This window comes from Oxyura jamaicensis, chromosome 9, assembly GCF_011077185.1.
Source record: "Oxyura jamaicensis isolate SHBP4307 breed ruddy duck chromosome 9, BPBGC_Ojam_1.0, whole genome shotgun sequence".
NCBI lineage: Eukaryota > Metazoa > Chordata > Aves > Anseriformes > Anatidae > Oxyura > Oxyura jamaicensis.
Window position 1 is genome coordinate 11130387 of NC_048901.1, and position 140212 is coordinate 11270598.

A 140212-nucleotide genomic window follows, 5' to 3' on the forward strand; every position below is an offset into this window, starting at 1 on the left:
CAATTCTCAAACTCACAGACTTTAGGGAAAATAATGGCATGTGATTTCGTAGCTCTAGGACAGACAGCACAGGCCCCCAGCCTCCTCTTGTGTATCGTGTTATCTTCTTGTCCCTCACCCCCAAGGCCAGTGGCAGAAAGCAGTATTTGCTAGTTAATATTCACCCAAATGTTTAAAATAGCTTTCTGAGGCTGGGTTCATGCCTCTCCTTCCCTGCCCAACAGCCCGTTTCCAACATGCGGGGTATGGCCATGGTGCCCACGTGGAGGTTTCCCGTGTGCTGGGGAGGATGAACATCGTGTGTAGGACACTCTCTACCCGACCGGACCCGTGACCGGCTCTTACTGCTCAGAAAACATTTTGCGGAATTTCTCGGCGTAATTAACAGATTGGAGGAAATTACTGTGAGTGAGCCAGAAGCTCCCCCAGAAAGTAGAGCAGAAGGATTTTTTGGCAGTTATACACCTTCAGCACCACATTGGCCTACTAATATCAGCAATACGTTTAGAGGAGAGGTGATGTTCTGTTCGTAAATATTGATGAAAGATGATGCTTTTTTCTACATACTTGACCTCACTGCTGTAATGAAACCAGTGATGTTATCCAAGACATAAAATTTGCACTCAGCTGAAGCATCAGGAAAACTGACATGGGAAACTGAGCAATCACACTGAGAAGATGTGGCCAGTCTCATGGCACAGGAACGAAATTTGAGAAATGGGGGTTCAAAACCACGTGACTAAGGGGTCAGTTGATATGGTGCTTTCTTTTCTTTTTTTAATGTACCTTTTACTGGATTTCAGGCCATGCTTATGGTATCTGCATGCTTAGTCTCAGCACAACAGGGATAGTGAGCTCCTCTTTTCCTGGCTGCAGTCTCACAGGGCCACCAAGTTGCCTGTGGGGGAACCATGGAAGATCAGACCAGGTCCTCCTGCTTGCCCCTCACTCCTTTCTGAGGTGCTGCTCTTCATATATATATATTCTAAATATATATATTGTAAATATATATATTTAGTGATTGCCTTTAGACTTGTTTCTTCTTTTGTGGACCTGTCTAGTCTTCCCTTGGATCCCCCTCAGCCCTGTCATCCTTCTGTCCCATTAAGAAGTAGGATCTGTGCTTTGGATTGTCTTCTTGGCTTGCGTTCTGAAAGTGCCTGGAGCCTTGCAGGGGCTGAATTGCTGCTGGTACAGCTGGGTTTACTGAGGCTGGGGGGATCCTGGACCATCCCCTCTCCAAAATAGCCTCCAGCCTGGGTTTGTGCTGAGCCTACACCTTCCCCAAGAGAGCTGTCAGCCTTGGCTAGAAGATTGCATGAGAGGAAAAGCTTGCCCTTCCCTTGCTAGTTACTCTGGTTGGTCACTCCCACCCCTGACCAGCAGGGTCTTACTGGGATGGGGCTTTCTCTTGGAGTTGTGCTGGCAGGTGCCATCTCCTTGGTGGCCAGGGACCGGAGGTCCTGAGCTCCTCTTTGAAATGCTGGCTTACCCAAAAGCTCTACTGAGATGCCTGCAACTCCTCTTGTGGAGGAGCTCCCATGGCTTCACTTGCCCCAGGAGCCAGGGAGTGTCTGCCTGAGAGTGGGTGGGTGGCTGGGAGTCAGGGCGCTGGCATGGAGGGCGCTTGCTAGTGCAGGCAAGCCACTGGGCCCTGCAACATGTGGTGGCTGGCCAAGTCCCACCTGCCTTGGAAGAGGCCTCCTTAGCGGGTCTCCAGGCAGTTCCCAGTGGCTGCTGGAGGACCTCCAAGCCCAGTTTGGGTGGCTTGTAGGGATGCTGAGCTGCTGGGAGCACAGTGGGTGGAGGAGATGCGCGGAGCCCCAGAGGAGGCTTGGCTTGGCTGTACCCTCAAGATCTCCCTTACCTTTTGAGGATATGGCAGCCAGCCCTACAAAGGGATTTGAAAGGCTCTGAGTGCCAGGTGGAGTTTTTTGTTTTTAATAGCGTTGCAAGCATAATTATTTTGGTCATATTTCACCCATTTTTAAAAAAGGCTTTGTGAGAAGAATGAAGCTGTTGCCATCTCTAAACCATTCCTGATCTGCCCTTCACAGGCTTTTCTTTATTCCTCTTTGCCTAAGCGATTGTTGCCTTTTTTTTTTTTTTTTTTTTTCCTTCTGATGGTTTATCCCATTTGGATGAAAGCTGTGCGGTTTCTGCACCCAGCAGTGACGTGATGGGGTTGGAGGGCACACGATGCCTTCAAGGGTGTCCTGGCACAGTGTCCTGTGCCGTGGGAGGAGGAGGAGGACGAGGCCATCTCATCCTTCAGCAATGCTGATTGCTTTTGACCCGGGGGGAACCTGGGGCAGAATTGAAGCCTTCTGTCTTACCTTCAGCCCCAGCACATGGTTGCAAGCCAACTCCCAGGTTTTGCAGAAGCTCAGCCAGCAGCTGATAAGCACACATATATCAACGAGTTGAAAGCCCTGGGAGCAGTAATGAGGGAGAGCAAGCGGAGGAGGGAAGGAAAAGGTATGGTTTTCTCTCTTCTTCCAAGAGGAAGAAGAGGAAGATGAGACTTCACATGTGCATGGCTGATGCAAAGCACTCTTTGGGCAGGCGAGGAAGAAACAATGGGAAAACAGATAGGATCTGCATTATTTCTGTGGCCCGGGGGGGGCGGGGGGTTTGTGGACAGGAGGAGGCACTGGCCATGAGGGTGGTGAGATGGTGTGCAGGTGGCCTTGGTGGGAAGGGGAATGGTGTGACTGAATGCCCTTGGAAACGGTTTCGGACAAGATCTTCTGGGGGAGATGCTGTGCACAGAATACAGTGGAATAAATCCTCATTGACTGTGGTGGCGGTTGGTGCCACAGCATTAATCCAGGTGAAGAGCTGAGCCCATTTCGTTAGTACTGTGTGTCATGAAACACCCAAGCTCTTTCCTCCTGTAAAAGCCCATCACCACCAAGCGATCCCCTTGACAGAACTGCGAAGGGCTTGGGGATAATTCAGCTTCCCAATACTGAGATAGAGAAGTGTACTGAGAAGAGAAGGGCATCAGAATCTGTCTGCCCCTGAGCCCAGTGTCAGGGGGAGGTAAAGGCAGTACTGTGGTACAGCAATGTACCCTAACATAGATTCAATGGAAATGGGGCTGCTTAATCCTCCTAATACCAGAATGGCTTCATTTCTCCAAATCAGGCTGACAGCTCCCCAAGAGTTTGCTTCTGAGAAATGGCCTTCCCTGTAAACTGAGATTATCTGATAAAATTTACTAATTCAGTGAAATGACTCCATCATTGCTTGTTTGTATGTCTGCATGGTTTTGGAGTGCTTTTTAAACAGAGACTGTCTTTTGGGAAGTAATTAATTCTTTTTTTTTTTTAAAAAAAGAAAAAAAGAAAAAAAACACCTCCCTAAATCCAGCTGTATTCAGGAAAAAAAAAAAAAAAAAGGACAAAACAAGAGCAGGGAAAATGTTGCCTTTCCATTTCAGGAATTTTCTTTTAATTTGTTTAAAGAGGATTCATCCCCATGGAAGCATTTCCTACCAGGATCTGATAACCTCTCTGGCTTTCCACTTGGCTGCTTGTCCCCCACAGCACACGTGTTGGGAGTTGCAGCACTGCCAAAGCCCTGGGTGATAGATGGAGACCACGGATGGAGGCTGCAGCCCTTGCTCTCCAGTTTTCTCAGACATACTTCCAAAGCCCATGAAACTGGGGGAGAAGTTGCTCCCTGTTATGGAGGAGAAAAACAAAGTCAAGATTGGGATTGGTTAAGCTGACTGTTTGCCAACCTCATCTTTGCTGGAAAAATCTTGATGAGATGCTGTAGCAGTAGAGTAACCAATGTGAAAACCTGTTTCTGTAAAAAGTTCTTTCTTCCTGCCTCGTAATAGCCAACTGCTGGGTGTTCCCTGCGGAGCACAAATATTTTCGTCAGGCTAAATAATTATATTCAATTAGTTTTCATTAAGGTGATGCCAACCTGCCCCTTTATTAGCTGCATGGAAACTCACTTAGCTTCTGAAAAGGCTCGAAAACAATGAAGCGGGGAGAATATCCTACTCACATCATGCTCCTTTCCATCCGCTACGCAAAAGAAAGGGACCACCAGACTGCGTGGGCTATGCAATTACTTTCCAGACTTGGCAAGGGAGGCTAGAGTGAGTTTAAAGTAATCCATCTCTACGATGTGTTTTCATTTTTCCCTCAAAAAAAAAAAAAAAAAAAAAAAAAGCTGGGATTGCTTCCAGCTTGCTTCCCAGAGGCAGTGGTGTCACAGCACTTTCGGAGGCAGCAGGGGAGCAGGGGTGGCTTCCCATGTTCCAGGGCCAAGCAGTGGCCCCTGGCCAATGTGGCTACTTCTAGTTGCAAAGGCGAGCCCAGATCTCACTGATGGCTCGTGGGCATTTCTTACCGTACCCTTGCACATCTCCCCAGCCTGTTCAGTAAGCAGAAGGAGGATGGGGAAGTGGTCCACCCGCCCACAGTCTGCAGTAAGTGCCAGCACGGATAACAGCCCGCCATTAGTGGGCTTTTCTTCCCAAAAGCTTAAATTCCCCAAAGTTCAAGCCATAAATAACATAAGAACAGTGGGGTGTAATTGACTGGCATGTGAAACAGCCAAAAAAAGGTGTGGTGGTGTCCTTGTTGCTCCATCTCTGCCTCAGGAGTGAAGGCCTTTGTGTGTCCCCTGTGCAGTGTCTGGCCTGCATATCGCTCACATTGTGCTGGACCAGCTGGGTGGGATATGGCCAGGATCAGGACAGACAGGGTCCAGGGTCACGTTTCTGGCCAGGGCCACCACTGGGGAGGAGGAGCAGAAAGTGCTGGAGCCCCATGGTGGCAGGTCCTCAGTCCTCACTTGTCCTACTTCTGGGCCGCTGGTTTCCATTTCCTTCCTTCCCCCTTTTAATCTAGGGCACTCGTTTACAAACTATGTGGGCTCACCTTGGTTTCCTCAAGTTCTGCCTTTTCTATTTCATTTCTGCAGTTCTCCATCGTGTTGTGGCCCAGCACAATGGGGGCAGAAGAAGCCTCTCCAGGCCCGCTTGATCGCATGCTTGGTTGGAGCATGGCCTTTTGCAGCTGCTGACTTCCATCCTGAGTGCAGGAGCACCCTTCTCACAAATGTTTATTGTGTTTATTGTGGAGAAAAAAAACACCAGACACACGCCTCCAGCTGCGTTAACCATCCTGGCACCTCTTCACCTGGTCCCACTCCAAGCCCCATCAGTGATGAGGGGAAATTCCCTGGTCAGACAACAGAAAGAAACCTACTGTCAGTCTTTCCAAAATATTTATGACGGGGGAGCACACACGCCCTTCTTTTGAGCCTGACAAGTGTCCTGTTTACCTTTCTTCTGGGACTCTACAGGCTGCTGGAGAATATGGGCAATGTCCCAGCATCACTTGGCCCAGGGAAAAGGGGAATTACTCAAGGAAAGGTTGAAATGAGGCCTCGTCTTGGCATTTTGCTGGGCCTGGAAGATGTCAGCAGCACAGGTAAGGCTTCCTGGGACAGGGGTTGCAAAAGATGGTCGGAAACATCTGACCATCTGAGTCTTCACACTGAGGACCCAACGGTGCTGCTCAGGGATGAGATGATTTGCCTGGTACTGGGGGAGGGGGGGGGGGGTCATTGGGGCACCTGGCTTTGATGATTTTTGTGGGGCTGATCCATGAAATCCTGCTGGCCATATCAACAGCTCTCGACCTGTGAGGAAGATGCCTAGTTTCTTGTATCAGGGATGTAGTACTTATTTTTCCAAACATCCTTCGCTCTGGACCATTATGTGGCAGAGCAGGGTGCACCACTACCTTGGAACAGCAGGAAAGCTCACCGACTGTCCACAGCTGCTTCGGCCATCCCGGTGGCACCACCTCCAGTGTCGGGGACCTGCTGCCTCTACACATCACAGAGGCTTATGCAATGAGTTGTGTTCACGCCAAGCTGTAACCTTCCTCTTCTTTCTCACAGATGTAATGGAAAAGAGTTGTTTTAAAACCTCTATAATTTATGTTTATCCCCAGTTTTGGACTGGTGCTCTTTGTGTCTTCTCTGAGAGCTTTCCCAACTAGCAAGGCAAGTCCCATGGGTGACTTTGGTCTTCCCTCACCTCTTAAGAGTGGCAGCAGCAGTGCCAAGCCAGGGCACTGAATCTTGACCAAAGATGAGCTCCCAGCACTGCTCGGGCTTTGGACAACTGTCCCTTCACATCCCACAACTCTTGGCAGCCTGGTCCTTGTTCTGGGTCCCCTCCAGCCCTGCATCTCTTCCGCCTGCAGGAGCAGGGGTTGGTGCTGGTGCTCGGCTGTGTGTGCAGAGCAGGGCAGTCATCAAGGGCCAGGCGCGTTTGTGTGAAAGGCGTGGGGCTTGCAGCAGGCCAGGAGTGAGTCAGGGTCCGTGCTGACCGCTTGGCTCCATCGCTGCTCTGAAAAGGCACAGAGATTGTTTGACAGGCGGTGGAAATAACAAAAGCAGGAGAGGAGCTGCTGTTTTTATGGCATTGTGTGTTCTAGCCCTTGGCTTGCCTGCACAGCCCTCCCTTGCAGGCAGGACCAGAGAAGCAGGTGCCTGAGACCCAGCCAGAGCTCAGACCGTGCGTGTGCAAGGGCCAGCTGCTGCTGCAGGGGCCTGGAGGAGTGGACACCTTCCTCTCTCTTTCAGCAGAAACACTGATCTGAGCTTGGTTCTCCTCACCAGCCCATTCCAGCAACCTCTGCAGGAATTATTTTTTTCTGTAATTATTCTCTGGGTGAGTTAGGAACCCGCTCCCCACCACCTGGATGGACCAAATGAGGTGTCTGATGTTGTTTGTGGAAAGCAGATGGGGACTGGCTCAGTCTTAATTTATCTTCTTCTCCCGCCACTGCTGCTTCCTTTGTCTCCAGACTCGGTCTGAGCCCTCTGAGAACAAATCTCCTGGTGGGTTTGGGAAAGGAGAGGGGTCTCCTCATGCCTTTGGCCTTCTGTCGGCAGCTGGAGACATCACAGAGGGCTGCTTGGGTCTCTGGAAGACCCCAAATGCAAGGCCTCTGGGGATGGGAGGAGATAAGTCTTGCAGTCTGAGTCATGAGAGAGAGGAATTGTTGCTGGACTCCGCCTATTGCAGCTATGTTACAACTGCCTGGGCTAGCATGGGAGACTGCTGAAGCCCAGAGATACCGCCTGTAAGCTATGAGTCAGTCATTGTCCAGAGAGTCTCCAAGGGACAGACATCATCATATCTTCTTTCCTTGGCCGCCATCTCAGCGACTGCATCCCACAGCTGGCTTGGCTGCTGCCTCTCCTGTTTTGTTTGCTTCCTCTGGCTCCGCGCGGTGTGCTGTCGCCCAAAAGCAAAGTGCCGATGGTGCCTTTCAGTCTATCCCACCTAAATTTAAACTGCTATTTTTGTCTCATTGTGTCCTATTTTGAAACAGGAGCCAGTAGCCAAGAAGGCACTTGAGGAAAGGTGTTGTCCGATGTTTGGTGCCATGGCAAGATGCACCACTGCGTGATGGAGACCTCGTGCCGGAAAGGCCCCATCCCCCTGCGGGCATCCTTTCTGCGAGGGACACGCTTTTGTTTCTTATTACATTTTCCCAAAGGGGTGGGAAGGCACAGGAGCGGGATGACCTGTTTCTCTTCCCATTTAGCTGTGGTGAGTGTTTCCAGTCAAGACACCCTTTCAAAAGAGTGTCGACACACAGATAACACAGGCGGACGCGTTTCAGGAAGCGGTTCCCAGAACTGGCTTAACATTTCTTATTGGTGTGACCTGAACGAAAACTGTCCTCCCTAAAGAAAGAAAAGTGAAGCCAGGGGTCAAACAACAGGAACAGGCATTGAGGAAATGATCCCTAGCTGAAATTAATGCCCTTGCAAGAGTAACATGTTGTTCGGCATGAGTCAGAGCTTTTCCCTTCATGGTTCTTAGGGCAGTGTGGGCATGGGGGTGTGGGTTTTCTGCTTGTCCCTCGGGTGTCCCAGAACAGGGGGTCTGTGCCGTATTGGGGGAGGACTTCGATGGTTCCTTGCTGAAAGGAGGACAGCTCTCAGAAAGGGATGGCTTCGGCATCCCTCGCTGATGTAATACCAAAGGCAGTTTGCGGAGGGCTTCGCAGCTGATCCCAAAAAATACATTGGTGGTCGTGCAGGTTTTCATCATTCTTACTGGAGATTTCCTTGGCACTGACCAACCCTGCTAGATGAGGCTACTCTTCCTTAAATGAGGTCTTCAAGGGGACCTGAGGAAGGAAAGGAACTGCAGGACCCTGCCTTCCAAACTGCCAAGCAATGCCCCATTGTGCAGGCCTTGGCCTCTGCCATCCCACCCACATGGTAGACGGCTCCAACTTCCAGCAGGGAGTTTTGGGGATTTTCTTCTCTAGAGACCAGCAGCATCTCCTGGAGCTTTCCTTTTGCTCAGAGGGACAACAGGTAGCTTGCTCCCTGAGCTGTCAGCCACTCCTGAAATGATTGCTCTTGGGTGAGCTTCAGTGGACCGATGTTGTCCTGTCCATCACGCCCTTTGCATGTTTCAGCATACCTCCCCCTTATGCTTCCTCATGCCCTTGGCTTGGTTTTGGGATGCCAGAGGTGAAGTGGGGCATCTGTGCAGCCAGCCAGCGTGGCTCCTGCTGGTGGAGCTTAGCAATGCCTTTTGCTCTGGGGTTGAAACCTAACGTCAGGTCCTTTAGCTAACGTAAAATATAGTTGTCAAATGCAAACTAGGTAAACAGCATTCCTGATTCAAAACAGTGAATTTTTAAGGTAAGAAATCCCAGCCTCATCAAGAACACAGTGTTTGTCTTGGGCAAAGGGTTTCTTTTTGGTCAGAGTGGTCCGTCACAACTGCTTTCCTTGTTAATGTCTCATTTTTTGTGTGCAGTTAATCAGTCAAGGGGCAGAGGCATACTTGGCTGAGAAGTCTGTCTGTTGTCTGATGGGATGGCTCTGAAGCACGCACCAGTGAAGTGTAAAGGCATGCTGTGAGCATCATCAGAGCTGACAGCTCTTCACAGGATGTATTTATTTCTTGATGCTCTGCTTCCTTGTTTGTGTGTCAATCGATCACTGCTCTTCTTGGGGGAGCTATAAATAATCAAGTTCCTTGATCTGAGTTAAACCTAGGCTTGCCTGGAAACACAGGAGGCAGAGAAGCATTTTTGGGCTCAGTCCAAATGCTTGCTCTGGCAGTCGGTGCCTCCAGCAGCAGTGAGGACAGTGGCCCACAACACGTGGGATGGTCTGAGAGAAAAAGTGTGTTTTCCAGCAGCCTTCTCAGAGCACTTTAAGAGCGTGGTAGCAGTCATGGCCTTCAGGAAAGACTCAGAGTAGCTGCTGCTTGGGAGTACCGAGAACTTTAAATGCTGGCCAAAACCTCAGTTTTGAGGTTAGAAAAGGAAAACCAAAGCCGGAAAAGAAACCCAGCTGTGTCATGGATCTTTGCTGGTGCAGAGAGGATGGCAGCACACCAAGGCTCGCACCCCCAGCTCTGATCCTCTCTGCACAGCGTCACACCATGCTCAGATGACCATGGTCTGCCTCTGATGCTCACCTGCAGCAAAGTCACATCTAATTCAAGTGAAGTGGTCCCTAAAGGGAGGAAAGTGCTGGCTGTGAGAACAGGCTGGTTTTGGACCCTTTAGCAGATAGACACCCAAGTATCTAGAGGCACTTCTGGGGACCCTTTAGTTTGTCCCCACAAAATGAAGGAGAACAGGAAGTAAAGGATCCTGTTTGCGAAAGCTTATTTTTAATTATTAACAGTGGCAGCTAACTTTTCACTGAAATGATTGTTTAGGAATGTGAGCTAATCCCATAGCACTAAAAAGCCATGATCTAAAGGAAATGTTTTGAAATTGGGAAAGGGAAATGTTTCGGTCAACCTCAGCTTTTTTTCTTCAAATGAGAATTTCCAAGAACAGAGCTTTTTATCTGGATTTGGTATGGGAGTGGTTTGAAGTTTCTCATGCTCTTCAGGTACGAGAAATCTGAGCACAGCAGGGCTGGGATTTCTAAATTATTATCTTTTACTCTTTGTTTGTTTGTTTTTGTTGTTGGTGGTGTTAGATTTTGTTTTTTTTCCTCCCCAGTTCTTTGTGGAAAAACTGATAGGAAAGTATTTCTGTCTTCTGGTACCTTTGTTTGTTCTCCTTCCCTTGAGGTCTCATGGCTCCCTTCACAATTTGCTTGTACAGAACAAAATTAATCCTGCTGGAATGCCCTTCGTGCCTCTGTTTTACGCGTTAAAAATGGTAATTTCGTGAGCTGTGCCCGTGGTGCCAGCTTGGATTGCTCTTTGTCACCCCAGACGTGGCAGCTGGACACGTCCCTCCTGCTCCACACTGTGCCAGTGTTTGGTGGCTCTTCGGGTCCCTGCTGCCCAAGTGGGAGCAGCCAGGGGAGGATGGAAATTGTGATGGGGTGATTCTGATGTGCATCAGCAGAAACAAAATGTCATTTCCATCGGAAAGTATTTCAAGGTGTTTCAGTCTTTCAAGATGAAACAAAATCTTTCCTTGCAAAATATCAGTTCCAGCCATTGTTCCAGTTTGACTTGTACGTTCCAAGGAAAACAAATAGATTTTGAGTTGAAATGGCTAATGCTGAAGTGGCCAACCCAAACCAAGCCTTGTCTACTGCACATTCAGAGTTAGGAGAGGATTCTGTAATGAAAAGTGTTCTTGCTGTTCTCATTCTGACCCCTCCAAACAGCAAGTTTCCAGCACTTTTTGTACCACGGACATTGTGGATTTCATCATGCCCTGGGAACACCCATATCCTATCTCAGCCTGAGATGGGGCATGAGCTGCCAGCAGCGTAGTCACCCCTCCCTGTGTCCAGCACCAAGTGTGGCTGAGCTTTGTCTTCGTTTTAGTCTTTTAGCTGTGAAATACAAATGTCGAAGCCCCATGGGAAGAACCACCCCACCAAGGTGCTTCATATGGGCCCATGAGGAGCTTGTGGCCATGGTCTGTCCTGGGAAAGCTGCTTTGCTGTGTGAATGCAGTGACCTTATTTTAGGCAGGAGCAGGAGGAAGCCAAAAAGCCTCTGCACCAGGGAATGAGACCGCTGGTCAATGGCAAAGCCCTGTGAGAAGGATCCTGTCTCCTTTCAGGACAAGGGAGAAGGAGGAAAGGATGTCTCCAGAAGAGGAGGGGAGTGAAAAGATCTGAACTGATTTGGACATGCATAAGTGGGTTTGTCAAAACCAATTTCCAGCAGAGCTCTGCAAAACACATGTCAGCAGACCCAGTGACTGCCAAATCCCAGCCTCTTACTCATGACTGCTGCAGCACTGCTTTTGCTTACATCCAGCGTGAAGAGAACAGGTTTTATTGGTTTGTTTTGGTTTGCCTCTTATTGAAATTCAAGGTGTTTTATTTAGTGAATTGATCCGAACACTGTAATGGCCAAATCACATACACACACACTCTCTCTCTCTCTCCCTGGCAGGGGGAAATTTGTAAGGTTTTGAACCAAACAAGGAGATTCTATGAAGATTTGATGAAAGTTCCAAGTAGCTGAAAGTGCAAGTTAGATGATTATGCAACTTGTTTGGCGCTTTTATTGCCACCATTGTTAAATAAGTTGGTATATAATATAATAAAAATATTTAGAGGAGACTGAACCCTTTTCAGCTTCTCTGATGTGTGACTGTCACTCCGTGTCTAACAGTGCCCAGAGCTTCAGGACGTGCAGTGGTATGAGCAGTCTTCTGGCCACATATTAGGAATAAGATGTGTTTAATTCACCCTCTTTTATCCTCTTTTTATTGAATGTGATGTTTTCCAGAGGGAAGAGGACAAGCATCCCAACGCTGTGGTTTAGCTGTCCTTACGATGACTTCAGGAGGGATCTAATCGGAGCTGTGATCATCACACAGCATTGGACTAGCTCCTTTCAGGTAATGGGATAATGCTCTTACAGCTTTATTAACTTATTTATTTTTAAATTTTCATTCAAATGGTGGCTACATGAGCACTCCGAGGCCTTTTAGAAGGGGCAGAGCAGCTAAATAAAAAATTTCCAAGGTAAAATGTCAACATACCTGACAACCATCAGCCCTTTGAGAAGGTGTATTTCTAGTGGGACATGACGGGTATGACGGGTATGGGCACATGGATCTCATCAGGATCAAGGGAAAATTTCATCTCTGAGTGTTTTTGGATGCTGTTTTTCAATAGGGAAGTGGTGCTGCTTTTTCTCTACAAACTCATATTTTCACAGGACACAGCTGAGGGCTCCCACGTTCATTCCTGAGCCAGGAGTCTTGTTGCCACCCTCAGTCTGCATCTCTCCTGCAGAAAAGGCAAAGAAAAATGAAAAAGGGGGAAGAAAGATAGGGCAAAAAGTTTTCCTCTGTTTTAGGAAGCAAACCATGATGATGGCAATGGCAGCCCTAGCAGCAGGTCTGTCTTTTCCATCTTCTTTTCCCTGGTGGCTTGACTGGAAATAGCAGTACTGATGCCCCAGCTCAGGAGCAAAGGGAAGATGAATTTCTTGCTTGAGACAATTTTTTTAGTGAGCTTTGCATCTCAGCAGTGAACAGAGCAGGAGGGCTGCCCTGCAGGCAGCACACGGTTGCAGAATCACCGCCGCATCCATCCCGTAGCAGCATGTCCAGGCAGCAGCCTGATGTGCTGGGATAAGCACTGGGCATTTTTATGTGATGGCCAGGGGTATCTTCACAACAGGAGGAGGAGGCTGAAGCTTGACCCTCCATCAGCTCCCTTAGCCCTTCTTGCTAGAGGGACTGCTGCTTCTGGACTGCACCTAAGAGCCCTTGTTGAGATGGATGATGCTGGGATGAAGCAAGGAGAGACAGAGAGGAAAGCCAGCCTCAGGGCCAGACAGAGCATGTGGCTGGGTCCTGGAGGCCCTGCAGAAACCCGTGTGTCACCTGCTGCCTCCCCGTGCTGGGCTATGCAGCTGCATGTGGGATGTCGTTCTGGATGGGGGCTCCTCCAGGTCTGCCTCAGTCATTTTGCTTCTCCTTGCGCCTCAGGATGGCATCCCTGTAGACCTGCTCCCAGGGGTTTAACCACATCCCTGCGACCACCAACGGGTGTTAGCTGGCAGTCTTGCTGCTGAACAGTGCCTTTTCAGTGGGAAATAGCAGGATTTCCCTGCCCAACCAACCTCAAGGCACAGGAGAGTCTCCAAAGCTAACCTGCATCTGTCTGCCTCTCCTGGGTCTGTGGGTCCATGGAAGAAGCAGGGTTTAGGAATTTTAGAAAAATATTGGGCTCTACCTTTCTCAGCTGCAGAAGCCTGGCTTAGCGGCACAGTTCCTGACATTTTAGTGACTGTGAAGTTTATTGGCAGCGGGCAGAGCTAAATCAGACAGTCTCATCGTGCTCACTTGAAGCAATTTAAAGGAAATGCAACCCTGCTTTGAATGGCACAGATCCTTGTCTGCCTCATTTAATTGCTTTTACTACAGGATACTGATGCTTTAGATTGTAAATCCTTTGAGGCAGGGACTGTCTCTTTGTTCTGGGCTTGCCAAATGCATCCTGCAGCAAAGGCCAGGGCCCTGGCCCGACTACAAACACCTGGTTATTTTGAGATCTGTACTCGGAGAGTGCCAGGAGGGCTTTGCAGTGGTGCCCAGAGGGTGCGAAGGACGTGGCACAGCCCTGGGTGCTGGCCCCTGCTATTTACAGCACCCACATTGCTCTGAGTGATGCACATCACCTTCCATCCTTGCTTTTACTCTCATATATGGTGAGTCAGCATTCATCATGAGTTTGTTCGGCCATGGCCATGCAAATGACAGAAGCTGGAGGGTGAAATATCTTAATTCCCATCTCTCACTTCCTTTTGCCAACCATCAGCGCTGCTTCTCTGGAAAATGCTGAGCAAAAAGACCTGAAGCCTGCAGCATGGCACCCCAACAAGCTGCTACAGGGAAAGAAGAGGCGAAAGAGGTTACTGGCCCAGCTGGACCCACCAAAATAATCCATGCAGTGGGTCTTCTCCAGTCTGACCAAAGACCCTTTGGTATATTCCAGCAGGAACTCAGCTGGTGAGGAAGCCCAAGGGGCCCAATTGTAAACCAGGCTCCTCAAAACAGAGGAGGCAGAGGAAAAAGAAAGGGCTGCTGAAGACCTGCAGCATAACACATCTTCTGCCACTGTCCTGCAGATGTTCTGCCCGACTGATCGGGTTTGCCTAGGGAATGGAGAGCAGAGCGGAGCTGCTTCATGCACATCAGCCAGTCACCAGCACGGATGAATGTCCTCTGCTTCGGGGCAGCAGACTGGGGCAGCCAGCCCTTGGAAGGGAGGGATGCCTTGGTGTTGGCACCTCAGCTCCTGCCACCTCCTCCTTCATCCAGCCTTGGCCTCGCTCCCAGTCCCCGGGCGGTGTCCGCAGGGTGGGCGCCGTCAGGGTGCTCACGTCAGCCGAGCCTGTTCTTCAGGTATGGCCATCCACCTCCCTCCGACCAGTATTTCTTCTCCAGATCAAGCATAAATTGCTGGTAAATTAAACCCAGCCTGTCACAGTCTGTAATTTCCAGTGAAACCACTGGTGTGCACCGGCTGCAGGGCAGGGGAAGGATTTCTACTCTCCCACCCGTCCCCATCGGAGGAGGACTGTCCTCCCCACCCCATACCATCAGCCCTGGGTCTGCAGGGGCTGTGTGGGGCATGCTGGCCTGCAGCCCCGGGCACTGGGTCTGGGAGCGGTGGTTCTTAATCCGCGTTCCCAGAGCAATGCTTGTACTTGCAAGTCTGAAACCTTCTGGGAGCCTGGGGGCTTTACGTTTGCTTTTGCAGCAGCTTGCACTGCCCTGGTACTGAGGTGTAGCAAGAAAACTGGGGTCATGCAGCTCCAGGAAGTTTGGTTTGAGCTGTGCAAGGTTCCTGAGTAAATACAGGGACTGCCTTTTTGCTCCGTTCCTAAACCTGCTTTTGCAATAGCACCACCCACAAAGCCGGAGACCCAGCACGTCTTGGGTGATAACCTCGAGGACTGCTTGTTTTGTGAGCTTTAAGCAGGGCCCTAATCCTGCTTTTATTCCTCCCTGTCTCTTGCAGATCCTCCTGAGGGCTTCCCAATGCGACGCATCTCCCACGGTGCCTGTCCATCTCTGTGTTTCCTCCCACTGCTGAGGTCTGCAGCAAGATGCTGTCACTGCAATGAGCCAGAGCACGGGCTGTAACTTCAGGTGAGGAGCACGGAGGGTTTTGTGGCCACATCTTGTCTGCTGGGAGAGTGTGGGGCTCAGAAGGTGGCTGGGACATGTCCGGCCCCTTCTCCAACCTGTGGTTTTATGTAGCAATGGAGGGTGTGCCTGGCTGGGCGCTGCGTAGAGGCATGCCTACAGGCTTTGCTCTTGTTGTTGGATCACGTGAAACCCACCAAGGGGTTTGGGAAGCTGCTGAGTCTTCTGGATCCACATAATGGGATCTGGGAGAGCAACTTCTGAGTTACTGAGTCCTCATAGGGGAGGTTGCTGGGAACGAAATGCCCGTCTTTAAGAAAGATCTGCTGGTTGAGCTTCCTCTAGCAGGTACCATCCCACTGCACCTACAAGAGACCACCTTCCATGCTGGGATGGAGATTGCTCCTTCACAGAGAATAAAGAGCAGAATCTCCTCTTTTAGCAAAAGGTTTTTCTAGAGGTCAGGGTGATCTTTCCTGCTGAGTTGTGTACGTGCCTGTGTGTGAAGGCACTGTTGCCTTTTAAAGCCCAGTGGTCAAAGGATCATTGAGAAGAATGTGTTGGGGATGCCGTGGAGGAACACTGAGATGTGAACTTCAGATTTCAGTTCCTGCTGGATAGACAAGCAGAAAGACAGAAAGGCAGTGTGGGCCTCACCCCATGAAAGCAACAGGCCAGGCCTGGTGGAAAGAAATAAGGTGTTTGATGCAGGAAAAGAGAAAAGCTGTGGTCATGTTGAAAGAGTTTGACCAAGTCTCCTTTCCAGCAGAAGTAAGGGCTCCGATGTTCTGCAAGCAAGGTAAGCATCCCTTGGTAGTGAAGAGGGACCTGCCTTAGCTCCTAAGACACAGTAAATTTGGCCTGCCCATGAGAAATGTGCTTCAGGGTTGTGTTTCAGTCAGCAGCTTATGGATGAGGGAGAGGATGTAGACCTGTAGAGCTTCTGGGCCCTGCAGGTCAGGGACGTCCTGCAGAGGGAGGTATGAGGAGCCATGTGGCTGCTGCACGAGAAGACCTCACACCACCAAGTGGACCCAAGTCGTCTGAGTTGGGGTTGTCATTAACACCCTCCTGCTGGTGTCTCCCCAGATCTGTGCTGGCCTTCCCAGCCGGGCAATGGACCTATCTTGCGGTTTGCTGCTGCCATCCATCACTGCGGCGATGAAAAGCAGCCTCACGCCGGCCGGCGGCAGCCGAAGTCTTGGCCGGGCCCACGCGCTCTTCTGGCACTGGGAACTTGTTTCAAAGGCCAAGGAGGAAAGGCGGCCCCAGGAGCCGTGTAAAATGAACCAAACTCCATCGATGTGCGATTTCTCCTGCCAGGCACTGAACATCGGCGGTAACGCCTAACAAAGCACCGCGAATTTGAAACCAAGCTCCCCTCCCCTTCTCAGCGCCATAAATCACTTTCCTTCTGTGCATTCATCTGCAGGCCATACCACTTCTTGCCAAGGCTGTAGCACTGGAAGAACTAAAATGCAGTGGAGAAGCCTCAAAAAGAGGCAAGAGCCCTATTTTCTTGCGTCCGTATCATTTCTCACCTCTGTTGCACCATCTGTTGTCAGAGGTCCATCATTTAAAAGCCGTGTTGAAGTAAGACAGCTGTGCCTACAGGAGCTAAATTAGTGTCCAAGGGCTGGGATTTCTCTTCCAGCAGGGTGAAGGCTGGAGATGTGATGATGCTCTGTGATGGTCCGGATTGGATGGGCTTGGCATGGGCTGACCCAGCGTCCCATGCAGTTTTGGGGACACTGGGGAAGATGCTGCACGCTTCCATGTAAGCCATAAATATATGTTTAAATGGGTGAACACCTCGTATAAATGAAACACAAAAGTCAATCATGTGACTTCACACTTAAGTTGTGTTTTTAAGCACAGAAATAATCCCTTTGGACTGGAAACCCCATTCCAGAACCTTGTTAGAGCAGAGCTAGCTCGGGGCTTTCACTGCAAGACAAAGTCCTTCAGCCGTGCATGCCACTTGTAGCTGAACCCCCCGCAACTGGCCTTTTCAATTTAGATTTGCCAGCTTTACTGGTCTTATTTACTATATCTAGATAAGCTACCAAGTCTTGGGCAATGCTCATTGCTTGGGAAAAAGTTCACTTTTTCCCAGAAGCTTATTTCTGTGGAAATGGATCAAGACAGTCTGTGGAGTGGGCGTTTTGCTGCCTCTGGTGGGGGTCATGGCATGGGGACGCTAGCCCCACACACTGCTTCGCTGCGCAGAGGAGATTTTGCAGGGAAAGGCGACAGCAGCTGCTGCTGGAGGTGGTTGTTATAACAAAGTGAGCGTCATGGTTCTGCAGAATAAACAGAAATGACGGAGCTGCTCACCAGCAGGTTAGGAATTCCCTGAAAAATGGGATCAGCAGCATGTAGGGCTCAAGAGGGGTGAGCAGAGGAGCTGTCTGCATTCTTGAGCTGAGCTTTCCTATCACTGAGGTCGACATTTCAGTGCCATCACATCTCTTAGGACTGAGAGGTAGGTAGCAGGGCTTGGCATTGCATCCTGACACCAAACCCAGCAAATCTGGGGATGGGAATAGCAAAAGCAGGGAAAAAAAGATTGGAAAAAAAGGATGCTTGCTTCGCCAGCTGCAGGCAGGGACTGTCCGCCTGTCCCTGTACATGGCGCTCTCCAGCCATTAGGAAGCAGACACCCAAAAGTAGCTCATTTTCCCTTGGCCGTGTGGGTTTTTGCACCACTCTCAAGCCCTATGGCTGGTGGGACCCGTGCTGCGCCCCAACAGCAGAGGGGAGCACGCGGGTCCCTCTCCCACGGGCACAAGGCACCCTCTCGTGGTGAGCAGCCACCCGTCGGTGGCGCCAGGTGCCAGCAGGGCCCCTTCACCCAGCTCCTCGGCATCTCTGCCCTCCTTTGCCAAGGACCCCGTGGGTTTTGGGGAATCCACATTGTAGAGGAAGTGCTGCCCCCCACCCTGGCACTGCTCTGCTCTAGACACCCACCCGAGCAGTACCTTGGGGTGCCAGTGGGATCCTGTGCTCTGTGGGGACCCCCTCCCTGGGACCCACCAGTACTCCTGCAGCAGAGAAACCATTCAGGGAGGTGAGATTTGGGCTCTCCAGGCTCAGGCCACCCCATTTCCCAGGGGGTCCTCCACACCTATCTGGCTCTCTCTCCCACCTCCCCACTTCATATAGGGAAAGAAGATAATTTTGACAGAGTGCTTGAAGCTGGCTTCCCCCCGCCCTTCTCCCTCTGACACTTTTTCTTCCTCATGATAATAAATCAGTGCTTTGCATAAACAAAGCCCCAGAGAGGTATTACTTAAAACAGCGCCCAGGAACCACACAAATGCAGTTTTTTGCATGAGAGAGAAGCAGGAGTTTGGGGGCTTTTTTATGTGTGCTGTTTGTTTTTTCCTCCGTGACTCCTTGCCAGAGGGAGGGATTTCTCACCACAGTCCTCATCCCCAAAAAGCCCAGATCCGGTGGGCGCCCAGCGGCTTGCCGCACGCTCGCGTTGGCTTCCTGCAGCTTTAAAGTTCCCTCTACACCCAAAGGAAAAGAGGGAGGAGAAAGGGTTTCATCATCACTCCCGAGAGCAGACTTATAAAAACTTTGCGCTCACTCTGCCTGGCTCACTCGCGGGCTCGCAGGGTTTTCGGAGCGGGACGGGACAGAGCGGGACGGCGCTGGCGAGCGCTCGCCGTCTCGGGAGCCTGCACACAGAGCCCGGCTCCTCGGGGAGCCCAGGGAGGCCAGCACACCATGGGAGTCCACCCTGAAGCCAGCAAGTCCCCGGTCGATGTCCCCAAAAGCTCCAGCACCTGCTCCCGTGGTATCTTCTGCAACATCAAGGTAAGGAGCGGTGCTCCAGCGGCGATGCGGGAGGAGGAGGCTGGCCCCGGGAGCAGCCCTGGTGCAAGCTTCTGGTAAAGCGAAGGCTGCTTGCAAAGGTGCAGATAATGCATCTCACGTCCTTGGTCCCGAATAACACCGCGGAGGACCAGGGGCTCGGCGTGCTGTGGGCTGTGGGGCTCGCCTGTCGCATCCAGGACACGGTGTGCCGCCACTTAGGGAATGATTAACCACATCCTGGTGCGAAAGGAAAACACTGCCCTATAATAACGTCGATTCGCTTGAAAAGCCTTGGCGGGGAGAAGGGTGGTTTTGTGAACGGCAGGGCCGGCTGGCACATCCCCAGCAGGGAGGGGGACTTTCCTGCTTTGCCTTGCAGTGTTTGAGGCAGCCAGGCGCAATTTTGGGGAGCACAGCAGGAGAACAGCTGTGGCAGGGGGGGACCCCTTGCCTGGGTGAGCTTCCCACTGGCATTTTTGAACATGGGTGTAGGCTTGCAGCCTGCCAGCAGTGCTGTGAGGAAGGCTTTGTCCGCGCTTCCCAGCTAAGTGCAGCTTTGGGAAGCCGGGATGCAAGGCATCATGACCCGGGATGGGTTTGGTTTTTATTTGTCGCCAAGTGACAATGCTTTGGGTTCGCGGGCGATCACGCCAGGAGTGCGTTGGCAGCCAGTCCATCCAGTCCCACATCCCCGAAGGTTCCTGCTGCTGTCTCAGCGGGTGACTTGATGGCCCTTTCTGGCTGTGAGCTGCAGGAGGAAGAGCTCGAGATCACCCCAGGTAATTAACAGGATAATGGAGAGCTGCATGTATGGGGGGGGCAGAGGGGACTGGTGAAAAAAGGTGGCCCCAGCCTCCTTCAGGCTGTGCTGGAAGTGACCGTGGCTCTGGTGGGTGAACCTGTAAAAGCATTGCTAAACTCAGTGCTTTTTTTTTAAGGCCACAGGGATTAAAACAAACAAACAAACAAACAAAAAAACACAACCTGCCACCACCAAATGTAAATTATTTCCTCCAGGGATGCTCGGTCAGGGGCTGCGTGCGGGACCCCTCGGTGGCGGGTGGCACCGGGGTGTCACAGGCCGGGTGACCCCACAAGCAGGAGGTGCTCTTTGAAAAAAAAAATCTTTTGTATTTATTTTATTTTTTTCTCTAAATGGAGAGGAATAAACCTAATTTTAATGCAGCCCCACGCTGGCACCACACAGAATGTTAAGGAATGGTTTGGGCTCTATCAAAGTACCCTCGCCGATGTCAGATGGGTGATGTGTACTGTCTGGGATGGAGCTGGGACAGCCACCCATGTGACAGGTTCTTGCTTTTAGGAGCAAATGTATATAAAGGGACAGGCAATGCCACCTCCCACCCTTTCCTGACCTGTTCACTCTTCCCAAGTTGCAAGGTTTGCTTTAAAATATATATATACACGTCAAAAATCAAACCCTGCTTCGAGGTAGCAAGGCAGGCAACAGCCCGACTGCAGCTGTCAGCACTCTCAGCTCCCTGAAAAGTGGCAGAAAATAAAAGTGTCGTGACTGAATTTCCAGGTTTGGGAAGCTGTTTTGCTATGGGTGGGTCCTCGGAGGGCAAGGCGTACAGCAAAGGGCTCGTTTGCATGAGGAGCCCTTGGTGCCGCAGACAACACATTGTAAAAGTTGGCGTCCTGGCTGTGCACGAGCTGCTGGCACCCTCCCATCAGAGCCAGCCGCTGGATGGCATCAACCAGCACCCTCCCGTAGGCGAGGGCAGCTTCTGGCCAGGGCAGTGTTTCCAACACACCCCAATCCTCCTGTCGCAGTGGGCTCCGAGTCCTAGTCCTGCAGCTCGCGTTTGTTCTAGGGGCTTACGTGCCTATGTTGCTTTCAAAGTGCCTTCTGCAGGGCTGAGGCTGGAAGTAAAAAATGATTTTTTATGTACTTATGTACTGTTTCTGTGGAATATCTTGCTGCTCCATGTTCCCATTGCTCTGGGCTCTTTGTCACTGCTGCAGGCTTTTGGAGGTCAGGAGCAGGATGGTCCCAGGGCTGCTCCATGTCCCCCGGCTGGATTAATGCTGCTCATCTCATTGCTTTGAGCGCCCACTGAGGGGGCTTGAAGCCTTCCAGAAGCTGCCCACTTGTCACCTTGAAGAGAGCAAGCAAAAGTCCCGAAGAGGGGCTGCGAGGCTGCTGCTGAGTCCCTGTCCCCCCCAGGAAGCCTGGACATCTCAGTGAGCCCCCGGTGGTGGCCGAGGGGGGTGATGAGCGAGGGCAGCCACTTACTTTGAAGCCCCACAGAGCTTCCAGGGTTGTGCTGAAGGTGCTGGGACCTGAGGGGTTGCAGTGGCAAATGCAGGATGAGGCCAGCCTTTGGTGGCAGCTGGTGGCAATGTAACACCTTGGGGCTAGTGGCCTAGAGGAACGAAATGGGCTGGAAAGGTGGAGGAGACATGGGCGCTTAGTCCTTCTGATACCCGAGCATGGCCATGGATGACCCCAGGCCGGAGTCCCAGCTGCTGTCCCCTTGTCACATCCATGCCCACCTTGCCCTTCTGGACAGCCACTGCCAGGTTTATTGCCGAGGGGTTCCCCGTTTGCAGCACCTCGTTCCCCTGTCAAATGTTCTGGCTTCTTTCCCTTTATTGTCTCTTTCATGGTTTTGTGCTATTTTAATTGATAGCTAATTGCTTGTCCTGGATCCCCAGGGATGTGACACGGAGAGCTTTATAAGCGCCTTGCCACTTAGCTGGGCTGCAGTGGTTTTGGCAGGAGGCATCGACCCCACGGACTGCCCGATGTGGGAAGGGAGCCAGGAAGGTAGCGGGGGGTTATTGCCCCTCGTGCCAGCTGGAAGAAATCTGCGAGGGGGATTTAAAAGCCCTGGGGGCAGATTTAAATTGGGTGCCATAAACGAGTCCACAACAGTGAGCTGCCTCAGCAGCGTGTGCACCGAGGGGCTGGGTGCACGTGGCGATGAAGAAGGAGCAGCAGGGTCAGAGAGGCAGGCTGTTTGGGAAAAGGGCTGTGGGACTTTGCTTTAAGGCACTCCGCAAAAACACAGCTCGTTGAACGTGCCTCTGGTCGAGCCATCTCAGCATCAGCGTGATGGATAAGGGGAGGGAGGCGGGCAGTGTCGGGGGCTGGAGGAGAGGGGATGGCAAGACCAGGAGGAGACTGTGGGGTCCCAGAGGTGCTGAGCCTTCCAAGGAGCCCAGGGTGAAGGTGATGTGGCCAGAGGGGTGCAATGGCCCACAGCGAGGTGCTCTGCCCTCTCTGGAGAGGCAGGGTGTCTTCTGCAGAACTGGAAGCCTTGCCTTGGGGACCGAGGTCCCAGCAGCTCAGGGCAAGTTTTGCCCTTTTCTCTAAAGCAACTGAAGGAATTTGCTGAGAGGAGTGTATTTCAGAAGCCTGCAGAAATAGCGGTTGCGCTCTCATCCTGTTGGAAGAGATTAGGAATTGCTGTATGTAGCTGTTGAAACGTGAGAAAGAATAGAAGATGCATCAAGACATTGGCATTTGGCCCACAGTACGGCTTTAGGTTCGGAGAGGGAAGCATTGAGAGGAGGTGACTGTTGTGGGTTTGGGCCATCAGATGAACCAGGAAGATCAGAGGGCATATCAGTACTGGGTTCTTACTGTGCAAGGAGGGTCTTGGACAAACCTTTGTGGCAAAGAAGCAAGCAGAATGAAGGACAAGTGTGGTGGCACAGGGAGAAGTACCTGGTGTGACTGGGGTCTTCAACATTTGTGGTTGATGGTGCTGGCATCAGAAAGAAAAGGCTGGGCTTTGATGGATCCAAGACTATATTTATATCTGTTTTTGTTGGGATCAGATCATAAAACGGAAGGACTGCCTGGAAGATCATCAGCAGCAGGATGAGGAAAAAGATGAGAAAGAGCCAGAGGGTAAATCAGGTTGGAAAGGTTAATGGGATCAAGGTCTAGGGACATGAAACAAGTTAATTTTATGAGGGGCGAGGTGGTTCTGTGCCCAAACACAATCAAGGAGTGGTCAGCAAAGATAAGATTATCACAAGCAAAATGGGAGAGGAGTGTCGCTGATAGGGAGCGTGAGGCATGGCCGGGGCTGAGGGTGTGTGAGAGGAGTGTTTGCATATGTTTGTGGGCCGGGGAAGAGGGAGCGAATCTGAAGCTGTCTTCAGGGAGATCATGATCGGACCTGACGCAGCACAAAGAGAAGTGAAAGCAAAGGCCCAACCACACGGCCGACCTGCTCCCACGGTGTGGCTGCGGGAAGAGAGAGCTGCTTACAGACCTGCCCCGCGTTGTGCGGGCAGAAGGGTTTTCTCAGTGGGAGCTCGGGAAGGAGCAGAGACAGCTCGCACACCTCACATCTGAAGGTCTGCTCCCAGCAACAACCCCAGCCAAAAAGCCCCTTCCTTCCTGCAGCGGGCACCTGTGCCGGGAGGGAGGGCTGTGCTCCTCACCTGCAGCGCTCCCCGTACAGCAGCCGAGCAAAGCCGGGCTTGCGGGGACCTTGCAAGGGCATCGGGACCTGCAGGTCCCACGCGTGTGTTCGCTGAAACGAGAGCAAACATTGGCTTTGCACTTGACAGTTTGTGGTTGTAAAGCTCGGGTTTCTTGGCAGTAGGCCGTCATTATTGCAACTAATAAAGTGGGCAGCAGCCTGCTTTAGACAATCCCAGTTTTATTTGTTTATTTTTTGCAAGAGAAATAAAATTTTAGGAGCCAGCTTCTTTCATTGGACCATGCCCCTGGCTGTGAGGTGTTGTGCTGAAACGTGTTCTGTGGCAGGGTAGTTGTTTCCCTTGGTAGAAATGTTGCTTTTGTAATTTATTTGTTTATTTGTTATTTTTCCGTCTGTCACTGGTGCTTTCTGATAGAGTTGTAGGCAGCTGCATATAGGAAAGAGACGTCGAGGAGGGATGTATTTCCCTGCGCGTGTCCATGTGTTTTCATTCCCAGCTGATGTGTTTCTTTCTGAATGCGTGACTGCAGCCACACGACTGAAGGAGGGTCATTTAGTGCTGTGAGTGTTGATCATAGACAAGCTCTAAAAGAAACAGCTGAGTATTGATCGTTTTGGGGATGTTCCTATTACTTCCTGAAAGCTCACGTGCATGCACACACCCCTCCCTTATTTTTTTCCTCCTGTAAGTTCAAGAGAGTAAAGTGGATAAGCCTGAAGGCACTTCCCCAGAGGTGGGCAGGTTGGGTTCTCCTGCTTTGGGTTGTGACTTTTAGAGCTCCTCCAGCACTTCAGCTGGGAGAAGGGGTTGAATCTCAATACAATGAGGGCAAATTCATGGCCCAGTATTCCCCAAAGTCAGTCTGTTGGTCTTCAGTAGTGTAGGACACTTTCCAATGAAGTCCAAAGGTTTTGGTTTGGCCCTCAGGAGCCCCAGATACAAGCCTGATAGTACTGTGTGGGCAGAAAGATCTAACAGAGCGTCCTTACTCCTCGTCCTTTCTAAATATTTACTCTAGCCAGATTCATTGTGCATTTCCCTGCAACAACTGCTCTTGGCCACGTCATACCTCGGTGTCATCAATCAGCTGAGAGCAGTTTGATGGCCTCTGCAAGGATCTCCGCTGCTTTTTACAGCTCCCCAGGCAGCTGTTGTGGCCGTCTAATAAATTAAGCTCTGGCTCTTTCCATCTATGTCGTTAGTGGCTGTTCAGTACTGACATTAGCAATGGTGTCAGTGCATGAGAGCAGAGTCAGGAAGAAGAGGTGGCACTGGCTGGAACCTCCGGGGCTGCTTCTGGGGCCCCCAGGGCTCTGTGGGGAGGCCATGAGTGTGGGTCTTCAGTCCTAGGTATTTTAAAAGCAGTAAAAAGCAGCTCAGTTGGCTTTGTTTTGAAATTCATTGCTCCCAGTATGGTCGTGTTTCTCCACAAACTATTCCATCTTCTGGGAGGAAAAGCTCTTCCTTTCACTCCCTTTTACCCTTTGCTTCTCCAGCCTTTCTCCAGCTTGTTCCCATGTTTGTTTGTCCTGCTCCTCTCTGGGTTGTGGTTACGTCCCTGTCTTGTAGACATGGGCATGGCTGACAAGGAGAGCGTGGGAACCATTTGTGGGTCCCATTGGACGTGGCCGGCTCTTTTTCCTCCCCCCAGCCTGGTTTTCCCCAAGCATTTTGTGGGTGCAGCCCCCACCATGGCATGTGTTCCCAATGCTCATCGCAGGGTGACCTGTGCCATAGGGAGGGTGGAAGTCCTATCTCCAGGCAGGTGAAGAGACTGAAGAACGAGATGAGGGATGGCTTTGGGCATGGGTGCCACTACCGAAGCATGAAGTTGTGGAAGCAGAGCTAGGAATTAACCCTTGAATCAATCCTCCAGGCAGTGGAGAGGAAGGGGCAGTGCCCGTGCTGCACGTAGCAGCATCTTAGAATCACGGAATCATTTAGGTTGGAAAAGACCCTGAAGGTTATCAAGTCCAACCATAAAGTCAAAAGACCTTTACGTTCATCAAGCCCACTGTCTTCCTGAACCCTGGTCCCTGCAGAGCAGTGCTGAGCTCCTTCCTGGAGGTGCCGTAGGAGCACTTCACTCCTCTGAAATATCCAGAGGCCAGAATTTCCTTACCTTGCCTTTACTCTGACCTGCGTCCAGCACATGCATGCTGGGCTTATCAAGCACATTATGTTCTCTCTCTCTCTCTTAGCCTCTTGCCAAGCATTTTACTGGCTGCCTTGGTGATGTCCCCCCCAAAAAAACTCTTGCAAAACAGCCATCTTTCATAACAGGCTTTTTAAAAGTCCAGTCTCAACATACCTAAGTTAGCTGTTCATTAAGGCCAGTGACAGTGTTGACAGTGCGTTATCTTACATAAACAATAATGGAAAGAGAGTGCCACGAGATAAGAGAACACGGCTTAGCAGACCCGGTGCATGGTGCAGGGCAGTGCAGGTGAAAGCTGCCTACCAGCAGTGCCCCAAAACTGGCAGCTCCTGGGGCACACATCCAGCCCCAGCAGCCCCAACCTCTTCCTGTCCCCAGATGCTCACCTGAAGGACAGACTCACCTCACCCCCTGTCCCTGACCAACTCATTCTTGTCTGCTTTTTGGATATCCGAGCTGGTTCAGCATGAGGCTGGTCAAGCCTGTCTCTCATCCCAGAGCCCTGATTTGGGATTGCCCACAGAGCTGGCATGTCCCTGCTTTGAACCATGGTCCAGACTGTGGTGGGATCATCCCCTCTGCTCCTTGTGATGGCGTCTGTTTGTCTGCTTTATGGAAAAGCCTTGCCCTGGGTGGTGCTGGTCCCGGTGCGGGGAGCAGGGTGTCCGCAAGGCAGACCTCCACCCTGAGGCATTTTCTTCCCTTTTAAATAAAGTGTGTCTTGGAAAGGAGTCAAGTGCCTTGTATAAACAGCCTGGAGTCAGGACCGCTCGGCGCTCTGAAGGAAACGTCAGGATGATGAAGAGGGGGCTCTGTGCACGTGTCCTGGTGTGGGTGGATGCACTCCGTGCTGCGCCCCGGCTGCCTGCAACGGGACCTGCCCACGTCTCCAGAACCCCACCAGGCTCTGATGGGAGCATCTGCTCCGGGGTCACTGCTGTCTTCATAGAAGTGTTCCCAGCTCCTTCACCTCCCACCACACCTTCACCTCCCTTCAAAGGACTTTGCTTGGCTCTTCTTTAAACATCCTTCCCCGTGAAGTGTTATGAAAGACGGATGACAGCGGCTCCCTCCCCTGCTAGGATGCTCGGTGGGCACATGGGGCCGGGGTGGCACGTCTCAGTGTGCTCAGCAGCTGGCAGGGACCAGGTCGCAGCTGGGGGAAGCAGCTGTGACCGTGCTGCTTTCCACGGATGGTTGTGGGTGGTCAGGGTGAGCAGCAACGTGCGGGGAGATAGATGGGGATTGACACAGAGCATCTCTGCATCTCCACCAGCACCAGAGGTTTGCTGTTCCCTGCCAGAGCATCTTGGCTAGTACCAAGGCCAGGAGGCGCGTGGGCTCCTTTTGGAGAGCACTGCCACCAGCCGAGAAAGCTCCCCTATCATGGCTATTTGTGCTCAGAGTCCTCAAGGTTTGGGTGGTCTACATCTTGGTTGGTGCTGAGCCTGCTGAGCACAGGGAAGGTCTCAGTCTCTCACCACCGGACAGCCAAAGTGCCTCTGGAAGAGGCGAGCTCCAGCTGCATGAGTCCTGGAGCTATGGCTGTTTTCCTTTGCTCTGGCTGTTTTGGGTGGCAGTCCAACCCTAGCTTCTTCCCAAACAACAACAACAACAATCTCATCTGCCCTTCCCCTCCTGTCCTCTTGGCTCTCCCCATCCCTCTGCCTCTTCCTGCCTGCCCTCTCTGACTACAGCCTGCACCATCTCCTGCCCCACATCCCTTCATGAAGCTCCGTCAGCGTAGCTTCCCCGTGGTCCTCCACCTTTGTCTTCTCCCCATCTCCTGCCAAGACCAGCAGATCTTGGAGTCCATCTGCCAGCCCAAGCACATCTGTCTCCCCGACACTTCTCATCCTTCCATCTTCCCTGGGATCAGGCTGACATTTGCTGTGCTAAATTCAGCCGTGGCGATCCACCCTCTTCCCGCCCCGCTGGTAAACAGCTCTGCTTCTGCAGCTAACGCCTTGCGCTGGGAGATCGCTCCCTCCAGCTGCTCTGCGTCTTAGGCGGTCCCGGTCCTCCTCTGTTTCCCTAATGCTTCCTTACACGAATGACTTCAGTAAGGTCTGGCCAGAGCTGCAGGAACAAAAATTAATGTTCTCTGGCAACACGATCCCCTCTCGGCTTCTCTTCCTTGGAGGAGTCACCTCTCTGCTCCAGGCCAGCCTAGCTGTGTTCATCAATTCTGCGTGAGCCCAGGATTTGGAAAGGGGAAGGTGACAGATTCAGCTGTCACCGGCAGGACCATGTGCTCAGAGGTGTTTTTGGGTGCAGGGTTGGATAGCTGGCAGATTTAGTGTTTGCTTAGCTTCAAGAGCTTGCTTGCTCTCAGCTGTTTCTCTTCCCTTTTGTCACCTGCCCGGCAGCGTTTCCCACGTCATGCCCCATGTTGTCACTCTGCGACTTTTTGTCATGGCAGAGTCCCAGATGGGGACCTTGTCCTCCCCCGCTCAGCTGCCGCAGTGCCAGCCGTGCATGTGGTGCATCCTTGTATCTACTGACACCCCACCAAGATGTGGATGGAGAGCCTGGCCTCATTCCTATGACCCCTCGTCCTTTTGCATTCAGCATATCTACTTTTGTGTGGTCTCCAGGTTATTTACAATGTTTTCTCCTTCCCCTTCATCTCTGCCCTCAGGTTCTCTCCTGATTCTTACGCTTCTGGATGCCCAGCTCTGTCTTTTGCCTGGTGCTATCCCACCTTGCAGGAGAAGCTTCCAATAAGCCACATCATTGCCGTAAGGACAGGGAAAAGTGGACAATTTCATTATTTTTTTTTTCTGTGCCGGACTTCATGCGATGAGTCTGTGCTCCTGGCCGCTACTGCCATTTCAAATAAATAGCAATAAGGAGTAACGCTGTTCCCCTAGCCAAGGACATAAGGAATTTGTCAGCAGTGCAGTACCTTTGATCCCCCCATCCATCATCTTGGGCTTCCCGACATTATCTTTGTGGGACACACTTCCGGTGTTCAGCAAATATTTGATTTCCTGTGAATTTAACTAAAAAGACCTTTTTCCTTTTTTTAAAAAAATGATTTTAAAATACTTTTGGCACCATGCAGACACATTCCATTCCAAGAAAAATAAAGGAAAACTGTTCCAACTAAATATAGATCAAAAGACACTTGTGAGCTGCCTCTTGCATCCCCGGCCGAGAACGCTTTCCTCTCTGTGGCCACCCTGGCTCGTTGCATCGTGCTCCTGCCCCATAAACCCGTGTATTCCCTCTTCTGCTCTTGGGATGCTCCGTGTCCATCTGGTTTGGTTTCTGGCCTGGCTGAGAGACCACCTCGAGGGAAAGGTGCTGTTTTTAGAACACTGCAGAGGGCTTCCAGCAGTGAGAAGACGTGGTGCATATTTCACCTTCTCCCTGTGGGGTTTTCAAAGTCTTTCACCAACATTTTCCTGCCAACACCCTTTGGAGCAGGCTCTGCTGATTTGCTCTGCGGCTGAGTGGATCCAGGGGGCGGATGGGAGAGGCTGGGGCTCAGGTAGGTGAAAGCAGGGCGGCTGCGGTGTGGCAGCTGTGGGGCCAGCTCCACCAGGGGCACCCAGCAGTCCTACACAGACAGGTCTTCCTCCTGGGCTCACCGTCACACAGCTCGGGCACCGCGTCCTTCCTCTGCCAAGGGCGGCTGTGGTGCCAGTAATCATGAATATTGTCAGCAACGGAGCAGAGGAAAGAAAAAGAGGGCTCCTCACCCTCTCCTCTGAACACCAGGTTACTCGTTTGGCAAAACTAATGAATTAGGGATCTGGATTCGTTGTGTGCTGGAGGTGCAGCTGTGCCAGCTAGCTCGGGTCCATGTGCATGCAACTCTGAAATCCCTCGGGTGGGATGTGCTCACCACATCAGCTGGGCAGCCAGCGGGTACTGACTGGGATACGCTTTTTTTTGCCCACAGGTGTTTGTGTTGTGCCATGGCCTTCTGCAGCTCTCCCAGCTCCTCTACAGTGCCAACTTCAAGAGCAGCCTCACCACCATCGAGAAGCGCTTTGGGCTCTCCAGTCTCTCTTCAGGTTTCATCTCCAGCTTGCACGAGGTAACTGGGTCAGGTGCATGTCCAGAACAGGGGAACTTCCCAGTATAGGGCCTTGGGGTTGTTCGCATTCAGTGTTTCCTTGGCTGTGCCTACATGTGCTGGATGAAACAGCTGTTTCTGTGTACCTGCACACCTCTTCTTGCCTTGATTCTGCTGTACCAAATGCCAGCAGGGTTAAGGTAGGGTTATGTGGTGAAAACTTGGACATGGAGAGCAGCAGCAAGCAGGATGTTTTGGAGGAGACCACTCCACCCTTAGGCTGCCATCCACCTCCAGCAGAGACATGGCTGGGAGAGAGCAGACACACAGTGTGATTCTCTTTTGATCACAGTGCTTACAGCCTCTAGGAAGAGGAGCATTTTATCATGAGTAGTACCCACACAACTACCGCTCTGTGACCAACTTCCGGTGAAAGTGTCTGTTTTCACAGGTTTTTCAATCAGCTTGAGGGATGGCCCTGGCCTGAGTCTTTCCAAACTTTCTCTAAAAGGAGACACTGGCCAGCAGGCTCTCCAAGAGCTTCCCCATTTCTCCAGGGCTCCCAGCTCCTGACAGCCCTGTGGCAAAGGACTGTCTTTCACTGGTATCATGCTGTTGCTGAGCTGGCCTCCATCTGAACTGCGGTCAAGGTGCAGCTGAGCTTCTTATGAAGCTTCAGGGTGGCAAGAGCTCTGATTTAAACCTGACACTTGATGAATAGTCACTCAATGACAAGATCTTTAAGCAGTTCTGGATGCTTAATTGCCACCTGTCTGCTCTGTCAAGGCATGGAGACATACTGGGTATCATCTGAGGGCAGGGAGAGACCAGCTCAGGACAAAGTGACACGTGAGCTGTTTTAGCAGGGCACTAGAAGGGCACTGGTATGTGTGGACACAAGTGCCTGAATGGAGGAGTTTCTCCCAAGCGCTAATCACTTACTCCTCTGGAAAAAGTTTTCAGGTTCCTAGTGTCATGAATTGTATCCTGTCTGGTAGCTCTTCAAGGCTATCTAGGAAAAGACCTGCTGGGAGAGACTTTTTCTTGATGGCACAAAGTGCTTGGTGGCTGCCCACCTTGCATGCATCTGGTCATCCCACATGTGATCTTCCACCAGGAGGCTGGGCACTGGGAATCCTCTTGGCTCCTTTGAGAAGTAGGTGCCCAGGTCTTATCCCAAGCAGTCCATACGTCTGAGGTTAAAAAGACAAATTCAAACCCCTTCGAGACCAGTGAAGGACTTCCCACTGAGTGGGTCTGGGTTCAAACCGTGCAAAAGAAGAGATCCAGTATGGGGAGCTGTAACATCAGTAATCTGGAGCTGGTGTAATTATGCCCTGCAGAGTATCCCACCCCTCACCGCAATGATGCATCAGTAACCCTTGTGCTCCATATCCAAGTCACTTAAACTTATTTGACTTTATGCCTGGACATGTAATATCAAAACAAAAACCCTGCATGCTTTGGACTATAATCTTTCCTCATTTAGTCTGCAGCAATTCCAAGAACAAAAACCACAAAGAGACAAACAAGAGAGCCCATGTAAACATGTGTAAAAAGGATATTTAGACATACACACCAGGGTTAAAATGTTTAGCTTGTCCCAAGTTGACAAAAAGCCATGTAATGGCAATTTTTTTTGGTGTTCATCCTCTTATCTGAAAGCTGCAGTTCATATATGGAATAGGCTGCGTGTTTTCATATCTTTTAGCTGATCAGGGAGGATGGGACTGTAGATTATGTCTGCAGTTGTGAATGCCCAGTGTCACAAATATTTGCAATGAGCTGTACTTTGTGGCTTGGCTTGTGTCTGCTTAGAATCATGGAAATGAAGGCAATGCACTTTGTTTCTTGCTGGATTTCGGGGAATCATTAGTTTATATCACATCTTATGGGGTGGGAAGCACATGTGGGTGCTGAACAAAGCCCCAGCCAGATCATGGGCAGGTTGTGAAGCAGTCTGTGACTGCAAGGGATGCACACAGGCTACCAGAGACAATGAGCTGTCCTGCTGGCTTTTGATAAGAAGGCAGCAGTGAATTGCTATGAATACACAGGGTGAAGCTGAGGGTTGTCCCATTCCTACTCTTGTGGGGGTCACAATTACCGTAACTGGTAAGCGATTACATGAGCTCTTCACCCACCTGGGCATGGTCATGGGGGGCCAGGTACAGGGCAGGGCTTGACCTCCTCTGTGGCATCTACTGACCTCCTCCCCATCTCACTGTGCTCTTTCCAGATTGGCAACGTGGTCCTCATCATCTTTGTCAGCTACTTTGGCAGCCGAGTCCACCGCCCGCGGGTGATCGGAGCCGGGGGGCTGCTGCTGGCACTGGGAGCATTCCTGGTGACCCTTCCCCATTTCCTCTCAGATCCCTACGAATACACCACCATTAGCACTGGTAAGTGCCCTCACCCTTCCATGGGGAGGGGGGATATCAGGAGAAAACAGAGCTGAGGCGCTTCCTCTGCTTTAGCTGTGGCCACCTGTGTAGTGCAGCAGAGAGGGTGAGTTGGGGAGGCCTCTCCTTACACCAGCACACAGAATAGAGGCATCAGCCAAGGGCCAACATTGCTCCTGGGTCTTGGAGTAGAGATGTACAACGCGAGCATTCTCCTCCTCCTCCAGGGCACTCCAGTGCTGTGCTCTGCCAGGTTTCATGTGACCCACTCAGAGGCCCTGCTCCTCTGCTCCTTGTTTCTTCCCAAAAAGCCCGATAGATGTGTAGGACATTTGAAGTACTTAGTTATTTGAGGGCCAACAACCTCGCAAGACCAAAATATGAAGCACAAACACTGGATGTAGCAATCTGTTGCATCACTCTGGGTGGTGACTCCGTTTCGAACCTGCCCTTCTTACCTGCAAGAGTAAAAAAAAGTCAATCAGTGAAGAGGCAACCTTTAATGCAAGTGAAGGTGCCCACCTCTATCATCCACTTCATCTTTTACCTTCACCGCAGCCTCTGCAAGACTCTATGGTTGCTGAGTCTTGCTCTTCTGGGAGCCTGCTCCATTACAAATCCATCTCCAGTGGCTCTGGGCTAGGTTTCCCATGCCTCCTCCAAAAGTGTGGTACCCACCCCACACAGAACTTAAACACAGTATGTGGAGGGAAAGGCTTAAGGCAGAGATTTACTATGTTAAGCCCAACTTCAGTATAGTTTTGCAACCCCTTCTGAATGTGATAATTACATGTGGGATCCCTTCTGCCTCTTCTGGACATGTTGTTTGAGCCACAGTTCCAGGTTATGAGTGTTTTGGTCGTTGTGAAGTATCCAAATTCCCCAGAGATGCTCCTGAAGGCCTCCAGAGGGAGCATCTCCCTGCCTGAGTCCGTGGGCTGTCCACTGGCTGCCAAGTCTCAGCTCCCTCTCAAGGAGATGAGAGCCCCCAGACAGGCATCATGGACATGCCACCCCCAGGAACATTTGCAAGGAGCCTCTACATTGAGTAAGAGAAGTGTATCTTTCAGTGTGGACACTATAAAATAGTTATATGGGAAAACTACTTAAGGTAAACTTTGTTTAATATGGTGTTTTTAGCATACTTCTCTCCTGTCTATGCCCACCCTCCTCTCTCCAGATCTCTAAATGTGTCACATCTCTGTTTTTTTCATGGGTGCTGGTGTCCTCCTAGCCTGCTCCTGAGCGTGCTGGAAACAGGTTTGCTCTCTGTGGCATCAGAAGAGGTCCAGCCACAGCTCTGAAGCTGCAGTGCTTGCTGGTGGTGACGGCATCGTCACTAATGACTGCCCAAAGAGCCAGGGAGAGAGTGTGAAAGTGGTGATGAGCAGAGGGAGCTAGCTGCTGGTGGGGCAGCAGACAGGGGCAGGAGCCCTGGGATGCAGGCAATGTGGGATCTGCTGCTTATGTCCCCTGTGACTGCAGGCAAATTGCTTCCTTTCTGCTTTCTGGGAGCAATGGTGCATTTCTTGGGGGTGCCCAGAGGCTCTGCAGTGCCTTGAGGTTTCCTGAAAGCTGAGTTGGGTTCATACCACAAGTCTCGGTCACATCGGTCTTATCTACTCAAGACAATAATAGCTACGGCATGTGGTCAGTCTTCACACGCTTCGAGGGCAAATGAATTTATCTGGCTGACACAAAGGCTTGAAAGAGCAATGCTGATGTGTGTGCACCCCAGTTCTCGCCTGCGAGCAGGGAGGCTGCTCCCGGTGGCCACGGGTCGAGCCGCTGAGGGTGGCAGGGCCAGGGAGAAGAGAAAACCCCTGCTGCAGCCTTGCAGAGAGCCCAGGCCGAGGGCAGATGCGGCTGATGGGTCATCTGTAGGATCATTTTGGAAAGGAAGGCATCTTGGTCTTTGAGTCACAGAGGTATGGAAGCAGAAGCGAGGTTGTTGTCCTTCTGCTAACCAGCATGTGGGTGACAGCATCTCCTGTCCCTGCTCTCACCAGTAAGCTTTGTGAGCCTAAGGAGGGCTACTGGTTTAACTGGGCAGGCTTGGGAACAAGCTGGTGTGCATGACGACAGCTCCTGTTTCAGAACATACCACTCAGAAGTGTTTACCTCACATGCCGGGCTCTCCTTGGACTTCCCAAAGTGACTTCAGTCCCTAGATCCCCAGGATGCCACCAAGCCTTAGGGCGCTGCTTCTTCTGAAAACCCGATGTCACCTCAGCTGTGTGCCAAGCTGCCCCATGCCTGTGCGGCTGAGGGGACAGCAGAGCTCACCTGCCTTCCCCTGGAAGGGCCTGGAGCCCCGCGCTGCGTGTAGGCCCAGCGCACAGCGAGCCTTGGCTCTGCCAGGGAGCTGCTTTGTGGCTGCAAGCAAGTCGGTCCCTTGGCTACAGCCACAAATTTGCCACAGCAGGAGGCATTCATGGTCTGTCTGCTCAGCACAATGGGATTCAAAGCACAGGGAACCTGCTCGCAGGTGCCCAGCCATCCCTGCTCCTCTGGGAGCGATGGAGACCCTCGTGCTCTGCACTCCCAGACTGGGAAAGCTGGTGCCAGCAGAGCTGATCTGTGCGCCGAGACACCACGAAGCGTGATTAAAGCCGATGGCCCACCGCAGGGCTGAGAGAGCGCCGTGGGAATGTGCAAACAAGTCCCCTGCTGGCTCACAGCCGGCCCCCTGCGACTCGGGCTCGGATGTCACCTAGCATCGGTCAGTTTGGAGAACAGATCAGGAGCCACATACCAAGGTCTCTGACAGCCTAACAAAGGGGCTGTAAGATCAGGAGTCAGGCTATGAACCCATCAGGAATCAGGGCAGGGGCTTCTCTTTATTGTTATACAAGCAAGCTGAAGCAGCACTTTGGTCCTGCCATGATGCCATCCATGGCCAGTCTGTCAGTGCCCTCACGCACCCGGGTCTTGCTGGTGGGATGATCCGGCCCTCCTCCTCCCAGTCATGTAGCCCATGAAGATGTTCCAGTGCTGGCTGCAGTTTGCACCGCAGCCTTGAGGAGGGTGGAGACCCCCATGAAGTTGTCAGGGTCTGGCTTTGAATGGACATAGGCTGCTCCTGAGTACTGCAAACAATGGAGGTTGGGTGGGCAAGGTGTCCTACTTGGGGTGGCCTGGCCACCCCACAGCTCCTGGTCCCATGGGGGATCAAAGACCATCGACACTGAAAAACCAGTCCCTGATTAGGTTTGTCCTCGTTAAACTTCTGCAGCTCTCGCTGCTGCTGCAATAAAATCTTTATTAGCCAAAGAGGCTCCTTCTGTCTGACAGACCCTTCCAACAGCGCAGCTTTGAATGAACTCACACCAGGATTTTTGTGGTGACCTACTATTAGGAATGTGCCGCTGCACTATGCCAGTGAAAACCCCTAATCACCTGGCAAATATTTGTTTCTCTTTTGTTTCTGCTTGCTCAGAAGCATAGAAAATCCACAGTTATTATATTAATGAGAAAGATGTGATAGAAATGTTGAAACAATTACAAATAATAATAATAATAAAGCCCAAATGGGAAAAGCTAACATGAGAAGAGCAGGGATTACTCTGTTTGCTCTGCAACACCTCCTGTTTGCATGCAAAGCAGGTTTTTCCATTGGAGAATATTTATACTTTCCCACCAACTCCGATACTGTCAGTCCAAGGGCTTTTGTCACTTGGCTGAGCCCAGCATTGCTGTGGCTTTGATGAAGAGCTTTTTATCCTCTGCTGACAGCTTGAATGTGACTCACTGGAGCTGGGCTGCAGGGCCGACCTTTCTCCCCTGTTGTTGTAGCAGACAAGAGACATGACTTTGCTTCCTTCTTGTCTTATCAGCCTGCCCTCAAGTCTGATAAAAATCACAGCTGGTCTCTTTTCTTCCCTGAGCTGAGTGCCCCAAAGGATGGGGAAGGGAGTGATAAGTGCTAACTAAAAGGGGTGATCCATCCAAATCCCAACAGACAACAACATGCTCCTAGTCAGCAGGTTTGAGAGATTCCTGGTACCTACAAATGTAGTGAGGTGTCTGGGGGGTCCTGGCCAGGGCTGATGGGCAGAGGAGGAGGTGGGCTTCCACACCATGGCAGCAATGTTGTCAGTCCTCCCGTCAGGCCACATGGTACCCGAGCAAGGGCAAAACCAGCCATGCAGAAGAGGAATTAGGGATTTAGGGTCAGCCTGAGCGGGTTCCTTCACCCCATGCCCCGGCAGTTGTGGCAATGCAAGGGCTGGAGAAGGCAGGGAGCATGCCCAGCTTTGTAATGATCATCCTTTTCCATTCCAGGTAACAAGACCAAGGTCCAGGCTGAGCTCTGCTATGCAGAGAACAAGTTTGTGTGCCCAAATGCCACCCAGGATCCCCAGAAGGAGGCCAGCAGTGTGTGGGCAATGATGGTCGTTGCCCAGCTGTTGGCTGGAATCGGGACGGTTCCCATCCAGCCCTTTGGGATATCCTACGTAGATGATTTTGCAGAAGCAAACAATTCCCCGCTGTATGTTGGTAAGTGGAAGGACCATTGCTCTTATATCACTGTTTCACAGAATCACAGAATGGGTAGGGTTGGAAGGGACCTCTGAAGATCACCTAGTCCAACCACCCCACAGAGCAGCATCACCTAGAGCACCTTGCACGGGATGGCATCCAGGAGGTTTTTGAGTGTCACCAGGGAAGGAGACCACATCCTCTCTGGGCAACCTATTCCAGGGCTCTGTCACCTCACAGTAAAGAAGTGCCCCCTTATACTGACACAACCCTCTGGGTTTCCTTAAGGCCTTAGAGCTGCCCTGGAGAAGTGCTCATCTGGAGCACCCGTGGCCTCCAGGGCAGAGGCTGAGCACCCAGTGGGACTCGGATGAGCTCAGCCTCCGTGAAGGTGCTGGGCTGCCTCTCCCCTTGTTAGTTACTCCTTGGTTATATTTATGGTGTGACTGTGAGGAAATCAAATAATCAGGGCAAGGAGAAGGTCATACTTTAACCAGGGATATGACAGCCTGCATGAGCAAATTAACACAGGTTTTGCAGCAATGTTGACATTTTTGCTATGGAATTGGCCATGAGTCCATGTCCAGTGCAGGCTCCCCAGCTCAGGAGGACTTCTGATCACAAAGAGATAGGTGCTGGCTTCCATGTTAAACTGCATTTTTTCCCCTGTGAATGCCAGAGCCCAGCTGGGGCTGGTGTGCCTACGTGAGCTTTGAGCTTGGTTCACAAGTTTATTTAAAAACCTGATTCCTCCCAGTGATGAACAATGTCGTTAAAGCAGCCAAAGGTGTCAGAGTGATTTAGGAATCAAAAGCGGATGTTCCAAAATAAGGTAAGCACTTAAGAAGAAGGAAAAGCCCTTGGGATTAGCCTCCCAAGGACTGGCTTTGGACAAGTGCTGAAGGGCTTGGCAGGGTCTCCAGACCCACCCAGGCATGCATTGCTTCAGGCTCCTGCTGGAAAGGGCTGCTGCACCACGTACGAGCTCTGGAGCAAGTTTCCCATGCAGGTATTATTGTTTCTTGCAGCTCAAATACAGAAATCTGTACTGGCAAAATGAGTTTTTTTTCTCTCTTTGTCCCTTTTTCTCACTAAGTATTTCAAAAAAGCCTTGGTAGTAGGAAAGGACAGTCAGAGTTCCCATTTGTAGGTGGTGCGTCCCTGCTGAGTACCATTTGGTCTGCTCAGCACCTGCTAGGTGACATTTCCACGAAGGATCTGGTACACTGAGCTCTCATGGGGCTCAGGTTAGCAGTCACACACAGCTGGGACTCTTCTGGCTCTTCTGGCTGCAGCACAATGCATCCCTGTCTTGGAGAGCGGGGCTGGTTTGGTCTTGACTGCGTAGGTGGTCATTTTAGGGCCATAGGAATGTCCATGCTGGGGGGTATAGCTACTGTGCATCTAGGTTGCCTCAAGACAGTATAAATACCATCACTTTTTTTGTTATATTTTAGGTCACAGAGTCTTCCCATAAAAGGGGGGAATGCTAATTATGTGTGAGGTTAAATTCTTCTCTAAAACCCTACCCTTAAACAACTAGGTTTATGCTATAGAAACAAATGAGCTGCCTTGCCTCTTTGGGAGGAAAAAAAAAAAAAAAAAAAAAAAAGTTAAAATTAGGAGCACAGCCTGAGTCACAGCAATGGGACTAGGTGCTTTCATACGCAACATGCTCATAAGCCGCAGACCAGCAAAATGCACAGAAATGGTCATTGGGTCTCAGGCAAATTGTCTCCTTTTGAATCAAGGAATTTCTTCCAGGAAGAAAACCTGAATATTTTCATTCTGAAGACTTTAAAAGGAAACCTTTTGATCTTATGGGATGGGTCTAACTTATCTGGTTTTTGAACAGGAATAGTTCAGCAGAACCAGGGGTGATTTTCTGCTCTTTCTGCTCTCCCTGAATCAACATATTTCACCTCCTCTGATGTTTTGACCTAACATTTTTGCTCATTTCTAAAAGACTGAGATGATGGCTTTGCTTCCTGGGCCTCCTGTGGGAGATGAAGGTCTCCATCACCTGTGGAGCAGAGTGGACATTTTATGAACTTTTTTATGGGTATTTCACAGGAGGACAGAGCCTTATTTGCAGTGCAGCTACTGTTACCTCCTCACTCTCTGCTCCTTTTTTCAGCCATCCTCTTTGCCATTGCGGTGTTTGGCCCTGCTTTTGGATACCTGTTGGGGTCTGTGGTGCTGCGGCTCTTCGTGGATATTGGAAGAGTTGACATTGGTGAGTATTTACCAAGTAGGGATGGTTTTCCTAAAAGCCCTCTGTGAATCAGAAGTCTGCTGTTAGAGAACCAGTGGCAGGAGCGCATGCCTTCCTCTGGTGACCCACAAAACGTGCTTTCCTGGAAAGCCCTGACCTCAAATAGACACCCCTCGTGCACTTCTCTGCTCCATCTCCCCATGAGAAAGGCTAAAGCTGGACCTGAGGTCACCACGGGAGCGGTGTCCTGTAGTGTAGGCATCTCAATGTCCAGCTCACCGTGATGGTCATTGCCGCCCACTGCCTCTATGCTGAGGAAGTGCTGCACTGCCCTGGCACCGTGCTGAGAGGAACAGGAACATCTGAGGCATCCAGGGAGTGAGAAGAAAAGCACGGGGCAGCCATGGCCCTGCGTGTGCATGGGAAGGCTCGAATCTGCTCAGCCTCCTCCCCACCACCCATCACCAGCATCCACAGAGATGGGACCGGAGGGCTTATTTTCTTTATCTGCGACGTGTGCTTATTATTCCTGGTAACTTAATCACTAAAGAATTCTCCCCAGCTCCACCATTAATGTGGCTTTTCCTGTGTTCCTCTGAGAGATCAGAGCCCGCCTGACATTTTTGTCTGGTGCCTGATAAGAATAATAAATGAACCTGAGGCAGGAAACGGCAAAAAGCCTTGGCTCGCTCCCTGTGGCGGCAGACAGATTTAGCATCCCGTGCCCAGTCGCTCCATGATGACGTCCAGGCGCGGAGCGGATCGGTGCCGTTTGAGGAAGCGGGGCGATTGTTTCGGCGGGGCGTGGGACCCCTCATGCCGCACCCGGCACTATTCCCGACGGTTGTTCCTCTCCCACCCGCGATGTGCCGACGATGGGGAGATGTGCTCGCTATGCCAAGCCAAGCAATCCTTCGACCTCCCGCCAGCAGTGCTGGCCCAGCTGGATGATGTCCGCATTGGGGATGGAACGGTGTTTGTCTCCTCCTTTTTCCGGACAAAGGGTGTGAGCACCCGGAGTTTTGTCCACTCGGAAACCACGATCGTTAAAAATGCTCTTCTGCCAGCGCAGGGCTCTGCATGTACAGAGTTACCAAGCCTGGAACAATGGGAGAGGAGATGATTCCAGGAAAGCAGCTATGCCCTTTCCCGGTCCCCATCTCGCCCGGGCAGCCCCAGCAGATAATGTGGTCCAGTCCCAACTGTGCACCCGGGCAGAGGAGGATGGAGCCAGGGCCCCGTGATCACCAGCTGGCTGGAATGCCTGAACGTGTGCCATCAGTGTGCTTCGATGCTGACTACGCACATCCTGTGGGCACTCGGGAGGCTCCACGTTGTTTAGGTGGGGCCGGTGGGGTTGGCTTCTGGCTGGGGGAAGAGAAGGAAGTCGACCACAGTCGAGCATGGAGTGGAGGGACCTGCACCAAGGGCTCATCTTGATACAAGAGCTGGTGCAAGATCTCACCTCCCTCCACTTGCCAAACCAGCGGGGAGGCCCTTCGGGTGCACCCACATGTCTTCGTGCTCCACTGGTCCGTATTTGCATGGGCATGGGTATTTGCCCCTTTCACCATTAGACACGCAGAGGCAGAGCCCTGATGATGAGTCTTTGTGTCTTGCAGCAACGGTGGCCTTGACACCGAAGGACCAGCGGTGGATCGGGGCCTGGTGGCTGGGGCTGCTGATCTCCTCCGGCTGCTTAGTGCTTACGTCCATTCCCTACTTCTTCTTCCCTCGGTACATGCTGAAAGGAGAGGTAAGACCCCACCCTGGGGCAGGGCGATGTCTTCTTGGGGTTCCTGCATGCAGTCCACCTTTACAGGGATCTGTTCTTGGTGACTTGAGCCTCCTGGGTTGCCTGACCTGCTTCTCCCCGTCTGCTGGCAATGGCCATATCTCAACACCCCACTGCAACATCTTCTGCAAGGTCACTCTCACTGTTTGAAACATGTTTTTTTTTTTTTTTTTCTTTGGAAAAAAATGTGGCAGAGAAGAGGAAAGTTTCCCATTAAAACAAATGAAAAAGGCAGAAAGCTATTGAAACATTCCACTTCAGTGTTTTCAAAGCCAAGCCCTGCTAGTTAAACCTCAAAAAGTAGGTTTGGTGTTTTTTTGTTTGTTTGTTTTTTGTTTGGTTGGTTTTTTTTGAACTTGTGTAATCATCAGTTCTTTAAAGGTCAAAATGAAACCCCAAAGATTTTAGGATTACAGTCTGAGGACCCATCAGACTAGAACTGGCCTGTCTCCAACTTCAATTTCCAGACTTTTTGCAGAATTTAAGTGCTTCCCTTTCATCAGGCTTCAAAGCTTTCCACTCTCTTAAAACATCCCCAAGCATTTGTCTTGCAGCTCTACTCAAGGGCTGCAGAGATTTTTGAAGATAACTCACGCCTTTGCTGCAATGGGCAGGAAAACTGTTGGTCTCAGCAGTGGGTCAAATGCATCTGTGAGGGACTCTGCTGCTCCCTGGCCTCGCTGCACACCAGGACAGTGCTCGCCAGGCACCTGTGCTCCTCTCTCAAGGCAGGATGCTCTTCTCTCCCCTCCCAGGACCCCAGCTCGGAGGCCGGCATGCTGAGGAAGATGGAGAAGAGGGGGCTCGAAGAAACCTCCCTGCTGGAATTTATAAAAAGTAAAGTGTTGGCACTTAGAGGCGAGGGTGAATGGGCAGGGTCCACCACATCATATTTTCATGCTTATCTCCGCTGCGCTGGGTGGAGATGCCAGCTCAGGCACCTCCAGGGTTGCAGAGTCCTTCCCTAAGGACTACTGGGGGTTGGACGCTGCCTCCCTCTTGCTAAAAGTCACCAGCCCTGAGGGACCATTTAATGACTTTTCTGAGGCCCGTAATGACTTATTTACAGCTGAATTCACCCCTTCCCTCCCCCCCTAGCCACTGCAGTCAGGTCCTGAAACTGTCAGCTCCCTCTTCTCTGTTTCCCTGGGCTTTGATGGATGGCAGCCAGGGCTGGGCAGGGGGACACAATCCCTGCTCTTTCCTCTGCTTGCACCATCCAGGGATACAGCCCCTGCTTCAGAAAAATAAATGCACTGGGGCTGCTAAGTGCTCAGGGGCTTGTGGGTTTGGAAAGCATGGCAGGAAGGGCGGTGGGCAGAGCTGAGCCTCATGCTCCCATCTCAGGGCAGTTTGGCCATGGTCCTGCCAGCTGCCTGGCCAAATCAGGGTGTCTCCTCTTCAATTTTCTCATCTCCTTACACATCCCCTGTTTAGCCCACTGGGAATAGTTTGAAGGTGGGATATTTGGCAGTATGAATTGCTGATATCAGGACCACATTGCTAAAATACTTTTTTATTGCTGTTTCCCTGCAGGATTCCCGAAGGTCTTCCTCAAGCTGCTCCTCAACCCCCTCTTCATCCTCCTAGTGCTTGCTCAGTGCAGCTTCTCCTCGGTCATCGCGGGTCTCGCCACCTTCCTCAACAAGTTCCTCGAGAAGCAGTACGGTGCCACCTCCTCGTATGCCAACTTTCTCATAGGTGAGCAGGGGCTGCCTACATTCGTACTCTAGCTCCTGAGGGTCAGAACAGCTCTTGTTGGAAATGTGCAGCCCTGCTACACAGTTGAAGCAGGTCTGGATCACTCTGATGCTGAAAGAAGCTGGCAAAAAGCAAGCCATTTCACACCAAAGTTTGATCTTGCATCTTCAGACTCCTGAGGATGCAGTGTCTCATAGGTGTCAACTGCCTTGGGTTTGGGTCTGTCCTGGATAACAGTGGAGTCTGTGGATTCTCCCAACCACCACAAGCTCCTCAAAGCCACCACTTCCACCCCTTGCCAGCAGAGAGCAGCTTGGCAGGCAGGACCCCTGGCTGATGCCTTTGTTCCTCTGCAGGAGCTGTGAACCTGCCAGCAGCAGCACTCGGGATGCTCTTAGGAGGAATCATCATGAAACGCTTTGCCTTCTCCCTCCGAGCCATCCCCCGGTTCTCTGTGGTGGTGCTTGTTTTCTCCATCCTCATCTGCCTGCCCATTTTCTTCATGGGCTGCTCCACGGTGCACATCGATGGCATCCACCCCTCCAGGTATCGCAGGGTTGTTTCCAGCTCTGTATTCCTCCCTTCTCCAGCTCTTGACCTGATTATCTGTGGGGCGGGGTACATGTAGATGGAGGCCAAAAGGTGGTAGACATCACCTCCTCCTGGATCCTGCTGCCTGGATGAGATCTAAGCATTTACAGCACAGAAAGTGTGGGAGGGCATTTATTCCTGATTGTTCTGTACCAAACAAACAGGGTGTATTTTTTCATTCTAACCCTGTATTTCTAGGGGAAAATTAGAAGTGTTAGCGACCATGTCCACAAGGAGCGCACACCTTTCCAGCTAGACATCACACTTCTGCTTGCCCAGGTGGAAACTTCTGGCTCTCACCACAGTTTTTACTTACTGAATCAATATTTAGACTCTAGCCCAGGCTTGCTGTCAAGTGCATTGTACACAGGCCATTTCTCAATGCACTGCCAGCATATCAGCAAGGGGCTTTCGGACATGTTTCCCTTTGCCAGTGATAAGCCTCCTGTCTTGTGGTATGGTGGAGAGGTGAGGGAGAGGGCAGTTCCTGCATTTCTCCCCTTGCGCACTTAAAAACCACTCAAATAACAAGTGAAGCAAAAAAAAAAAAAACCACCAGTGCTCTGCAAACAAACTCACGCAAGAACTGCAAGTTTCTATTTTGCGCTGCGGTGTGTGCTGTTAATATAACAGTGTGCATACTGCTAATTAACAGTACACTGGCATATACGGTTAATTCAAGAGCATACAAAAATCCACCAAGGCACTGGCATCCCAGCTTTTTGTGAGAGAGCAAGGCTTTGAACCCTCAGCTCAGGATCAGGTGCTACATGTGCTAAATTTTGGAAGGCACCTTGGCCTCACAGCACTCACCTCTTGCTGCCAGCGTCAGCCCCTCTGGGACACACTAGTGCTTATGGGGTTTGCAGGTGGAATGGGAAGCTGGTGGAGGGGCTTGCATGAAAAAAAGGAGGCTGGAGGAAGGCAGGGATTTGTCTCACATTTACAGCCAGGGCTCTTAGCTCACAGACCTAGCTCAGCCCTTGCTTTTTCTGCGGTCCTGTGTAGCACATGGGATGGGAGAGATGAGGCTGTAGGGTTTGGGGAGCTTGAGAGGGATCTTTGAACTTCTAGCAGCTCCTGAGATTGCAGAGATGCTGGTGTCTACACAGGGGGAGTCAGTCCACGAGTGGCACAGGGCTGCTTGGGAAAGCCTGTGATGGAGTTGTCCATGCTCCCACTTGCAGCAGCTGCCTTGTGCTGCCTGGAAAGGAGCTAGGAACACAGAACAGTTGCCTAACACACCCGAGGGCTTTGTCTCCTTGGGCGTCACATCCAAGCAGACCCTTCCTTCTCATCAGGGACTTTGCTAGAGGCTCACTTCCCAAAACAGCTGGGTTCTCCACTTCTCATAGTCCCAGCTTTGTCATCTCCACCCCCCCCCCCCCCCCCCCGCCTCTCCTTCTGCAACACCTGCAAGAGTCCAGTTCTGCATGCAGGCTGCTCTGACCACTTGTAGCTGTGGCCTCGTATTACGGCAGAAACCTCCCCCCCCTTGCAACAGCAGCAATGCTTTAGCATGAAACCCCCTCTCCCCTTGAGCTCCAGTTTGCTGGGGGTTAGGTGACTATGCCCAGCATCCCCAAGGAAGGGTCAGGCAGACCATGCCGCTCCAGCAGATGAAACCCCTGGGGCAGGCAGGCAAGACAGAACAGATAATTTAGTTTGTCCTCTTGCTTTTCACACTGCCATCAGGTTTGTTTGGAAGTGAGCCTGCTTCCAGTTGCTGTCTGGATGGCGTTTCCAGCTGAGGCTCCTTGCACATCTGTTTGCGTAGTTTTGGATGAAGCCCAGAAAGCATTTCTCCAGGCATTTGCTGATTAGTTTTCAGCTGGGGGGAAAAAAAAAAAAAAGAGAGAAAAAAAAAAAAAAAGTGTGTGAGCACTTGTTTGCAGACATAACATAATTATGGACTGCTAAGTTCACTGTACACTGCAGAGGTACCTGCAGGGGATCAGGATCTGGCACAAGGCCAGCCTGCTGCTGGCAGCATCCCAGCGCACATCGGAACAGGGAAATTGGTTAGCTAGTAAGAGGTCTGAGGAGATGGTGTTTTGTTTTGTTTTTCCTCCTGTCCTATTTCTTCATTTTATTTATTTTTATTTATTTTCTCCTCTTTGGCAGAACATCGAGTTCCCAGCCGCAGGTTAAGGCGCCGAGTGGGTGCCACTGCTCCGAGCACATCTTTCACCCGGTGTGCGGAGAAAACAGCGTGGAGTACATCTCACCCTGCTTTGCTGGCTGCACCAACAGCAGCACTAATTCCTCTGCTCCCAAACAGGTGGTGAGTAGCGGGATGGGAGCATGGCCGCCTAGCCATTGTGTCCATGCCAAGATCCAGAGCGTTTCCAGGTTTTGGTTTTGGCAAGGTGGAGTGCACTTTGCTTGCTGGTCACAGCAGAGGCTACTGCAGTGCTGTAGGAACCTGGCTGTAGTCATGTGGTAGAGATGTTTGGAGGGAGGTCTCTGTCTACCTGGAGGGCTGGACTTCTGAAAAGGTGTGACGGAGGAGACCAAGTTCCCTTTGGCTGTTAAAGGGCTGGCTGGACAGCACGAGCGCTGACAGCACGCCATTTTCCCAATTTAACATTCTGAACAAGTCGCCCATAAAACACCTCCAAGCAGAGCAAGAAGTCCAGTGCCTGCAGGCATCTGATGTTCACACTGAGCATTCCTCGGTGCTCAGAGCAGCAGTTGTGCCAACCTTCCTGCTGAGCGGGGTGGCCCCGCTCAGGGAATGGCTGGAAAGCCCTGGGCAGCCTGCTGGGACAAATGGGAAACAGCGGCACGTCCCCTTGCAGGAGGCCGGGGTGCTCAGCAGGATGCTGTGGCCATGCCTTAAAATCAAAGCTGATGCTCTCATCGTTCTTATGCAAAGTGATGCGGTCTGGTGCACTGCTTGACTTTAGGAGTTTTATGTGTTTTTGTTGTTTTTTCTTAAAATGTTTCCAACAGACCTACAGGAACTGTTCCCAGATCTCTGCCAGGAATGGGCTGTCCTCCGCCAGGACTGGCTCCTGTCCCCTCAGTTGCTCCCACATGCTCCTTCCTGCCATCTTCCTCATCTCCTTCGCCGCCCTGGTAGCCTGTCTGTCCCACAACCCCCTCTACATGATGGTTTTACGGTGAGCAATGGACGGGGGACCTGCAGAGTAATACGTTTGAGCTGCCTAAAGGTCTGAGAAGGAGAAGCGTGCTTTTTCACCAACTGACCAAGTTTTGCAGGTTTCTCTGCTCATTAGAAACTTCCCCATGAGGCTCTGCAGGAAGCAGGAACCCCCTTGTTTTAATGCTTTGAGTGCTCCTGCAGAGAGACCTCACACTCTCCTCCACCAACCCTGGAAATCAGGGCAATTTCCTAAAAATCAGCGTTTCCTATTTCAGCAAGGCTGTTCCTTGAGTTTGATGTACTGGGAGAACCAAGCAGAGCATTCCTTAAAAACAAAACACTGTGCTTCATCATCTTCTTTACTTTTCAACCCAGCCCTCCTGCCCCCCCCCCCCCCCCCCCCAGGGTTTCCCAGCAGACCTCCCTGGTACAAACCTGAGCTCGTCCCACCACCCCAGGGTGCCTCTGCTCCCCCTTCCCAGATAGGGGAACTGAGGAGGAAATGGCTTCATGGTTAAACCTGGCAGCGAAACCAGGAGAGCTGAGCCACCACTGCCACCGGCTCTGACCTCCTGTGGCTTCTCCCCTGCAGGGTGGTGAACCAGGAGGAGAAGTCATTTGCCATCGGAGTTCAGTTCTTGCTAATGAGGCTGCTAGGTGAGTGTCCGTCTCCTAATGAGGCTGAGGGGGGGCAGCAAGGTGCTCAGAGGCTTGCTGGAGCCCCAGGAGGTGTTGAATCTCCTCGGGGACCGTGAGTAAAGCACACAAGCAAGGCAGCGCAGGCAGCCTGACTCGGTCCCCTCCTCTCCAAAGCCTGGCTGCCAGCTCCGGCCATGTTTGGTGCCCTCATCGACTCCTCCTGCATCTACTGGCAGAAACAGTGCTCTCAGCGCCGCTTCTGCGCCTACTACAACAACGACTTCCTCCGCAACAGGTACCTGTCCCCAGCCCCGGTACCTGGGGATGCCAAGGGACAGTGCCTCAAGCTGGCACTGCTCCACGCACAGCTGGGGGGGCCACCTCCGGATAGGACATCTCCATCCTCTTCTCTTAACAGATACCTGGGGCTGCAGGTGGGGTACAAAGTGGTGGGCACCATGCTCCTCGCCCTCATCGGCTGGAAAGTGAAGAGGAGCAAGGAGTACAACGTACAGGAGAAGGCAGCGGGACTGGTGTAGCCCACCCAAGGACTGACTCTGCACCTCCCGTCCTCACCACTACTACCTTGCCTTTGGGGGAGTTTTGGTGGTTTTTTTTTGTTGTTTTGTAAGGGAGCAACTTCATGATAGCAGCTCTGAACTCCTCTCACGACACACACGGCAGCCGGTGACCAGCCCGTGGCAATGGCATCTCTGTGCTCCCGGCAGGGGCTGGTCCTCGCCAGTCCCATTTTGGCTGCCCACCTGGGGCACGTTGTGAAACAGCTCCTCCCAGGCTCTTGATCCAAGTCTCACCCATCGCTTCAGGCTCCCCAGGGAGCAGGAGGTAGATGGGACTGGAGCGCAGCCCTACCCTGTATACCCGGAGATGCCAGCAGAGGTCCTGGCCCTGCTCCACTGTGACTTTTCCAGCCAGGTGATTCCCCCTGGCAAGGACAGGAGCAGGGTGAATGGCTGCCAAGTCCTGGGGGCTTACCTGTCTGCCCCCGCCCACCCCTCTTGCACAGGTCAGCGTGGACGCACACACGCATTGTGAAAAGCCGTCACTTGCGGGCTACTACAGAACATTTTGGGGTGGGTTTGGTTATTGCGTTGTGTTTTTGTTTGGTTTGTTTTTTTAATAAAGGTCACTTTTCCAACTGCAGTGGTTTGTTGATCGACCTCACCCTGCCCAGAGCCATCCCCAGGGCAGGCGAGGGATGGCACTCAGCTCCTGCTGAGATGATGGGATGGAGCTGGGACTTGGTGAAGAGGAAAAGTGATGGAGCCAGGATAAGAGACGGAGGCGAGACCAAGTATGGAACTGGATGGGGAGATGGAGCTGGGTTTAGGGACAGAAATGGCCCTGGGCAACGGAGCCAGGACAGAGAGATGGAACTGGGATGGATAGAGCTGTGCTGGTAGGGACAGAGCTCGGGTAGGAAATGATCCCTCCCGAGGGGGAAGGGGCCCACCAGTGCTCTCCCATGTTTGTAAACTGTCCCTACAGAGCAGAGGCAGGTAGTTGGCCTAACCCACAGCCTGGGAACAATGTTTACCAGTAAGAATAAAAACACAGTGCGCAAAGCTAACAAAAAGGAGAAAACAACTCAGCTGTTTCCCATTCTGCTCTTTCCCTCAGCCACTCAGCATGCTGCAGCTGGCTTGCATTTTCCTGTGCATTTGTACAAATAAAGTATTTTTGTCTACATGATTATCGCTTCTTGAACGCTCAGACTAAGAAATAAATACACACAAAAGACCCACCCCTCAAAAGCAAAAAACAAAAGGAGGCACTGTTATTTAACCACCCAGTGCTGTGCTGAGCAGAAGCAAAGCCTCAGTACAGGTGCACCTGAACAACTCTGAGAAGAGTCAAGGCAGAGGCCTATACAGACCAACCACATCAGGACTGCAGAACAAACATTTAGCCAAATGCTTTTTATTTAAGGAATATATTTATTAAAGAATAACTTAAAACTAGTTGTGGCCTTGTACTACCTTATCCTACCAGAAGCTGGTGCTCAGCCTCTGCTTTGGGAGAAGGGTCTGTGCAGAGTTACCACCCAAAGACAGCAATGTTCTCGTTTCAGCATTACGGATTGAAATAAGGTGTCCTGGGAAGGGGCTCCAGCAAAGAGAGTTCAAGCAAAACAAGTTGCAGCAATGGTCTGGCTGCAAACAGAAGAATGTAAGGTACTTCATAAATATAACCCTGCCCACCTCCCATACGGACCCAACACCTCAGCTCTCCCTTGCAGTCACCAGCCAGCCCAGGGGTTTCCCTACACAGGAGGGCATGGACCCTTGCCCAGGGGCCCCCCAAGCACTCCCAGCTGCAGAGGAAAGGGCCGGGACACACCGGGGTCACAAGGCTAGAAATGCCAGGCCCAGCTCCATCGCAAGCACAGGTCTTTGCAGAAAAGGCTGTTCTTGCTCTTCCCACCACTACTAGCTGTTTAATAATGCTACAGGGAGGCAGAGGATGCCCAGAAAGAAGGGAGAAGAACACAACAGATCAGTTGAGCAATTATGGAAGCATCAAACCAGAGGTGTCTGCAGAGGATAGAAAAGGTCTATCAGGAACCGTTCGGTCCCTCCTTACCTAAAAAGAGGAAGCAAGAAAAATAGAGGAAAAACTTCAATGCAATAGGACCTTGCAAATCCAGTATGGCATCCCGGAGAGCAATCACCCTCACAGAAAAGCCATGTTGAGCTAGCACCCTAACAGAGCACACAGCTGCTGGGCAGGGTGACTGCCTGGGTTCTAAGGCTGTTGTTCTGGAAAGGGAAGCTGAATAGCCAGCGTGACACCAGGGTCTCATCTCCCACCTGGCCAGCACTAATGCTGCTGCAACATTTCCATTTGGATAACCAACACCCCTGGCAAGAGCAAGGAAGGAGAGCAAAGGTCCTTTGGAAAGTTCAGGTCTAACGCATGCTGGATTAAGATAGCACCACCATCACTTCCAGCCCCCAAACAGCCAGCCGAGCCGCTGCAAGAGCCAGAGCAACAAGCGCTCTCGGAATGAGAGCACACATACAGCAGCACCTTTGGCTCCAACCACAAAGCACTGGAAAAAAAAATCCCATTTCCTTCTGCCTCAAGCATCTTTTTGCAGGGAGGAATCGTGCTCACATACGAGTGTGCTATCAGCCCAACGTTCTCTCTCACTTTGCTGCAACTGCTGATTACAAACACAAAAAGGTCTCTTTATTGCAGTCACTAGGGAGGAGATGGGCAGGGGACTGAACAACAAACAATCTGGCATGACAGATCTCACCAACAATGTAGGCATCTATCTAAAAATGTGTCTTCCTCATTGCTTGAAGCTAAGACCCTTCTGTAACTGTCATACGGAAAGCGTGCATACATGTGTGTCAGAGGAGAGTGAAACAAGCTTTCAGGACGCAGCCCTCATTTAAAAGAAAAACTCCCGAGAACCATCCAGCAGAAGAAATCACCCAAAGACAAAGGCACCGCAGCCAGACACCGGCAGTGTACAGTGACAGAGGTAGATGAGCCAGCCTGCTTTTGGGATTTATTAAATCACTCCAGTCCCACAGAAACTGGACTGCACCGGTCTGGAAGAATGGGGAGGTAGGAGATAGAAGAAAAAAGATTTTTTTACTCGCCTCAGCAACTGCCCTACAGTCTGTGCACTTTGCCAGGACTGCAAGTAAGCAAGCAGAAGTAACAGGGATGCAATGCTAAACCAAGGCAGGAAAGGACAGAGATTCCAGTCTCTAGAAGACTCAACTGGCAGTGCTCTCGTCCCTAATTTGCCTGGCAGCTGTCAAATGAAAAGACGAAACATTTCAAGGAAACACAGAAGCCCATAGGGTAAGCATCCCAGAGAAAGATGAAGGAAGAAGGGTGAGGAAAAAAAGGTTGCAGTATGATGGACACAGTCAGAGAAATCACACCAGGTATTATGTTACTCCCAAGGCCATAAGCTGCAGAGGAAGACACTGCAATGCTTGTTTCCAGCTTTTTCTAGAAGTAATTTCGAGAAGTATCTTCTACAAGATGAGATTTAAGTGCCTCAAACCATCTCTTTCCTTTCACTCTCCCAGTGTCACACCCACCCAGCCTCCCCTCATCTCCCTCCTGCTCTGCCCTTCTCTGTTCAAGCGATCTTGGCCAGCCACTTCTCAAGGCCCTCGAAGTCGGCATTTCCCTCCTCTCCCTTGCTGCCACGGGCACTGCACTCCACAAACTCCACCCTCATTGGCAGCTGGGAGAAGTCAAAGTCCTTGCCCTTCTTCCCCAGCTGAGCGGGGCCCCCTACGGAGGAGCCATCCAGACTGGTGGGGGCTGCAGAGCGGGTCACTCGTAAGGTGTTGCTGCAGAGAGAGAAAGGACAGGATCAGGAACCGTGAACCAGAACAAATTACCTGTGTCACAGCTGCTGAGATGCTCTGGATTCAGCCGCCAGCAGGACACCAGGAACACCAAGGACAGAAGGTCCCAGAGGCACACCCATGACTCTGCCCCATGAGACACAGGAACTTGAAAACAGCTGCTGGAAGACACAGCTGAGAGGCTCAAGAGATCAAGACAAATGACAGGAGGCCCCTCTAGGAGAGGGTGCTTAAACTGGTTTTGCTCTACAACAAACAACAGCAAGAGTTGGACATCAATGTCCTGGTCTGAATTTCCCCAATATCCCCATGGCAGACACCAGGAGTCAAGCATGGTGGCAAGTGATCAGATGGATGCTGAGTACAGAGTGGGAGGTCAGAAAACACTAAGTAACCTAGGCATGCTTGCAAACACACTTCCTGGGAGTTTTATGCTTTCTCCTCCATGCTCTGAGCCAGCGCAGGCTCCCCAAAATGTCCTGTTGAGAGAGAAAGCAGCATTCCAACAGTCTCCCTCCTCCTTCCAACAGGAGCAGAATCTCTTTGAACAGCCCCAGCTCTTTCTCTGGGCAAAGTGAATCTTATCCACCAATGTGATCAGCCTGCCAAGAGCACAGACTGATACAAACTAAGCACATTAGAGGAAGTAGAATTATTGAGCTGTGCGTTAGTAAATTCGTTCATTCCCAGGTCTGACCCTTCCTCAGCAAAAACATGCGAATCTGATGCAAACATGAACCTGGAAGCACTGCAGACTGTAACAGACTTAATTTAGGATGTTGAGGGAAAAAAAAAAAAAAGTCAAAAACTCTTGAGTTGCAACAGGTAGGGGCAATGCAGGGACCCAAGACCATGCTCACACCAGAAGGGACACCTCCCTGCACGACAACCCCATCAGAACAGAGTGACATCCTGGAACTGGAGACTTGCCCTCAAAGGACAGATGAGGCTGGACACCAGGTACCGCAGCCTGCAGCCTGCACAGTCCCGGGGTTTTCCATTCTCTGCCCTCCAGGCCGGAGGGCAGCTGTCACAGGGCACGTGTCCCCTGTGGAACAGTGCCCGTGGTGCCAAGGGCTAACGCATGGAAGTGCTGCTGCTCAATTCCTCAGCGAGGCATCGCTTCCAACCATGAGCGTCAATTTGGAGAGGGAAGCAGAACTTCTGAAGAGGCAAAAACCCGTTCTCATGCTAGGGAATGAACCCGGACTGCGTGAGCTGCTTGTCTGACTGCAAGTGCCTGAAGTTAAAAGGCCCACAGTGCTCAAGACCTTCAACACGCCATCCGGGCAGAGGGAGGCACCGTGATATCAGGGATCACGCACTGTGATTTGACTGTCTCTAAGTTCCCAAAAGCCAGGCTAGGGAAGTCAAGAGGCTGCATCAGGCACAGATACAACCAGCAATCTCTCCCCAGGATTTCAGCTGCCTTACAGAAGGCAGGTGAGGCACTCAGCGGTACACATCACCCTGCTGCCATCTACTGGCCAAACAGCAGGGCAACGAGACAACCGCATTCCAGGAACATGCATTTCTTTGGAGACTTAGGTAAGGACTGGCATGTTCTCCTGTTCTCCACACTACAGCTTCTAGCAAGGAAAACAGAGCCCTTTTGTTTTTTTTTTTCAGGACTGCAGCAGTCCTAGATCTTAGTGCCTTAGCAAGGAGCAATCTTCTCTCATCCTGATTACACCGACACAGACAAAACAGAATGCTCTTTATCTTCAAAGAATGTAAATGTGGCTCAAGGGGCTCACTGAACATTGGCAGAAGAGACAGAAAGGAGAAGAAAGAAAAGCTCAGAGGGTTTAAGACCCAATTTCACACTTACAGCTCTTTCTCCAGCTGCTGTTGAATAAGTTTTGCTGATTTTGCCATTGTGACATCTAGGCAGAGAAAAGAAAAGGAAGTTAGCTCTTTGGTTTTGTCAGAGAACAGAACCTGCTTCAGGCTCCTAAAGTTACAGGGAGGCCTGCTCATACCGTGCTGTCGTTGGACCTAATGGCACAACAACAGCGTCTGTGCTAGGATAACAGAGAGAGGAGCTTTGTGTCTGTGGGCATGAATGGCAGCAAGTCAAGTGCCTGATATAAGGCAGAGTATCTGTTTTTTCTCACTGTCTGAAAGCACCAAACCTGATTCTGGCAAAAAGCTTCTGATTAACCTACGGGGATCCACACCTCCATGGGGAAAGCTGTAGGGATCTGAAAATCTAGCAGCTTTCTGCACAAGCAAATAGCCACGTGCCTTACTTAAACCCGTCTGAAGAGCTGCAGCTCTCCAGTCGGTGCCTCTCTGAAAAGCTATTTGACATACCTGACCTAAGAATTCTTCCAGAGGTGGCTAGAAATGTTCCTGCTGAGTAGCCCAAGCCTTCATTTTGCTGAAATCACAACTCCTAAGAAATTCATCATGTACGCATTAACCCCAACAGTCACTCAGGGACTGAAGAACCACCATTCCCACCTTCAGGGCACACACAGTACCTTGCTTATTGCAAGCTATCAGCAGCGCGGGCGCATTTTTGAGCACTGTGCTGTCAACCAGGACCTGGTACAGGAACTCCGCCACATCCTTCACCTCCCGCTGGAAAGCTACGCTGTCCACCACAAACACGATGGCTCTGGAGGAGAGAGAAGGGAACAGGTGCTGGGCACGAACCTCTGTAACCACCTTCCCCTGCAGATCCTGCAGCCTAGGCCAAGACAGCTGTTTCCACACCCAACCTCATTCAACCTAAAAGCGGGTCAGGACATGGGGGCTGATATACACCCCGTGTTCACACCCAGCAGGAAACCTGTCCCTCTCTGTCCCAAAGACATACCGCATCCCCAAACCTTCCCTGCTGCGTTTGCTTTGCCTCCTGATGCACTACAAAGGCAGGCAAGTAGAGGAAGCAGAACCCCCAGTGCCCCAAAGCAGAGCTGACTCTCAGGACACACACACACACACCCCAGCTCACGGCTCCCTCACCTGGCGCATCCCTGGCAATAAATAACATCCCCCCCCCTCCTCCTCCCCTGCCAACTGCCTGCACCTTACCTGGCTGCAGCCTTGAACCTCTCCAAGAACTGAAGCCGCAGGCTCTCGTGGCCTGGGAGGTCGATTAAAGTCACATTAGCGCTCTGGGAACAGAAGCGAGAGGGTGTTAGCAACACCGGCACCTGGGGGACCGGCGATCACAGCCTGGGGAAAACCAGACTGGTGGCGGGCTCCAGCTGGGGCAGGAGTGGGGAGTGGACCCCTTCGGGACGGAAGCACGTAACTCTCCCCTGGGTGCAGTCCCTCTATCGGCCCAAACAATTATGACAGGCTGAGGTGCTGTCAGAACTGCTGAGGAACACTCACAGACTCGGTAAGGAGAGAGCGACACCAGCAAACCGCCCGGCAGGGCTGTGAGGACGGAGCACAACCGCGCAGACACGAGCACGCTCCCCCCTCTCCTCCTTCAGAGCGCCCTCCCCGCAAGCACCACGCACGCAGTGCGAGTGGCAGAGCTTTAGGAAGGCTGCCTCACTCGGTACGCCGGCAGATTCACACCGTCTGCGCTGGCAAGTATACCTCTGCCCAGCAAAACCACAGCCTCCCGCTCTGCCGGTCCCTGGCACGGAATCAGCCACAGTCTCTGAATCGAGACATCTTCAGGCACACAACTGCAAGCCAACCTAAATACACACAGCTTTGTTGGGAAATAAGGCAAAAGCAGCCTCACAAGGTACTTCTTGAATTAAAAGCAGCAATCATTTCTTCCGCAGGCAGCCAGCCAGCCAAAGCAATGACATTAGAGAGAACGAATGCCTCTCGCAGGCTCCTGACAGATGTGATCCCAGAGGGCCACGTCACCGTTCTCAGCATAACACGTGCTGCTCCTGAGAGGGGAAAGAACGCTTCTCAAGACCCTGCCTACTCACTGCCTTCATATTTTAACGGAAACCTTTGATCAGAGAAACAGCAGCCTGTCTTACAGCATTCTATCACCCCAAATATCTGTCTGCTCAATCTTAGAGACATTAATGTAAAAAACTAAAAAGCCCTGCAATTCTTTTTACTAAGTTTTTAACCCCTTATTATTACCATTGTTAACACAGATTGCCACAGAAAAGGCAGAAAAGCATCGACCTTTAAAATTCACCAGTGGATAACATGCTGTCAGCTCATGCTTTCGCTGCCACGTGTACACCCAGCAAGGAAAAGAAACACTTCTGAAACAAAGTTGATCACTGTAAATGGAAAATAACTGCAGCAGCCTAGCATCTGGAAATAACCAACCCCTTCTGGGGGCCAGATGAAGTTCAGCTGAAGGCCATTTTTAAGCCTGCAAACCTTCTAAGTACAGATTTTCTCAGGAGTTAAATTAGCATCAAGCAAATAAGCTCAACACGACAGAACAACGCTTCCTCACAAATCTTCCTGCTCCATGCCAGACCCCTCTCTCCACAGTGTGGCATATTTTACTCAGCTTTAAAACCTGCTCCTTTTCCTCTGGAAAAAAAATAAATAAAAAATAAAAAAACACCTCTGCAGACAGGGAGCCCCTAATACCTGCCAGTATTTTCCTGCCTGCACACTGCCGAAAGGAATCCCTTCCTACTCAGGCCAAGCAAAGGACTGGTTCCAAGCTGGAAGCCTGCACAGCACAGAAAGCACCAGGCCGGGTTTGGCGGCGGGCGCTGCCTCCGGCCTCAGGGCAGCGCTCGGAGCGAACACCCGCCGGCTCACCTTGTCGCTGCTGACCCTGTAGACGGCAGAGCTGTCGGTGATAGACGTCTGAGTGTCCCGGTACTTGCCCGTCAGCAGCTGCGAGGAGAAAAAAAAACAAACAAACGACGAGAGGAAGTGCAAGGAGCACAACGCGAGCGTGGAGGACGCGTGGCCGCCCCGGCCCGGCCCCGGCCCGCACTCACCCTGGCGAACAGCAGCGTCTTCCCCGCGTCGCAGAGCCCCAGCAGCAGCACGGCCCTGCGGCCGCTCCTCCCGGCCTGCGCGAGCCTCCAGAGCACTGCGGGACACAGCACGGCCGGACTCAGCCCGCGGGGGCCGCGCTGCGCCCCGCGCCGCCCGCAGCCGCCGCCCCCCGGCCCGGCCCGGCCCGGCCCCGGCCCGCGACTCACGGAGCGTGAGGGCGACGAGGAGCAGCGCCAGCAGCACGGAGAGCGCGGCGGGGCCGGGCGCCTGCAGCTCCCGCCGCAGCGAGTCCAGGTACGGCTCCAGCGCCCCCGCCATGGCCGCCCGCCTCGCCCCGCTTCCGCGCCGCCGCCGCCGCCGCCGAGCCGCCGCGGGGGCTCCCGGGAGTTGTAGTCGCGGAACCACGGCAGGGGTTGGGAAGCTCCGTCGGGAGTTGGACTCGGTGATCCCTACGGGTCCCTTCCAACCCGGGATACGCTGTGATTCTGTGATCTCCAGGGATGGGGCATCCACAGCCTCTCCGGGCAACCCGTTCCAGAGCCTCACCACCCTCAGAGTGAAAAGCTTCCTCCTAATGTCGAACCTAAACCTCCCATCTTTGTTTAAAACCATCCCCCCTTGTCCTGTCACTATCAACACATGCAAACAGACGTTCCCCAGCCTGTCTACACGCTCCCTTCAAGTACTGGAAGGCCACAATGAGGGGCAGGGATGCCCAGAGGGGGAAAGGGACATCGGTGGGGAAGCAGAGGGAAGAGGCCGCCATGGGGAGGTGGCAAAAAGCATCCCAAATTGGTTAAAAGTGAAGGAGCATCGTCCCCTGGCTCTGCTGGAGGTCTGGAGGGTGGCTGCAGGCAGAGCTGCTGCTGGCAGCCTGAAGGCTCTCCCCGCTCCCAGGTTGTCACCAGAAGGTGAAGGAGCAGTGGTGGGCATGGGTAGGGCTGAGGTACAAGAGGCACGCAGGCATCTTCCAGTCCTGAGCTCAGCTTTTGGGAGAAGGAGCTGAAAAAAGTGGGGATTGGACTAGATGATCCCTACCAATCCCTAACATTCTGTGATTCTGTGAAAACAATTGGAACAGAATAGGACACGAGGCTGACTAGATGATGAGGCTCAGCAGGTCATTTGTGGTGTGGCCACACTCTGCCCGGAGAAAGGTCACAGGTGGGGACCACCGGGCTCAGTCCTGGGAGCTGTTGTCTCCAGCAGCTGTATCAGTGACCTGAAGGACATGATGTAGTGCTGGCTTAGGAAGTTTGAAAGTTACCCCAAGCTGGGAACATGCTGAAGTGCTGCCACGCTGGGGGACTGGGGTGGGCTGGAGGAACAGACCAGAAGGAACCCCACGAGATGCGGCGAGGACGAAGGCCTGGTCCTGCCCCAGGAGGGACGAGCCCCAGCACAATGCAGGCTGGGGAGCGGCTCTGCTGGAAAGGCCGCGAGGCTCTGGGCAGGGAGAGGCTGAGCAGGAGCCAGCATCTGCCCAGGCAGCAGAGATGCCAACAGCATCCCTGGAGCACAGAGGGGTTGGGGTGGTGATTGCTGGCCTCTGCCCAGCACTTGTTAGAGCACACCTAGCTGCTGTGACCGGGTTTGGGCCCCTAATTCAATAAGACCTTGAGGAACAAAAGCAAATTCAGCAGAGACACCAGGATGACCCTGGGGGCTGAGGGACCAGGGTTTGTTGAGGCTGGGGAAGAGATGGCTTCAGGACAGACGTGATAACAGCTGCCATATTTCTTCCAGGTGTCAGGAAGATGGATCTAGGCTCTTCACAGTGGTGCAGAACAAGAAGCAAGGGAAGCATATTGAAACAAGAGAGGTTCGGACTGGTTATGAGATAAACTTCTTCCCCTCAGGACAGGCAAGCAGTGGGACAGACTGCCCAGGAAGGTTGTGGAGTTTTGTTCTTGGGGAAAGCTTTCCACCTGTAGCAGTAGTTAGTTGTAGAAACAGGCTCTTTTAGGGACACTGTCTCTCTTTGCTGGTTCTTAAGAACAGATTAAACAAACCATCTGTCCAATATACTTGAACCTACAGAAGTGCAAGGGACTGAATATCATTGCTTCCACTTTAACTTTCTGTCTTCAAAAGTGATCTTTAGTTAGGCTAGTGGATGTCTTGCAATACATGCCATATGCATTCAAATATCATCACTGAAAGTCCATCAAAATATTAATTCCTGCAGAGACAGGAATTCAACATTTTTTCTGTCCTCAGCAGTTCTTCTATGCCTGCCTTGACAAGAGGGTTACTACCTGCTAGCTTTTATTTTATTTTATTTTATTTTATTTTATTTTATTTTATTTTATTATTTTTTTTTTTAGCTCAGCAGAAGCTCAGCAACATGCAGGTTTCTAAATAGGTCCTCGATTTTTCTCAGAAAGGAAATCTAAGCCTGGGCTCTCCACAGTGACATACTGCGTTTTAAGTGTACTGCCTGGTGGAAATAACTCTGCTTCTGCACTATTCATATCTACCCAGCTGAGATATGAGATGGAGTGGTTTCTATTCACACCTTCCATCTTACAACCACTATGTTTTTGAGTTTTGTTGTTGTGGTGTTTTTTTATATACTCTACCCTTCAGATTCCCTCACATAAACGCTCTCTCTCTTCCTATATCCCAAACACAATGGGCAGCTGTTGTCTCCTGGGGAGATAATGGGATAATCTGGGTGAAGCGGAAGCACAGATAATACAAAACGGCTGTTAATAAGACTCTAGGACACCTTTAATCCTTTTTGCTTTAGACAATATTGAAAGGAATTTCTCTACTGGGCAGCAACAGCCTTGAATGGCGATAGCCAGATTGGAGTCTGCCACCGGCCTGCAGCAAGAGGTGCCGGGGAAGGAGTGGGCATAATAACTACTTTGAGAAATCTCAGGAAACCTGTTTAGACTTCGAGATTTTATTCCTTGCTGTGACAGCAGCAGAGAACCATGAAGTTTCAAATAGCCACTTTCAGAGTGATGGAAGAAGGGCAGAGGAAGCAGCGAAGGCAGAGGGCCCTCTGTGGGTCGGTGTTGGAGCTGAGGGCACGAAAGGAGTCACAGCACTAGGTTTCCTCCCCCTTCAATGAGGGCCCTTTCCATCCTGTTACTTGTCCTCAAGGAAGGTGCACACCTGGAGAAGATCTGAAAAGGGAAAGGACAGGGAGGAATTCATACCTTGCATTTAAACAGAAAACACAACATTGCTCCTGTCCCACCAGTGCACAGCCAACCATGCCAACATTGTCATACTGTGGAAAACATATCCACCATACCACCAGAAGCATGCATTAACCACAGATCACACTGAACACAGACTGACAGGGCAGGGTGGGTTCTTTTTACCACTTCTCAAACTCCATGTTTTCTAAAGGTAATTAAAAATCATTCTTTCCAATGATGCCAGAACAAGTTTCCAATCTGGCAGAAGTTAGCTCAGGAAACTCTGGGAGAAGTACACTGGCAGCTTTATGAGTTATCCTAATTTTTCTTTAAAAAAATTAAATGGACAGCAACAGAAATACCTGTCCATATGGCTGATGCTAAGAACTGCGATTCACTGACTTTGTCCTGAAGCTGTTACATTTACCTGATGGGTTGCAGGTATTGAGGCTAGCAACTGAAGCATAGTATTCATCTCCGAGGAACTCCTTGTATGTTATTCCTTGGCGGAGTTTAACCAGGCACCTGGTCAAGTCTTTAAACAGAAGATCCTCGGTCTGAGACTGAAACATCATGAATCTCTCTTTCTCGGTTCCATGTAATCCAAACAGTTTCTGAAATAAAGGCATGAAGAGGTAAGTGTATAGTAGAAAGGAAGATTCAGCTCATACAAGCCTCACTCTCAGTGCTACTTCTTCACCATGAACTCCTTGTCCTAGGGAGCCCCGAGTCAAGCTCCAAAAGTTTAGGACTGAATCTTCTGTCCGTGTGACTAGGTGGCAGGGCTCTCAGTGGTAAGCAGCACACCTGTGGCATGACCGGCTAAACAATTTTTTTTTTTTTCTTTTTTAGTATTTCACTATATGCAGATCCCACTGGCAGGAGCTGCCAGCAGGTTCTGTGCCTTCACCACGAGCTGAAAGCAAAAGGAGCTGACTTCCAAAGCATCTCTTAACAGATCCAGATGGAGGAGAAAATCTCACATTGTCAATGTGAAATCAAAAAGAGCTGACATAACCTGGTTATGCTGACAGGAGTAGCTGGAGTACTGTGTGTGTTCCAGGGGGGCTGGATGGCTTGCTGCCTACCTTGTGCCTGACACAGCTGAGTCAGAGATCAGCCACCCCAGAGGAGTTTCCAAAACACAGCTGTAAGAGCAGTTCAGAAGGGATGGAGGGAGCGGGAGGCTAAGGGACAAGGCTCTGACCCCATATCAGTAAGTCAAAATCTTCCACATTTCAATGACTTGGAGAGCATCATTGCTCTAAAAATGCAAACATGTTGTGTAAAAACCACCCCAGAGCATTCCTCCCACTGTCAGTACCACTAACCTCCTGTCTCTCCAGCAGCTCACGGATTTTGTTTGCTTTCTCGGGGCGTGCAACCACAGCGTGGGTAGGAACTTTGGCCAGGTGGCAGGTCTTGTAATCCATGGCATTTGCCCGTCGCCCATCAGTGCACAGCAACTCAAAGTCATCCATTTTCAGACCTTTGGCCCAGTCATCTTTATTTTTGCCTATGAAGAGAATTGGTTTAGAGATTCAGAGATCTTGTAGAGGCATAATCACCCTCTCAACACCCAAACAAAGCATTTGTCCCTGCACGTGTGTGCACTGATACTACAAAGAGGCCATATGGAGTTTGTAGTTAACAGGCCACCAGAATAATTGTGCAGCTGAAGTTAATGTTTTGGGAATGAAAATAACGCAGATGGGGGAAGCAGTCCTGCCATGTCCCATGCAAGAGGATAACCACATACCATCAGTGTTTTCGCCGACAGTTGAATGCTTAACAAAGGCCACATCACCCTGCTCGACCAGACACCTGTGAAGTACAAAGAAAGGCAAGTGATGTGGGTGCCGGAGTCCTGGTCCTTTCCCACAGGTTGGATTCTGACCTGTATCCTACTCTGTGAAATTAGTCTCTAAAGACAGTCAGGTCTAGGAGTCCTGCCATGAATATTTTAAGGATATCTGAAACAGTCTTTTAACACATTCTGGAAAAGCACAGGCATCCTTTTAACATACTAAGTAACTGATGTATTTTGTTGTCAGAAAGAAGTAGTTCAGCCAAGTTCAGAATTTGCGTTGCTTTCTGCAGTGCCTGGCTGCACCTTTCAATAGCCATGTAAAAAGACAAACTTGCACCAAAATGACTGCAAATCCTGCAGCAGGGTCTCTTTGCTATCAGATGTAACTGAAAAAAAGACTTATTCTCTTTTTAAGTTTGTGCCCAATACAATTACTTAGACTTGACCTGCTACTGGTTGGTACAGAGGAGATGGCACCGGGGTTACCTCTGGTCCCTTCTCTTTTTAGGGAATTGTTCTTTTTAACTAATGCAAGCAGCATTTTTGACAGGGAGCATCCAGTGGCAGCATTGTTTCTGGGTTCCCATCTTTTAAAGTTCTTTATTTTACATAATTTGTTATGTAATTAAGCATAGCACCACTTTCATTGTAGGAGGTCTGGCAAAACACTCATGTCTCTCCCAGTTTGCCTGGAAGGACCAGGACATTCATTTTTACAGAATGGGAATGTTTTGCATCTACACTGAAGAAAAGGAGAAGAGACGGTGGGAAGACAGCTGCATAAAGAAAAATAATACGGAGTACGTAAGTAATATTACAGGCTTATATACCTGCAGCAGTGTCGTGGAGAAGAAAAGGTCAGTGGACTAGTGTCAGCATGAGGCCACACCACATGCACGATCTACCCACCACCTCTCTGATCAGCCCCAGGTACCTGAGCGTTTTCCCCACCTACCGGAAAGCTCCAGTATATCCATAGTATTTCTCGTGGCTGCTGGCAACACACTTCTCCAGCAGGTTTTCCCCTGAACCTTGGCACAGCTGGCAGAGGCGGGAGTTAGGAGGAGAACCAGGAGCACAGCCCTCACTGAAGTAATCATCTGAGGGAAGGAAAAAATGAAATTTACTTTTCTTGCACTGGAAAACTGGGGTTTATTTTCATAATATATTCTTGTGGTGATCTTATATGAGCAGTCAGCGGGGACTGGGAACAGGCTGCGATGCGAGGAGGAGCACGCCTCAGCAGACAACACATCACAGGCATCATGCTTTGACTAGGAATCTTGTCCCTTGGTGTGACAGATGATCTTGGCATTGAAAGAAGAATGTGTTTTCTGCAAACCATTCCTGGCTCATGTGGAACCAGCCTTTCTGGGTAGGCACGACTGTATTAGGCAGCAATATGAGAACCCGGGGAAGAAGGGACATTAGGAAAGGCAGGTAGGAGGATGGAGAGGCAGAGTCTAAAACTTAATAACAATAGTATGTTCTTGAGATTAGATTTGCTGTTAATAATTATACGCTTAATTTGCCTTGGTCCATAATATCTCCACATTATTTTTGTTGGACCATAATTCTCACTGACTGAAAGATGGATATAGAGGCTGATCTCCCGAGCAATGCAGACTTTTTACCCACTATTCTCAAGGGAGTCAGATCAGTCCCTTAAAGTTTCTTGAGCTGAGAGCAGCCTCTATCCCCTATTCTCAGCCCTTCTGGGATTCAGAAATCCATTCTTTGCTCCTACACAGCGTCCTGCACAAGGAGCAGCCCCCCTGTACCTGGGGCAGCCTGTGTTCCCATTTTGGGAATGCCTTTTGGGCTGCTGAAAGGGGAAGGGAAGAGAGGTGAAAAGAAAGTGAAGCCCCCCCAAAGCAGCTGATGTGCCATGTCCTAGTCAGAATCTGTCACCAACAGTCTGAAACGTTGCTCACTGAAACCTTGAATAACAGACTCATCCTCATTTCCTTCTCCAGGTGAGAGTTTTGGAGGCACAAGAAGCTTTGTAGATCAGAGGAGGCATGGCAAAATGTTTTTGCTCGCAGGTTTCTAGCTCAGACAAATGGTTGTACGTCTTGACTCACCAAAATTGCAGCTCCCGGTTTTGTTGTGAATCAAGCCCATGGGGATGTTCCAGCCAGCAGTTCTCCCAACAGCGGTGTGGCATGACTTCTTGCCTTGCAGATTGTTCCATGTGAGGGTATTGTCGGCTTTCTTCACGACAGCCACAGCAAAGTATGATGCTTTTGGAAGGAAAATACAGGAGAATTAAGGACTGACCCAAGGATCCCACTGTGCTTCCTTACCAGAGTGTCAGCTACACTTAGGAGAGGGCAGCTATGCACAGCGTAGCAGAATATTTTGCCCTTATGAAGGACTGGCCACACAGCAACAGGAGAACGGTTTGCAGACATGATGGATCTATTCCCACCGTGCTCCTGAGAAATTATTACCCCTGACATTTCTCCCCCACAAAACTGGCACTCAGGTATGCAAGAAGGCTGTGGCAAGATGTACCCGATGCGTGCCTCCTGATTTAATATCCTCTTTAGCAGAGGACAAAACCTTCCCTCCTCTCCCTATTTCTATTAAAAAAACAATTCCCCAGTGCCACAGCCCAGTCCCTCTTTCTCTGTTTGCAGCCCTGGCAATGTCACAGTGAGGCCATGAGAGCACGGTGTGCTCCAGCAACTCTGCACAGATCTCTGCTGCTGCCATATGCTTTGCCTTGGTATCTGCTTGCATACCCAGAGTTTCCATTTAAGTGTTAATTTCTCACCCAAATTTTTCACATCTGTGTTGTACACAGTGGCTCTTACAAAACTCTTTGTGTGGACAGTGGCCATTAATTCTCAGCTCATGACTGTATATATATTTTTCCTCTTATATCTGAACGGACAAGTGCCTGTCTCTCTGTTCGTAGTAATTACCTGGTTGTCCTTCTGCTTTGCTGCACTGGCTGTCATCTGAGGGAGGGAACAAGAAGAAGATATTAGATAAAAGAAATGGCAAATCCAAAAATGAATCAAGCTCGCTATTTGCTGGAGAAAGTTCATTCTAGAAGTGGCTATTTAAGGTCACATTGAGCAAACTGACAGAACAAAGAACAACCTCTGTCCGTTCCTCAGTGCTAAGACAAATATTTTCACCAAGACCAGTGCTAAAGGACAGGGGCATCGTGATTAAAATGAAGAAGATAGGAACTGGAGGTGATCACGATCCTGATTTTTCAGGCGTGTAGCGTCAAGTAGAGCTGCCCTGCATGCCATGTGTTTTCTATGGGATGCAGCACTGAGGCTGCTTTCTAGGTTTCAGAATAAACCCAATGCTTTTGCACCTACCCCTTCCCCAGCACCAGGACTGCACTTACCATCATAGCTTTCTCCCATCACTGGCACCAACCCACACACGCCAGCAGTGTAGACAAAACCTCCATCTAGGCTGATGGCATCTGCTTCACCTTTCTGCAATGAAAACAGCATGGTAATGAAATGACACCGTATTTCCCCTGAGCAGGTCTTTTTGGAAACTGGGTCTTAAAAGAAGCAGTAAATGAGAGGAGACAGGCTGGGGGGAAATGGGCCTGAGAGGGTAGCACATGGCCAGACAAGTTCTTGCTGATGCAAAGAGAGGGTGCTCTGAAACTACCTCTCACGTGTGCTTGTAACCACCTCCCACAGCAGTTCTCACCTCCAGGCACTCGCAGACTCACGTGGGTGCATCTCCCAGCCTGTTTCCTTATCCCACCTGTCCTTTGGAGTTTGCATTTTGTGCTGTCTCCACAGTACTGACCCAGCTTTCTGAACTAACATCATCTACACCACGGAACCCATCCTCTGCTGAGCAGGCTATGGCCTTTCTCTGTGTGACCCCGAAATGGCAAGACGAACTGCTCTTTGTAGGCTGGGACACCCAACTCGAAGGCGAGAGCGCTTGCATTACTGGCTGAATCAGCAAGCAGGGCACGCTCTAAGTCTAAGGGAAAACTGGTTGTTAGAGGCGAAGAATTTCAGAGGATTTGCCAGATCCATCAGCAGGAGACTAAGCAAGACATTGCAGCGACTCTGGGTTGCATCAGAGAACAAGACCTCTTAACTGCAGAAGAAGATTTCCCTGTTTGGATCCCAGAAACTTGTTTGTTTTTCAGTACAGAGGAAAATAACAGGCATGACTGATGCAAGCAAGTTAATCTAAAAAATCTTTCTCAGCAAATTAAGGTGTTTTTTTGTTGTTGTTGTTCGTTTGTTTTGTTTTTTAAGACTTTTTTTTAAGGCTTTTTTTTTTTTTTTTTTTTTTTTTTTTAAGACTTCTGGCCAGTACAGCCATTTCATTTTATTTAAACTTAAAATCTATTTCTCACTTTCTTCTTTTTCTATTTTACTACCGTCACCTTCCTTTTCTAAATAAAAAGTTACTTCACACCAGAAAGTTATTTTTTGTTTAGGAAACATCAAAGAAGAACTCTGTCTAATAACATTTTTCAAAGATGTTAGTCATTGAAGAGCTAGTTGAGCCTTTTCCCTGTGATAAGGTTGGTTTCTGCCTGCTGTTATTTCTCAGAAAGCCCCCAGTATTTTATGGTAAAATCCCACCCCCAGATCTATTAGCAGGCTGAAAGAGGCAATGCCTCTCTCCAGCTGAAAGAATCCCGGAGAGAAGAAAAGGAAAAAAGCCCTACCATGATCTTAATAATGCAGTCCTTCGTGTTGTCTGCCACGGTGCACTCCACCTCCCCGTTGCTCACCACGCTCCAGCGGTCACACTTGCTCTTCTCATCCTTGCCTACTGCACACCACTGAACCTTGTCTTCTCTAGGGCTGACAGTCAACTGGTCTGCAAAAACCGGCCGGAGAAGAAAGAATAAGCCCAGAGCTCTGCTGAAGCACAGGGCCACGGGCAGGCGGCTTTCTGGGTGAGGGGGACTCTGCCACGAAGCCATCGGCACACAGCCAGGCTCGGGACTGGGACCAGAGGGAGGTGGAGAAGTGCCACCTGGTCATGGCTTCGTGAGGTAGCATTTGAATAACCCGTTTTGATGCTATGTGAAGTCGATGTGCCTCCTTCCATAAATGCCATGGTGGCTGAGCCTACCACAGAGACCTCTGCCCAACTATGGATGTTAAGTGGCTTTCAGAGGTCATTTGTTGGACATCTGACTCAGAAAGCCAGCTAGGACATCAGTAAATGCTTGATGAGTCTGTATGGAAGTAAAGGACCCTGTTTCCCTCAAATGGCCAATGCTGAGCCTGATGTCCTGGGATGTTTCTCCTGATCCTGTACTCTTGCATCCCAGAAACCGCTATTCTGAGCAGCAGTTTTGACCATGCCGATTCCCTACCAACCACACAAGCCAATACCTTTCACAGGAAATATTTTATGGAGAATACTGTCTATACTTGGAAAGTCATCTTCCTTTCCCCAGACATGTTTTATGACCATATCCCTTCAATGCATCTCCCACTGATAGTACATCCGTATCTCACGTCCTGCCCACCTTTCCGGAGGCTCTGGATGGCACTGTAATACTCAAAGCCCAGATAGAGCTGGGAATCCATCAGTGCTGGGACACGCTTCAGCATTATAGCAGAGTCTTTGAAAAGCAAGTCCTTGAGGACTGGGTCCTTCTTGCCAGGTGGCCCGAAGAGGTGGAAGTCACTGGTGGTGCCCACGCCAAAGTTGCTCTGCCACAGGGAAAAAATAATCAGCGAATAACTATACCAAAGCATTCGGAAAGCTGGAGAGAGCAAGCAGAGCCATGGGACAGAAGAGGGATGGCAGGGGAAGGAAAGCAGAGCTTGCAGGTACCTGTGCTATTGAGAGAAAGCTCCAGATGTCATCAACCTTGCTATCATCCCGAGCCACAACGGCGTGAGCAGCCACTCTGGCCCAGTGACAGGTTTTGTAGCTGTCCACAGGCTGGCGGGTGCCATCCAGACACAGCAGCTCATACTCGTCCTTCTCCTCTGGGGCATTTTCTAGAGGAAGAGGGGAACCATGAGTTGCATCTCCACAGAAATAGACAATGGCCCAGCATGGGGCAACTTTGTCATTGATTTATTCCAGCTGAATCTCGGAAGAATTCTTTACTGCAGACAAGTTGCACAAGCCTCTGTGCAATAATGCAAATGTGTTAGGAGAGATGGGATCATTGTGGTCATACGAAGGCAGTGCGGAAAGAATCTGCATGCACGTGAGATGATCTCTGCTGCTGCCATAACTAGCCCGTCAGTATTTATTTATGTGGCAGTAGTGCCTGGGCATCCAGGCATGTGCATATAGATACGAATACAAATAGATTTACAAACACCTTACAAGTAGACTTAACAGGTCAGGCCCTGCACATGGTCTGTAAAGGCCAGCAGATAGCCAGTGTCAAGGCTGAAAACAGAGCCCAGGTCGGAGAGCCCAGGATTACAGGAGAATTCAGGTAGGAAAGGACCTCTGAATATCTCTGGTCCAACCCCCTGCTCAAAGCAGGGCAGACCAGGTTGCTCCAGTTGGATCTTGAAAACCTCCAAGGATGGAGGCTGCATGGCTGTCCCATTGCCCAGCTGTCCTTACAGGGAAAGGATTTCTCCTTGCGCCTGGTCTGAACCTCTCTTTTCCATTGGTTCACAAACCCTGCTTTATGACCATGGTTTCTCATCTTTCCATAGTCCAACTCTGTAACAATCTTGGCTCCACCTCCTTGCTAATCTCCATGTAGGTACGGACAGGCTGCTCTGAGGTCCCCCAAAGCTTTTTCTTCTCCTCCCCGAGCCTCTCCTCGCAAGACAAGCATCCCTGCCACGTGGCCCTGTTGGTGGCCCTCCGCCGAGCTCGCTGCCGGTCCTGGCAGTGCCAGGCCACGTTCCCTCTCTGAGAGGTGCTGGCAGTAAACTCTTGCTGTGGACCAAAGCTCCCAGAGGAATGGGTGAGCTTCTCTACCCACCTCATGCTCACCCTGCATTTGCTGTCATAACGCTACAGCTGCCCCTGCAATATGGCACCAATGGTAATGCTTTGGAACTTAAATCCAGCAGGTTTTCCTTCCTCAAAGAAGAATCCCAAAGGAGAAGTAGAGCCCACCACAATAATAACTTTCTGTAACAAGGATAAGTTAGTCCTGTAATTAATCCAGTGTGCAAAACATGTTTCCGGAGTTTAAAAGATCTGAGGTATGAAGTAAGAGAAACAAACTTTTGTATGAGAAATAGAAGTTTGCACAGTGTAGACTAAACCCAGGATGGAGTGGAAGCAAGAGGTCGGAATGGAAAGGAGAAACAAGAGGTTTACAGGCCTACCTTGAACAGTTGTGTGTTTTACAAAAGCCACATCTCCTTTTCCATCTTTCAGACACCTTAGGTGAGAGGAAACAGAAGAAATGTTAAAACAAACAAAAAAGGACAGACATCACCGCTCCCTGTCTCCTGTTTCAGCTGATTACTTTGGCATAAACTGCAACCGCAGAGCAGCAGTCCTCCCAAAAAAGCTGTGCTGGCAGGGAAGTAAATATAATGGCAGAGAAGTAATGCTCGAGAGACCCAGTAAGACTTACCACAATGCTAATGCTATGTATCCTTAGGCTTGTGCAAAATCAGACAGCTGAGCTCCTTCTTTCAGCTCCTGCTAACTGCCTGCCAGTTATTGCTAATTGGATCTTTAATTACCAGCAGTCCCAGTTCTATAAATTCCACCTCATCAGGACCCCTGATTATAGCACAGCAGTCCCTGGTATAATGAAAAATAACTTTCACTCACTGAAAAGCTCCAGAATATCCAGAATAAGGCGCTGTGCGGAGGCATTTGGTTTTTGGGTCCCCCTTGCACTGACGGCACAGCTTTTGTTCAGTGGTGGCACCAGGCACACAGCTGGCAGAGAAAAACTTGGCCACCGCTGCAGGGGAGAAACATGCAATGGTTATTCTAAAACCCACTGTTACAAGGACCTGGAAGGGTTTGGGGGGGGAACATGGAAAGACAATAAACGCTTCAGTTGCTCTCCAAGTTGCCTCTGAACCTCTGCAGAAAATCAGGCAACGCCACCTTCACCTCGCCACCACCCCTGGCTTAATATCAGCCCGTTTCTCGTGTTGTTCCCCACGTCACCTTGCTCGACTGAGCCTGAGTCTATGCCTTCCCACTCGATGTCTCCCCGGTGGATGAGCGTCCCGATGGGGATGTTCCAGCCAGCGGATCTGCCCAGGCCCGTGTGGCAGGAGGTCTTGCCTCGCAAGTCACTTATTGTGAAGTCTGTTCCTTTCTTAACGACAGCCACAGCATAGTAGCTGGTTGTGGAGCCTGCAGTGCGAGAAGGAGGGAGGTAATTAATAGCTTTGCTTGAAGAAGCCTGGTCTTCCGTTTTCTCAGGGGTGACCTACGCTGCTGGTGTTGAACCAGCAGTGTACATTACACCAAGTAGTCGTAAGCGTCCTGAAAACACTATCACATGCAAAATGCTCTGTCACTGGACATATGTTACGGACATACGCATATAAGGTTGCCTAAACAAGTCTTGTCTCAAACACTATTGCCCACTGGAGCATTCATGTAAGCGTTACAAGTCTGAAATTCCATGCCTAGTCTTTAAAATTAAACCAACTCCATCATGTTACATACGAATAAAGTGACAGAGTTTTAGACATGGTCAGGAATGACCCACCCGTCTTGCTTTGATCCTGAATATTGCACACAAGCAGACTGACCTCCTGGGCAGAGGGGGAGAAAAGAAATTGGTCAAAAGAGATTGGGAATTTTGGATATGTGAGATTGCTCGAGGTGATAAAGACAAAATGGAGAAACTGTGTCTGTTCGGCTCTCTGGAGGAGCAAGGGAGAGAGGAAGGACAGCACAGGTAGTTGGCAGGGATGGAACACCAGAGCAAACTCTTATCAGACAGGACTGCCGCAGGATTTCCTTATGCTCCTCTACATTTTTCTGTGCACAGCCTGCACCTCCTGCCTTGGTTATCTCAACAAGGCTCTCCTCCACGACCACTAGTGGCAGTGCTGCTGTGGCTATAAGCTGGTCTGGTCGACGGCTGCACAGCAAGCTGTGGGGACTGCTGTGTTCTACCTGCACTGTTCAAGGTCACTGATAGCAGAATATCTCTGGGATCTCTTCTGAACAACTTTCATGCCACGTTTTGGAAGGGCTGGGATTTCTGCTGACGGTGATCTCCATCCACGGCCCCTGCATCACTGCTTTCAGCACAGCTACCAGCACAAACAGGGCACTGGTTCTGTCCCCTGCCATTGCAGTGACCCCAGTGGTCATGGGCAGCAACAGATGATTCGCGTTTTGGCACAGCTGGCTCCCTCCCTTCCCCCAGGGGATCTGGAAGCCAGGGGCAATAGCTCAGACACCCAGCAGAAACAACATGGGAGCACTGGGTGGAAAGGAAGGCCTTTGCACCACCAGTTTGCTACCACCATTTGGCTTAAAAATGCTACGTGAAAACGTTACCTCCACTTTGTTCGTAGACCTCGGCAGCAATGGGCTTCAGCTTATAGGGGGCAAGGCCTGCCTCGAAAACTTGACCACCATCCAAGCTAATGGCATCTGCTTCGTTATTCTAAAGAGAAAGAGATTTCAATCAATAAACAAAACGAGGGGAAAACGCTTCCCAGCAGTCTCTCCTGGATCCTTGTGAGTGAGTCCTTCTCCACAGTAGGATCACAGGTTTACCAGTGACTCGAAGGAAACCCTTTCTCCATGTGGAAGGTGCTGCTGCAACCTCCTCAGTGCCCAGCACGGCTGTTTGCTGCCCACTCACCGAGATGGCTTTGATGCAGTCCAGGTACGTTGCTTTCTGCACGCAGCTCAATGTAACTCTCTCCTGTTGCATGTGGTCCTTTAGGCTGTTGCATTTCTTCTCTTCTGCTGAGGATATTGTGCACCATCTGACGGTTGCCTTGGGGGGAGCAGCAAAACACAGAGCTGTGGAAAAAAAAAAAATAATAATAATAATAAAAGTCATCTCAGAGAGAAAGAAAGGCACCAACGGGGGAGAAACACCATCTCTGGTTCCTTGCAGCCATGGCCTTGGGGGAGCAGCAGGATCTCCTTTGTGCATCTCCTAAGTCACACAGGAAAGGAGTTTCCTTCCCACCTGAAGTGTGGATCTTCAAGAGCATCTGGAAGGACCATCCCCATCCCTGGGTAATGGATGGACCTGCTCAGCATGGTGATTCCAGCAGCCTGCGCTCACGGCAACACCCACAGGGGCAGGAGAACAAATCCAATAGACACCAAACTCCAAACAGAAAGAAAAGACTGTGCCCTGAAACAGTCTCTTTGCAAATAACCCCAGACGGAGAGCAGCTCTCATCTGGCCGGACTACGTTCAGTACGCTGCCACACACAGCTTCCCTGGTGACCAGCAGATCAGATATATTTACCTCCCTACTCCCCATCTCCTCCAGCACAGGCAGCAACCAAGGTGCTGTACTGCCCACACGCAGCCACAGCCCCCTCTTCTAAGGGTGCCCCACCAGTAAATGCAGCAGCCTGGCTGTGCTGGGAGGCTGATCAAGCCAAGACCGCAGGTCAAGGCAGACTCTTGCCTCCTTCAGCACCCTAAGCACCAGAGATGTTGGAAACTTGCAGGTAAAGTGCACGACCGGCCCCGTGCCGCCCTGCTGCACATTGCACTTTAGCTCTGCCCCTTCCTGGCAGGATCGTACAGACCAAGACATGCACACTTCCCTTTCTCCAGGCACATTTTGTTCACATGCATCTTCCAATTAACCCATGCTGTTTCCATTTTCTTTTTCTCCTCTGAAATATTCTGTCTTTTTGAGCTGTAACTCCACCAGCAGACACCTCCCGCTCCTCCTGGTGGAAATGCTGACTTTGGCCACGCAGGGAATTTGTAGCCCTAATTCTCTTTGCCTGAATCTACATTTTTCACCTTTTGGCTGAAAAAAAAAAAAGCCATGGCCAGCTTAATGTGGGGCTGGCAACCATCTTGCCTTGTGCAGGGGCTGGCATGGGTCCTCCTGGGGGCCCCTCCACCGGTGCTGGCCAGTGGCCGTGGCATGAGCAGCGGTGACAGCCAGCATGCCACTGCTTTGCTTCGTGGCACTGCTCAGCCTGGCAGCACTGGTGAGCACCGGGAAGGCGAGGGGAGCCCCAGTACCGCAGCCCCTGTGGGGGCAACCTCTGTGCAGCGGGGAGGAGGGATGTCCCCAAGAGGACATCAGTCATCGCCGCGCTTTATGGGAGGTCAGAAGGGACCTGCTGTTCCCTCCTTCCCGTGTTGGGTGTAGGCAGCAGCAGCATCCTTGCCATGGCTTGCTGCCCCTTGCCTGACTGAATTGAGAGAGGAGAGGAATCCGTGCTTCAAGCAGAGCCAGCTCTGCAGCGGCACGCTACGCGAGTGAAATGCATAAGAAAAAGCACAGCGGCGGCAGCAGGACAGCACTCCACTTATTGAAAGCAGTCCAGGAGCTTCCCAAGCCCAGCAGAGAAGGGCTGGGAACAGGGCAAGCTGCTCGGGGACACCATCCTCCCCCCTGACTGCAGGAAGCCTCGGAGGCCCACAAGGGGAGCAGCACCCCAGGAGCAAGCAGAGAGACAAGGAAAGAAGGTGCCACTTTGCAGCCCCTATGCAAACTTCTGGGGGAGCAGCAGGGGGAGCCTGCGGAGGCTCCTCCGAGGTGGTGGGGTTTTGTTTGTTTGTTTTTGTTTTTGTTATTTAAGCTGTTTTATTGCAGCTGCCCCCAGGTTTAACCCACCGCACAGGCAGGCTGGCACTGGTTTAACCCCACGCACAGGGATGCTCCTATCCTGGCACAGCAGCTGCTGGGGGGGAGAGGGGTGCTTTTCCCCTCACCCTGTGCTGAGCTGCTGTTGTCAGTGTTCAGAATAGGCATCCTCATTTACAGGTACCCATAGCTGCCAAAACAGGTAGGTTTTAATTACTCAGCTCTCAGGTTTTACTTAGGAGCTGCCTGGTCTGGCACACGCTGCAGTTGCCCCTGTAAAATAGCCTGGGCTAGGGTGAAAGCCTGTGGTCCTGCAAGGTCCAGGCTCCTCCATGCCACCCCCAGCCTGCTTTCAGCACACACTTACCAGCTATCCCTAGGGACAGCACAGCGGAGAGCACAAGTTTCATGCTGGAGCAGGAAGTCGGGTGCCGAGGAGGGGCTGCGGTGGTCGTGGTCACAGACCGTCCCCTCCGGGTCTGTGATGGCTCTGGAGCCGCTTTCTCCCCCTTTTATAGAGGAGCAGCCCTGGCTGTGTTTGCAGAAGCAATGACCTAACACTGTTTGTCCTTCCTTGTTTCTCAATAGCTGCTAAATCGCCCCCCTCCCTGGATCAGCCCATTTTTAGGACGCCTTTCACTCTTTGGCACTGAACCCCTTCGCAGGCGGGAGTCGGAGCAGGCAAGGTGCTTATTGTTTTACAAGGGGCTCCAAATGGAAAATTCCCAAGTCATGACATATGAATTCCCCTGCAGGCTGAAATGCCACAGGAGGGACTGTTTTCTCTGTGGCTGCTACCCCCTGCCTTGCACAGCCTAATCTCAGAAATTCCCTGCTGAATCCAGCCCTCGGTTTCACGTGTTTGCCAGTAACTTACTGCTGTGCCCAACACCCTTTGGCTTGCTTTCTTCCTTGCACTCCCTTGGCAGTGGCAGCAGGGCTCGAAGGCAGTAAATGTTCCTCCCAGATGGTCTGGCAAGCTCCTTGCACAGGCAGAGAAAGCCAGTGGCCGCAACTGGATAGCTCGATAGCACCCTGCAGCCGGCAGGAAACACCACACCTCATCTTCCGTAAGCTGTTGTTGTGATGATCCTGGGAAGAAATGCCGAGCTCAGGGGTCCCCTTCCTCCCCCTTCCTCTGCAAACCCTCTCTACCTGATTGCAACACTCCCCGTTTCCCTCCCTGCAGCCAGGATCAGGGGGCACAGCTAGGTTTATGAATGTCTGGCCTCATGATGCCACCACAAGCTCCATGTCCCCATCTTTGGTACAGGCTACAAGACCAGCTGCAGGATGACTTTGACAGATGCACACGAAATGGGAGCCCCTGCACCACACCAGCTGGCCCACGTGCCCCAGCAGCATCCCTGGCCAGCAGCTGCCAGGGCTGGTCCTGCTGCTGTGTCCCCCAGACACCAGCTGCACGAGTGCTGGTCGTGGTGGGGTCCAGCTCTGGGGCTTGATCTCCAGAGCACCAGTCTCCCTTTGTGGTCTCCTGGATGCCCCCGCAAGGGTCCAGCCTAGGGATATTGCAGCAGCATCTGCAGTGGTTCCCTCAGCTTGGCTAGTTCCCATTTCTCATCCCTTCACCCCCTGCTTTCCCAGAAGGGCAGCGCTTCTTGCGTCCAGAGCTTCTCCAACACGCCATATATGAGGAGGGAAAGGATTTGCTCCCATGACAAGGCAGTGCCACTCTTAAACAACCTCCCTCCCTGTTAAAAAACTGGGTTCTGTCATCCGTATTAACTCCAGCAAGCTAGAGATCTTGACTCCACAAACTAAAGTGGTTACAGCAATAGGCAGAGCATTTGCCACCTGAGAAACGAAGTGGAAAGACGCAGTAGAAAGCTTGGAAATCCTAAAGGATCGATTCAAGCAGCAGGGGAGCAGTTGCTGGAAAAGGCCATATTCCCTTGCTTTCTGTTCATGCTCAGATAGCTCCATGCTCAGTGGGGCAGCTCCCAGCATTTTTTTTACCCAGACCCCCCATTACTCTCCCCCTGCCTTGCACATCCCACCTCCGCCCCCAAAGCATCCCTGTACCTGCCCAGGGGACAGCAGTGCTGCTGGGGTGGTTTTCACTCCACACCCCCTTCCCTTGTCATATGAGAGTGGCAGCAGGCCACATCCAGGAAAAAGGCTCGGACTGCAACAGGTTTTACTGCTTACCTCTTGTACTCCTTTACTGCTTAGCCAGTAAGCTCCTGGATTTCCAGACAACCAGCCTCCAGTCACCCCAAATGTCACTGGCCATATACAGAGCAGCTTCTACACCTCTTTTGGATGCTACCTTTCTCCATGTCAGGTTTCCACTCTCCATCTTGTGGCTGCTCCCTGGGTGGCTTTGCCTTCCACGGCCCAGATCTGCTGCCCCAGCCTGCCCCAGGGCAGCTTAGGGGAGAGGAAATTCACCTTCGGGTGCCCCATGGCAGAGGCACAGCAGGCTGGTGCTGTGATCTCCAGGCCACCTGGGCCTGAAGGCCCAGACCTGGGTCCCCAAAGGACCCAGCAGGCCTCTAAGATGCCCTTTTCTGGAGCGTGCCTCCCACCACGGAAAGCCTTGGATGCAAAGAGAAAAATACTCTGGGTGGCCTCCAGCTGCAAAGACATCCCTTTGGAGCCCAGGAGGGACAAATGTTTTGGTGCAACCAACTTCTTCCCTTGAAAGTCTATCAAACCCCTTCCTTTCCAAATGTTGTGTTAGAAAATGCACACTTAATGAGACAGAGAGTCCTCTCTCTTGTACAGAGATACACACACGCCTTTCAACAAATTCTAGTTAGATGCATACCTCACTGCCTGGTTGCACGGTTTGGGGCAAAAAGAGAACTTTTACCTTGCCCAAATGCATGAAAGGCCAATTAAACTGAGATGAAACAGTGAGGGCCAGGTCTTACTAATGATGGAAATTCTTTTTGTCTTTCAAGGTAACAGGTCAAGGCCTGGGCTCGTGCAAGCAGGAGCAGCTTTATCAGAAAGAAGAGAGCTCAGCCAGCGCACCTCGGGCTGTAGCTTTGGTATTCAGGAAGCACCAAGTCTTCTACAGTATGTCTTCATGAGACAAGCTGAGTTGTTATTACGCATCACAAGTTCGTTGTGTTGCAACTCTACAGATCCCGACTGTTCTGTTTTCAGAAAGAGGATGCTGCTAAAAATTACATGAATGATGAAGAAATACCAACTTACACACCCTCTGACCAACTGCAGGCCATTGGTGAGGCACAAACACATCTGACCTCCAGGAGAAGAAGTGAGCTTGGCCCCAAGTTAGGTAAAATTGAAGATAAAATTATACCACTTATTTCTACATCCCTTCATGGAAAAAATTATTACTCTAAGTCCACATGGATATGCTGTGGTTTGTGGTTGAGATGAGGCCAGGCTGGAGTTTTGGCTGCGTCCTGAGGAGAGAACATTTGTTGTGATTGGGCTGGGATAAAGATAGAGCTGGCACAACCGGCTGGGAGAGGGCTCAGCACCCCCGCGGTGCCCTTCCCCACAGCACAGCTCGCCCTGCAGCCAGCACAGCTGATGTGAGCTCGGGTTGTGCAGGTATGGGGAAAACATTAACCAGGCAAGGGAATCACACCAACACAGCCATCCCACCCAACTCTTTGGAGCAGCTATTTCCAAAGGGATGTTCCTCCCCAGCAGTGGGGTCCTTCAGAACTAATGCTGCCGTTCCCAGGGGTCACCGGACTGGCATGAAGACCTGCTCACCTTGAAAAATTAAGGAGAAAAAGCATAGAAAATTAGGAAAAAAAAAAAAAAAAAAAAAAAAAAAAGGGAATCAATCCAGAGGTGGGATCAGCTGAGGGCAGAGGGCAATATACACCAGGACTTCAGGCTTATCTGGAGGGCTTGGCTTGTTTCCCTCTAGAAATGTGTTACCTAGTCTGTGGCTCAGGCAAGGCTGGAGCCAGCCCATAACGGAGATACCAACACGGTCAACCACGAAAGCTGGGCTCGGATTCTCATCTGTCTTCTCCCACAGCTCATGTCACAGCAGGTGAAGGTGAGCAGAGAAGCCTGATGGGAAGCCATTCTTCCAGGCCTTCTTTCCCTGTTCCTCTGTCTATTTCCAGGGTAGGACATGAGACCGAGACAGGCACTGGGCTGGCAAAGGCACCCATCTCAGGAGGTGGGGACAATGTGCGGGTACTAGGAGGGGCAGGGAGAAATCTTCCCCAGGGCCGGCATAACCTGGTCAGCACAGGCATCTGGGGGACAGCCCAGCCCTCCTGCCCAGTGCCACAGCACCTCCTGGAAGAGGGGTCACCCGCTTGTCCCCCCAGTCTTGCAGGAGCTGGAATCCACAACACATGAGCGCCAGTCCTGCAAGCCTCTCTGAGGCCAGCAGTGGACTAGCTTGGAGCTCCCTGTGGCTCCCAAAGCCTTAAGAGCATCCTTCGGTCTTTCCAGAAACTTGCTTTCAGCCCCTCTCTGGACCTAGGGGCCACTTTTGAGGCCGTGCTCCAGCTCCAGAGTCATTGTGGTTAGTTTATTTTCAGGAAATGCCACAAACCAGTTTCCCCACTGGTTAGGAGAAATATTTGGTGTCAGGTTTGGACGGTGTTGCAATATGCTGTTTTCTACCTGGGATGAGTTCAACTGGCCAGTGGAGAGTGGGAGCTGATGTTCTTTGAATCAATATTTGCTTCTAAATGTTGCTTAATTTCTAAACTGCACACAGTAAACAAAGAGCTCTCTGTCGATTTTAAGCAGCCCTTTCCGGCTCAGAGCACTAAACCCAGCTACAGGCTGTAGCCTCTTTTCCAGAGCTGCTTACCATGTCGTACCATTACGGGCTGGTATTTTTGGCTACCTGCTAACACCAGCCCAGCTGGCAGGTACCAGCACTTCAACCCTTTCTGCCTTGCACAGCAGCTCTGCAGGACAGTGCCTCCATCCTCTCTGTGCACAGCTCCTCTCCAGCAAACGCCAGCCAGGCCAGCATCAGGAGGAACAAGGTTTTCTTGGTGGAGAAGCTGCCTCCTCTCTCAAACATGCCACCAGCAACTCCTGCCGCTGAAGTCAGCAGTGGTTTAAGCTCTGGCAGCCAGAGGTCGATGCAAAACTCTCTTAGCCTCTCGGATATGTAATTAGTGACATTCCTCCTAATGAAAGATTCCAGTTTACTTAATTAACCCAAGGGTTAAAGGGGTTACAGCAACTCCGGGCAACCTTGGAAACTGCGATATTCTTGGTGGGCTTTTGGAAGGGAGCAGAGAAAAGTGCAGTGGGTTAATCATTCCTGCTGAAGACCTGCTTGCAAAAAGCGCTGCTGGAGCCTGACAACATTCACCCATTTCCTGAGTAGTTTCCAAAGATCTCTGGGAATAAACCAGCAAATACTGATAATCGGGAAAGACTACCGTATCAGGAAAGTCTACCGCTATCAGGAAAGGCCACCTTTGGCTCTGCTCCTGCAGCCCATGTGCCCAGGCTCTGCCCTGGGGCATGAACCATGTGCACAACTCTCATGGCCACAAAGCAGGGCGTCAGCCTGTTTCCCTGGAGGCAGGTACCCACGAGGAGATGCTGGGCCGTCACAGAGGATGCAACCAGGGAAGAGCATGAGGGAGAGTGGCTTCTTTCACAAACTCACCAAACAGCTGAGGCTGGAGGCACCTTTGGGTCCATCTGGCCCGATCCCTGCTCAAGCAGAGCTGCTTGCCCAGGACCACGCTGTTCCCAGGGGAAACCTGGCCAGCACAAGGGGAAACCCTGCCGGTTCCCATGCTTTGGTGCTCCCTTGGTTGCCAAAGGAGCAGGGGGACATCCCAGGGCTGGCAGCACTCAATGGCCACTGGAGCAGCTCTCGCTGCTGGAAGCAGCCCAAGGAGCAAGGACCGAACCTCTTATCACCCTCTGCAGCCCGTGGGCAGCCCGGCCGGGCTGGCCCAGCCAGGCCCAGGCATTGTGCTCAGCCACGGGATAGCCACTCTGGCCAGAAACGAGGTTTGGGCATCCAATGAATGGGAAAAGGGTCAGGTCACCAATGGGTCAAGATGAACTCTACCATTTGCTGTTCGAGCCCTTTCCAGTTAGCTAATTTACGGTAATCATTAATACCAAATGCCTGTCTGTACGCGGAGCCTCACAATAGCCCATTTTTAACCTGCCACGGCCACTACATGCTGTTACGCGTGTCCTGGTTGAAACCACCTTCCCTGGCTGCATGTAAAGACTCTTTCGGCCACTCCATTTTCTTGTTGATTAGTAGTGGTGGTTTTGAAACCAACAAAAAATAGGTTGGCCAGCATTCCCTTCCATTTTGTCATCTTGAATCAGCATTGAACGGAATTAATGGAAATTTGGCTTCAGAATAACAGCAAGGCTTAGCCTTTACTGGCGACCTTCTGAACTCTAGTTAAATTAATTTTTCTTCTGCACTTGAGATTCTCAAACATGGTTAGGGCAGTTCAACAGCCACGAGCTGTGCAAACACCTGACCCTCTGCCTAGTCAAAATGTGGCACCAATGACTAAATACTTGCCCCTGAAAACGTGGCAGCACTTTTCTTCTGGAAAAACTGACGCAAAGGAGAAAGTGCGGACGATCTTCATTATTTCATTAACTGCTGGGAGCTATTTTACAGATTGGCTAGATACTAAGTAGAAAGAGGTTTTGTGGAAATGCTCCATTTGATGGAATGTGAAGCCACAAGAGGCAAGCAAGGAATCCTGGCTAGGGATGATCAGACCCCACGGTGGAGACCAGACCATCAGCACTACTTTGGGAGACCAGACTCCTTGAAGAGGCGTCACAAGATTAACCATGCTTCCAGGAACGTGTGCTTTCCTTGTTCAGACCTACGTATTAAATAGCTTCTCCTGGCAGACTGTCACTATTGGTTAGACCTGCTCACGGGCAGGTTTGACCCTTCAGTCCCCCCTTTCCTTCCCGACGGCACAGATATTAGTTTCCTGGTCGTCGTTCAAGATGTTCTCAAGATAAAACCCTGGCACAGGCAGGCAAGGGGAACGGCTCCTCCTGTCCTCACCACGACACTCCCAGGTCATGTAATCACAGAATGGCTTGGCTTGGAAGGGACCTTGAAAGATCATTTAGTTCCAAACCCTGGCTTTCAAACCATCCCATCCCTTCCAGAAAATGCTGTTTTGCAATATGGTAAATAACAAAACTCTTGGGAATATTAAGAGCCCTGGGAGGAGCAGGGAGTGGGGAGCTAAAGGCCAAGCTAAGCAGATTTCAAATCCCCTCCTGAAGGCTTTTAGACCCCCTTGGCATTTTAATCCTCTCAGCATTTCCAGCTGCGGGAGTAAAGGAGCAGAAATCCTACAGAGAGGTACAGGGGCTTGAGGGCACGTGTCTGGCTGGGGCTGGCACCAGGGAGAGAGTTCTGGGGTAGGATGGTGAAGCAGAAAAGAGGAGACTTGGGGTCAGGGTCAGAGGTGGTTTGGGGTAGGATTGCCCCAGAGGTAGAGCTGGGGCTAGCAGGGGGCACCTCCATGCACAACTTTGTCCGAATCTCTGATCTGAATCAAGACAAGAATTTCCCTTCTTTTTTTTCTGCACCATGTGCATTTTCTCCTGCTTCCTCATATCCCTCATCCCTGCTCTTATGAGGGGCATCACTTCACAGCTGATTCATTGTTTATTTTCATTCAACCCCAACTGTGTCCCCCTGCAAAAAGAAAAAAAAAAAAAAAAAGATCAGGAAAAAAAATATGTTCAGACAGAAAACAACTCGGCAATTGATTTTGTCTTACAAGGAAAGCTTCCCTGGCTTGGGCTGATTTGAGCAGGATGCAGCAGCCCTCCTGCAGAGCCCCCACAGCATCATTCATCGTCCCCCTTCCCAGCTGGGATGTGCCCTGCTGATGTGGGTGGCTCAACACTGGGGAAAGCGATGGCAAAGCCCAGCTGAAGTGCGACGTGGCCCTAACAGCTCCCCAAAACTGTTGCAAGAATAAGGAAGGAACCAGAAGAATTTCCTACTTCGGATGCTTTACTGGAAGTTGCATAAGGTGGGGGTAACATGGTTTTGCTCCATAGGATAATGATCTGTTATGTTATAGACAAAGGTCACTGCACGGAGAGAAATGGCTTTATGCCACAAATCTTCTAATCACAGAGGTAAAGGGAAATTAAATCCATCTGAGGAGCTGGCAGTGAATAAGGTTTGCCCATAGCCTTGCCATACCCAAGCCAAGGTTTTTCTCCCCTCTGCCAGTCCTTCAGCACATGCTCCTCCAGTCACCAGCACCCTCTCCCACCATCTGCACCCACCAGCGGTGTCCACTGCAGGCAGAAAGCCCTGGCACTGTCCTACCATTGAAAACTTGGTCAGACACCATGGCCACAGTGCACCAGGACCACATCCCAGGGGCAGAAAAATGCAGCAAGCCTTGGAGAAACACCAGTGTGCAGTCATCTATGCAAGACCTGACTCTCCAGTAGGGCAGTGAGACCATCCCTTTATGGCCCACTTTATTCTGGGTGGTTATTTTTGGGGTGCAGAAGTAATGATTTGCTCACCAATCCAAATGTTTCTGCTGAGTGCTGGCTCTTGAAAGAGTTCCACAGCTCTGAGCTGACATCACTTCCATCTTCTATAAACAAGCCTTGGAGAAATAACACGAACAAACAGCAAGAAAGGCTTTGCAAAGATCCTATTGCAAACAACATACTTGTTCCTCTTGCACATTCCCCTTGAGGTGGGAAATCCCCATGAAAGGACCGGGCTGGCCTTTCATCAAGGACATCACACTTGTGTAATGACAGTGGGTGCCAGGGAAGCTGGAACCACCAGCCCACATCTCCTTTCCTGTCTCCCATGAGGGATGACAACAGGCATGTAAGAGCACTGCACGCCAAGCAAATATTGCAGTGGAGCATTTTACATCAGAAGAGAATCGTTTTTGTTTTTGTTTTACTTACTAGTGTAGTATTTTGATTAGAACTTCAATGTGCTGTGATACAGGAAGTAATAAACTGGAGAAGTAAAAAGAAGGGGTCCTTTCACTTGGTTTGAGCTCTCTAGAGTTAAATCTGCCCTTCCTCTGGCACCCAGGAGGGCAGAAGGGGGTGGACATCTCCTGAGGACAACCCACCTCACTTCAGCAGAGGCAGCACGACGTACCCTGCGGCAGCGGACACACGTGGTGGCTCAGGGCACCCACTTGCCTGGCGACAGTGGTGATAGTGGGTTGTTCCTACTATCTGCAGTCTGAATTAAAGAATTAACTGATCGCAAGTCAAGCTGTCCAGATTTTATGGAGAGACACAGGCACCAGGAGCAGTTCAGCCCAGACCCAGCAGAGGTTAATTTATCTCAGCACAAACTGGGGTTGAATCCACCGTGCCCGTGAGTACCAAAGTACAGGTCGCTCATTTATCCAGCAGCCACAGAGCAGTTTCTTCTGGTCACAGGTGACCGCTTAAAAATAAAAGAGGAGAGGCGGAAAGGCAGGGGAGGAGAACGCAGGGGATGTGCCCCAGGTAGGCAGTGCCCCCAGGCTGGGGCACCCTGATGGGGAGGCAGGTCGGGGCTGTGGCCAGCTCTTGCTCAAGGGGACAGGCAGGGAGCAATATCCCAACCCATGCCTTGGATATAGCCATACCCTAAAGGCTTTCGGCAGGGTGCTGAGCCTGCCAAAGTCGCTTTCCTGTGGCTGATCTCCTGACAGGGAAGAGGTATCTTGAGCCCGTTTCTCCGCCTCACCAGCTGGCCGTCAGGGCGCCCTGCTCTCTCGCAGTTTGCAAACTTCTTCCCGCAGTCCTGTTTTGCAGATAATTAGCTGTTCTTCTAAATATCGGCTTTCACTGGGAATTTCTGGGGAAAAGAAAAAACAACCAACTGACCTTAGAGACTTGCAGCTATGGAACCAGACCCCAAATTGTCCCCATCACCCCAGCTTCCTCTCAGCCTCGGTTTACATCCTTGTCTTTGGATCTGAGCCAGGCTACGAGAGGGGGGATCCTGCCTGAAGCAGGTAAATTTGGGCTGATCCTCTGATGCGCCAGGCAGGGACGGGGAGGGAAGCCCTTCACTGCACCCCAGCCAGGCAATGGCTGATGGGCCAAGTCCTCTTCTCCCTCTCCCCCATGGCTCATCCCTGCCTGTGGCCTCCTGTGCTGTGCAGAGCTGCTGAGACCCACGTAGACCAAACGCACTGACACTACACCCACATTTATGTTGCAGCTCCTCCAGGGCACCCTGCTGACTGCCCCAAGGCAGCGTACTGCAGAAGATGTCGAGGAATAGCAGTACAGAGAGAAATAAACCACCCAGGGGAAGGTCATATCAGAGAAAGGGGTCCAAAGGCTTGGCAGCAGATCAGAGGGGGGGTGCAGGGTGTAATACATGAACCCTGGCACAAAGGTCAACCAAATGGCAGCCTAATGAGCCCCCTGTGTGCAAACAGCAGTGCTTGCTCAGCAAACACACCTGCCCCAGCCCCGGCCAGCCTTTCTGAACTGCCTCTTTCTGGAGGAGGAGGAGGAGGAGGGGATGTTTTAACAGCTGCAAAGAGCAAATGTGGCCCTGCAGGGTGCCTTCGTGTGCACCCACCCCACTGCCCACGCAGAACCAGCAGCAGCAGAGATGCAAACAGAAGTGCCCTCACCCCGCCGGAGGGAAAACCCCATTCTCCAGACCACAAGGGACTCCATCCCCATCCTCCTCAGCTCCTCAGCATTCTGCAGGACTCTGTGGCACAGCAAGCTCATGGTGATTACACACTTGGTCCCTCAGACCCCGCCAGAAGAAAAAGAGTTCTCCAGGCCCAGGAGCAAGGTAAGAAAGGACATCAGAGATGTCAGGAGAGGCAGAAGGAACGAAAGCAACCACAGAAATGGTGTGGGTGCAGAGCACCTGTGCATGGGTGTGCAGCAGGGAAACGAGCACATGGTGCTCCTCTTCCCCACTACATCCCTAGGGCTGCTGCATGCACCTCATCCTTCTCTTCTCCTCCTGCCCCACCAGCTGCCCCGGAGCACCCACTCTGCCTCCTTCACTTGAGACCACAGCTCGCAGCACCCCGACCCTCTCCTGTATCCGTCGGGTTAGGGCTCTCCTCACACATAGACTCTGGACCTGAAGCTGTCTCTCTGGACAGCAGCCTTGGCCCGGCACGTAGCGCTGTTTGCACAGCCCTTGCTCAAACACGATGGCCACGACCTCGCTCTGCCGCAGCCCGCTGCCGCCTCAGCACCACCACAGCACGCGCGTCCAGGCCTCGGCGCCTGCGGAGGCCTGAGGGTGGGCACCCGAGGTGCTGCTGCAGAGGCCGAAGGCTCGCCCGCCTTCTGTGACTTGCCTCATTGCCCTACAACCAGCCCACGGTGTCTCGGAGGGCATGTGAATTAGGTTAATTATCACAGTCGTATGTGGTAATCAAGGTTAAGCATCAGACAACATTGTACAGTAAGGTTTTGTTGGTTTTGGAGAAGCCAATAGCAGCTTGGCCAGTGTTCAAGCCCTGGATGTGTTCTGTGTCGACACCGTGCTGAGGGATGGGATTTGGATTTATCTGCAGCCCCAGCTGCAGCAGAACCAAGCAGAGCACTTGGGAGCCCCAGCAGGAGCCTGACCTACAGCTGTGGCTCTAATCAAATGCTCCCCATTTGCACCGTGACACCCCCACACACCCCAAAGCAGCATCTTTCCATGCAAATGCAGAAAAATAAAATAAAATAAAATAAATAAAAATCCTTCTGCAAACATCATGTCTCCAAAAGGAGCAATTCCTTTCATAGGAAAATATCAAGTCCACAGTCCTGGCCCCGGGGAGAAGCAGCAGACCCCTACATTTTGGGCATGCTGTAAGTGCACCAGAGTGGGCTGTAGGAACAGAGCATCAGCTCATCATACATAGCTCGAGGTGCCACAGACTCCCTGGTGGAAGATCCAAGGACCAGACCAAGAAGCTGGTGGGACCTGCACAGCCCAGACCGTCCTTCACCAAGAATACTGCAGCAAGATCTGATGGACTGGGGGAGATTTGGGGTTTATACCTTTTAAATCCCAAAGCTGTCTGAAACAGAGAGTTTGGCTTTGGGTTGATTTGAGCCAGGTAAGCAGGAGGTGCGTAGTGCCCAGCCATTGCAGCTGAGTTGCACAGCTCCCCAGACAACTCTGGGCTCGGGTCCAAGCACCCTGATCCTCTGGGGATTTGACTCCAGAAGTCCTTGGTCTTAGGGGGAAGAGGTCGGTGGCGAAGGAGCCAGACCAGCACCTGCTAGAGGAAAAGCAGAGGGGCAAAGTGAGGCTTCCTGTGAACTTCTTGCAGGCTTCCAAGGCCCCCAGATTATTTGTCTTGCCCAGAAATTTTTTTGGACATGTCAAACGATACCTCCATCACAGCCAGGGATGGGAAATGCAAATCTCAGGGGCTTGTCTCGTACAGCTCTGATCTGGAGATACTGTGTTGAGCCGCTGAAGAACTTTGATGCTATTTTCCTTCCCATCTTTACAATGTTACCTGCCTAAGGTTTGTAGTTGTTGCTGTTGTTTTTTTTACATTAAAAAAAAAAAAAAGCCCCTCATTTTGAAAAAGAGAGAGAGAAAGAGAGAGAGAAAGAGAGAAAGAAAGAGAGAGAGAAAGAGAGAAATCTGTAGATGACTTCTAAACTTTTAAATTTGAAGGTGTTGCCCAAAGGAAGAACTCCTCCCTCTGAAAGACTGAAGTATTGGAGGAAGCAGCCAGTCTGAAGACAAACATAGTCTGTGAAAACCCCACCAGACACCCGCGTGGGGGCAAGGTGTGGCAAAGGGCACGGGCAGAAACGGCAGTGGGGTTATCTTGAGCATGGCACCAGGGCATGGGGCTTTGGGGCAGTCCCCAGGGGCACCTACCTGTGATTTCCATGCTGCTTTGATGACCCCTACAGGGACAAACAGCAAAAAGTTCTGAGTTTTTAATCTCTGCTGCTTTTTAATCGCCACTGCTGTAGGAACAGCTGTCAGAGCCAGCCAGCTCCTCCTCGCTGCTGGAGCGGAGATGTGACGCCTGCTGGAAGCCCTCTGAGGTCTCTGCTCAGGGAAGGAGTCGCAGTGAGCTGTGGCTGCGTATGAAAGAGGAACAAGATGCAGTGTGTGCCACGTGGAAATTGCTGCAGAAGAGCCAAAATACGAGTTTATGCACACTGCTAGCAGCACGGAGGCATGCTGGTCATGTCTAATGACAGCTCCTGATGTTTTCCATCTTTCCCTTGCCTTTCACACAGGGAGGTCTTCCATCCCTCCTGAAACTCCTGGCTTTCAGAATAGGTTTTTCAGGTTCATCCTTCTACCTACCTGCTGCTTTTTCCCTTTTCCTGTAGTGCTTTCATTGTTCTCCAGGTCCTTGAAAGGCACTGGCACCAGCCCTCTTGTTCTCCTCGCTCATGGGACTCCACAATCAAATTCACAATATCTCCTACGAAGCCTCGCATAAGAACTGACACTCTCAGCGTATGAGAAGGAGGCATCTCTGCTGTCATGATCTATGGCACAAAACTACTGCAAAACCACGACACCAAAGTCCTTTTTGTTACTGAGCTGAGGTTTGTTAGTGTACAACAGGGACTTGGAAAGAGCAGAGCAAGCTTTCACACCCCACAACTTGGAACGCATGAAGAGGAGGTGGAAAGGTCTGATTTAACCACAGACACTTCCAGCCCTGGCTGACAGTGACCCACACGATAATTAAATTTCATGATGGCTGCAAGCGTCCCTAAGACAAACTGAACCAATGTTTTAAGAGGTCTCAGCCAGCAGGCTGTGAAACAAATACCAAGGAAGCCCTCTTGCAGTGAACACACTACTGGGCTCTTACCTAGCCAAACTGAGACTTGTTTCAAGCATGTTTCTGACATCCTGCATCCATTCTACTCCCCACACCCAGGGTTCAGACTGGGATTATCTGCTCCCTGGTGGTGCAGAATCCTGACCCGACACTTCAGTTTCCTTCCTGACGCCCCCCTCTGCTCCCAGCCCTCCTTACTGCCTGCTCCCAAGCACACATCCTGGTGCGATGCCCTCCTCGCAGGGTGCTCACGGGGGTGTGCTGCAGACATTCCCTGTTCACCCTCCATCACTGCCAACACTTTTCTTCTGCCCATCTCAGCAAAGGCAGGATGCCAACTGCAGCATCACCCGGCAAAGCCATCTCCATCAGCAGGGCAAGGGATGCTCCCTGGGGAGACCCAGCAGACCAGTGCTCCTCTTTTGCCCATCACTGCCTTGGTTTGACATGGGGGCGCTTTGAGGACACCACAAGAGCAATTACCCAGGGCTGCCCCCAAACACCCGCTGAGATAAGGAGCCAGTCTGCGCTCCCGAGCCCCTTGCCACCTTGGGGTGCCAGAGGCAAGCTGCTTGCAACTCCTGATACAATTGGCTACAAGAAACTTCCCCCATGCCATGCTTTTGAGACCCACATTCCCAATTCGTGCCTTACTGCTCCCCGGGGAAGGTGTGGTCAGGGGGAGCCACTTAAGGGAGCGGAGTGGGCAGCATGTCCCCAGCACTCTGCGTGCCAGACCACCTGTGCCCTCCCAAACCCTTGGGGCAGCACTCACACACCAACGCTGCAGCTTTCCTAGAAACCATACAATCTCTCCTAGATTTCAGCATGTTGTTTGTTTTTCTTTTCCCAGGTGAGACACCGACATTTATCTGGGCTCCTTGTCACGCTTTCCATAAATAGAAGGTGGCATCAGAGCATGAGGCCCCCGCCCTGTTTGCACGCTGAGCTCCTTCAAAAGGCATTTGCTCCATAAATGCCTGTTCCACCTGGTTTCCCTTGGTCAACACAGCTCTTCTATCTGGGTTTCGTCTGGGAACCGTTTCCACTGTTTTGACGTGTGCACCAGGCACCGGCTGTGACAGACCCAGGGCTGGACCCAGCTCTGCCCAAGTCCTGCTGACCAGGGAGAGTCCAAAAGACACCAAAGAGCTCCTGGAAGCAGATCAGAAAAAAAAAAAAAAAAAAAAAAAAAAAAAAGCTGTCTGCACCAGAGCCCCTCGGGGAAGGAGCTCCAACTAAGAGAACCCTGCTTTTCCTGCACCACCGCTCTCTCCTCTGTCCCCCTTTCTTTGCCATGCTGCCTTTAGTCTTTCCCTTACCCGTTTTTCTCTCCCTGCTCATCTTTGGCCTTTCCCAGGTTATACGCGGATCCTCCAAGGCTCTGGTTGATCTGGTTGAAGCCACCAATGGAACAATGCTCCGTATGTTTTTCTTTTCTTTCTTTTTTTTTTTTTTTTTTTTATTTTCTTTCCATACCACGCAGGGCAGGACACCGGGTGTAACCCGCAGGGTGAACCCACACCGCGGCCCTGCGAGGCGGGATGCTGCCAAATGCCACGGGGAGGAAGAGCGGGGCCGAGGAGGGCGAGCTCGTCCCAGGCATCTCTGCCTGCTCCTGGCTTCAGGGGCTTCCAGAGAGAGACCAGGTCTGGGAGGGGTCACACCAATCTCTGAGGTCCCTGGCCAGGAAACCAAACCAAACAAAAAGAAACAGCTTTGCCTGTTCGCAAGGTGAGTGGAGATGTATTTCGTTGTTCAAAGGCTTTTGATAAGGTAACCAAGATTAAAGAACAAATAAGAGAACTGTTAGGGCCAAAGTCCTAACGCAAGCCGAAGAACGTAGAGCCAGAAGCAGCAGCGTGCTGCTCACCACGACCTGAGCACATCCAGCTGCTGGGCAGCCTTTGCACCGAAGCGGAGCTCTGGCTGACGGCTGCCCAGGCCCTGCTTTATCCCCTCTGCTCGGCCCTTCACACCAGCAAGTTGGGAAGACGCTCACAAGAGCATGACCTGTCCCTATACCCCGCCACACAGCCCCGCGTCCACTTCCCAGCCTGGCGTGTTGGCTGCCTTTGGCCCTCAGCACCCTTTTGGAGGGAAGGAGTATCGATGGGCACTTCACCGCAGCGCGGACTGACTTAATTTTCCCGAGAGAGCTGCTGAAGTTAATACAAACTAATTAAAAGAGGATGCCTCACTCACTCCAAAGAGTGCACCTTCAAATAAATACACGTTTAAGTAGGCACTGATGAAACGGCGGCTGCCCAGGAATGGAAGGGGAGGCCCCACGGGTGATAGATTTCAGAATGATTCGGAAAGCAAACTTGCACGTTGCTGATAACACAGTGTGCTGGGTCCCCTGGGGAAAGTCATGTAGAAATTATCACGGGCCGTTTCATGCATAGGTCTGTCTGGAAACTGGCCTGAAAAGCAAACAAAGCTGCACAAAGAGTTTGTTGTTGGCGGGAAATCTCGTTTTCCAACCCCCCTCCCCTCCCCGAAGTTTCTCCCCATTCTCGCAGGGCAGGAGGAGGCAGCGGGACAAGGGAAAACTGTGGGACGAGAAACCCAAACCGGGAGGCAGAGGCGCGTTCAAGGCTGTCCTGGTGGGAGCGTGCGGTGACAGGGAGCTGGCAGGAGTTGGGCTCGGTGATCCTGAGGGGTCCCTTCCAACTTGGGACATTCTGTGGTTCTATGGCACAGCCAGGAGGGCTTCCAGGTTCCTCCAGCATGAGACCATAAATATTTTTTACGCCTGGCCCTTCCTAGGAGAATTTTAACCCTGGGTACGGCTGTTCTGTGGCACTCTGGTGTCGCTTTTCCCTCCTCAGAGAATCCAAGGAGCACTGGCTGCTTCTTTTAGACACAAAGAGGTTTTCATTTATTTTGCAGATCTTCTGCTTTGACTTTAAAATAAGGAGCCATTTCCACCAGGAGCTCCATCACTCCCCATCCCCTGCTAAGGAAATCTCTGTGGGCCACCTCCATCCCAGGAAACCCCCAGGGCTGCCCTGACCTCCGCTTGCAAAGTTCTTATCCCAACTCTTTCTGGCCAACCTGGGATGTCCCAGACATCTGCCTGACTAGGTTGGTCATGGTTTGCAGCACTACTCACGCTTTTTTCCTTGGGAACCATCCCACCACTGCTACTGCCATTGCTTCATTAACAGCTAGACACTCCCGTCTGGTTCAGGAGGTAAAAACACCACGCAGGAGAGGCCTGTGTTAGGCAACCAACAGTGCTTGTTTGCAAGGAACCATCGCAACGTCTCTACAGAGACTCTCCCTACAGACACCTCCCTCGCTGCTGCTACTCGCCAGGCTGCAGCTGCATCCCTGCTGCCAGCACGTGCCAGGGCGTCCACCCTGTCTGTGTTAGACAAGGAAAACACCGTCTCACAGAGCTGTGGTGGCCTTTTCCTCCCCCTCCTTGCTTTCAGGGCCCCACCTCAGCATCCAGCTCTCACGGGAAGCTAGCTGGCGTTGTGGTGAGCCTCATGGCCCCGCAAACCTCCGTGCCCTCCCTCACACCACGCAGCGCACTGGCCGCACGCTTCTGCACCCAGCTGTGAAGGCCAACAGAACCACGCCAGCAAACCCCAGTGCTGCAGGGGTTTTTCATTCTGGACAAGGATCGCTGGGGCCAGGCAGGCAGAAGGGAGATGGAGGCAGGAGGAGCAGTGCCTGCTGCTAGCTGGGCTTCGCCGTATCGTGAAACCGCACCCTCCTTAACTCGCTGGCCTCATTGCGAAGGGGAAGGAGAGAAAGATTGGTCATTGGCACTTGATAAAACCCAGGCCTGGAGAAAATCAAAAGGTCCTTTCAGAGCTCGGCTGTTTGTTTGAAGAGGATGCAGGTAGTGCCTTGTTAGGTATTAATGACGCACGGCAGACTTTCATGCAACATCAGAAGGCTTGTGGGGTGCCCTCACTGACGGTCCCGCAGTCCTTGCTAGGTGGGAATCCCAGTTGTGGGACCCCTCTTCTCCTCACCAGAGCAGGGGGCACCTTCCCAAGTGTCGCTGCTCACCCCAGCCCTAGGAGCAAGCCAGCAAACGGCCCAGAGATACCGGCTTTCCAAACGCAGGTGCAGCCTGCTCCACAACCTGGGGAGAAGCCCAGCAGCCATCACCTGAGCATGGTGAGGTCCTGGGCAGCTTCAGGCAAGCTGGGGTCTCTCTATTCATGCCAGGGTGGGAGTACAAGCCCAATCCCTCCTCCAAGGGCACCTTTCACTTCCCAAGAGATGCAATCCCAAGACTCGTTTGCCCATGCTCAGAGCACCTGGAAGCCCTTTGACGATGTTTTCATTGTCACCCTCCTGGCACTGCTCACAGCCAGCTCCTCTCTCCTCCAGCCTCCTCATTCATATCCTGACCTCTACTCTAGCACCTGTGGGAGAGGAGGGATCACTGGTGTAACCTCTGAGGGCGGCCATCTCCACCAAGGTCTTCAGATGCTGGTCTGCAAACTGAGCCCCCATCCTGCCCAGGGCCACGCTCCAAACAGCCTCAATGGGGTGCCTCTGGGGTCCCATCCCAAGGCAGCAGGAACAGCCCCGCACCATCCATTAGAGCAGCTGAAGCCCCATAGATGTGGCCTCCAACCCAAAAAGTGTGCAGGCGTGTGAGAGCACGCAGTGCTCCATGCCACCAGACCCCAGCATGGGCAGACACCTTTGCTTTTGAGTTTCTCTTCCCCAGATGCATGAAGCCATGACCAGGAAAGGGGCTGCACAGCAGCAGAGAGGTTCTGACCTCAGGGTCACAGACCAAAACCGGAGCTCCCAGGAGGTCCCCATGGACAAATAGGTTTGTCCATAGGGAAACAACTGAGCTGAGCAAATCCCATGGTTGACAATCCAGGAAGAAGAAAACAGGAACAGGATCAAAGCTGGACACCCCTATGTCTCCACGTGCCCCTCATTGCCAGTCTGCCTGCATGGATGCTCCTGGGAAAGGGCACCCTGTCCCCGCAGCAATGGGATCTCTCCCAGGGTCCTGCCTGGGGTTGCTTGCACAGCCCTATCCATCTCAACTTGCACGAGGCACAGCTGTGCAGAGGGCAGGAACAGGGAGAAGAACTATCCCTCCATCCAGACCTCCCAACAGCAGAAGGGGGGCTGATTCACACAACTGCTGAGCTAGCCCACGGCTCTCACCCAGCCCCAGGCTCCGAGATAAGCTGCCGGCCTTGGCAGATAGCAGGAGCACAGGATGGGTGGGGAGCGCAGCAGCCCTATGGTAAACTTGTGGTTTCGATGAGGTGGACAGGGAGAGGCAGCGCCTGCCTGTGCCAGGGAGAGGTGAGCGGCTGCCTCCCTGCCCGCGAGGGGGAAGGGAGGAAGCTGGGCCCTTCTGTCCCTAAAGAACGAGGTCTTGGCTGGAAGGGACCTCAGATAGGCATAGCTGCCTCCTACCCATTCCCTGAGACACACAGGCACAGGTGAAGGGGAAACGCACAGAGCCTGCGTCCTCCCCATCAGCACCAGGAGGCACCCGGGGAGCCTGGTCCTGCCGAGGGGCATCACGCAGCCTGGGCCAGCAGCACTCACGGTGCACCTCACAGCCACCCTCTCCATCCCCACCACCGCCCCAGGTGCCTTCGGTGGCCAAATAGGAGAAGCACATGGTCCTGCTGCCCAGGCTCAGGTTCCCCTGCTCACACAAGGGGGCTGTGGCCTTGGTGATGGTGTGCGGGACACCGGGGTGAGCTTGAAGGGGAAGGATGGGGAGGAAAAGCTGCTGAAGAGGGAGGAGACCCTGGGGAAGGACCGCCTGTGGACCCCCATCATGGAGGACAGCCTCCCAGCTCTCCTTTGCCTTGTGCTGTCCCCCAGCCACTGAGGAGGTGACGCAGAGACACTATTTCCACCGGTTCTGGGAAGGACAACGGGCTTCCAAGCAGGGGTGCCCCGGTCAGCCCAGCACAGTGCAGTCCCAGCGCAGCAGGGCGAGGGCTCACTGGCTTGGGAGAATACGGGAGCCAGCCTGAAGCAGGGCTGAGCAGGACAAGCTCCACGCCACACAGACACAACCTGCTCTGCACGGCTGTCCCCACGGCACAGACCTGAAGACCATGGCACTACAGGGGTCCAGCACTCATGGTCAAACCACCCAGCGTTGTCAAAAATAAGCATTCAAGACGGGAAAAGAAGGGCCAAAGACTGACCCCCAAAAGAGCGGCACAGGATGGGCCAGAACAGAGCATCAGCAGCCAGGGGCGAGCCCAAGGAGAGCAGCGGGGCTGTGAGCACGGGTTCCAGGCTGGCTGCGTAAACTCGCTGCTCACGGAGCCCCGTCGCTCCCTGGGGGCAGGCGCTGGAGAACAGGGCACCAGGGGGAAGGCGCCCAGGGAGGGGCCACCGGACGCAGACACACAAGCCAGGCCCTGCGTGTTTGCTCTCCCAGTCTCCGTGCTGACCTGACGGCGAGCACCCGCTGTTCCTCAGCCAAGGATCCAGCTCACCATGCTGAAGTTCAGGAGGTACCTGACCATGTAAGTGGAATTTTATCTTCTAATCACAGTGCTGCTTCCCTAAATACGAGTTGCACTCTACCCAGCAGTCGTGTCCTTGCAGGTCTCTCTGTGGAGGTTGAAGTGATGATGGGAATGTGCAGAGCAGCATTTCTGCTCTGCATAAACGCAGGGAGGTTTGGGGCAGTGGAGCTCTCTCTTCCAGAGGCTCTGAGCACAGCATTTCTCCCGCGTGGAGACCAGCATCTTCTGTTAGGCCTGATGCTGCAAAGGAAGAGCAGCAGCAGCAACCTCAGCGAGGCAAGAAGGATGCTGATCCCTCCTGCTTTGTCCCAGGCAAGGGCTCAGCACTCTCAGCTCTGCACGCTCACCCACGGAGCAGACCTGGAGTAGAAACGTGGCTCTGTGCCAGCCTTGTATGCGGCAAACCCAATGAATGCACCCGGTGCCAGGTGCACTCTTCCAGAGGCTCTGTTTTTGGAGAGGATGGATGAGGGGCAGCAAAGGACAAGGCTGGACTTGGCCACAGTGCCCACGGGTCATCCTTGCGCTGGGGGAGAGCGTTTCAGGGCAGAACAGCCGTATCCCATGTGTCTACAGAACCTGAGGCATTGCAGCCCTGCTTCTGCATGCCGAGCTGCGGCAGAGGGCTTGGGGAGGGCTTTCCCCTCTTTTGAGGGTAGTTTGGGCACTGGCACAGGCAGGCAGTAGGTGAAGGAAGGGGCTCCACACGCTGCTCAGAGGGCCTGAGCTACCACTTGTGTATTGATTCCCCGTGCAACACCACTCGCTGCCCGGAGCATATCTGACCACAGCAAATCAATGAAGCCGCTTTCCACCGCTGAGCTCACCCAAGACTTGTCTGCGGCACCGCTTCCAGGCACCCATGCCCAGCCAGAAAACACAACTAGGCAGCTCTCCCCCAACAAATAAATAACCAACAGATTGTTTTTTGATGAAATCCATTGCACCAACATGGTAGGATTCAGCTGCTGTGGCTCTGCCACTGAGAACCAAACCCAGCTGCATCCAGCTTTGCACCCTGCTGAATCACTTCTGGAGAGGGCACGATGCAGTCCCTGAACCATGAGGGCTGCAGATCCAGCCCCCAACTTCCCAGGCCTTGGTCCCAAGTATTTAACACAGTCCCAAGGCACTGGCACCCCGATCTCATCCTGTCACATTGAACCAAGAAGACAGAAGGCTGTGAGGGATGTACCCGTGGAAAGCAGAGGAGCCTTATAAAGGTCCAGCCGTGAATGGTCCAACTGCTGCAGCCCTCAAAGGCTTCTCACTCTGTGTGGGCTATTTTGTCCTGGTTTTGCTGCCACCAGTGCAACTTGTGGCATTCTTCAGTGTCAACTTCAGTGCTGCCACAGATCCTCGTTCTTCCCTGTGTGCTCCTCGATCCACGTGTGTCCAACCAGCCCACACGTGGGGGACCAGCTGCTTGGCCAACACACAGTCTTCTCCCAAGAGGCAGCAAGCTCAGAGCAAAGGGACCCAGATCCTTCATGGACCGGCTGACAACCAGCGCACAACCACCAAAAGTACTGTTGTAACAAGCAAACTACGGTCATAGCACTGCATTTTTCTGGAATGAATCCAGTTTTCAACAGCAAGCCCACATTCCTCACCAGTACCAACGGATGCACGTGACCACTACAAATACCATGTGTCCATGCCATTGCCAGCTCCTCAAGTAGGAATGATGCCCAACATACTTCTTCCAGGTGGCAGGACTGCCCAAAGCAGGGGATTTCTTCCCAGTATTTAATCTAAATCAACTAAAATGGGTAGAGCAGTGAGGCATTGGCACAGGTTGCCCAGACAAGCTGTGGGTGCCTCATCCCTGGCAGTGCCCAAGGCCAGGCTGGATGGGGCTGGGGGCTGCCTGGGCTGGTGGGAGGGGGCCCTGCCATGGAAGGGGGTTGGAATTGGATGAGTTTTAAGGTCCTTCCCAACCCAAACCATTCTGTGATTCCATGATATAACACCACAGAGGTGAAGCAGCCCTAGGACAAGCAGGCTTGTGCGGTTCCAGGCCCCCTTGTCCAAAACTGCCTACTCGATAAAGGAATCCTTAATACACATTAGAGGGTGGCTTCTGAGCAGACTGCACAAATGTCTGTTCCCCATCCTCCTTGCTACTCAGAGACCTCCGTTTTGCTCCACAAAACTGCCCCTGCCCACCCCTCCCTGGGAGGCTGCAAGCAGGTGCCTGGGGCTTGCAGGCCAGGTTCCTTCCCCAGAGGGGTCCACAACAGAGGATTTAACCAGATTCCTGGTAAAAAAACAGCCCCCGTTACACAGCGATGCATCCTCAGCTAGTAATCACCAGAAGCCAGAGGCAAGCCAAACCCTTTTCCAGCCAGCATAGCCCCCGACTGCTCCGCTCTGTGGGACAGCTGGTTCCTGCAGCAGGGTCCCTTCGTTTTTTAGCAGGGCTGACTTCAGAAGCCAGGGTTCCTTGTCTTTGTTTATAGAGAGAGCACCCAGATATCTCCCAGACACATGGGGCAGGATGAACGCAAGCGGTGCCCCCTCCTGCTGCCGAAGCCGGTGGCGGGACCGTGCCGCAAGGCGTCCCCGAGCAGCCAGGCGACTCCGCGGTTATCACTGTTTACTTTTGGGTGCGATATCTGGGTCCCGACTGGAAATTTCCACCAGGCTCCACTGCTCAAGCACAGCTGCTGAGGTTCATTGGTTATCGCTGCTCCAGCACCTCTTCCACCCACAGAAAAGTGACCTTGCCTTAAAAAAAGATAAAAGACAAGACTAATTTCTGGCAGGAGCCATGATCGCTGTGGAAGTCTCAAGGCCTCTTTCCCCTCTGCCTTGTGCCCTGCACATTTCTTTTACCCACTCAATGCAGTGAATGGTCTGAAACGTCTGCTTCCTTGCAGGAAACTGAAGGCAATATACAGGTGCCAGCCAGGTCGGCTCTGGGTCTCCTTCAGCCTCCTCATCCTTCTCCTGGTCTCATTTCAAGTTGTGGAGAAGCTGCAGCCTTCCAGGTATGTCCCCAGCAGGATGGCAAGCCTGCACTTCATCCTCTGGGCCCTCACTGGCAGTCGTTACAGGCCCAAAGCCACCCTCCTTAACACCACCCTGCAATGTCCTCCTCAGAAATTCGGGAGGGAGAGGTCCCCGCTGGGGCTACCCCATCCAACCCCTGCACCCTGCTCAGATCTCCGTCAAAACAGGCCAGCCTCAAACCCCTCCCAGGATGGAGATGACAGAGGCCAGCAATCACCTCCCCAACCCCTCTGTGCTCCAGGGATGCTGTTGGCATCTCTGCTGCCTGGGCAGATGCTGGCTCCTGCTCAGCCTCTCCCTGCCCAGAGCCTCGCGGCCTTTCCAGCAGAGCCGCTCCCCAGCCTGCATTGTGCTGGGGCTCGTCCCTCCTGGGGCAGGACCAGGCCTTCGTCCTCGCCGCATCTCGTGGGGTTCCTTCTGGTCTGTTCCTCCAGCCCACCCCGGTCCCCCAGCAGCTCTTCAGCATGTTCCCAGTTCAGGGACACCCACCAGCTCCCCTTCATCTCCTCCAGGCTCCATGCCCTTCTCTCTTCTTGCCTTCCCTTGCTTTGCTCCTTTCCTCCAGCAGCGCAGGGGCATTATTGCGCTGCCGTTGCACCCACCCCGACCTGGCAGTGTGGCAGCACCAAGCAGCCAAGACCAGCACCCAGCAGCAGTGCCACCCCCCAGATAAGACAGAGCAGCGGGTTGTTTTCCCCAGCTGGGCCCAGCAGCACACTGTGCCCCCAAAATGAGCCCTGCACCTCTCGCTGCCAGCCCACCTCCTCCCTCTTACAGAAACTGCCCGTGTGAGCTGGAGCGCGCCCTGCAGCGGACCACAGACCACGGCCAGGAGGGCCCTAACTATGTCCTCCGTGCCCCTGGCCTGCTGAGGAAGGAGGATCGCCCTTACAGGCAGAGGAAGGCCATGCTGGAACCCTCTTCCACTAGGAACGCACAAGATGTTTTCCAGATGCACTTGTACTTGGGGCAGGTGACGCCGCAGGAGAGCACTCTGGACAGACAAGAGGGGCACTGGACTTGGCAGCCTGTGGAGAGCAGCAAGAAGATGAAAGCCTACTTTTCACCCCCAAAGCTGAAAACCCACCTCCCCAGCACCAGAAAAGCAACCAAAGGGGAAATATTCCCGGGTCTTCCTGGAAGTACCTCCACAGCTCCAGGAGATGCTGTTGATGGTGGTGGCAGCAGCAAAGGAGTTATCTTTGCCAACGGTGTCATCGCAGAGCAGCACGAGGGAACAACGTCACCCCAGACATCACAAGTGACACTGCAGAGCCAGCCTCAGCCTCAGTCCCTGGGTTTTCCTGGCCAACTGTGGGACAGCTCACTTAAGCACACTGTGCTAAGTTCAGCTCAAGTCCCGCAGGTAGGTGACTTTTACAGGACAGACCTGGAGAGAGAATTGCTCCCCAGCTGGACAGAAGTCTCCACAGATAATGAGATGGCCCTCAGGGGCATCCCTCAGGTGGAAAGAGTCTTCTCTCAGGAGATGTGCGAACCCAAGACCAACATCGTCTTCCTGAAAGTCCACAAGAGTGCCAGCAGCACCGTCATGAACATCCTCTTCCGCTTCGGTGAGACGCACAACCTCTCCTTCGCCTTCCCCCTGAAGGGTGGCCACCAGCTCTTCTACCCGCAGCACTTCATGGCGAGGTTCGTGCAGGGCTTCTCCCCGGGGAGGCCTCCCCAATTCAACATCCTCTGCCACCACATGCGCTTCCTGCAGCCAGAGGTAAGGGGCAGAGCCTCCATGCCTTGGGAGAGGGAGCGGGGTGGGACACTGGTAAAGCACAGAAGTGTTCAGAGACAAAGGTAAAGAGAGAGAGGATGTTGCCCCCCGGGGCCCTGCATGTTATGTGCACCTCCTGGAAGCTTCTGTAGGCAGGTTTGGTGAATCATTGTGCTGTGAACTGGGTCCAAGCCAGGGGACAGTGCCTGCAGCAGACAACAACTGTCCTCTCATTCTTGTCTGGTGGGTCCCCAGAGGACATCTTGCTCCCTGGACAGGACCAGCTGCAGGAGGACAAGAGCTCAGGCCAGCCGTGCCCAGCATCCTCCCTCCTGGGCACCAGGTATGGATGTGGGGGAAAGGCAAGGGACAGGACCGTGACATACCTTGGCCCTAGCCAGATGGACCAGCAGCTGCGTGGGCACCTTTACACCTTTCCTGGGGCTCCCCACGTGGCTGATGGAGGAGCTGCACCCTGAGACCTCCCTCAGTGCCCCCTCAGCTCTATCCTGAGCGAGTGTTCCTGTTTTCCAGCACAGGACTGTGAGCAAGCAGGTCCCTTCGCTCTGCCCCACTTTTAAACCTCCTTCCCCCCCCTCTGCAGGTGCAGAAAGTGGTGCCCAGCACAGCCATCTACTTCTCCATCCTGAGGAACCCCGTGCAGCTCATGGAGTCTTCCTTCGTGTACTACAAGGGCACCTCGGCGTTCTCCCGCGCCCGCAGCCTGGAGGAGTTCCTCAGCCAGCCCTACCTCTACTACAACCCCACAGCCAGTGACAGCCACTACGCCAGGAACCTCATGACCTTCGACTTTGGCTTCAACCCCGATGGAGAGGTCTCAGCCAAGCGGGTGCACCTCATGGTGAAGGCCATCGAGGCGTCCTTCGACTTGCTCCTCATCTCTGAGTACTTTGACGAGTCCATGGTGCTGCTGAAGGAGACGCTGTGCTGGGACCTGGACAGCGTCGTGTCCTTCCCGCTCAACAGCAGGGACAGCAGCACCAGGTCGCCGCTCTCGGGAGCCATTGTGGAGAAGATAAAGGACTGGAACAAGCTGGACTGGGAAATCTACACCCACTTCAACAGGACCTTCTGGGAAAGGATCGACCGAGACATCGGAAGGGAGCGCATGCGGCGGGAGGTGAAGGTGCTTCGGGAGAGGCAGGCGGAGCTGGCAAGGACCTGCCTGCAAGGGATGGGCAGCGTGGGCCCTAAGGACATCAAGGACTCCTCCCTGCGGCCGCTGCAGCACGGCAATGCCAAAATCCTGGGCTATAACCTCAAGCAGGGCTTGGACAAGGAGACGGAGACCATGTGCCGGCGGCTGGTGACCCCGGAGCTGCAGTACAGCACCGCTCTCTACAAGAAGCAGTTTCCCCAGAAGCCCCCCCAGCAGCCCCCCCAGCTCGTCCCCTCTCAGCAGGGCATGCAGCAGGGCAGCGTCTTGCGGCACAGGCTGGAGGGCACCCAAAACTGAGCCACCCTGCCCCCTTTCCAGGCCTGGTTCTCCAGTTCCCATCACTGAGGACGGCTGGGTGCTCGCTCCCTGGGCCTCTGGGGCTGCTCCTGCCCCGTGGTCAGCCTAGGTGGGACGAGACCTGCTGGAGGCCCTGGCCACCTCCATGCAGGCAGGACCATGCAAAAACCTGCTGCTGCAGAGCAGGACCCGTGGCAGTGGGTCCCAGGGCCTGTCCCCAACTCTCCTGGGGTAGTTCCTGGAGGTGGCAATGCAGGGGACTGGGGAGGGTGCCCAGAGGCTGCGGCTCAGCTCAGCACAGGGCTGACGCAGCCCAGCTCCCCGTCCCACGACGCTTGGCCCAGCAGGTGAAGCCACAGCTCCCTGCCACAGGGTGGGTGCCAGGGACACTTGTCCCATCTCACCAGTGCTGCTCGGCAGGAATTCAATGCCAGCATCCATGTGAAAGCACCACGAGGAGCCCCGTCACTGCCCCACAGAGCGGGGAGGCAAAGCACGGGCTGCAGCCAGAGCTGGCACAGGGTCGAGCTGTAAATCAGTGCTGCCGAGCTTGATTTACAGCTCGGGAATGCTTCTGTCTGTCCAGCTGCAGCTCTCCTCCGTTACGCCTCAATGCTACTGCACTGGAAAAACAGCCTCTTAATTAAAAACAACAATGTTCACCGCCACTCCTGTTAAATTCACCTTAATTACATCACTCTGCCCAGTCACTGATCTCCCCCAGCAGCCCAACAAACAGACACCTCCTTGGGGAGAAAAAAAAAAAAAAAAAAAAAAAAAAAGAAGAAGAAGCTTTTTTCCCCCCAGCTCCTTGGTTACATGTCCCCATCGGATGCTGCACTTGCTCAGTGCCTTTATAGGGCTGGCACCCTGCCCCGGGGCTTGCAGCGGTACTGCGGTGCCAGGCTGCGGGTGCACGAGCACCTCTGCTCCAGCCATCCCAGCCCTCCAGTTTGAGTGGCTGCGGGAATGCTCCCTGCACTGCCCGGGGTGGGGGGGGAGATCGGAATTAGTCATGGTGGGGTAGTCAGCCTTATATTTCATATCCTACATTTAGCCTCAAATCAAAAGCAGAGCCAGAGAATCAATGTGGGTAAACAGAGATCACCCTCACCCCTCAGATCCTCCTCCGAGCCTTGGTGGCTTTGCTCTGGGCTCTGAAATGACCCCCGAGTCAAATGGTATTTCTCATCTTGGCCAAAACAGAGAAACTTTGCAAATTAGACAAGGAGGCCCCATTTTCAGCATGATTTCCAAGCCAAAAGAGGTTAAGGAAGAAAAAAGAAAAAAAACTGGTAAAGGATCTGAGCTTCCCAAATCCAATTGGCCAGGGACACGGAGCCTTGAAGGCTTTGGTTTCCATCAGGAGGGGAGGGGACACCACACACCCAGGTACCAAACTGGCATCTGTCACTGTCACTGCAGTGGGGCACCGCTTCTTTACTCACCATTTGCATCTCAGACAAATTAGGCAGGATCCAGGCAGGCTCCGAAAAGCCACGGTGCTCAGCTCGGAGCAGGTCAGGAGCATCATGCCCACCGAGTCCCTGCAGAGCTGACTGCTGCAAAATGCAGGGATTGGCAGCACCAACTTCGGGGACGGGGTGGGATTGTCTCAGACCCCAGCGGTCACATCCAGCCCAGCACAGAAGGGAATTCCCCCCAAAACGCAGGCAGACGAGCAGATTTCTTTCATTTCTGCTCAGTCAGCTGCGCTCTGGCAGGAAGGACACCACTCACCTCAACGCCAACCACATTTATTTCACGTCACAGCGCCTCGTTTCCTTAGAGGTACTTCACATAGCCACGGAGAGCAGCCCAGGGCTGGGTCTGGCGGGGGGACCCCACTTGCACCCCCACACCCCAACACGTACCAGTGCCACATCTGCTAACCACGGGCACCCTGCGCACCCCTATTGCCACCCCACGGCTCCCAGCGGTGCACGCAGCACTGGCCAAGCAGAGCGGCCGGGGGCAGCAGCGCCAGGATGCACGGGCTCAGGCGCGAGGTGCAGGGTTGCTCTTCTCGCCCTTCCCCTTCCGCCGCTCTTCTCCGCCCTCCGCGTGTGCCAGCCTTGCCTTGGGTATCTTGTATTTGCTCTTCTGTCCGTAAAGCAGGTTTTTTTGGAAGAGTCTTGGGATGTTGCCTTGGTGCAGCAAGAGGGCAGTGAGCATCCCTGCAACGAGAGCACGTACCCGCTCAGCGTGCTCCATACGGGGAGCCTCTCCACCCTGCCCGGGGCTGAGCAGTGGTTTTCAGGCCCTCACCACAACCTTTCCCATCACCAAGAGGCAGCTCAGTGCCAAAGTCCCCCATGACAGCACCCAGAAAGCCCTGGCTTTACTACTTCACGGAGAACTTAACCATCGCATCCTCACCATGCGAGGCTTGTTTTGACCCGAAAGGGTGGTAAGCCAAGTTCTGTCCCACTTCAGCCCTTTGCCGGGAGGAGCTGGGGCTGCGCCCAGCATTTCTGCCTTGCAGCGGATGCGGAGAAACGCCCGCTGCCCCCGGGACATCTCACCTGCGAGGGGCCCCAGCCAGTACACCTGGACGTAGTCCTGCAGGCTGCTCCCTGCGCAGGCAAAGGTGGTGGCCACGGCCAGGGCAGGGTTGAAGAAAGCCCCTGTGGTCATCACGGCTGCATGGGGAGGAAGCAGGGCCATCATCAGCCTCAGTCATCTCCTAGGGACAGGCACCTACGCCTGCAGCCTCATCCCTCAGAATCAGGGCACCCTGGTAAGTCACACACACATCACCCCAGGCAAGAAGAGCTCAGTGCAAGACCAAAGGGACACTCGAGGACCACGCTGCTGCTCCCCACACAAACACCAACGTTTCACCCGCTGCCTAGGTGCCCTGAACTGCTGTCCTCACACCAAAACGAACACCTGCCCAAAAGTAGAAAACAAGCCTTCTGCTAGTCGTCCTCTCTCAACTCAAGCCCTAGAGGAGGGAAAAGGGATTGTTCTTCCCTCTCAAAGGGTGTTGTGGAGAAACCAGGGGTGCTGCTCACCTGCATAGGTCAGGAAGGTGACGGTGGCTGCCAGGGCAGGCGCCCGGTACGCAGCACGGCTCCGCCGCAACCTGAGAAGCACAAGGTGGAAGAGGAAAGAGCAGGCACCCTCCACGAAGGCCCCGTGGTACAGCGAGGTGCGGATGGAGGAGCTGCACTCGGAGGCGATCAAGTTCTGGATGAGGTGGAGCTGGGTGAGTTCCCAGGACCAGTAGAGCTTGGTGATGGCCCAGCCTGTCCCCACGCCCACAGCCTGGGCCAGCAGCTTGGCAGCAGTGGCTGTGGGGCCGGATTCGAGGAGCAGGAACTCCTGGAGAGAGACAGTGGGGTTGGCAGACGCTCCATCCAAGGAGGCGGCGTGAACCATGAAGAGGAGAAAGAGCAGCGTGAAGACCACATCAGGGCCAAAGCCACCACCCCACGGGCCAATCTCTAGCAGCATCCTCAGCTCCAGGCAGCTCGAGCAGAGCTGCAGCGACCCAGTCAGCTCCCCAGCAAGGCAGCAGTACGCCCCAGGAGACAGCAGCCTCTTGGAAAGCCGCCTGAGCATCTCGCACATGCTGACAACCAGGAGAAAAAAGGCGATGGAAACGTTCAGGCCAGCCATAGTGACAGCCCCCCGAGGGAGAGACTGAGCCACGTGGCTTTTGGCCTCCAGGAATGAGCAGAGAAAGCTTCTGCACCTCTGTTTTATAACGTCGTGCGAAAGCAAACGTGGCACAGCCCAACAGGCACCTGCCCGGTGGCAGGTCCTTGGGAAACACTGCACGTGCAGCCCCTGAGAGCTGCAGGAAGCATGGGAACGAGCTCTTCCAAGAGGAAGAAAAAACTCTCGTTGCCTTCCTACCTTGAGACCTGCACACATGAGCTGCCCTCCTCACATTTTGCCCACCTCCCTGCAACGCCACTGTGCGAGGATCGCTTCAAACCCTGCCTCTCGCTCCGGCACCCGGCTCTGCCACGCGTTCACCCAGCGCCTGGGATGCTGCCCTGCACCGTGGCCCAGGACTACAGGGCTTTGAGGGCAGTTTGGGGGTGCTGTACACCCCCTGGCTCCTGCCTCAGTCCTTCTTCCAGGCTATTTTTTTAGGGTTGCTTCTGAAAATGAGAAAACGGAATAAAACCTTATTTATTCCCCGACTCCCTACTTTTAACTGAGACCTGGAGCGCAGCTGACTCCATCGTTTCCCCGCACCTCTTTTTAAGGGAGGCTTTACCCTTTCCCAGCACCTTGCCCACGCTCAGAAATAACCCAGGGGCACAGCAAAGCCTTTCCTTAGCCAGCACAAAAGCCTGGCTTGCACACGCTTCCCCGTCCTTGTCCCCCGTAACACCGCTCCTTGCTCGCTGCCGGCACTAACCCCACACTTGCCTGCCGGTGGCATTTCACTGGCGGTGACATCTTGTCCCCTTCTGCTGGTAACACACATGGGAGGGACGGGATCTCTCCCAGCTCCACCGGCAGTGACAGAATTGCTGTCACCCTACAGAGGGAACAGCAGCTCTGAGACAGGAGCGTGAGCTTCCAAGGCATCGGAGCCGCCCCTCAGAGCCCCCACCGCAGCAGAAAGTTTTGGGAAAGGCATCCTGGAGATGTCTGAGGTGGTCATGGGCAAACTCAGCATCTCTTCCCATAGCAGGGCTCTTTGGTCCGCGTTCCCCTTGTCGTTTCCTTCCCCAGGTGCCCACCCAAGGGGGGTTTAGGAGGGCAGCAGGGGGCACTTCTTTTGGAAACCTTGGAAAGCACGAGAAGGGAGAGACCCTGCTGCGAACAGCCTGTCTGAGCCCTTCCCAGCAAGGCTGCCCTGATTTGGCTAGCCTGCCTCAAAATGCATCACCATTTTACATCTTTTAACCCATTTCAGAAGACAGGACAAGTGTGCACCTTTACCCTCAATGAGCAAACAACCTTGCCCAAACACAGGAAGATGAAACATGCTTTAAGGCTCAAACTTCCTATTTTTGGCTCAGTGGAAAGTCAGCACAGAGAGGCAGAGAACTCACCCAGATCAACAAAAAACCCTCTCACACGAGAACATTTCTAGCTGCTGTTACAGGAGAAAGCTGCCACGCATCGAGGCCTAAAAAGCAAGCACATTCTTGTCCCCTTCCTCCAGAAAGCTCTGGCACGGAAAACATTGCACCAGCCGCGGTAAAACTGGAAGATATCCAAACATCTCTTCCTTCCCTCCTGCAGGAAGGATTTTCCCCTTCTCCTTTTCAAGCGTTTAAAGAGTTGTGCTTACAAGCAGCAGCTCAGAGGTCTTCTAAACCTGTTTCCCATCCGCTGCCTGCCATCACGGCCACGGCACATCCTGCAATTGTGTGACACACAGCCCAGGCTTGAGAAAGGGGCTGGAGGCAGTTGCTTAGGGCTCTGATTAGCGGGTTAAGCGATGACAGTGACAGACACGCAAGCAGCCGGCTTCCAGCCGGCGGACAGGAGAGGAGAAAAGCAATACCACCACTGCGGAAAGGGAAAGCTGCATCACCACTGCTCTCCCCCCTCACAGCAGACTGCAGACGGAAATATTAGAAATTCACTGCTCTCACCTGTTTGCATTTTCCCTCAAAAAAAAAAAAAAAAAAAAAAGTTTCTGTTAGTCTGGACTTCAAAGCAGGGGAAAGGAAAAAGACCTTAGAAAAACCTGCTTCTTCTGCACAGCTGAGAGCAACGTCAAGAATTTAGCTGAGCTTAACACAGCCTCACATACCTCTCTCCTACATGCGAGAGGAACATAAGATACTGTCAGGGCTGACCAATACAGCTATTTTTACTAAAAACAATCTTCACAGCAAAACGCAAGCTTAAAAAAAAGGAAAAAATGCAGCTGTCCAAGCCCCTGGGAGCAGGCATCTGCAGACAACTGCTGTGCTTGCACATGAGCCACACGAATCACACTGAAACCTCTTCTTCACGTACTACAGCAAAAACTAGTTCAAAGTGACCCTTTTCAGCCACTCTTCATTTAACCTGCTGTTGCTGGCACAGTCCAAATAATTGTGCTCAGCTCTGCAAACCATAACTAAGCCAAAACCCCGCTCACCTTGAAGCAACACAAGTGCCAATATCCAGGTTCCACTAAACACCTTCTCCCTCCTCTTGACAGCTTTTTCCCCCGTAAATTAAATGCAAATATCACTTAAAGGCAGTGCTAGAGAACATCAGTTTAAAGGCAGAAAGGGTCAGTTAGATATAAGACAAAGATGCTTCAACAAGTTAATTAACCTGAAGAGAGAGTGCTTCGTGCAAAGTGACATTCTTACATCTGGTAGAAAAGGCTTTTGAAGAAGAGAGGTTTCTTCATTTCTTCTTGTCAGCAGTATGAGCAAGGCTCGTACAACATGCAAGAAAAGGGAAGAGATGATTTTCCAGTTACACATGGGAAAGGCACAACCTGAGTCCTTGACAACCAGGCCAGAAACTTCATCTGGATTTCGCCTGAACCAACCTTAACCCCAAGGTAAATTCATTGTGGTGTCCTTTCCTTTAACCAGACCGCAATGCCCACACGTCACGGCACTTTCGTAGTTCCGATGAAAAGCATGAGCAAGTGTCCACAGCCTGCCAACGGCCGCCATCCTTCTCACCCCAAATCCCAGGTGAGCTGCTGACACCCAGCTCCTGCGCTTGGCTTGGTCAAACGCTGATCAGCGGGGACAGTGCTGAAGCTGGAGTCACCTCTTCCCAACAGGCAGGACAGCTCGCTCCCTGCACCGCCACGTTTATACATGCAGGATTCTGGACGATATTCACAGTCAAACAGTCCTGTTTGGAAAGGTCACCGACCACGAGTGCAGCTTACTGCCACGAGCACCGCTTACTGGTCCACCGGTCCCTCCCTCCCTAACAAAACGCTACCTTAAGGCGAGTGCGTGGTGAAAGACAACTGAGATGAACGAGGCTGGTCTTTGAGAGGCTGCTGCTTTGCTCCCTTCACAAAACAGCACAGGATCTCGCTATGATGATGGGTAAGAAGAGGGTGCTCCAGACGTGCTCTGCCCCACCGGTGCTCTGGAGGCGTAACTGACTGTCAGCAGCGTGCGGTGGCAAGGGAAGCTTGTGGCCATCACACGAGGTCGGTACGGAGACTGATGAGTATCAAATTTGAAAAGAAACGGGAGGGGCAAGTGCAGCATGAAATGATATCCATCGTAAAGCATTCATAAGAAGCTTAACGATAAAAATACATTTTGCTGATCTCATTAAGACATATCTACACATTTACTCTTTTCAGCTACTCTTGTCCCAGAAGGCATAAACTCATGACGGGGAAGGGGATGAAAAAATGTTTTTTAGAAGTTTATTTCTAGCCCTGAAAGAACAGTTATTAAACAAAGTCAACAAATACAGTAGTTAATATTGCAGTAACAATTAAATAACATAATGGGATTAAATTACACAAAAGGCAACATTAAAATCTGAAGACAGTTAAAAAAAAAATAAAAAGAAAGCTTGCACCCACTTCCATTTCCACCAACAGTGTGAGGGACAGAGGGAAAACAGACCAGAGACACTTATTCAACGCCAGCTGAAAAGACCTTTAACAGTTTTTCTTACTGCCCCCAGCCACCCCCACCCCCTCTGACAAGGGAGCCCAGCATCCTGCAACTGCTCTGCCCGCACCTCCTGGGCCTCCCGCGTCTGAGAGGTGGGGAAGCCCACAGCACACCTTGCTAACACCCAGGCAGGTCAAAGGGCACGTTCCCAGTGCCACGGTTGCTTTCAATGAGAAATCCAATTTATTCCATGATAACAAAAATCCCAGGAGTCAAACATTCCCTGCATACATGCATGCCAAGCACGAGCTACCCAGCCCCGTACACGCAACCAGTCACACCACAGGACGTTACGCTCCATACGTATTGCCTGCAGGCTGGATTAAAATCCAGTTCAGGATCTTATGCTGGCACCTGGGCGAGCGAGACGTATGGGAATCCCAGCACTTTCAGAAGCAATCCCTTCCTTCCCAGCATCTGCTCAAACTCCAGCTATTCACTATTGGTCTACCCTAGAGAAGCTGAGCAGCAGCAAGTCTTAAAAATGCTCATCTGCTCCCTCCAGGGAAAAAAAATGTGGCCTTTTTTTTTTTGTTTTGTTTTTTTTTAATTTTGCAGACACACAGAGCTGACATTGTTAGAAAAGCAATGCCCAACCCACTAAGACACAAAAGTACGGCATGGCAACCTCCTCGAAGCTTTCCTTCTCTGCCAGCTCAGTCACTATCCAGCTCATCTCTGACCCCAGCTGCTGGCAGCAGGTGGCAAGAAACATCACCCTTTAACACCACTGCTGCGTGGGGCTGGGGAGACGTACACTTCAAAACTGCAGAGCTAAACACAGTTCTGGGTCACACAGCAAGCACTGAGACATGTTTTGTAAAACTCCTGGATCGGGCTACGTCCTGTTTGCTAGGATGACTGTAAGCTTGGAAACCGTCTCCTAAGTACACTAAATGGGACAAATTTCATAATATAAGTTTAAAACCATTCTCATTCATCAATAAAAGTGAACTAATAAGTTAAAATTACTTATGATTTCATGTTTTTCTATTTAAAAAAATCTAAATTTATCACAAGTTATCTTACTGCCTAGTCTGTGCCATCAAAAAAAAAAAAAAGAAAGAAAAAGAAAAGCTCCCACCTTAACTCTAGCACGAGGAGTTTCACAAAGTCCATTGCCAGCAATGGACCGAGGGAATCATCAGTAAGACAGTTTTCTTTTCCTCAGCCAAGCCTCCTTGCTACTTCATTTGATCAGGAAGCCAGACGCATTCAAACCAGGGGCACTATCATTACAGTGTTACAGTGTCTGTGCCTTGCTAGACCTTTTGCCTGGGAAATGCATCTAGATTTATTTATTTGCCTGAAATGAGACACTACCTTGAATTTTAAACTGTAGCTATTCTCCCACTTACAGCTAGAGGGATTTTGTCCTCTGATGTTGTAGCTAGCGTCATTTACTTGGGCGCCTACCACACAAGAGCAGAACACAAACTGAACCGTGCGTGGCACTGCAGTTCCCTGCACAGTAAGGCATCTTGTTGGCACAAAGCCACTTCCTAGAAGCTGATGAGTTACACCAGGCATTTTGGGACCCTGGTCGTGCTTCCCCTCTCCCCTCAAAAGCACAAACAGGCTCAGCAGTTCTGGCTGAGTTCCAGCTGCTCTCAGCTGGAAGTTAGTTTTGTCATACCTTGGCTACCAGTCCCCAGCGCAGTTATTTCTATCATTACACGAACACTGACATTATCTGAAAAGGATTTCTATCTTTTGCCAGCAATGTTTGTAAAAGTGTGCGTAAATTTTATTTGGGGTCCTCTGTCAATACCCAGCAAGCCTGTCCATCCCAGGTCCTGCCCACTGGGAAAGTGATAAAATCCCAGTAAAGTAATGGGTTACTCTTTCACAGAATCATTTGGCACATTGTAACTACAGTTAGTTCTTCATTAAACTGTTTGGGAAGTTGAAATGCATAGACTGCAGCGCCGAAAGTAGCCAGGGGGCACAGACTCTTTTACACTTGCCCCATTAACACTCCAAGAAATCAACCACTGAAGTCGCTCACTGTCCCTCAGAAGGAGGCACTTTTTCTTGCATTGAATGTTCAACTTCAGCCACTCTGGCTGGCGTGTTTTCAGTGAGGAAGGATCAGTGTGACACATCAAGTCTCTTCAGCCTCCAACTAGCCAGCCAAATGAGCCCCATCGATGTCTGAAGGCACTGTTCTCCCTTCTCAGCCTCCGTCTTCTCAGAACAGCGCTTTGGCATTTCCAAGTGTTCACACTCTTCTCTTCGATCTATATTAAAAAAACCTCCTGCGTATTCAGTGTCCTCATATCTGATTACTTGTTTTGATTTCATTAATACAAATAGAGCACATACAAAACTGGAAAAAATAGCTCTAATACTTAAATTCTGACAACACCATAGGTTGATGCATTATTTGCTTGGGGAAAAAAATTACAACATATACAAAAATGTATTTGATACAAAGAAGGGAAATGTAAAATAAAAAAGTCAAAGGCACCAGCATAACTTCCAAAGCCAAAGTCAGAGAACAGATACAATACGTGTTTTTGAACCACCCACCACACCAAGCAAAATATCCCTTAAGCGTCTGGCCAGCAAGTCTAATGGGAAAAAAGAGCACACAGGAAGACAGCTGGAACTGTTTTCTTGCCCTGACTATAGTTGATCATTTGATCATAAATAAAGTATCTGACCCTTACCTACATATCCAAAAACTGACATCCAAAGACTTGACCAATCATGAGGTTTCTACAAAGAGGCCACATCTTTGATTAAAAGTCCACAGAGCACAGGCATACGAAAAAACAGTTGAATACTTCTCTTCCCCCTCTCTCCATACTCGTCTTAAAAAGCAAAATACATCTCAACATATTATGATTTCTTAAGTAGACAAGTTGTTAATTCTACAGTACAGTGACAGCTAATCTGTAAAGGGAAGGAGGGGCAAGATGTACCTTCACATTTGTCACATTTGCCATGAATCTAGTTATATGGGAGCTTACTAGAGAGATTTAAAAGTAAACAGGTAGAGGGGAGGAAGAGGAGAATGCAAGAGATCAGCAGGTAAAATTAGTGCTGCTCTCTGAAAGCTTGAATCGGTCATTCAAGTATTGAAAGTACCCAGAAGGGTACAATGAACGGGAGCTGTTACAGCAAAGTCATTAAAACCCTTAAAACCCTGGGCACAATAAGTGGCATTTCTGGGCTGTCTGGAGAAGAAGAAAAAAAAAAAAAGAAAAAACAGAAGGGCCAGTAATTCAGTCCTCAATTCCTTCTGGACCCCAGAAAGGGATCACTAGAGTCACCACAATTTATTTTGGGTGTCTTCTGGATGAGAGTTTCTTCCCTTTTGCAGATGTTCCCCACCCCCCCAGCAAATCTCCTCCCTCCCCCCAGAAGTGTAACAATTTCATATATTATAAAGATTTGTAAAAAACAAACAAAAAGATGGAGGCCGTGGCAATAATGTTAGCGGTTACTCTTCATTGCTTCTTTGGCTGCCAGGATCAGTGGCGTCAAGCTAGACAGAGGTTTGGCCAGTTTCAAAAAGGGATGCTGCCAAGGAAGAGAGAAACACAGTAAATTAGTAAAAGACCATTTAAAAAGCCTGTATAAGCCACACAGCACTTTTCCATAAAAATAAAGCAGCATAAACACTACCAATGCACAGCTCCTGAATGGACAGACTCAAAGAACGCAACAATTCATAGCACCCGTAGCCTGCTAATCATTCCTTCTCTTCCCAAAAGAGCCTCAGCCTTTCTCTTTCCAGTAATTCACCACAAAGAGGCTCCCCGGTCAAATGCCTTCCCTCAGTCCTATTGTGCTCACTTCAATGGCTCTCTTACAGTAAATCCAAAAATTACTGGATAATTTAACAGTGGCAGAACAACGGCACAGACTACTATCAGAAAGGTTAAGTACAATCTTTGATGACTGTGGTTCCTCCCAAATTATTCTCCCCTGGAGTCCTCAGGGGAAAACACAAAACAGAAGAGGGTGTCAAGTCTACCTTACCATTTATCAGAGGCTTACCCTACAAGTGGTCTCTATTTCAGGCTGTGATAGAAGCTGACTCTTACCTGTAACAATTCTTTGGCTGATCCTCTTTTCTCAACATCCATCTCCAAACACCGGTTTAAGAAATCCCGGAATATTGGGGATAGTTTCTCGGGGTTCTGCAGCTCTGGTGTGCCATTAGTTGCTATCAAATACAAAGCCTACAAAATGAGGAATATCGTATCATCAAGCCAAGTCTTTAAAAGATGTCATACTGACTTGCCTAGAGGCAATTCCTTAGTCTAGACAATAAATGGTTCTGCAGTCTACTTTGCCTCCCCCTGATGAGATGAAGAATTTTAAGAATGCCAGTTATAGGTAGCTGCGACCTATTCTTGCTAGTAGCAAAATAACATTCAAAATCTTTTGGCAACAGATACTTCAGAGATACATCTACATACCTTGGCAAAGAAAATATTAGACTGACACAAACAGCATTTTTCAGAACCTAATGGATTTACCTTCCCTAAACTAGCACAGAAGACTGAATGCATATTCTACTGTTTCAGTTTACAAGCTGGTACAATTGCTGTGCTTCACTTGTCTTCTGAACAGAAGAACTGCTGAGTGCACATTTAAGACAGCTGTCATTCTATTGGGAGGAATTTTCTTGCACCACTGAAGCTTGTCATCTTTTGGGGTTGTTTTCTTTTTAGCGTAAATGCTATCAAGAATCACACTGAGTCCATTAAAATATTCACATGGTAAACACCCACAAACAGTTCTAGCCGTGTCTGGACTTCTTACCCTCAGGGGGTTTTCGTTGAGGTACGGGGGTTCTCCTTCTACCATCTCAATAGCCATGATGCCCAGAGACCAGATATCCACTTTAGGGCCGTAGGCTTTCCGTGTGACCACTTCAGGAGCCATCCAGTAAGGAGTTCCAACCATAGTGCTGCGCTTGCTCTGCTCTGGGGTGATCTGAGCACAGAAGCCAAAGTCGGCTGTAGGATAATAGAATTTAAAAAGAAGTTAAGTCAGTGCATCCCACGTAAGCAGACTTCCTAGAAGACTTCTCTATTACTACACATATATTATACTCCTCCACACTTGAGGGGCTTGGGAGGGAGAGGGGACTTTTCTTTCTTCCCCACCACATTCTCCTTATTACGAACTTGAGTGTGCAAAATGGGTATAAACCTTAAGGTGTTTAAGCAGGGCAGACTTCTGTTGAATGAAGGCAAAGCTTTTTGTCCACTGGAGTAGGGACATAAGTATTATCCTGCAGAAGAATGCTATTTTGCCCAGTCTTTCCTTCAATATTCCTAGACTGGTAGCAGCCAAAACAAGAAATCAAGCAGAACACCAAAGGCAACTCCTCTGTGCACAGCAAATACGTTATACAGCCTGAACGAAGAAACATGAATCTATAAACCATAGCTTCTGCCCTGCTAAACAGGTTTTAATTCTGCAGCTATTGAGTTCAGCATTTCACAGCAATTTGGCCATCAAATACAGGTACTACAGCTGACAGAGACATAGAAACAAGGCTACCCCACTCAGCAGAAGGAACCTAGACAAACAAACCTTTCCACAAGGTAACTACTGAAGAGAACAACCACACTCAAGAAAACAAGAAAAGTCACCTATTCCTATAGCCTTCAGGTGCAGCAGCAATGCATGTTCCATCATGTTACTTTATCCAGCTGCAGCACTCCCACTTCCCAGGCATGTAAAGCATCAATAAGAACACAGTTAAGGCAGGAACCAGATTTTACCTTATTATTGACACTAAGTTTGAGAGAGAGAGAGAGAAAGAGAGAGAATTTTAAATTTTGAATCAATTTTGAAAGTGTTATGCCAAGCAGTACCGACAAAAGAGCCACAGTTCTGGAAATGCTAAGTTGTACCAAGAGGACAGTGTAACAAAAGAACTACCCCCACCCCGACTATTAAAGCGCTGCCTGGAAAAAAAGCAAACCTACAGAAGCTGCAAAGTTTCTCGCCAGCATTTCTTCCAGTCAGGCCTTTTGGGAGGTGTCATATCCAACTCAAAGCACCGCCTATTTCAACAAACACACTAGAGAAGTAGCAGCAGTGTGTATCTTGTGACCTACCAACAGGGCCTTCAGCACCATCCCACCACGAAAGAAAACACATGCAAGATGTAGATCTCAGTTTAGGCAGTAGTATAGGTACGGAACTAGTGGTGAGGGCAGCTTTACAGCAGTCCTCTTTCTGGGCAGGACACGTGCATTACAGCCTCCACTAGATGCCGTCTCCTTCTAAAAGAGATTACCACATCATCCATCTAAACTCTAGACAGCCCTAGAAAGTGCTCAGGTAACAGACAGGTTGTCCTCTCTTCCTGTTCTTGTTGCCAGAAGCCAGAAAAAAAAAAAAAAAGAGCTTGAAGAAAGTGCAACTTTTACCATCCACCTAACCAACTTGTACAAGCTCTATAACCACATGGCCAAAGAAGGGCTAGCCTCAACACAAAATAATTACAATACCTCCCCTTCACATAGCACATTTTATAGCTAAACTCCTCTTTTTGCTTGTCTCTCCCTCCTTGTCTTCCCCCACTCTCCTGGGGCCAGTGCTTCTTTACACAGGTTGCTACCCTGTCCGTTCACAATGCTCTTTGGATTGACAGCTCTTTGATTTTTGAGCCTTCCCCAGCTAAGTGGTCCCTGCCACACCCTCTATTTTAACTATTCACTTATCAGCATCTGAACCCATTCAACTTGTGCATAAACACATAACGCCTTTAAAACAAACTCCTACACAACTGAGCAGCGCATCCAACAGCACATCCAACCATGCTGCTAAGCAAGCCAGGTTGCTCATAATCTTTCCTCACGCTCCTTCACCTGAGTAAGGAATACTGCTGGGATGCATTTTCATGGCTTTTCAAACTACTAACCAACTGTAAAAACACCATGCCTCAACTCTTTGGTCATTTGATGCTTTGTATGTTCCTATATACCAGGAAGCCAGGTAATGCCCCTCTCTCTCAACAATCCTGACCGCTACTTTACATGCTCTCCATATATTTCTATTGCCACACGTTTACACACACCAGAAACTGACTTACAAGTTCATGCATGCATGGCAGTTACCTGAAAAGCAAGTAGTTTCTTTTGTCATTTCATGATTTTATAAATGAAAGTGTATTACACTTTCAGTCCCAGAAAAGGAGACCCAGGACAGGCGCAGCATAAGACTAAACTGCAATATAAATGGTTAATAATATACAGTTTTCTCATTAGCGACCTTCTAATGAAAAGGGCAAAACATGAAAGGCAAGTCATGGCAATCTGAAAAGATGAGCAAAGCAACTGCAGCTAGCTGCCGCTCTTCTCTTGCGATCATTTGCATCTTGGCTTCACTGTATTGCCAGTTACTTTGTATTTACCAATACATTCATGTGGCAACAGGCTTGCTTCAACATCCTTCCGGAGTAAGACTCAACCCTAGTCTGAGGGCCCTTAGAGTTTCAATGCTGGCCACCTGCGAGTTAAACACTTTATAACATGGAATGAACTCCTGTTACACATATCCAATAAAAACGCACCTCAGTTTCTCTGTCAGCTCTCCTCCTACCAATGTACACTCTCTTAAGCAAAGTTTACTGGGAAAAGGAAAACAGAACACAAACAGTTTTCTGGTACTCACTTAGTTTAACTGATCCATCCATTCCTAGCAGCACGTTGTCACTCTTAATGTCTCTGTGGATGACCTGGTTGGCATGTAAGAACTCAAGCGCTTGCAAGCACTGGATGAGGGGGGAAAAAAAAGAATCAGCATACAGAAGTACAATTTCTCTATGTGAATATAAATGCAAAAGTAATGCTTAACCCTCAGCCAATGTTGAGGACAAAAATGTAACAGGTATTATTTAAAATAACCAGCAGAGGAAGCTCTTGTGCTAAAAAAAAAAACATCCTCTAGATCTCATGAGGTCAAAGATGACTTAACCTCAGAAATTCTCTGCTATCTTAACAAACCCAGAAATTCTTCTCCTCATTACCCAGCCATCACCCAAGACGTTCCCAAAAAAATCACAGATGTTAATTTTGGTACATGCCATTTCCACAAGTTCATGCTACAGAGTAACTGTAAGGGACTAAATCAGTGCCTTTTAGCCTGAAGTTTCACCAGCAGGAATGCTTCATTCTCAACCTGCAAGCAACCTTTACCCCAGCAAAGGCTGTAGAACATCTTTGTCATGAACATCACTAATACTGGTTTTGCTTGTTTCTAGATTAAAGTCTTTCTGCCTAAAATCACAATGAAATTTTTGCTATCTGTGAATAAAAGGCAAAAATACACGTCAGATATTCTCTTTTAATATAAGCAGAACATCTACCGTTTGCAACTTGGCACGGGTGTGATCCCTAGCAAGTGTTTTGTGCCTTCATTTGCTTTAGCAGGGTGGTACGGTTTTGCAGAATGAAGGGTATGTAACATTCTGGGCAGCAGAGTTCTCATGAAATACTGCAGCTCAATATTAGACATTTTTCCTCAGAAAAAAGTAACTATTGTTACTGTAAATAGTTACTTTCATTTCTCTGCTTCCAGCTCTGGTTTCTCAGGAAATCATTACCTGTCCGTACATGTTAATGTACAAGTTTGCTTTCCATCCCCTCCCTTTGGGTGAATCATCAAAAGCAGATGGCATGCCAATGTAGCCAAATGAGGTTTTAAATGTCTACACTTCTCCTGCACAGCAGATAATACAATTACTTTCCCCTCTGCCGTAATAAATCAAGCCTGAGCTGGATGCTGACACACTGACTCAGGTCAGAATTAACTGATGACTTGTGACATCAGCTATTTTTAACTCTGAGACCATACTGAAATCTTAAAATTACTCCAGCTATAGTTTTCTGGAGAATTATTTTACTGAGAAATCCATAAAGTTTAACCATCGCAGAGCTACAGATTTCACACACTATGAATATAGCTACTAAAACAAGGCAGGGACAGTCTGCATCAAGTTCATCTTTATTTGCGCCATCATTTAATATTCTCAAACATCCAGCTCAAAATTGGAATCATTCTTCTGTGTTGTAAACACAATTTTCCGAGGTAGACTCATTTTGTTATTTTCTGTGCATATTTCTAATTTCATTATTGATTTCTGCTCCCGGTATCGTGCATTCTTCCTAACTAAATGGTCCTTCCTAACTGAATGCAACTGTTGCAATTACTCTTAATGTACAGCACCATAAAACCTCGGAGAACAGAATGCGTCTTCATTCCTCTGCTCAAACACAACTCTTACCTCTCTGCAAACAGCAGCAATCTGCGCTTCATCCATGCATGTTTCTGTGACCACATCTGTTAGTGAGCCTCCAGCTAGATACTCCATCACCACAAACAGTTCATCTCCTACAAGGTAACTACAAACAAAAAATGAAAAGCACGCCTGTTTGCCATCATGAGAGATCGAGGAGTGAAAAATGACTGATAAGAACACTGTGACTTCTGGTCAAGGAAATGATTCATAAGAAAACGTGAAGAAAGTTGATTTCTGGTAGGTAGCTTGAGATATAAATGCTGACAACAAAACCCCTCTGCTTACTACTCCACTGGGCAGGATAACATGGAATCATTTAGGTTCGAAAAGACCTTTATGATCATCAGGTCCACCATCCTATATCTCATGCAGAACACAGTATCTTCCAGCTGTACTCTTGTCCACCACTGATCCACAACTACATGCGGTGCTGAATTCATGACAGAAGGCTTCTTACTGAATCATTAAAATCATTTCCCCATAAAAGATTACTTTGAAAAAAGACCCTCTAAATACAGTCATTTGTTTTTAAGACCCTGAGATACAGAAAGGTTGAGTCTATAACCAGAATATCAAATTAAAACCTCTGAAACCCCCTAAGAACGAAGGAATCTGCCAGCTGTCTTCATTTACCTGTCCAGGAAGTTGACTATGTTGGGGTTCTTTAGCTCCTTCATTACCAAGATCTCATTAATAATCAACTCCTTCTTGGGCTGTTTCTGCAGGTTTATCTGTTTGATAGCAACCTGGTGAGGACAAAATGAAACAGCCATCACTCAAACCTGAGTATCAAAATCTTGCAGTCATTCTAAATACAGTAGAAGCACAGGAGAGGTGAGAGATTCTGTAACAGAATTAGGGACTTTGGAACAGCTGGCAGGCTTTTTATTTATTAGGGTAAAACTCCCCTATAGCCAACACCATACTCCAGCAGATGAAAAGATCCACAAACTTAGCAAATGAAACTTGCAGGAGATAAAAAGATAGTTGCCCAAATTTATATCAACAGGCCTAAAGCAGAACAGATTATTGTAGCAACTAAGAGTTGCCTTCCAATGCAGGAAAGCAATTTGTTTTTCCATCTTCTTCTGACTAGATTAGTATTTGGGCATGAAAATGCTGGTAGGCAGAAGGAGCTGCAAAAAACAGCATGGACAGAAAAGACTGAAACAACAATTCTACGGAAGAAGCACTGAAAATGCAGCAAACTATCAAACAAGGAAGTGGGAACATTTGAATCTACAGCAAAATAAGGAGTAAATTGTTATCACGGTACAAGCAACAGAATTGGCCAAAGTTTGAGAGAGAACTCAGGAACAGAGAACTGAAATGATCTGTCAGCAAGATGTAAGAAGGCATTGTGGTAGTCAAGGTAGGTAAAGAAACATCAATTGCCTGTAGTGACTGTCATAGGGAAAATATTGAGAGACATAATGCTCTTGGGGGAAAAGAAAGACCGGAAAACTCTCCCAAAGCAATTAAGACAATAAACTATCCCAGAGGGAGAAGGGAAGATAAAGAACCATCTTGTCCAAAAAAATAATTAACTAGGGTATGTGTTCCAGACTCTGAAATAGAGAAGAATTGTTCTAAGTCTGTTCAGTTAGCTGCAACACTTTAAGGATGCAGTTTGAAGCTTTACAAGATAACTTATCCATGAGACCAAAACTGGAGTGTTAACACAAGGACTGATGCGATCTTGTAGAAACAATCACTAACACACTGGCAAAGGCATTAAAAAATACGAGAACTTGTGGCACAGAATCACAAAATAACTAAGATTGGGAGGGACCTCAGGGCATCAAGTAGAAAAACCAGAGCAGAATGTGGAAAAGGCATTTTAATTAAAACAAAGGAAAATACAAACAAGTATTTCCAGATAAGGTACAGATAATTTGCATCAATCACCTCTACTAAAACGGGACTACAGAAGAAGTGTTGAAAGACTGAAAGTTTTATTTCTGAAAATCCAGGGAACCATTGCCCACAATACTTGAAGGATAAACTGTTTTCAAAACCCGCATCTGGAACATCTCACTCCCTCAGCTTTTCACTGGAGAGAAAAAAAAACCTCTATTTTTAGCTTTCCATCATCTGATTACTACAAAACAAGGCACACACTGTTACAAATGACCGTGACTAACATTCTTTTGGGAGGTAACAGCAGAGACTGGAGCCACAGAAAGAAACCTAGTCAGATTATTTCAGCCACCTACAGAAGAAAATATTTACGGAAAAAGTATTTCCATTGCAATGAGCACAGCAATCTTACCTCCTGTCCCGTTGCCACATCAATAGCTGTGAAAACTGTACCTGAAGCCCTGTCAAGAAAAAAAAAAAACACACATTACAGCCAGCTGAGCCTGTGTAAAACATGCACGTGAACAGACAAACCACAAACACAAAATTGTATTAACTTTCAATGTTGCAAGAGCTTTATCAAAAAGTTGTTAAAAATAAGCAATATCATAGAAATGGCAGTCAGTTAAGGTAAATCAATCAGAAGTACACTTGTTTCTGAGACAAACTGCACTGAAGATGCCTAAACCCCTAGAATTTGTGCTGATCCCTATGATCAGAAAAGCTGGGAAGCCCCTTCTGTAGAAAGCACTCCTTTTCATCTTGCTCCAGGGGAAGCCCTCCCACAAACAAGGACATATTTGGAAAGTATAGAGTATAAGTCAGCTACCTATAATCAAAGCCGGAGAAGCTAGAGTTGAATATACTTTTGGCTCAAAAGAATTCATAGGAACACTAGAGCAATAAATTAGTCAAGGCAGTATTGTTACTTTAGCAGGCAGAAAGCCTTCCAATATACCCCCAAGCTATTCAGTAGTCACTTTACAAAACGGATGAATGCATCTTACTGGGAAAGGAGAGGACTAAATACACCCAGAGAGAAGTCACAGTGCTCTGCTTTTGCACTAAGAGACAATTTCGAAGTTCTACCACTGTAAAGCCTTTACCGTCTGCCTATTACTGCTTAATACAGCCGACATTTCTGCTTGCTTCAGGAAGTGGTGGCTACCTGACAGTATCAGATATCGCCTTTAGCACTGGCTCACCAGGAATAAAAGTAGGGATGAACGCTTACCCCTGCCCAATTTTTTCATATCTGGTGTACTTTTTCTTGGGATCACCTATGCTCACAATAGTGCCTAAAAAAGGAAAAAAAAGAAAAGAGAAAGAAAAATGTTTTCTTATAAAATCTTAAAGTCATAGATTTGGAAAATATTCTTTGCTATTGTAGCATGGCATTGACTGTTTGTCAGCTCATGTTAAAAAATGCATAAATCCCGCTGTTCCCCTTCAGTGGGAATGGCATGAGCACGATACCTCCAGAAGTGGGTCAGCTCAAGTAGTAAAGTCTGATGCATGAACTGCCAATGGTTCCTGATTCAGTTCCAGTTACAAAAGGCCCAGTCTCAGACAGTCATTACACTTGTTTAGAGTAAGACAAGACAGATCATGCTATTTCCCACTAGTATTTCATGTTAATGATAGTCTTCCATACAGCAAAACCCCGTATGAGATTATGATGAATCTATTAGGTTAGCCTGCTCCAGAAACCAGTCAGTTCCTGACTTAAGCACAGGAACATTAATGCGGTGAAAAATTATCTTCAAGAAGATTATGGAACAAGCTACAACAGAAACTGGAATATTTTACATTATGATGGATATACTGCACATGTGGATAACATTATCTCAACTGAACTTTATTCAAAAAAATAAAAGAAAAAAACAAACAACTACAATGTTTTTTGCCCTTTAGGGCTCCAAGGCATTAATATTAGCAAAACTTCTGAGTGCAGCTCCTCTCAGCTACTGTCTGACACAAAACTAATCAAGCACAGTATTCACAAACCCTTACATAGAAATATGGATAAGGGCAAAAGCTTAATTCCCACTGCCCCAGCAGTTCTAAAGCCTCCACTTATCTGAAAGAAAAGACACCTACGTAGTTTTTCCATGATCTCTTCATCTGACATTTTGGTCTTCTTTTTCTGCTTGTCACCTGATTTTGTCCCAGTGTCAACAGAAGTGTCACCGGCTGAGGCAGGGATGGGATCAATTACAGACCGTGTATAAATCTGTTGTTAAGATAGAACATTTACTCATTTAATTGAGCATTTTCTTTATGATCACTGACTTTCAGTTGAGAACGATCACCATTCTTCAAAGATCACTAAGCAACGTTTTACGTAACAGCTTGCAGGCAGAAATGAGACCTGAAAAACATTACATTCCAGGAAGTCGAGATGCTGGCAACCTTACTGGCCTCTAAACGAGAGACAGAGTCTTCCTGTACAGAGTGGATGCTAGCAGATTAACTTCCACAGACAGACTTTTTCATCGTTTTCTATTTGCTTGCTCTTTGTAACCCACACTAGGTAAAAGGAGGGGCCCTTTCATATATTTATCACATTCCTGCAATTTCCAAGTCTCACAGAACAAATCGTTATTTAACGGCAAGACCAGCTACTCCTAAGATTTAAAGGAAAAACACTCCTACTTCACCATAAATGTCTGGGAATTTCCCTGTTGTCCCTGGTTCAGGGGAATTTTCTTGGAGCTTTATTCCATTTCCTCTGGAGTAGACCTGCATCTGAAAAACTATGCAAGTTTACAGCCACGCACAGCTACCCCAGCAATACCAAACCATAGCCCTGTCACACTGTATATGTTCACGTAGCCCAGATAGGCAATCTAAAGCTGTATGACTTGACAGATACATACAAATCACACTTTCGTGCTCCTGGAGTGAAAATAAGTGGGCAACAGAGCAGCAGTGTGTACACCTGCCTTGGTCAAAAAATTAGATGTGCCAACCAGGATTCCTGGGGCTCTGCTAGCCAGGTGTGCAGTTCAGGATAACCACAATAAAACTTAAACAACTTCTTAAATGTTTTGCTTTTCACATAATACTGATGACCTTGTGGGTGAAATAAGCATTCAAATCCTAAATTTGAATTTCTGTGGGCTTAGATAGTACATTAGGTGAGGCTATCACTTTGTAATCAAATAAAAAGAATAAACGCAGTACACTCATACCACTGTACTGCGCAAAGATACAGAAACTAGACTTCATTTTTTAGGACTAAAAAGCCTCCTCCTTGCATCTTGGGTTGAAGGACAAGCATAACTGACTCACTGCAGCATAAGCCAACAAACTAATCAGCGTTAACTTCAAGATTTCTGATCCAAGTTGTATCCGCAAATTACGCATTTTCTTGGCAAGCACATGTGAATAAGAACCCAATTTCTCCATAAAAGCTTACAACAGGTCACTTCACAAATAAAACACTTTGCTATAAAAAAGAAGTAGAAGAAGTTCCTCAATATTGTGAAATGCAAGTCTGCACTGCAAATTTTAGAGCCACTAACCGATTTGGTGTGATCTGGCCGTGGAGCAATAACAGGAGGAGGTGCTTCTTCATCATCGTCATCATCATCTGCCACAGCTGTTGATGGCTCTGAACCTTTGGCATTGGTCTACATTTTTTCCAAAGTTAAAAATGATAAATATAAACAAAATCATCTCCCCCACAGTGTTAAATACTTGTGGTTTTTTATTATTATTTTTATATGAAGATAAAAAAAAAATCTGACTGATATCAAAAGAAAAGTATAGGTTGAGTGGTCAAGGTGCACTATTACATTTCATTACAAGACTCAAATACATTTAGTCCAGTGAAATATGCTTTGTTGACCCCCTTTTATTGTGGAATAAGAACATAAATCTCATTTTGTTTTATATTACAAGATTAGTTATATAATACAGAAAGTGTGACATTGTATGTGCTCGAGAAGAAACAAAGAAGAGTAAACCCACTCACCGTTGGTGTTCCTGAAGGGAAACCATCTTTCTCTAAATAGCAAAAATAGAAAACGACAAAAATCATTACAAAAATAAGTGTACAGAGTGAAGAACATGGATCACTTTAGAGATTTCTTCATCTCTCAGAAAGCACAACTTGATGGTTTCCCAACGTGCTCTTCACCTCACTTGAGCACCCACACAGAGTTTTCCAAACTCAGCATCACGTATCACACTCACGTGTCCTGTCTTATTAAGATGTGAAAGCAGAATCAAATGGATATTTCTGTTCCCTTAAGCTGTATTTTGAGTCAAGACTGAGGACATTACAAAGCCTTATTATTAAGCTATTTTCAGAATGCGGATGATTTGGAAGAGAACTAGATAAAAGGAACTGCGTGCATTTGTAGGACAGTCATTCTCTCAGCCCCCCTCCATACAGCTCCTGAACCAGGAACAACAACTTGCTCTGCATCTTTGATGTCATCGCACAGGAGACAAAAATGCAAGTTCAGACAGCAAGCATCTAGATACATGTTCTAATCTCAGACTGGAAGGGCAAGGTCTCCACTACAAAACCAATTAATCAGTTAGAGAGCCCCAGCTTCATAAACACAGCCCATTAATTTGAGTTGCTGTTTTAAATATCCAGTTCCATTTCTTCCCCTCTCCACTTAAAACAGGAAATAAACTGGACAAAGCCAATTTCCAGTAAGTTTTAGATCTATCTTCAAATGTTTGTTCCTCGTTGAAAAGTAGCTTGCTCTTTCAGCATTTGAATCTGATTTATTATCCCCAGAGAGGAAGATGGATCCAAACACCCAACTCCCCCTTCAGTATGCCTTGTGCACATTTGCATCTCACCTGGAGCAGAAAAACTCAGATACTTCTGTTTTGCTGTGTCTTTGGAGTCGTAGAATTTCAGCACGTCTAGTACTGCCTGCGGGTTTTTCTTCTGTTCTAGCTTCGTGATATTTGAGGTCTGTAGCAACCGAGCCCATTGCTCTGGCATTCCCTGAAATAAGAGACCACTTAAGCCTTCTTCCAGCATTTTGAAGAAATTTAAAACGGAGAACAAAATTATTTCCTCCATCCAAGGTATAGCAGGTACGGCCTTAAACACACCAACGGGTAGGATGGCGTTTTAACGGGAACGTAGATAGGTGATGAAACACAAATTGAGCTACAGCTGAAATACCTCCTGACTGCTCAGTGTCTCAAACGTTCAGGGGCTCCAGCCCACTGTCTCATCATGACAGAACAAATTTCAGGTATAATAAGTCAGTCACGAGGAACAGGACTACAAAAGCACTCAGTAGAACCGGTGTTACAAACTACTGAAAGCGAACTGAAGAGGGTACTTCTCTTCCCCACAGCGTTTCTCAAAGAAGGCGGCCCCACACGATACAAAGCTTTAGCTGGTACATACACACCTCTGGAGCGCTAACAGGTCAGTCTCGTTACTCCACAGGCCACGCACACACACGGTAAAATTATTTATTTGATAAGAAACTGACACTTCATTCTAAAATACCACAATGGCTTCGCTACAGCGCTGATCCACAGCTGTTTTCTCAGCACCTCCAAGCCAGGTGTACTTACAGTGAACTCGCCCGTAACAGCATCAAAGCCGACATGGATAGTATGCTCAAAATCTGATGGTGGGGAGATTTCTGGACGTTCCTTTTCCTTTTTCTTGCTTCCTGTAAAGAGATTCCAAGCTCACTTGAGTAAAGATTTAAAGTCCTATTGTCTCAATACAGCATAACAAATCCAAACGTAACAGCCGGGATGAACGTAACCTTTATTCTTTTTACAGGTTGGAGGTTTTTAAATATGCAACACAGTGACTTGATATGTTCAGGTTGGTATAGACTTCACACAAGAATCACCAAGTTCTTTCATTCAAATCATTTATACCGCGGCAGCAATCAAATAAGAGATCAAGAGCCCCAGAGCGCAAGGAGCTCTGGAACACATATGAAATGTTTACAATTCAAAAAAGGACATTTTAATATGTATTAAAACACTGAAGACAACTTCAGTTCACCCTCAAGTTCACCCTAAAGACAGTTAAAACTCGGTTGCCTCGCTGCCTCAATTCAAGGTTATTAATGCAAATCAGGACTTCCTGCGATGAAGATAAGAGTTTGTAGCCTCAGACCAATTATCTAATTTAAAAGTGGAAAAAAAAAAGGCAAAAAGTAAGCATAAATAAGTACCAGAAGCAGGAACAGATAATGAGAAAGACCACGTGCACGATTCAGCCAAGATTCAATTAAATTTAGAAGATGTTTTAAAATGTATGGTGCTTGGTTTGGGGATTTATTTATTTCTAAGAAAGACAGAATAACTGCAAATAGTCTTCCATTTCCATTTCAATCTAAATATAACATACAGTTATGCACCGCTAGGTTCCCTTTCCTCAGAAGAGGTTTAGAGTTAAGTTGGAAGGTTTCGAGACCCTGTTCTTTCATCCTTGTAAAAAAGCCCGAGCCCTGCTCTCTTCCCCGGGAGCACAACAGAGTGGACTTGCTGCTTGCTCTCTGGGCAGAGATCTGATGCTCGAGGCTTCACCTCACTGCCCTCTGTGGAAAGGCAGAGCCCTGGCAGCGAGCTGCAGAGCAGGTCTCGCTTGATACCAAGAACACTGAGTGTTTATTCCTGGCAATGCCTGAGGGCTCACAGAGCAGATAGCTGAATCAGCAGCATTTATTACTGCACGCATGAAGCCAGCAAGAATGCCATAGTCCTTATAGCAACAAATGAAAGCAGCACCGTTTTAAAATCTACCTTGACTACCATTTTATGATTGCCTGGCAAAAAAAAAAAAAAAAAAAAAAAAAAAGATTTGCTTTTAAATACAAAAAGTCAAGAAGATTCAGTACAGAAGAAGAGCAGGTAAAACAGCACCTCTTAGTAACTCCATGGTTAAAAGTTCTTGGGGCAAGCACACATCACGTCCCTCAGAGCCAGGCAATCTGTCTGAAATTCCCTCATGCTGGCGGGAAAGGAAGGACAGGGAACTGAGGACAATACTTACAAATGAAAAGCCATGTGGGCTGCCTCGAGCTGAACAATGCAGTGGAAAGACGTGGCTATTATAAACAGGATATCTTTAATATGGCTGCACAAATCAGAGCCAAAAAGCAAATGGTCTGTCAAATGTTCTCATTTAACATCTTTAAGGAAAGTACTGTTTCTTCCCAACCTCTTGCAGTTGTTTATGTGAAAGCAAGAAGGAAAAAAATAAGTTCGTATTCCTCAGGAAGATTCCTGTTCTGGAGCACTTGACAGTTAGGGAATGGGAGCTGGTGCTCAAATCGTACAGCATGTGCTGCACAAATAAACCCAACACTTGCAAAAATACACATCGTATTAGTGTGCTGGACAAAGAGACTAAAACACTCCTCTCCCCACAGGAACAGCAGATCAGAGACACTTTAAACAAACGCAAGCAGCAAACTTCAGTCAAGAGGCAAGTCCAGTGAGTCACGTTTTGGCAAGATGCACTTGAGGCTCTGTTAACAAGGCCACTGGGAGGCCACACTATTTTTGAACCTCTGATTATGTTTGCATCACAGATCTGGATTTAAATGGGAATCCCTTTAATAAAGGGCAACGTTCGTTTCAAGCCACAAGTGAATCTACGGCACAGTCCCTTGGCTCTGCAGCCAGCTGGGCACCAGCACGGCTCACAGGCCCTGACACAATGGGGAAAAACGAAGGCTCCTTCAGAAGGATTTACACTTTAAATTTAAAAAGGAGAACTGCTCTGATTAAGAAATCACCTCAAAGATGGTCTAGTTTCTAGTTTTAGGGGACTGCTTTCAGGCTCTCCAAAAACACACACGGCTGCACTTGGCTTCAGAAGTCTGGCCAAGGAAATTCATGGCAATTAAGTACTCTAGTAAAAAGATGACTATCTCCTCACTTCTCCTGAACAATGGAACTGGGGAAAAAACCTCCTGGACTAAGTCATTAAATAACCTCTTCTCTGATTATTTCAGTGCAGAACTAGCTCAGACTTGGGCAGGAGCTCTGCATTTGCTAAGCCTTGCTGCCTGCAGCGAGCACCCCAGACCACGCTATCCCCCCAAGCCAGCCCGCTACAGGAGGAGCGGGGGCAGAGCTGTGGGGAAATGCATACCGTGAAGGCAGCCGGAGGGACCTTGCCAAATCACAGGGGCTGAAAGCTGCAGAAGAAAGCCAAACCATTTTATCCAGCTATCCCTGCACCTAATCACTTGCAGTAGCCTTGTACATCTCTGCGAAGGCATTCTTTCATTTTCTGAATAGGAGGACTTAACATTTGTTGCAGCAATTTGCTAACCTCTGCACTGGCTGGAGACATTTCACCCTTGAAAAAAGTCTACCTCAAATCCAGCGTCAGGTTAAGGAACCATTTTCCATGTAGTCCGAACACATTTCAAGCAGCAAACAAGAAGCCAGTTATTTCTGTGCAGCCTAGCAGCAGCAGAATAAAGAATAAAAAACACAACTATTTAATTAGCCATGCTAATGAACAAAACAACTAACATCTGACCATTGTTTTAGTGCCAGAAAGTCAGTGCCCATTTATATTTGACAGCCAGCTTTGCAGTCTTGAGGGCTGAAAACATTTCTTTGGATGTTGACATTATCCTCTCTGCGGGTCAGACCATCAACAAGCTTTTTCCGTATTAAAAAAATACAACTTCCAGAAACTTTCTTTAAGCTGGATCATTCAATTACCATTTTTCCCAACCACATTATTTTGCCATGCTGTAAACCCTTCCACTTTTTTTTCCCCAGAAGGACATTATTTTAAATATTTCTTTAACATCTAGAAAAGATAAAGGGGCACAATTCTCTCAAAAACATGCTTTTCTCAGCAGAAATTATTTCTCCTGTTTTTAGTTTGTGTCACTAAATATCAGTAGATACACACACACTAAACAAGTACACACATTCATGTCCGTAATTTTGGTACACGTCAGTAGTTACAGTGGTCTGAACAAGTCTGAGTATTCAGCTTCTAAAGCAGTTTCAGGTGAGTCAATGCAGCTGTAGACAAGCCTTCGACCACCTTTCCAGCCACTTTGGCAAGAACAAACCCATGAGCAAGATGGAAAGAGGAAACATCCAAGGAGAAGGAAAGGCGCTATCAAGTGCCACAAAGCTCTCCAGCTGTGCCGTGCCCACTCGCATTAGTAACTCACTTCACAACACAAATCTTAAATCACTATTACTAATTAGGAGCAAGGAAAACCTCCCTTCACGTGGTGCTTGAGTTCTACTTTGCTATTCCCCTATCCAAACATAAAGGGCCACAAATGCTCTGAAGATCACCTATGCAACAGCAAAATTGCAAGTGTTAGCCCAGCTCCAAAGCCATTCTCCCAGCCAGAAGATGGACTGGGAGGTTTGATTCTTCCACCAGCTTTACTTCTGTACTCACCACAGCAGTTTCTAGGAATTTCCCATGATCAAAATACACTAATAAATGCCAGCAGCTGCAGGCTAAGCTAGAACCTGCTCCTGACACGTGGGCTTTACCGCTGTCACAGAGCTAAAAGGTCTGCAGTCTCTCTCTTGGGCTCTCGCTTCCAACCTGCAGCAGCTTCTCACATTTTCCGTACAGACTCGCCTCTTTAGGGCTTTTACCCACGCCACCCCTATTGCTGTAATCCAGCCACGGTCAGTTATTGCACAATAAGTGACCTTGTGAAATAACTATTCAGCTTCCAAAAGCTACACTGGCCAAATCTTTCCATCCTCTGAAAAGGAAAACACACCCACCGTGCGCAGCACAAAGGCTGCCAGACTGTGGAAAGCTATCTTCGGGGTACAGAGAAGCCTGCCTCTAGCGTCTGTTCTGCACTGAGGCACGGCCGCACGGGGACTGCTCACACAGCTGAGCAAGAATAAAAAGCAGCCCTGGGGAAAACTGTTAGCAAAGTGAATAAATAACCGGGGAAGCAAAGTCTCCTGAAGCAGTCAAACCTGTGGCGGCAGGACTGAACCAGCCCTACCTCGCACATCATCAACAGCTCGGCGCAGGAAGCCAGGAGCGGAACTAGAGATCGCTGAGAGCAGCAAGGTCTTCCCCAGGACAAGCCGGTAACGTGCAACCTCTTTCCTAACACTGATACCAGGATACATAAAAAAATATATTTTCCTGCCTGGATGTTTGCTCTTCCCTGGAGATTATATGCCATACTTCTGTAATCAATTCCCCAGCATTTGTAAATAGATACAGAGCCCGAGCCACCTCCAAACCTGGGGGCGGGGTGCCCGCCACAGTTACGTTTGCAACAGCTCCAGAGCTAATCCAAAATGTAACTCGTGTTGATGGGTGTGAACATTTGGTATGAATTTCTGTTCGGAATAAATCTTAATATTAAAAAATGCTAAATGTTATAGAGCAACAAAATGCATTGCAGCCTCAGGTCAGGCTAATAACTCCGTGCACAGTTTAACCATGACAGATGTTAGGAGATACTTCTGTGCACTATTTTGTTTCATGTGGATATGGACATCCTGGAAAACCAGCTCCAGTGCCGTACATACATTCATCATATGGAAACAGAACAGCAACAAATCCCAGGTACAGCCTAGTTTCCTTAAGGCCTTTTTTTCCCCTCAGAAATAATCCCTGTTTATAGCAAAGAAGATGTTTTTGCACATTGGTGATTAACCTGAGGAGTGCAGCTACAGGGATCTGACCTCAACTGAAGAACTTCATTTTTCTCAGCTCTCCTTCACGCCCACTGCACCCTCGCACTTCTTCTTACCTTTTTTCCTCAAAGGTATCACCTAAATAGGCATCAATGCGAAGTAACGTCCAAAACAGCTGGATGCTCAGTTTAAACTAGAAATCTGCATTCAGCGTAGCAAAACGCTAAGTAACACGACACGCAGAAATCACAAACGTTTATTGGGTTTGTTTGGAAATGCATTACCCTAAATTGGGCAGCAAACATGAGAGGCACCAGGTAGAGGTTTTCATCAATGAGGTAGTTAATTTTTCTTCCTTATCACTCCATCTGGACTAGCTGACTTACAGGTCTTTTCCAACCTGATTGATTCTATGATTCCACCTTCAAACTGCCAGTGCAAATGGAAAGAATGGCTCACTGAACACACACACACCAACCTTTCAGCATTTCCTCTAATCCCCTACTCTTGGGCAGGCTGTAATAAAGAAATTCCACAGATCTCCCGTGCAGACTCCAACTCTCAAGAAGAGTGAAGGAACAGAAATAACAACCTTGGAAAATGGAGGCATCTTACCTTTTTCAGTGCCAGAGAATATGGAGATGATTTTATTTCTAGGTTTTCTCTCTTCTGGTACAGAAGGCAGGGGTTTCAAGCTGTGGTTCGCAGACAACTGGTCCTTCCCTCCTGAACTGAAGATAGTGCTGCTCATCCGGACAGGAGGAGCTGGTGGCTTGTCTTCCAGTTCTCCGTTGTCAGACATGGTTCTCAACAGCTAGTGGAAGCACTGAAACAGAAATTTGTGTTTAAAAATAGGAAGAGAGAATGGAAGACAAATCTAGCATTTCTTCTGTTGGCCAACAGGGGAAGGAGGTGTGAATTCAACTCAGGAGCTTAGCGAGCGCTGCGCTGGTAGACACCAACATTTCTGCCAACGGAAGCGCTCCCTTCCTCCTTCCCTCTGGCTCCTCACTCCCACTTCTGGGCCACCCGTTCATTTGGGCCGGCAGCAGCACATGTGGGATGAAGCAACAGACTTTTCCAGTGTTGAAACCAACCGAGTCAAAAAGAACGGTCATAATGAGCACCAATTCCCTGACCCAGGTCACTATCCGTTCATGTAAAGGTTAGGTACATGAAAGGGATAACACACGTAAGGACACCAGCACAACTTCTTTTGAGGATGGTTCTTGCTCAGACCTTCGTGCTATGGAGTCAAACAAGCTTCACATGTCATCCTTCTTGTCATCTTTCAGACAAGGTCTTGGGGAGAGCAGAATAGCCTATGTTTAAAGTCATGATCCAACACATCATCCATATTAACTAATATAAGAATATCTCTACCCAATTTACATCGCCTGAATAAAGATTGTGGAGCCAGGATCTACTAGGCGCATTCCACTTCTGAATAAGGACCCGCATGGCTTTACCACTTTGTGCCACACTCTCTCCATTTGCATTATGAGATACGCATACATGCACACTACCACCACAACCCTCTTGAAGTACTAAAAAGAAAAACATGAGAGATCACGAAAAAATAGCTACTAATGCTAAAAAAACAGCATAACGAAGTATCTACATGGCACGTTCCACATTTAAGATAATCAATGCTGGCCTCTCCCCCCTCCCCATAAGATAATGGTGATTTTTCTTGCTGATCACCAAGAAACAGGCAGCCTCTCTGCTGCAAACAGCAGAGAAAGATTTATAGAAATTACCTCTCGGAGATAGCTGAATAATAAATAAGCCCCTCGCTATGCTATGCCCAAAGGATGAGCTCTCCCCTTGGAACACAAGTCAACACGCCTCCTGTTTCTCACGACGGTTTGGGGAACGAGCGGCCTGCTGGCGTTTGAGAGAGCCAGGCAAGGGCGGTGAGGGCAAGCTGCTACCACTACCCACACCCCGTTCACAAAGGATAAATACTGTGCTGCACAATGCCTCCGCGCAACACGCGCATCTCGCAGGCCCTGGTTTAGCAGAAGGACTGCAAACAGGTGGGCTGCCATTCCCTGCTAGTTCACTGAGCAGGGGAACGCTGCCAAATCCCAGCTAAGCAAAACAAAGGAGGCTAGCAGCCCAAATTCGAGCAGCACAAGAGCACACTGTTTTAGGTCATGAAGCTCAGAAGAGATTAAAATGAATTACCACTATAAACGACCGTGAAAGCACATCATTTCCGTACAAATACCTTCGGAGGCATAAACAGCACGAATCAAAGTTCTGGCAGCTTAAGTGAGAACGGGCCCTGTGCTGCTTGCCCCATTGACTTAGAGATTGATGGGAAACAGCTGCCAAAGCTGGGCAACATCCACCTAGATGAGTCTGTGTTGGAGCCCGTTTCCTGCTGACGGAGTGATAAATAGGCCTGCAATACTCGAACAAGTCAGTAGGGATGCAGTTGCAGATCAGGCCGTGATTCCTACCTTTCCGATTTTGCTTACTGATTGCTCTTTCAGATGTTGCAAGTTATCTACAGGATCTTCTCTGTTTTCCAGTACCTACCCTGCAATATGGGAAAAAAGTTAAGAACCCTGGAATTTAACAGCAGGTTTGAGCAGTCGACCCGCAGGGATTTTAATTCCAACCTCTTTCCTAACAATGAACGTTTTTTTCACAAAGCGTGTGTGACCAATTTGAGATGTACTTTTTCTTTTTTGTCGAAGCCACCAAGCCCAGAGTTCACGAGTTCTGTTTGTTAGAACTAGCTTTTAGGAGTACCTAGGTAGAAGAGTAGAGCCAGGAGGATCTGGGACAGCTGCTACGCAGCTCTGAAGTCAGGCCTGGAGGAGAGGGGACTATAACCCATTTTGCTTACATCCATGAAACCTCAGAAAATAATAGGATATGGGGTCCTCAGCTAACCAAATGGGAACAGACATTTAAGAGGAAATACCCCCCCTTTCAAACAAAGAAATATGATCAGACAGCTAAATAAATCAGAGAAGGTAAAGAAGCACATCACAGAACTTTAATACCAAAACAACACACTAGGTGAAGAAAGCAACAGCAAGAACAGCTTTTTGTATTATTATTTTTTAAACCAAACATCATTTCATCTATCCATGAACTTATTTGTGCTGCTTGATATTAGCAACAGCTGTACATAAAGATAGCCAACTAGCCTGTGTCTGAGACTGGCCAAGACCAGACTGGTCCTCCAAGCCCATGCAAATTCCCCATGCCCTTTCTTGGAGAGCCCAGTCAGCTAATTAATAATGCTGTAACATGGGATTAAGGTTGCTAGCTTTAACAAAACCTTTGGTACACTTTGATTTACATGTTTGCAAAATAAAATTCTCACTATAGCAAAGAACCTGATTTTTCAGTGATACACAGTGCAGATCAGCTCTTCGCATATTTGCTGTTACAGGTTCTTGATCTGACAAAACCTATTCCTTAGCTCTCTGCGTGTTCAAGGGAAGAAGCTGTTAAGCAACAGGATGGAAGCAACTGTCCCCAGATCCATCTATGCCTCAAGAAAATAAGGGACTTCAGAAAACTGGCATAAAGCACCTGCGCAGAACCCTTAGGTCCACGTCCATCATTTGCAGTTAAACAAAATCCTTCAAGCTCATTAAATCTTTGGTTTAGTAAAACCTCAACTTCTGGAAAAACCTCAGAAATAATAAGAAGAATTATAATTTCTGGGCAATTGTTTCAAAGGCTGTTGTTAAAACAAACTGCTAGATCCAAAACTGTTTTGCACAAAGGTCCGTTTCAACACAGCGAAGCTTTAAGTTCATGGTTTAAGGAATGACAGCTCCACTCACAACAGATCCCTTCACAAAACAAGAGTCTGATCCTTTGGTCATCGCTGGAAGTGAGAAAACAAAACAAAAAATACAGTCATCTTGTTTGGGTTCAAATCCAAAGTGCCTCTTTCCGACAGCTGAATAAAGAAAGGAGCAGCTCCCCCCTCCTTTATCCTTACCCTGTCTTCATTATGCAGGGAAAGTCTCCGCGGTGCCAGGAAGTACTTTTGAAATTGCTGCGGAGGTTTGGCCTTATGTGCCATGACTGCAGGAGGAAAGAAAGACAGACGTAAAATAAAAAAGAGGAGTGCAAGTACATCCCGAGGCTCCTTTTCTGCTCCCTCACTCCCCTGAAGAGGAAAAGGCGCCTGTCTTATTCAGCACCAGCTCGATGTAATCGCTCTTGCCCCAGCACCGAACACGTGGCTGCCCTGCTGAATCATCATTTGCACAGGGAATTGCGAGGCCCAAGGGAATTTCATTTTTTCTAGCAAAGAGCCTGTATAGTGGCAAAAGGGATGTCAGGTTTTTTTTAAACCTCAGTTGAAAGACATTTACTAAATTGGCTTGACTAAGTTTGTGCAACTTCAGAGAAGTAGGCTACATCTGGCAGAAAGGCAGCAGAAGAAACAGATGGAAAAGGATGTAATCGGTGGCAATGGATTCGTCAGTGCAAATAATGCCAGGAATAACAATGGATTCACGAGCTCCCCACAGTTACTGGTGGCACTGCTTTTAACTGCAAGAACTAGAAAGCAGTGGAATGGACCACAGCCGCAAGCAGTGAAGCTGCAAACGATACTTAACTGCAGATTTCAGACAGATTCATTCCCAGCACAGAATGGTGCTGCAACCCAGGACATTCACAAAAAAAAAAAAAAAAAAAAGACACAGAGAGCTAAAAGCTTTCCCCCCCATCAGCTCTGCTACCCGCTCCACAGAACATAATCACAGGGGCCAGAGCTGGCGACCACAAGGCTCTGATTCTCAGTTCTTATCTCTCGGACACGACACTATAAACTGAAGAAGCTGAAAAGTAAAAGGACTCTCCCTCCTGCTGGAGAGGCAGCAGCAATTGGCCAGCTGGGGTCTGCGAGGTCCTAGATCAGTCTCGTGAACAGCAGGAGACCTGAAGCCAGGCTCCTCAGAAGCACAACCCTTCCCTTCCCACCTTTGAAGGAAGAAAAGTGCAGGGAAGCTGCTAGTGTAGCTTAAACCATCCTCTTCCTCCCAGCCCAGAAGAGCCCTGCAGTGACCAACCAGCACATGTATTTGCAGTTTCATTTTTACAGCGATGTCCCAGGAGCCAGTTCTGCTGCTCGCTAGCTTTCTTCCTTTTGGGGAAGAAAGGGGCCCGATAACCCTCGGTGTACCCAGGCCACAAAAGAGAGGCAGCAGTTCCTGTTGCTGGTGGGAAAACACCCAGAAACATAACCCCGACAGTGAGTAAAAGCTGGAAAGCAAAGCGAGACTCGGGCAGCGTTTGCAGAAAGCTGCTAAACACACGCTGTTGCAGCACATTCATCTGAATGCTCTGGCACTGCCTAGGAGGGGGGGATTGCATTTGTTTTCCCCCAACTGCCCCTTGTGAGAGCACAAAGCGGGGCTCCTTCCTGAAGAACTTCCTAAGCACGGCTCTTGCGGCAGCCCTGGCTCTCCCAGCCTCCCTCGTGACCGGCCCCAAGGCCGACACGCACTCACTGCCTTGCAGCTGAAGCGCAGCCCTCGCTCGGCAGCCGGCTCCGCCACGGAGGCCCCTCTCTGCCCCAGCGCTGCTCTTTGGCTCCTCCGTCTTCTAAAAAAGGACAAGCATTTTTTCCTCTCTGACTTGTCTGCCCAACGACCAAAGGGAAATAAAACAGGATTGAAGGCGAGCATTTTCCTGTCTGCTACAGCGCACAGTCACGTTTTTCCTGGAGCACCTGTGCTTGAGCAGATTGAGCATGCGACACATGGTACGGGTGCACACACCTCGGTCTGTGCCGCGTGGCATCGCGAGGCCCTGAGCAGGGCTATCTGTATTTCACTGCCTAGGATCTGATGCAAAAGTGAACTGGACTGCTGCTTGGAAAAGATGGTATCAAGCTCAGAGCTGTCTGATAACACGCAGGTAACTTCCCCCTCCTGCCACGACAGCGCTGCTTTAGGCTGCCCCTGTCACAGCTCTCTGGAGCCCAAACAAAATCCAACCCACTGCACACGCCCTGAGAGGAGGCTCCAGGAGCAGCAGCTCAACTCACCTCTGTTTAGCGCAGGTAAAAATTACTCAACTTATTTACTACCAGCAACGATACACTAAAGGAGCAACACTAAGGTCAAATTTAAGCCTTTTTGCAGGGCTGCCCAAAAAGCAGAAGTAACCGATTTCAGGGTAGCGTTGCATTAAGAAACGTAACCGCTTTGCTTTTGAAAGCGGGGCCCTCGACACAGCACGGCAGCTGCAGGATCTTATCGTGACCGCTACCACCTGAGCGGCCGCAAGAAGCGCGGGACACTTGGGCCATGGGGACAGACAGCGGGCACGGCGCTCGAGAGCAACGCAGCGGAACCACGGGCTGCCCGACGGGGAACAGCAGCAGAAAAGAGCAGAGGAAGGGTGCAAAAAGCCCTGCCCCTAAGTGTGTTTCCCTGGCCCTGCTCTAGCAGAAGGTTTGAGAAAAGCAAGTTGTCCTTACAGCAAGCTGCGTGGCGGCAGCTGTCAGCGCTGCCTTCCTGTAGAGCCTTATAGGGTGCTACTGGCAATGGCTGTCACGCACAAAGGGCAGCATCCGGGACGGCCAGGTCCAGGGCAGAGGAAAACAGCAAAATAAGTGGCTTGAAAGCAGGTCTCCAAGGCAGAGGATGTCGGGTGAAGAAAGGCAGAGTGATTGAAAAAAAGAAAAACGCAACAAAAGAGCTTGCTTGTGACTCCAAGAGAACACTGGTGTAACCCAACTGATTTATGTCATATTCCACTCTTGGTTTCTATCACATAAATCCTCAGTGAAAATCTTCACTCTCAGTGCACTGACCCAAGATGCTAATTGATCTTCAGGCTCCCCAGCACCACCATTGCTGGAAAAAAAAAGTGAGATGAGCCTGGACGCTTCTTTATTCCAGCAAGAAGGGAAAACAGACCTTTCCAAACGCAGACATACACATCGTGCTTCAGTGGACTTTGGAGGGCTGGTCCCTTCATCAGATGCTCCATTTTTTTCGGGCCAAGTAGATTTTGGAGCACAAAAGCAGAATGAAATGTCTGTATGTATTTTTCTAACACCCTCCCACACTTTTTTTTTTTTAAAGGCTCCTGTTGAGCAATAGATTTCCTGTGATTAGCTCACATAGTACTGATTATAGCTCACTTCCTCCCAGGGATTAGCTGAAAGCAGCTTTCTGACAAGTTTTCTTCAGACAGTGCTACCTAGCCGCAGCTCACTTCCTGCCCCATCACTAGCAGCGCGCTCGTTCAGCAGCTCATCCATTTGAAACAATTTCACCGCTGCAGAAACAATCCACAGAAGCAGCAGATCTCAGATCATCTCCTCCACGAAAAGCAAAACAAACCTTTTTGGGTGCTTTGCTTTCCAGCTGAAAGCATTTGGTTCCATGGGATTTGTTCTACCTGATGCAAAAAAGGAGTTCTCTAAAGCACTAGAAGACAACTACCGGAGGCTGAAAATACTTCTCTCTTTATTTCAACTCAGAGAAGCTGTGTTAAAAAAAAAATAAATAGTGGCAGACAAAGACTTACTTTCTTGCAGACCTGGCAAATGCAACCTTGGATCTTCTGCCTGCCAAGAGGACTTGTGCAAAGGCAAGACCAAGAGTAACCTTGATAATGGCCAGCAAGAGCCAGCGGCGTGATCCGTCCCACCTACGCTCTGGAAAAACTCATGCAGATGCTCTAGCACAACACGCAGCTCTCGAGCCTTGCGCCCCTGCAGAGGCAGGCACCAGCCTCCACGGGACGTGCAGAAACAGTTCTTTTCCCTTTAGGGGTCTCAGATAAAATAAGCGTTCGGTCTATGCCAAACCACGGACCCATGAAAGCTAACGGTTATTTTTATTTAACTTTCCTTTATGGGGAGGAAAGAGGAAACTAGACAAATCTGAAATATTCCAGCCAAGCAGAGACTCTAATTTATGAGCATAAGCAAGCAAGATACCCCTTCAAATGATGCAACTGAGAAAACAGCTTAAAAAAATATATAAAACCTGAGCATGCCAGGCATTAATTCTTCACTCGGATTGATGCAAGGACACACACTAGTCAAGCTGACTGCTTGGCAAGGCCAACTGACTGATGGTGCCAATAAATTGCCAGCATCATTTTTGCAAAATTAACTGCCACGAGCACCAGTTTGCCTGCTTCAACCACCAAGGAGGCAACCACGAATTATACAAGCAGGTCCTGCCTTGCCAACTTCCCTTTGCTGCTCCATGTGACAGAGGCAACGCAACGCTCCCACTCTACTGATAGTACGGAGAATGTCAGCCTTCCACCACATCACACGAGGTGACACCCACGAGAACACACCCAGCTAAATCCTTGCCATTTTATCTTCTTCATACTCCTCGATTTCCCTATGATTTCTGCAGAATCACTCAAGTATAGAAGGGAAAACGCAGCGCAGGGAAACAGCTGGCACGTAACTGCCAAGCGAAGTAGCTGGGGGGAAAAAAAGGATGATCGAACAGAAGCAACAAAAGCAGAAGAAAAGGAAACTATCTTTTGTGAATGAGGAACAATCATCTCCAGAAGCACAAAGAGATGCTTACTGTGGGCCAAGCTGCAGAAGACAAATATCCTGTTACTGGAGTATTTGAAAGAGTCACTGAGATCTTTCTAAAGAAGAACTTCCGTCTAACCCTTTGCCAAAAGTACCTCACAACCCAAAGCAATTCAACTATTTACTCCTTAAGGAACTCTGCAGATGTGCAGAGCCTTGCACTGAAAATGTGCTAGGGTATCAGTCAGAAATAAAAACAGATCCCAGCCCTCTGACGAGCAACCAGCGGTAGACTTCCTGGCCTCCAAGCGGCCCTCTTACAGCCAGCGCTTCTCCCCACGCAGTGCTTACAGCCAGGCCATCTCCACCCCTCGGCGCAGGCACAATAAAAGTGCAACTTTCATAGAGTCACTAATAAAGATAAGGAAAACACCGCCGAGGTTCTGGCAGCCTCCCAAGCTGACAGACCAGGTTCACATCTGCCTATCGAGCCGAAGACATGGGGCGATAAGCAGAAACCTCAGTAAGGACAAATGTTTTCTGCCAAGGTTTCACTTTCTGCCTTTTTGAACTGGGAAGAAGGATTGCTGCAGAATTATCAGCTACGATTTGTGATGGAAAACGGCATCAATGGGGAAAAATCAGAAGAGGCACCAATTGGAGACAGGATGTGCAAGAGTAAGAGTCCATCAGTGCACGGAAGATTTAAACAAATGAGCGATACTTCATTTCACAGCACACTGCAGCCATGTGCATGCCTTGTGATACATCTCTGCTTTCTCCCTTTAAGTCACGAGTGGCAATCGACTCCCACCTGAATTCTCATTTCTGCTTCATAAAATAAACACGGCACTATTGAACTGTGGAGGCATATTTCACCGCAAAACAAATTAGAAACTGCTTCTCTGCTTTCTTGCCTCTGAACTCTCGACACAGCTCAAATGCCACAGACGACAGGACCAGAGGGGCCTCCGAGGCAGCTGCCGAGTTGCTTCTGTTCCCCATTTCCCCTAAGCCCGGCAGGGAAACTCACAAGGCGAGGCTACGACACTGTCATTGCCAGCGGAGAAGAGAACCGAGGCAGATTTGCAGGTACCCACATCCACCCTACACGCAGAGCAGCCCTCGCAGGCCTGCAGGGCACGGAGGAGGAGGAGCAATTGAAGCAAGAAGGATGGATTTCGGCGCCCTGCCGCGGGGCTGGGGAGCTGACGCCTACCAGCTGAACTGAGGCCACGCTTCATTTTATACAGCCCACAGCCACACTCAGCCTTCAACGAACCATTGTGCAATGCTGCATAATGATAAGATGAGCTCAAAGGTGTTTGAAAAGCCTCTTCAGCCCTCCACGAGGAAATTACTTACCCCTGCTCTACCAACTTGAGATCCTGAGTCAACTAAAGAAAGAAAAGACAGCCTGCAGCGCACAGCACATGCAAATCCAGGATTCGAGTTGTTTGTGCTTACTCACATTTCTTTAACTAGAAGACTCTTCAGAGCCTTTATTTTCACGAGCTGAGATCTTCTGAAGATCAAAGGAGAATGGGGAAAAAGGCAAGTAGGGAAAGTTTACAAGGAAAAAAAAAATTGGAGGCTGTATCTCATCCTTGAGATTCTCTCTTAATTAAACCCGGCATTTACAGGCAGGGAGGGATCACACATTCCAGAGCAAAAGTTATTTGAATAAAGGGTAGGCTACCTGCAGGAGGCACCTACACATCTCCAACAGCACGCACAGCTGCTGTAACCCAATTGCCACTCACAGTGTCACTGACACCTCCCTAAAAGTGGCAGGCTACTGGTGCGGCGTAGAGAGAGCACCAGTAACTCCGGTAGAAAGCAGAATGGTTTTTAACCTCCCAAATCCAGGATGATGGTTTACAAGACCACAGCCCACCCATCCAAACTGGAGGCCCAATAAGAAAAGGAGCAGGAAACGCAGCGTGTATCAGCAAGGTGAGGAAGGAAAAAAGATCCGGCCTTTAGGGATCCATCACTTGCCCACTACGCCAACAGAGCTGTCAAGGGGAAAAGAAATCAGGGAAAAAGATGAAGGGAAGAGAGAAGTAGCTCCCTGCATACACGAAGAATGGAGCTTTTGTTTCACTCTAGGGGTTGGCCAACGCTTGCTTTAACTGCAGTTCCCAGCAGCAGAAACCCCCAAACACCAGCCGGGTGACTCCGGTGGCGTGGAGCGGGGCTGTCACAGACGCTGCTCATGCTCCGAGCACGTCAGTGTCCGACGACTTCTTCAGCAACTGAATTCCTACAGGAGAAGCGTTCCCTGAAGCATCACCACCTCTGCACTGGGGAAGTTCACTCACCACGAGCTAGAAACGCCATTAGCAGCACCGAGCTCTGAGCCCTCGCAGCAACACAGCTCCTAGACCCGACCACTGCCAGAAGGACCTGCAGACGCCAACGAGCGCCGTCACACCGAGCCCGCAGAGCACCACGGCCACCAGCGCTCTCACTGCCTCAGCTGCCCTGCTTGGAGATCTCAAGGCAGCAAGCGAGGCTGTGAGTTTAGCAGAAAATCCATGAGAAAGCAAAACATTCAGGAAGGGTCACCCCAACCTTCCTCTAGCGGCAGTGCCTCAGGACTGCAGGATGGCACCAGTAAAACCCCCAGGGCTTCGGCTACAAAACCTCACTAGCACTATTTGCACCCACAGTTAGCTTGCTGTGCATTTCGAGCTTATCCCATTAAGGAAGAACTTCACTTCTGAAGTGTAAAGGTTCACAGGTTTTATATGAATGATTAGCAGATTTATCCTACTATCTTTAACCTTACTAGCAAAAGTGAAGGTCATCTACACAGGGCATACAAGGAAATTCTGCAGTCACTGGCACAACATCATCACCCACCCTTCCCCGTTAATTCAGACTGCAATAGATAGGACAAAAGGCACAAACTGTAGCTGTCACATCTCAAATCAACATGGATTTTGAAGCAGTACATGCACACACCTCTTCCTATCTGTAATTTTGTGTTCAACAGAGTAGCAGTGAACTGTTACCACCTAAAACACAAGAAAGGAGCTGAGCAAACTGGCCCTGTAAATTGCTCACCTGCCTCCACACTCCGGGACTCACAACACTTGCCGGGTTTGTCTTGCATGCTCTGATACATTTGGTTTGTAGCTACTTTTAAAACACGCACAATTACAGAAGTGCCACGTTATTCCACAGTTTAATGCAGCAAGTCCCTAAAATTTAGGCAAACGTTCTCGTGTGTGTTTCAGGGAGCCAAGGCACTCATTTTGAACCTGGAAAGAACATCATGTTCATCAATTTACACTCCAAAAAGGGATATCAGAAATGAGTCTTGTATTTAAAAAACTAATTTTCTAACTTCTGTGTTTACAACCACTAGGATAGGCATCTTTCAGCTCACAATCAAACATAATAAAAATATAAGTATACACGTATGGAAATCGTAGAATCACAGAATATCCTACGTACGAAGGGACCCA

At 50.0% G+C, this 140212-nt stretch overlaps 5 protein-coding genes and 1 long non-coding RNA gene across 6 annotated transcripts in view; 3 read left to right on the forward strand and 3 right to left on the reverse strand.

The window, feature by feature from the left end:
* Window positions 1-18605: 18605 nt before the first annotated feature.
* On the forward strand, window positions 18606-47655 carry SLCO2A1 (solute carrier organic anion transporter family member 2A1). Its single transcript, XM_035334242.1, has 14 exons — window positions 18606-18944; window positions 29441-29578; window positions 31797-31959; window positions 36244-36459; window positions 38579-38677; window positions 40279-40412; window positions 41207-41288; window positions 41988-42152; window positions 42509-42698; window positions 44868-45027; window positions 45699-45868; window positions 46445-46509; window positions 46666-46786; window positions 46910-47655. The coding sequence occupies exons 1-14, from the start codon at window positions 18855-18857 to the stop codon at window positions 47028-47030; spliced, it is 1914 nt and encodes a 637-aa protein (XP_035190133.1). The 5' UTR covers window positions 18606-18854; the 3' UTR covers window positions 47031-47655.
* A 2027-nt stretch (window positions 47656-49682) lies between these two features.
* LOC118171561 (ovotransferrin) lies at window positions 49683-72939 on the reverse strand. Its single transcript, XM_035334780.1, has 25 exons — window positions 72780-72939; window positions 70480-70643; window positions 70170-70278; window positions 68814-69005; window positions 68466-68601; window positions 68009-68064; window positions 66531-66700; window positions 66220-66406; window positions 65404-65558; window positions 64096-64189; window positions 63656-63691; window positions 62810-62968; window positions 61681-61825; window positions 60675-60739; window positions 60247-60431; window positions 59343-59529; window positions 58864-58897; window positions 56711-56762; window positions 55967-56219; window positions 55760-55854; window positions 55575-55652; window positions 53898-53980; window positions 53342-53478; window positions 52687-52741; window positions 49683-50837 (listed from the first exon to the last, which is right to left on the reverse strand). Exons 1-25 carry the CDS (start codon window positions 72820-72822, stop codon window positions 50621-50623), a joined length of 3087 nt encoding a protein of 1028 aa, XP_035190671.1. The 5' UTR covers window positions 72823-72939; the 3' UTR covers window positions 49683-50620.
* Window positions 72940-82935: 9996 nt separating this feature from the next.
* Window positions 82936-87500, forward strand: LOC118171189. The gene is made up of 3 exons (XR_004753095.1): window positions 82936-83177; window positions 85029-85144; window positions 87023-87500. It is a non-coding gene; the product is annotated as an uncharacterized LOC118171189 (long non-coding RNA).
* A 9388-nt stretch (window positions 87501-96888) lies between these two features.
* On the forward strand, window positions 96889-98899 carry LOC118171175 (galactose-3-O-sulfotransferase 2-like). The gene is made up of 2 exons (XM_035334021.1): window positions 96889-97419; window positions 98021-98899. The coding sequence occupies exons 1-2, from the start codon at window positions 97129-97131 to the stop codon at window positions 98891-98893; spliced, it is 1164 nt and encodes a 387-aa protein (XP_035189912.1). The 5' UTR covers window positions 96889-97128; the 3' UTR covers window positions 98894-98899.
* Window positions 98900-100875: 1976 nt separating this feature from the next.
* LOC118171293 (aquaporin-12-like) lies at window positions 100876-103404 on the reverse strand. Its single transcript, XM_035334282.1, has 3 exons — window positions 101911-103404; window positions 101419-101535; window positions 100876-101070 (listed from the first exon to the last, which is right to left on the reverse strand). Exons 1-3 carry the CDS (start codon window positions 102773-102775, stop codon window positions 100892-100894), a joined length of 1161 nt encoding a protein of 386 aa, XP_035190173.1. The 5' UTR covers window positions 102776-103404; the 3' UTR covers window positions 100876-100891.
* Window positions 103405-106200: 2796 nt separating this feature from the next.
* The window catches only part of PAK2 (p21 (RAC1) activated kinase 2), a 43512-nt gene continuing 9500 nt past the window's right edge, over window positions 106201-140212 (reverse strand). The window contains exons 2-15 of the mRNA XM_035334280.1: window positions 128843-129053; window positions 123170-123270; window positions 122432-122582; window positions 121587-121618; window positions 121135-121242; window positions 119708-119840; window positions 118842-118905; window positions 118020-118068; window positions 116381-116493; window positions 115733-115850; window positions 114121-114220; window positions 111250-111446; window positions 110526-110663; window positions 106201-109998 (exon numbers count right to left, since the gene is read on the reverse strand). Coding sequence (XP_035190171.1) covers window positions 109912-109998; window positions 110526-110663; window positions 111250-111446; window positions 114121-114220; window positions 115733-115850; window positions 116381-116493; window positions 118020-118068; window positions 118842-118905; window positions 119708-119840; window positions 121135-121242; window positions 121587-121618; window positions 122432-122582; window positions 123170-123270; window positions 128843-129029 — 1578 coding nt within the window. The 5' untranslated portion in view covers window positions 129030-129053 and the 3' untranslated portion in view covers window positions 106201-109911. The remainder of the gene's footprint in view (window positions 109999-110525; window positions 110664-111249; window positions 111447-114120; window positions 114221-115732; window positions 115851-116380; window positions 116494-118019; window positions 118069-118841; window positions 118906-119707; window positions 119841-121134; window positions 121243-121586; window positions 121619-122431; window positions 122583-123169; window positions 123271-128842; window positions 129054-140212) is intronic.

Coding starts and splice junctions, on each gene's coding strand:
- LOC118171293 (XM_035334282.1), bottom strand. CDS start 102,775: ATGTGTGCAGGTCTCAAGGTAGGAAGGCAACGAGAGTTTTTTCTTCCT. Junction 101,536..101,910: donor CACCTTCCTGACCTATGCAG/GTGAGCAGCACC, acceptor CTCCCCATGCAG/CCGTGATGACCACAGGGGCT. Junction 101,071..101,418: donor CTGGCTGGGGCCCCTCGCAG/GTGAGATGTCCC, acceptor CTCTCGTTGCAG/GGATGCTCACTGCCCTCTTG.
- SLCO2A1 (XM_035334242.1), top strand. CDS start 18,855: ATGGGAGTCCACCCTGAAGCCAGCAAGTCCCCGGTCGATGTCCCCAAA. Junction 46,510..46,665: donor CTTGCTAATGAGGCTGCTAG/GTGAGTGTCCGT, acceptor TCCTCTCCAAAG/CCTGGCTGCCAGCTCCGGCC. Junction 46,787..46,909: donor AACGACTTCCTCCGCAACAG/GTACCTGTCCCC, acceptor TTCTCTTAACAG/ATACCTGGGGCTGCAGGTGG.
- LOC118171175 (XM_035334021.1), top strand. CDS start 97,129: ATGGCCCTCAGGGGCATCCCTCAGGTGGAAAGAGTCTTCTCTCAGGAG. Junction 97,420..98,020: donor TGCGCTTCCTGCAGCCAGAG/GTAAGGGGCAGA, acceptor CCCCCTCTGCAG/GTGCAGAAAGTGGTGCCCAG.
- LOC118171561 (XM_035334780.1), bottom strand. CDS start 72,822: ATGAAACTTGTGCTCTCCGCTGTGCTGTCCCTAGGGATAGCTG. Junction 70,279..70,479: donor ACTGCATCAAAGCCATCTCG/GTGAGTGGGCAG, acceptor CTTTCTCTTTAG/AATAACGAAGCAGATGCCAT. Junction 53,981..55,574: donor ACAGGGTCAGCAGCGACAAG/GTGAGCCGGCGG, acceptor TTCTGTTCCCAG/AGCGCTAATGTGACTTTAAT.